This window comes from Ursus arctos, unplaced genomic scaffold, assembly GCF_023065955.2.
Source record: "Ursus arctos isolate Adak ecotype North America unplaced genomic scaffold, UrsArc2.0 scaffold_2, whole genome shotgun sequence".
In the NCBI taxonomy this organism is placed as follows: domain Eukaryota; kingdom Metazoa; phylum Chordata; class Mammalia; order Carnivora; family Ursidae; genus Ursus; species Ursus arctos.
Window position 1 is genome coordinate 54,191,162 of NW_026622874.1, and position 121,896 is coordinate 54,313,057.

Sequence of the window (121,896 nt, forward strand, 5' to 3'; positions counted from 1 at the left end):
TAATGTGTTTTAATGAATTTGAGGTACCGGTAGGATCTCCAGGTGGAAAATGTCCAGCAGGCAGTTAAGAACAGAGCTCTAGAGCTTACAAAAAAAGCTAAATGTGCCGAGAAAAGATTTGGAGTCATTCATGGAGTGAAAACCACCACACAATCAAGTGAAAGCATAGACTAAAAGAAGGAAGGGGGGGATGCCTGGCTGGCTCATTCGGAAGAGGTGACTCTTGATCTTGGGGTCATGAGTTTGAGTCCCACGTTGGGTATAGAAATTACTTTAAAAAAACTTTTTAAAATTAATTAAATTAAAAAATAAAAGCAGGAAGGAAGGCAGAGGATAAGGAAGGAGTAGAAAAGGAAATGAAGGAGACAGAGGACAAGTAATCAGGGAGATTGGAGCCACAAAGCACAGCATCATGGAAACTGAGGAAAGAGTCTAACTCATCAATGACCCACAGGCAGGCCATTGAATTTCTCTGTAGCTTTCTTCCTATCTACAAAAAGGTGAATAGTAACATCCGACCCCATAACATAGGTCATGCTTTGCCTTGTTGCATACATGAGATCTTATGCCAGTATTTTATACTTGATCCAAATTATAACATTCTATTCAGATTTGCTATTATCAACAAATTGTTAGACCCACAAAGTTGACTTAAAAGAATTCTGTAATGACTCAGTTTCTTGCCTACATAATTTTCTAAACAGGAATATTTTCATTATGTTAATGTCTTTTTTTTTAAGAGAAAGGGAAAAATCCATCCTTGATTCATCAATACCACTTGAGAATGTGTAATCATTTGACTTGAGCGGAGCTAGTGACCACCTTTACATTGGCTTGGGAGGGCTCACTTCACACACACTTTAAAAACGATAATACTAGTCAACTTTAGAAAATGAAAGTACCCGACTCAGGGTGGCAGCCCCACCCTCTACTCAACACTCGGCTGAAGCCACCTCCTCCAGGGAGCCTCCACTCATCATGATAGCCTCAAACTATCCCCTCTGCCTCTAAAATGACAATACTCGTGCCCCTCATTTGACAAGACATTCCCACTCTAGAATCTTCAGACTCAATAGGCTTAGATTAGCTGCCAATTAGGTTAGCCAAAAACGAGATAAAAGATTTTCAACAGATGAAGGAAAAAAACACATTCCCATTGTGTTCTAGGGGTGGGGGGATCTGAGGCTATTGGACTAAGGGACTTCCCCGGTGTCTCCCCGGGACCAAGTTTCACACGTGGGATTCCAACCCCACATGGAGGGAGGGCCTCCTGAGTTCTTTCCACCGCTTCCTTTGCCTCCTGATGCCCCAGTCAGATAACAAGTACCTGATCACAGACAACTTTTAACTTCTATGCATGGCACCTTCTAAGGACTAGGGACTCAATAAACTTGTTTGCTGAGGGAACAGTTGAGAAGGTAGAATCCATAGAAAAAGTCCTTAGTTACACAATGAATTTAAAGAAAGGAGGAAAAGGGATCATCTTGTCCCATCTGGTCCACGAATGTTATTTCTCCATGTTCTCCATGTTGACTTCTTTTTTTTTTTTTTTTTTTTTTGCTTCCCCCAAATTATGTAAGTTTGTTTGAACTTTGCATTTTATTCAGGGAAGTTTCAATATGAAACTGAAGCCTGATTACAGGGTTAAACAGTTAAATTAGGAGTTATGACTAATGCAATTTTCTAAAGCTTTCGCAACTAGTGAAATACTAGATGTTAGAACTTCTTATGGTCATGATTTGCCATACTTACTCAATTAGTCTTATCTACCCGTATAAGCAGACCCAGCAAAAACTTGTCTTCGCTCAGGGCCTGACTCAATCAGTTCTTTTGAAAGACCTTTTCTAAGTTCACCGTATAATGATCTGTGTGCTATGAATCTTCACTTCAGTCTGACGATCTGCGACTTAGCTGTGTTCTCAGGCTCGGTTCATAAGGTTGGTTTGTTTATATATTTATCTTTATCACAGATCCTTTGAAGCCCTCACGAAAGCTCTGGATTCTCCCTGCAGAATCGTTACACACGCATGTACATACAAGGCTTGACGTATCATTTCAAAGACCCTCTGATGACACACGTGTAGACCCCTCAAGAAGACCGGGTAAGAGTCCCTGCTCTAGTTTCTCCTCATCATTTCGAGCATCACACACCCACACGCACATGTTAAACTAAAGGTCCATCAGCACACCCGGGTGGCTCCGTCGGTTAAGTATCTGCCTTGGGCTCAAGTCATGATCCCAGGGTCCTGGGATCGAGCCCCGCATCGGGCTCCCTGCTCAGCGGGGAGGCTGCTTCTCCCTCTCCGTCTGCTGTTCCCTCCTGCTCATGCTCTCTCATGTGCTCTCTATCTCTCAAACACATAAATGAAATCTTAGAAACAAAAAACAAAAAAACTTAAAAAAACTAAAGGTCCACCAAAAGCTTCCTTTGCATCTCTTCTAACCTCTAGGTGACCACACAGGGAAGGCACTTGAAATCCTTTCTTTAATGGAAAAACATAATAAAATAGTGTTCATAGTTTTAATTATTGCTTGTTTTCTCCCCATTTTCACTAGCTTTCCCCCATATGAATGAGAGTTCATTTTGTGTTTGCAAAACAAAACAATAATAAGCAAAGAACCGTGCTTTCGGAGCCATCAAGGCTTCAGTTGGCCAGGACAGAGCCTCATGGTCCCCCACCCCTATTCGGGTTTGGAGTTAAGCTTTAGGGAGACCGTGGAAAAGGCACATGGAACTTGGAAGGGGAAAATGACCTGGTGTCTATTAGAAGACAGGGGATAATAGAATACCTTGCACTTTATGGCATTTCACAGTTTCTATAACACTTTCACATATATTGTCTTACACGATAACACCCCCCTTCACCCCGTAAGGCCGGCAGGGCAGGTATCATTACTCTCACTTTATTGATAAGAAACTCAGATCCAGATGGTTTCGTGAATTACCCAGGGTCTTCAAAGAGCAGGGACTTGAATATAGAGTTTTGGACCCAGACTCTGCTTTTCCCTACAGTACAGAAGAAGAAAAGGAGAATGAAGGATTATTTGGGGCGGGGGGGAGAAAAAAGAAAAGAAAGAAAAGAAAAGAAAAGAAAAGAAAAGAAAAGAAAAGAAAAAGCACATATATTCATGAGGGGCCGAGGGTGGGCTTAAAAACCCTTTTCAACCAAAATGCATGAAATTTCATTTTCAATTATGGTATATCAGGGCATCTGACTATTTTCTAAATGCTTAGCAAATCAGTCTTTTCCCTGAAATTGCAATTGCCCTTTTATTAGTCACGGAAGTTTAATCATTTGTGAAGAGTAAAATGGCCCTATCTTTACCAAATGCCATTGTAATCACTTGGGTAAATAGTCTGGAGCCATTTGTATTATTCCTTATGGGATAATGGGTTCAAAGCTGTAAAATCTGGAAATATTTTACCACAGGAATGCTGCTATAGGCATTTCCCATTTTGAACCAAAGCTGCCCCGCCCACAGTTACATCTTGCGGCTCAGCAACGTCACCTGATGAAACCGCGAACAAACCACGTATGGACTCACAGAACTGGCAGGGACCTTGAGAGGTTGCCTTCATCTCCCCCTCCCTTCTCTTCTGATGGAGACACAGTCCCTTTCCTATCAGCTTAGCTCCAATCAAGGAAGGCGCTCTCCTCCTGGCTCTGGTTACCCTGCACTTTGTGCTCTTCCCAGCAGGGAATTTGGCATCAGTGAAATTCACACTGACCCTGTGTCCTGTGTCGTTACAGGGGGGAACAGGAAAGAGGGACTTTCCTGAGGGTACCTGGGATCATAACTGAGAGGCCGGCGCAATAGAAGATGTGTATTTTTTACTGACACCTGCCATGCATTGATAGCTGTTACTTTTTCTAATACTCTCAGATTTCACTGATCCTAATGTTTTGCAAATGAGAGAAAAGGAGGAGTCTGCTTAAGACTTTCTCTCCCTCTCCATCTGCTCCTCCCCCCTGTGTGCTTGATCTCTCTGTCTCTCAAATGAATAAATAAATCTTTTTTTAAAAAAAGTTGAAATGAGGGCAAAGATAAGAAGGAAACCTCTAATAAATATTTATATGCACCAAAATAGACCGATGAAGAAAATACCAAATATAAACAATACTAATATGTATTTATACATAGTAAATAAGTAATAAAGATGCTATATTATGATTTCGTGATATCATCACTTGCTCGCTAGAAAATGTTTGTGATCTCCCTAATTTTGAAAACAAGATGATTCATTCATTTTGAATTTTTTTTCATAAATAGATAATCTTCATGAGCAAAACACTTTTTTTCCTGAGCCGAACGCTGAGTGCCTTTCCCATGTAAAGACCTGGAGTCCCCTACCTGTGGCTCGCAGGCCTTCCACACTCAGCCTTACCCCAGGCTTTCTGGAGGCTCAGGGCTTCAAAGTGACTTTGGGATTTGAATGCAAATGTAGGAGGCTCTGGGTAACCTGTGAGATCTGTGCTCAAGTGAATAAGTTGTTTCCCAGTCTCTCTCTCAACAGCCAGCTTTCTGTGGCCTCAGCCCTTCACCTGGTCATTGATTCCACAGCCCGGGCCCTCTCAGACACGCCAGGCGCGTGCGATTTCAAGGCCCAGTTAATTTTCCGTTTCCTTTCCTTGTTTCCTTGTTTTCTTTCTTAAGACATCCTTGCAAACAGCTCTAATACTGCTCTGGTGACTGTTTCTTTTCTCTCTTTTGAATATCTAACTCCCCCTTTCCCAAGTTACTCCCACAGGAGGTGACATAAACTTTGCATGTTCTAGCAACCAGATTCTCCCAGACATTGAGAAGTCGTGCAGAAGTAAAACTTATGTTAGAATTTAATGAAGTGAGAACTTTAATAAGATGTATATCTAATATACTTAGAAATATTCATAAAGAAGAACACCATAGGAAAAGAAAGAGGGAGAGAGAGAGGGAGGGAGGGATTGAGAAAGAAATAAGGAAAGGAAGGATTGAAGGAAGGAAAGGAAGGAAGAAAGAAAGACCGTAACGATACTCTGAGACAGGACTTGCTTTGCAGGGCCTAGATGGGATCACCATGAGGTGTGGCTATTTTCCTAAGGAAGAGCACATCAAAAACATTAAAAAGTCCAGAGGTTTTGCTTCCCCAGCACCCAGCAGTTCTAATGCAAGCCCTCTTTTGTGACAAGGCAGTTCTGAATCCTAATGTAGAACTCTTAGATACGAGGTTAGTAAAGAGGCACCCCCACACTGCAGTATCAATAACCAGGTCTCCATATTAATCATTTGCTCTGATCTACTGAGCTTTACCCTCTGTCTGACAGCAGACATTTTGGTTTCCAAAAACCACACTACCTTTTCCCCAGCTGCCTCTTCTCCTTCCGTGTTGTGATATCGCAAGCCCAACGCGCCGAAGAGAACTCAGTTGCGAATGCTGTAAAGAAAGGAATCATTAGTGGAGACCCATGTGGTCAGGTCATGTTGTATAGACTTGACCCTTGAGGAGACAGGCTTATGTATGCTGGCTGGGATAGGTCTTTACGGGAAGCATTGTCCTCCGCCATTTTTAAGCCAAAAGTTGTAATTACACACCTATTGTGTGTCCACCCCTGCACCAAATGCTTCAGTGGGCTCTGAAGTAGGAAACAGCTCAAGGGAGTGAAAGGGGCCAGGCACTGGAGTCAAAGTGACCTTGGTTCGAGCCCCGCCCCCACCACAACTGAACTGAGTGAATCATTTAAACTCTCTGAGCTTTATTTTCCTCGCTACTAAAAGAGTGGACTGATTTTGTAGGAGTTTTGTGAGGATTACACGAGATCACATCTACAAGTCAAGTACCCGTCTTAGAAGTGTTGAGTCAATGTTGTCATTATCAAGATGCAATCCATGTTCTCAAGGAACATACTATTTATTTGAAGAGATGAGACACGTAATCGAATCGTAGGTGGTGTATTAGTAAAATAAGTATTACTGAGATTCAGAACTGAGCAAAATATATGTGAAACAAATACTATTTCACATAACTTTTCTCTGATATTATATAAGTACCATATACTCATTATAAAAAATTATGGGGGAGGTTGCAAAAAGCAGAAACATTTGAATGACGTTAATTCTAAATTCTCACACACATGTGATACCCATAAAGTAGTTGAGTAATGCCAATGGAACTTAGGTGAAAGTCCGTATGATTTTCTAAAGGAAGTGAAATTTCTTAGTAGGAGTGTAGATATTTAAGTTGATACAGTCATGATGGAATACTATATAGCTATCAATAAAATAGAGTAGATCCTTATGTCCTGACTTGGAAAGACAGTCTGAATATTACTAATTAAAAAAAAACAAATTGAAAAACAAAATGTATAGCATGAAGACTTATTGTATTAAGCATGCTTTCCTTGGAGGTTTGAAATTATCTCAAATCCTTTAAATGTGTCTGTCCCTTTTTCTTTTATTACCATTTAGTAATTTTTTTTAAATGTTCTAAAGCCAAAAGAATGAGTTCAGTCTTCACAATGGAGAACTCTTGGCCCTCAGGGTTTGTTGGGGGGGGGGGAAGAAGCTGGCTGGGGTCAAAGTTAACACCGGATGCTGCCTGTCATCAGCGTCCCTTTGAAAACCACAGACTTTGGCCCAATAAGACAACAACTGTACAAAATGGCTAAAATAGATTTTAGAATCGTATAGTATGTATCTTGGTTCATCTTCAAAATCAGACGGATCTTTGAAACTAACGGTTTTTAATCAAAGCCGGCTTTCTAGGAGGAATATAATGTATGCACCACGGTTTTAAACCAATTGGTGTGATTGTGTATGTATGTGTTTGTAAGATTAAGCCCATTCATCATAAATCTAAATTCATTAGGATTGATGTGCCCACGCAGAGAAGCTAATATACTATGTAGATGTGATCTCTGTTGTAAATTGAAAAATCTCCCTCCATAAACTCTGTATTACCCCTCGAAAAGAAAGAACAAAACAAGGGAGGTGAGGAAGGGGGAGGAATAAGAGACATCAAGAGCCCCAAAGAAGCAAAGGACACTATCTTATCAAATGAGCAACGGGTCTCAAGACATCTGTTTCAGCTGTGGATGAGGGTGTGGCAGCCCAAGTCCCAGGCGCTGTCCAGGGGAGATAGGAGATCTGCTCCCCCAAACCCTGTTGACTCTTGGAAACAACAGATATCTTGCCCGTGCATTCTTTGCATGGGAGTCTGGAGCACGAACTGTAATCTGTACAATGGAGCCTCATGTGAATGTTGGTGTCAAAGACAGAAAATACCTGCTGGATAACCTGCATGGTGAGAGGTGAACTACATTTCACCGTTTACATTCATTCATTCATTCATTCACTCACTCATTCATTTATTCATTCAACAAACATCTATTGATAGTTGACAGATACTTGGGTATTTGGATAATTGTCTGGCCACTCACAAGTTGCGTGACCACACACACGTTAGCCAGACTCTTTAATCCTTCTTATTGGACACCATCACCATGATGACAGTGGTGGTGACGGCGGTGGCATGAGTGTATTTCCTATGAACGCCTACAAATAACCTTAGGCATCCGCAGGTCTTCTAATCATATTTAAAGGGTTTTTTAATAGTCCCATGAGGCAAGGAAATAAAATGAGGCAAAACGAGAGAGTACCTTTGATTCATGTCCTAAAATGAGCCGGTCATGGAAGCAGACATATACAGAGGGACTCACCGCAACCAGCTAACATTGTAAGGTCACTGACTCTTTGCCAGGAACATGCATGATCTCATTTCATGTTCACAACACCCCCGCAGGAGGTTCCCCACTTTCTGTAGAAGGTGTGAGGGATGCTGATGTTCCAGGAGATGAAGGAACTTGCTCAGGGTCAAACAGCTTCTAAGTAGCCTTTTAATCAGGCTTTAAATGCTCACAGCCTGCTTCATTAAAACACACAAATGTATTAAATATCAAAAATGTAAGAAAGAGACGAAGGCCCCCTGACATCTGGAAACGGACACTTCGAGCTCAGCCCTGGGGTTGCTGGGACTGCCTTGGGTCTCAAGCTCAGCCAGGGTGTCCTGTGGAACACAGTCTCTCAAAACCAGCACCAAACACACCACGCTTACTGTGGGGAGCACTGAGTCACGTGCAGAGTTGCCGAATCACTACACCTGAAATGAGTATAACACAGTAGGGCAACTACACTTCCATAATGAAAAAGAGAAAGAGGGGGAGAAAATGGACAAGAGGCCACTCTGTGCTCTTGTCTAAGCACAGATCAAAACAAAAGAACACTCCACTAAGCACAAAAATACCAGACACCCCCCTTGTCCTGCATACTATGAGTGACTGCTGCTTTTTTAACCAATTAAAGTGTGGGCCTTGCTTTCTTCCTTCCACTTCTTAGCGGGGATTTGTTACGATGCCCAGTCATACAGAGAACAGATCGGCGGTTGCCAGACGCAGAGCTTTGGGGATGGACAAAATAGGGGAAAGGGGTCAAAAGGTACAAATGTCCGGTTATAAAATAAATGAGTCCTGGGGTCTAAGGCACAGCACGGTGAGTGTAGTTAATACTATAACACGTATTTGGAAGTAGCTAAGAGAGTAGATCTTAAAAGTTCTCATCGCAAGAAAAAACATTTGTAACTATGGATGGTGACCGATAACTAAATTTGTGGTGATCATTTTGCAATATATACTGATACTGAATCCTGACGTCGTACACCTGAAGCTAATATAACATTGTATAGCAATTATACTGCAATTTAAAAAAAAAAAAGACACAGTCATGGAATTGTCCCCATTGGGGTCATACTGGCAGCATCCCATGCAGGACGAAGCCCCATTTCCTTCTAATCTTCCTTCGAATTTCCTTCGAATCTTCCCCCAAGTCACCTAGCACAAGTCCAAAGGCTATCCGAAGTCCCCGTGAACAGCCCCTTGCTCCCCAGGGCGTGCGGTCTCCCGGGGCGTGCGGTCTCCCATCTGCACGGAGCATGGAGCCCCACTTGCTCAACGACAGGAGTGTCCCTGGTGGTCTCCGGCTGGAGGGCAGAGACAGAAACTGACGTTCGGCCAGACTCACTAGAAGCCCTCACTGCCTCTGACCGGAACCGGGACCCAGTGACCCTGCAACATGGACATGCTGTTGAAGGTGTCGCCTTGCCTGAGGGTTAAGGTCCTTTGGGATTGAACCCTGGGGTTATAATGAAGCCCTTCAACATTGGGTCTATTTTATGATCCCGGGAATAAGATGTCACGTGATCGGGTCTGTACTGTTCTCTGGCGAAGTGGTGCAATGTGGCCCGTGCCCTCAAGGCATTTTAAATCTAACTGGGTACTGGCTCTCGGGTTGGTCTACGCTATACATTTTTGACATTTCCATTGCAAGTAGTGAGTTAAAATAAGAACGAATCTACCTGGGTGGGGATGCCTGGGTGGCTCAGTGGGTTAAGTGTCTGCCTTCGGCTCAGATCATGATCCCAGGACCCTGAGATCAAGTCCTACATGGGGCTCCTTGCTCAGCAGGGAGCCTGCTTCTCCCTCTGCCTCCTGCTCTCCCCCTGCTTGTGCTCTCTCTCTCTGACAAATAAATAAACAAAAGCTTTTTAAAAAGTAATAAATCCAGCTTGAAATCTTACCTATGGAAGTGGGCTTTAAAGATCTAGCATTCCTCGAGCCTCACACTAGCGGTCTCCTATCACCCTCACAACGAGGTCAAGAGGCAGGAATTCTAATTTTCTCGTTTTACAGATGGCAAAACTGAAGCCTGGAAAACTTTTTTTATTCACAGACAATATTCTTCCTGAGGTCAAGCAGCTTATCGGGAATTAACGGCCGGCCAACTCAGAAGCCAGAATGCCCAAACTTTAAGCTATATTCACAGTATATGTTAATTTGTATAATAGAATTTCTCCGTAAAGCACTTTTCTGTAATGTGGGTTTAGTGGTACAATGGGCCAAATCGTGTCTCCCCATTTAGGAAGTATCGTGCAGTGAAAGTTTAAACAACAGAAAGCAAGAGCGATAAAGCAAACATCGAGACCCACTCCTTCCAAAAGTGTCCTGTTAGTTTTTTCTGAATACCTTTGGACATCAGAGTCCAGCCACAAACTCACAGAGTCAGCATGATTTTTTTCAGGTTGCAGCTTTCTGGGGCAGATAGGAGACCTGGCTATTATCGAGCCCACCACAAGCCTGTATCAACGGGGCCACTCTGAGAATTTGCTCCCCTCTGCTCCCTGCTCCCTCCCCTGAGAAAATGTAGGCAGAATACCAGCAGCCCTTGGTTGTAAATCCCATGCCAATTTCCTCCGGCATCTCCACGCCTAAAAGAACCAGTGTGGCATGTCGAATATCTTTGCTCTATATTGGAGCTCATTGTTAGGACAGAGCCACATTCGTGATCATGTGGTGAAAATAGGAGGTGACAGGGTCCGCCCTCCTTTTGCTTCACAAAAAGATGAGAAAGCTCATGGCTCTGCTCCTGGGCACAGGATATGTCCCTTCCCGAGTGCACTCCTGATTCAGGACACCAGGCACGTGAGGACTGTAGTCTGTCATCCACAGGAAATCACCCCGTGGGGCCACGAGACACGCTAACATAGAAAAGGAAGAAACTGGCACAAAAAGAGAAACCAGAACGGAAGTAACCTAGTGAATGTAATTCAAAACTGGAAAAAGTGAAAATGAGTTTCGAGTGTAAAAGGAACAGGTATGATACTCACTCCCTAACTCAGGCAACACTCTATTTACTAGTCCACACAGCAGTTGTCCTCACACCCTCTGCTCTTCTAACCCTTGGGTATCTGCCTGCTTCTTGTCTGCTGGAGAAGGTAAGGCTGGCGGCCAGGTGAGAGAAGGAGCTTCAGGGACAGGCTGGCTTTGTCCTTCCTCCCAGAGCAGAGAGAAGGAGGAAGGTTGACCGAAGTTTGGAGGTGGCCAGGCGGCTGGTCAAGAGGCTTCTGCCACAGCACAGATGTGAGGCAATCAAGCTGAACCCGAGAGACAGGGACACGACTAGGGAAACAGGGACTGACATCGAGTCCTTGAAGAAAACGTTAATGGAGCACAATGACTAGTTAGACCCAGGCCGAGAGTAAAGGCAGCATTACACGCAGCAGCAAGGTTTGAGCAGAAACGCACCAAGGAAAGCTGATCGTAGGAGTGGGAGAAAGTCCCTGGGAATTTGGAGGAGTGTGTGCGGACTCCACGAGGGCAGGCACAGTGAGCGCTCAGCAAGGGCCGGCGGATGGAGCTCAGGCTTCCAGGCAGGACATGAGATGGCAGAGGCTGCGAACACTGAACAACAGAGCAGCACAGAGTGTGGTGGGGAAGGTGTCTGGATAAAATCGTTTCCTGTGAATAGTCCAGGGCAGGCATTTCCCCAAGCTGCACCCTCCTCCCCACAAAAGCTTTGGGGCCAAGGGCTTAGAGAATGAAGTCTAAGCTTTCAGGCTGCATTGTCCTTCCCCCCTTTCTCCACCCACTGAACTACTCCAAGGCCAATTTCAAATGCCAAGTCTTCCGTGAAGCCTTTGCTCCTCACCTTCACGCGTGTTGATTGCATCACTATTTAATGCCAATTCGCTTTAAATGGTGTTTAATTGACAAAATGGAATTACAGAGATGGGAGGAGGCGGGAAAAGAACAGGGAAAATGCGAATGCCAGGTTGAACGTGTAAGATAACAAAATCACTTGACATTTAACTCTGCTCTCCTGTCTCCTAGGACTCCTCCAACAACCCCACAAGGAAGGGAGCACAGGCCTTCTTCATTGGAAAACAAAAAACAAAAAACAAACAAACAAAAATAACCCTGAAGCTCAATGAAGTTAAAGGATTTGTCCAAATCCTGTAGCTGGTAACACCAAGAGTCGAACCTAGTCATTCATTCATGCATTCATTCATTCATTCATTCAATAAGTATTTATTGGTACCAGGTCCTTTGACACTGTTCCAAGCACGGGGTGGGGGCTGAAGAACCCAGCCGTGGATCGTAGGTAGCCTTATTCTAGTGGGAGACACGGGAAATAATGGAGTCAATGTATAATCTAGAGTTACGAAGTGACAGTTCTATGAAGAAACATCACGTAGGAGGGAGACCCAGACCAGGCAGGGTTCCCCACTAGATGGAGTCGTCAGACATCCTGTACTCTGAGCCCTGAGCCCCGTCCTCTGCTCCATCCTGCAGACTCATTGTGGACGGAAGTCGATGGTCGTGAAATGTGTAGCCCTGTTCTTTGGCGGATGCTGCCCAGGCCTTGGGATGTGTATATCTGAGCACCAAAACCCATTCCGCGTAAGATCCTCCACCCCCCCCCCCCGGGCTATGAGTAGGTAAACTCCCACAAAGTGGGACTGCCTTACTTAGCTTCCAATGTAGACTATAAACTCCCTGGAGGCAAGAACCACTTACATAGTTTCCAGTAAGTGTATGCCGGTTATCAGTCGATGGGTTGATCAGCTTAAAAACAATTGGAGGAACCGAAGACTGTTCCCCTTAAAATCTACAGGACTTCTCCAAAATTAGCCTGGCCTCTCCACCATCCCCTACATTCCAGGAGCTCCCCTCCTGCACAAAGCCTATCAGACAGCCCTGCACCGCACAAGCCCCACTAGAAAACCAGGTCAGTGCAGGCTTCGGTAAGTGGTCAGCTGTGTCAATCTGGGACATTTTTGCCAAGACGGGGCCCTGTGACATTGCAGGTGGTGGAGAGTGGCAGGGGGTATGGAGAAGACAGCAAAACAGAGATGGAAATTTAGTCCCACATTAGTGTGAAACCGATCTGAAGCGTTACTGAGTAATAAACCGACTAGAGCAAGCAGCAAAGACAAAGTGAGTTCAACTACTTCGAGTAATCCATCTGATTTCCACCAACATCTCAGTCATGTGTTGTGTGTGGTTCTTTTTCTTTATTTTACAGCACTGCTGAACATCTGTCACTGTTACAGGTATGCATGTGCATACATTACTGGGGGAATTTCACATGCAATTAGCGATGAGCTATTTTAACTTTGCATCGTAAAGTTTTAATAGTTCCCACAAACGTGACAATTGCACTTTGGCAAAATCGCCTGTGAGGACAGAAGGAAGACTTGAAGCAACAAAACTCCGTAATACTGTAACATAAACTTCCGTCCTGGAAGGGGTCGCTCTCCTTCCAAATCTCATCGTCCTTCCTGGATGATTCCCGCTAGAATTCACAGCAGGTTCATTGTCGCTGGCCTGGCTTTGTACCAAGAGGAGACAGCTGATCCATCCAGCAACATGCAAGAAAGTTCCATGTAAACAAAAAGGTCCAGAATAAAACACCTGAAAAGAGAAGCTCCCGAACATGTCACATCCGCAGTAGCTGATCTCCAAATTCATAAAAACATTTAGATCACGGTGAGGATTAGGGTCTGATACAGCTTCCATTTGAGCAGCTACTTTCCTGATTCAAGGCCTTCATTCCTACCTGCGGCGACTCGAGTGCAAATACACTCAGAAGTACAAATAGGGAACAATTTAGCAGGTGAGCGGCGGAGCTAGAGAACAGGCATACTCATTATTCAGTCTAAATTCAAAACCCAAATCAGGTCATGTTTCCTCATTTTCTTTCTGACACAGTCCTTTTCGTAGTCTTGAATGACAAGAGTGTAAAGATATATTTAAAAACAGGAAATGTATCGTGTCCTCCAGGACAAAAACGCGATATGAGTTGGCAAAGGACTAAGCTAGCCACAACTAGCCACAGACAGTACAGGACTTTTTTTTAGCATCTGAACTTGTCCTTAGCACCGAGATGAGCTGCTTGTCTGGAACCAATAGAAGAAACATCATCAAGTGTAAAACCAGTGAGGAAGTAAACACCTGAGCCTCAAGAATCAATCATCCTGGTATTTTCTGGTCTCATTTTGTAGGGAGTTCATCAAACTGAGGCCATCCACGAGTTGAAGGGGTCATGACAGAGCAGTGAGAACAAATGCTCTTTTCTTCATGAATTCCCTGTTATAATGACTGATTTGCCCAATCAGATTTGTAAGGCCTCCCCCGCCCAAATTACATCTTTTCTTTAAATGTCCGAAGTTCCCGTGTAGAGATAACTGTCATTTTGATGAACAGCTCGATCTCTCCTTGAAAAAATATTTTTTAAAGAGTGAATTCTGCAGAACCGATTCTATTAAAATGATTACAGGGCTCTGGAGGGACTTTTATCAACAATAATTCTCAACTACCCTTAGGTTAACTCAGTAGCTCAGGACTAGAGACCAGTTTGCCCGCAGAGGACTGTAGCAACGTCCGCAGACAGTTTTCGGCTGCCAGGATTCGTGGGGGGGCATCTAAGTGGGCAGGGCCAGAGCTGCTGCCCAACACCCCGCCATGCACAGGGCCCACGTAGCAAGGAACTGAAAATGTCACTGATGCTGAGAAAGCATAACAAACAATCTTGCTACTTACACAGCAGCCGCCTTACTATAATTCCAAATCCACCTCGGTGATTTCTTTGACCTTGAAAGCACTCTTTCCTACAGAACTTTGGCATTCCCGATTTACCCCCCACTAGAGTTTGGCCAGCTGGTGGCAAAAAGAAAAAAAATAACCAATATAGAGAGTATTTTTAATTCTTCCTCAAATAATGTCTCCCTATTTTATTGCTATTTTATCAACAATCAGAGGGATCATACTTTTTTTCTGTCCCCATTGGAGCCCTGTAGCCCTAATGGATATTCATAATAGCCAAGTGCCATGAAAACAATTCATCTCTATTTTCAAAACCAAAGTTAAAATTTGGAGGATAAAAGCAGACACAGGCCTTCCCATAGCCGGTGCTGAAATTATGGGGAAAGGACTCTTTCTATGGAGATGGAAGGACAGAGGGCAGCGGCAGGCACCTTCCTATGTGTCCTCTGGGTTAGCGTGCAGGATGGCTGGTCCTGACCTCACACACAGAGGATGCCCTAGACTTTTAAAAAATTATTTTCATCACCTTAAAAAAAAGAAAGCTTTCTGGAACTGACCTAAGCACACGGGAACTCGAGAGTAAACAACAGCATTATTCTAATCTCAGAGGAAAACAGGGTTGGTCACTGGTCATCAGATCTACTGCCCCACCAGGCGAGGTTGACTCAAAGAGGAAAAGAAAAGTCCCACCTTTCCTCGGGAGAATTAAACTGCAGGACAACTAAAGGGAGAGTAAAACCCAAGTAAAAATACCAGACTGCAGGCACCCAGTGCTAGAGATGACAAAGGAGACCATCTAGCCCCACACAAAAATATTGCATTGAATTAGCTTGTTCAAGCACGTTAAATGCACTCGAAACGTCTTTCGACCGTCTTTTCCTTTCCTAAAAAATACTTTAGAGACGCAAAGAACATTATCTGGATATGAACTAGTGTGCATTTCTTTGGCCAGCTGCACAGAAACTATACAATTATAATCTTTTAATTAAAGCAGAACGATGTGAAATCAAATGAGACCCTCAAATTTGGAAGTGAGGGACAGATTTCTTCTTTGGTTCCAGTCAAGACACCTCATTTGTCTAGAATCTCATCCACTCATCTCCGTGGTGAGCTTCAAAGAGGACCCCGTGGTTTTTGTGAGCACACGCTGTACTTTCAGTATTAAAAGCAAAAATGTCGTCTTATTTTTACCGCTCTTTTGGCTATACTGACTAGTCCAACAATCTCCTAGGGATAAAATTGCATTTACCCAACTCATGGCCAATTTAAACTCAGATCCTAAATTTTCAAGGAATGAAAAAAATTCCTATCCTACTGATCACAGCTGCTTACTTATTTCAGCCTTAGAATGAACGCTAAGACTTTTTTTTTTAGATGGTATTAGTGCTGAAAAATGTGGGCACTTCTTCTGTTACCAGCCCAGCATTTCTGTTGACTACTGTGCAGATTCTAAATAGAACTAACTCAGTGCCTGGAGCCTAAGAGATGACCGTTGCCGGTCCAACTTTGCAACCCATCAGAGAAGACTCCAGTTCTCTATGAGGCACCTCCCACGTTCTCAGACCTATTTTGAGACTGTTCTGATTAAACTACTGCTGCCTAAACAACGTGTTCAATACAGGACAGATGCTTCTCCAATGTTAATGTAAGTCGATTATGGATCCAAATCGGAGTCTAATGAATTTATTTGAAATTGGTAATATGGGTCAGAGCCAAAAAGGGCAATAAAGGAAATCGTAAGCTCCTCAAAACATATTAAAAGGCAGCAATTAAATTAATTCTCATCTTTCCCTACATATACTCTTTCCCATCAAGTTACTAGTTGGCAACTATAATAAATACTTTAAAATATGGCTAGTGGAAGAAAAATCAATCTAGCTTATTTTTTGGCAGGAATGAATACTCAGTGTCATATATTCTTCTATCTCAGGAATCCCCATGTTCTCCTGGTAAATGCTACACGTATCAGTGTGATCATATTTTAAAAAACCCAAAGGAAATTGGACAAATAAGTCATTAAGCAATAAATGAGAACAGTCCCAACAGGACTGATATCTGTATCGTCTCATACCTTAGGAGGTGGAAATATTCCCACACTTCCAAGTGAAAAAAAAGTATTTTATGCATGAAACATCTGAAGCACCCTACCGCTGTAGTTCATTTCACAGCGGAAAGTAAACGTGAGTTTTCTCTCCACCTCACAAAATGAAGAGGTAGTCAGAAAGCATTTTCTTCCTGTCTTCCCCTAATAAACTCCACTTCCTCTAACGTTCTGAGAGTATTTTCTACCTTAAAAGGTGTTCATTTTACATTTATTCGAAAACAAGTCAAAGAAAAAAATTTCCGCAGTGGCAGGACTATCCAACTTTCCTTTTTTGTGATTTTCGAGTGGAATGAAAGAAAAATAGCTATCATGATTCTCAAGCTTTCTCGACGTACTTGGCTATGAGCTCACCTGAGAGTCAGCTACAAGTTCTAATCACTTTAAAACAAGAACTACTTTGAATCCCGTGTCCACAGCCACGGAGTCCCAGCCTTCAACGTCCCTGACACGCAGACTAGCACAGTTTGCTTCTTGAAATAAATGCTCAAACGAAAACAGTGGGTTCGTTGAAAAGCAGCATGAGACCCCAGGACAAGGCAAAGGGGTTCTCAGTCACACAGAAATTAACGGACGCATGCAATTAACATCCCGCACAACCAGCCCCTTGTTGAACACAGAGCGAGCACACCGCGGATTTGATCAGTGTCTACAGCCCACAGAGGTCTTTCCGCAAGCCAGAGCGCCTCGTCTATACAGTCTGTTTATGCGGGGACCAGATCAAAAATGTGTGCTGTTGACATAATGTTGGTCCTCCTGAGTTTTGCTAAGAGCTTGTCCGTGGTCACTCAGACAGCTGTCCAAAGATACTTCAATAGCCACTTCTGCTGTTTCTTGCCTCCGGAAGCTACCACTTCGGTACGTGTCTAGAGGGGGACAGCCGTTGTGCTCGGCACAGCCATTGACGTGGGCCAGAGGCAGGGCCCCGGGCGGGCAGCACAGCTGCTTCTCACAGCCCTTGGAGATGCAGGGTGAGCTGCAGAGGTCCTTCTGCTCCACGGGGGCCTTCAAGTCCACCTGCTCAAACTGGATGGTCACATTGTGGATTCCCACACCGTGGAAAATTTCTCGAATTTTCCTACTGGTGTCCTGATAGCCCCTGTCCTTCTGATACTTGATGTGCAGGGTGGCGATGACCTTTCCGCTTACCAGCTCCCAGACATGCACTTCGTGCACACTGCTAATCCCGGGCATGGCCGACAGTTTACTCACTACGACAAGGAAGAGCAGACAATTAGCGAAGGCTCCTGGAAACAAGGTGCCACTCCAGGAGGAACGTGGTCCCTGAGGGCATTCTCACCAAAACGATGTATTTACCACAACGAGAAGAAAAAGAGCTGTATCTGTATGGGTACATTTTCCCATAATCTTCTTTCTCCTCTCTGAGTCCCTATACCATCCGTCATGAACCCGTAAAAGGCAATTCAAGAAAATAAGTTCAACAACACCCAAAAAAGTTCCCAGGGTTGTTGAGTTTGCAAGGGAAGAGACACCCAGACGGGCTGTGTCAGGAGTATAAAGTAGGACGCCTTTCTGAAAGGGGAGAACTTGGCAATATGGACTGAAAATTTTCACGAGCATCCCTAGTACTAGGAATTTAACCTACAAGGAAACACCCAAACATTCATGCACAAAAATGGTTGGAGCAATGTTCTTTAAATTAATGAAGAGATGGAAATAAGGAAATAGTTAAATTAATTATATAAAAGAATATGGTAACAGCCATTAACAAGTAAGCTGCATATTTAAGGACATGAGGAAAAGTATATAAGATAGCTTTAAGTGAAAAAGCAAATAGTTATACTGTATATACAGCACGATCTTTTTCTTTTTTTTTAAACAAACATCAGTGTATATACACACACACAAATTTAATGCAGATAAAATCTTGTTTTATTGAATGACTCAAAAATATTAAAAGTGGTAATTTCTGGGTGGAAGGATTATGAGAGATTTGTATATTTTTATTTAAGTCTTCTCTATTTTCCATACTTTCTCAAATGAGCATGTATTTAGAGAGATGATATTGAATAGTGATTATGAGCAAAGACCCTGAGGCCAGCCAGAGTCTGAATCCCAGTTGAGACACGGCCTTGGGTAATTTAGCTAGCCCCCCATGCCTCAGTCTCCCTATCTGTAAGTCGGAATAATGACGATAGTACCCCATAGGTTTAATTTCAGGATTCAAATGAGTGAATGTAAGTACAGCACTTAAATCATTACTAGCATATAATAAGTGCCACAGAATTGTTGCTACTGTTATTACCATCTATTTTTTTAAATGTTTTAAAATATATATATATATAATATATATTTGAATGTTTATTCATATAAATAATAATGTTTTAAATATATAAATATAAAATGTTTTTAAATATATATATTTAGATGTTTATATGAATAATAATTATATCTCTATTTAAATGTTTTATATATATATATATATATATATATTACTTTGTTAAAAGGCAATATAAGCCATTATATATCACAAATTGTTCTGATATGTTTATCTTGTTTCTTCAACTGGAAAACAAGTTCCTGGAAGGTAGAGACAATGCTGCGTATCCGCTCCTGGGTATCTCCTTCCCCATCTCGCACCTCTTCTATCTGCAGCACTGGGCAGAGAGGAGATTGCAGGAAGTGAAGGCTGATTATTCTAACTGTACAGTAAAGCAGCCAGAGAGCTGGCCACGCCCAAGGGACTCTGAGACTGTAAACTAAGCAATGCTGCCCAAGACGAGGCTCCAAATGCGAAAAGAGCATCCAGGGGCAAAGACTGCAGGAGAAGCTCCAGCTGTGAGCTGTAGCTCGGCCATCTGGTCCCAGGGCACGCTATTAAACAGAGGGCTGGCAGGGCTGTGACCTCCCCCCGAGCACTGTAAATCACACCTTCACAGGGGAAAGCCCAGCCATGGCCATACAATGTATTAAGACCCATCTCAACCTCACTTCAGGGCTCCGTCCTGAAGTAAGGTCTTCCCACTTCGAGCCTCATAGTGGGCCAGGCTCTAGCTCGTGGTTACTGGCTCTGGTGAAGCAATGAGAGTATAACAGCGAATATGCAAGAAAATTCTTTTTCTATAAAAACATTACCTCCATTTAGAAACCCTAGAAATAAAGCTGCACATTCAGTTTCTCACCAACATCTGGATAGTTCCCGTTTAGAAACTGCCAAGTCTCTGAACTGTGTGCTCCGATGCACGTAACTAAGGTGAGAGTTTGACCTTCTCCGTGAGCGCGACCCAGAAACAGGTTTCATTACTGAATGAGGTCATGAATGATCTGAATTTAAAACACGGTCCTTTTTATGGTGTTATAAGAGACACGGTGACTTGCGTGCCCATAAAAAATCAATTAACTGGAAAGCAGGATCCAGAATACAAATGAATGATTCCTGTTTTCAGAATAAGGAGAATAAAAATTAAGTTCTTGGCCCGGTAACCTTATTGGAATTAAAATACATCTTTGACGTGAAGGTAAGAGCCGAGGAATAGGTCCTGCCCAACACTATATTCTCCAAAATTGGCAGTTGAGTCAGAGAGTGATGGGTTGCAAAGGACCTTTGGTTCCTGGAGCTGTGAGTCATCTTCCTAGGCGACCAAACATATGCTAGATGGCTCTATTGCCAGGTGACTGAAAGTATTTCAGGATACATAAATCAAACACTGCTCTGAAATAACGCTGGCCCTTTGACCCAAGGAGCATTGAGTGGGCATGGCTCTAGGTAAGAATCACGTGACTTACTCAGCTCCTCCATGTTGACTCCTTTGGGGACCATCTGTAGCAGAATGACAGCAGTCTCCTTGATGAGTGGGAAGGCAGAGGACAAAATGATGATGACCATGACGATAGTCAGGCTGGGGTCAATGTAGCACTGCCAGTTACACTGGTCCTCACGTTGCAGGGGACGCACGTAGAATATGATGGCTGTGATCACCACGACCACCGACCCCAGGGCATCACCCATCACATGCAACAGTACACCTGCCAGGAAGAAAGAAAGCCCACTCAAGCACAGATCCAAATTTGGGAGCTGTGGGACACTCTGCAACCCCAGTTCCCAAGTCTAAGAAGACCAGTTGCTATTTGTTTTCTTTTTGGTTAGAACAGCAGGATGGATTCGAATGAGGGAAAAAAAAAAAAGAGGAAAGAAAATGTCGACGACTTGGAGAAAACAAAACCCTAGGCCACGATTCCAGGTCCCAGAGAACCTGCAACAGCCTAGGAAAATTCTGAGCTGCAGACACCATGGGAGGAAGGATTGTGACTGTTCATGGTGTCACACCACTGCCACCTGCCACTCATCAGAAGGCACCAAACTCCAAAATGGAGGCTGTGCACATGGTTTCTTATTCTTTCAGACAGGTATCTGTGATTTAAATGGTTTTAAATATTTTTAAGAGGAGAGAGAACTAAGACATGTCAAGAGAATGGTTCTTGTTATTCCTTGTCCTCCCTCTTCCTTGATCCATTCCCCCCTTCCCTACATGCCCTTGCTGACTCCTCACAACCCCGGATCTGGCTGAAGAGGTCTTTAAGAAGGGACTCCGACAACACTGCCACTGAATAAAGAGACTTCGTCACCAAACAATAAAATTAAAATTAAAGATATAATAACAAACATTGTGGCTGCCTTTAATTAAGGGAACCAACCTTAAAGCTTTTAATTATGATACAGAAAATATGCAGTCCTAACACAGAAGAGCTGGGTGTCCAGTTGTATGCAAAACACAGACTTTACTGGGATTTAGGTGAAAACCTTGTCAGAAGGATTATAAAAATATAAACACAAGGTCATTTTTTTTTTTTTTTGCAGAAAAGAACATAAGACTCTTGAGCGTGATTCGTTGAGTGCGTCCTCTGTGCTATTCCAACCACCCATGCAACGCTCACAACCGCACAGCGATGTGGTGATCTCCATTATATCAATAAGGAGACTGAAGCTCAAAGAGGTTAGGTTACTTGCCCAAGGTCACCTAGCCAGTAAAAGGCAGAGACTGAACTTGAACCAGATCTGCCTGACTGAGTACTTCTCACCCCACTGAAAGTGTGCATTAGATGGGGATGGGGGACAGGAGAGACAGTTGAGGTCTAGGAGAGGAGATGGGGCAGCGAAGGGGTGAAGAAGAGGGCAGAGATGTCTAGAAAGGCGTGCTGACATGGGAACAGCAAGCCCTTGAATGCCAGCCATGTTAGGACCTTATTCTGGAAGCAGTAAAGATTTCTGAGCAGACTCTGATGGGATCACATCTGTGATGTAGAAAGATAAGTCAGGCAACGTTATCGGAGAGACGAAGATCGACACTTGGTAGGCAGCTCAATTATCTGACTAGTCATAATGCTCGCTAAGTAGATTTGTGAGGACAGGCCATCTCAACAGTGGGCCCTCACTTCCTGCCTTGAGATTTTTTTAAAAAACTCAGAAAAACTGGCAATTTGACATAAGTTGAAATTTGATGTGTCCCAGCGCTTGGAAAACCATCAATGTTGTTGAATTTGTCGATAACCAGAAACACAGTGCACCAGCCGTGGGCATTAACAAGTGGTTATGGAAGGATGAGAGATCTTTCTGACCGGAAAAAACCATGAGAAAGAAACAGCTCATCAAAGGAGACTTATTTTCAAATGATGTCAGGACTGTGGTTTATCTATTTATATTTACACTGAAATACAGAAAGTTAATTATCTTCCTGACACTCTGTTGCAACAGTTTTCAATGTATTGCATTTGATCCTATTAAATAAAATCAACCACTGCAATTGATGAGAATTTTTAAAGGATTGTGCTTTCACGGTGCTTTGCAGAGGATGGACTGTGGTTCTCAGAAGGCATTTGTTTTATTCCATTGAAATAAGAGAAACACCACTGAAAACCCAGAAATGATTTTTGTTCACAAGAATCTCCGTCAGTCGTTTGCTCCCTGCAGAACCGGGAGGGACAGTTCTGCTTTCTCAAGCGGCCGCTTAAAGGTCAAAAGTGTAACCAATCAGTGGACTGTCTACCCTGGAGAAGCAAGCCACCCTGCATGGAGCGTACAGGCAGCGTGCAAGACTGGGAAGAGGTGGAAAGGCGAAGTAGGAGCCCAGGGTGCCAGCCCTGCCTCTGCTGCCGGCCTGGGCGACTTGGGAAGTCACCCGACTCTCAGGACCCTGTTTCCTTATCTGCAAAGCGAAGGGGTGGAGTCCATTCCCACTAAGGCCTTTCCAGCTGTAACATTCTGTGCGCTTTCTCCGAATCGTGGCTCCAAGATAAGGACACAGGAGCTAAGGGGAGGCCAGCCTCCCTCTTGGCCTGAAAGATGGAGAGGCTCCTGGGAGCCCCAGCAGGGCCTAGAGCGTTCGCCTAGGCAGCAGTGTTGAGCCCAGCAATTCCACTCACTACCCGAGAGACAACAGCTCCCACCTGGTGAGATTCTTAAAAGGCAAGTGACGCATGCTTGCATGGGGCCTGGCACAAAGCATGAGCTCCATAAACAGGCTTTTCCTCCCGCATCACCCAAGCACTTTACATGCTTTATCTAACAACCACCCCCCGAAGTAGATACTATTTTACAGATGAGGGAACTGGAGGCTTAGAGAAGTCCAAATACTTGCCCAAAGTCAGAGTCTTAAACGGCAGAGCCAAGACCCCAAACCCAGGCATCTCGAACCCCAAAACCAATCTTTCAGCCACTGCATTATTCACCTCTGCCGGAGGCTACAGGTGCACACTGGTCAGCACCTGAGGAGCCCAGGCCCGAGCCAGGTATAGCAAGCCTTTACCCCCGGCATTTTTCCACCTGGGAGCTCCAACAGCTTTAGACTAAAGATCGGCCAGATCATACAAGTTTCACGATCATGCTGCAAGTTTCACATACCATGCTTCCCAAACAAGGTCACAATATCTACTGGTGCCACTCTTAAGTCCTCTTAGCATCTTTTCACCTACCTGTTCTCCTTCTCTGCAGCATGAGAATGAATAATTAAGAGATTGTGCTTTGAAAAGTTAAAGTGCTATAGAAAATCTATGATATATATAATATATACAGTATGTGTTATCTAATATCTATCTATCTATCTATATATATATAGTATATATCACATATATATTTTAAACTGAACCCGAAGGAAGAGAAAGGATAGTGATTTCTCATTACAGATTCTCTCTTTCCAAAAAAGATTCATCACCAAGCACTTGAGAAATTCTCCTGTTGCAGTTCAATTTTTAAATATCGACTCGTAGAGATTTTTAGGAGCTCATGTGTGGTTGTTGTTATTGTTGTTGTTGTTCTGATTTTCCCCACAGATCCATTCCGGGTATCACTTTGTAAAACAGATGGGAGAGTCTCAAAAATGAAAGCGTCCCCCAGATGATTACTTTTTCTTTATATTATTTCCATTTAAGCCCTCCCACAAGCTTCCCCCAAATCATCTGAAAGTAAAGGGTTAAATAATCTTGGTTGAAATCCCGTAAATTGAGATTGGGGACTGAGCCTTCTGGAATCACTCTGAAGCTAAGTCTCTGCCCAAGAAGTTGGAAGAGAGAGATGCTGGATACAATGTTGGTATCTGGTGAGACATGCACCTCCGAACTCCCTGGACTAACCTTTGCCCAGTGCTTGTGACCTTGAGCACACGGCAGGAAGAATGCTAGTAACGTGCTTGTCACGTGCCTCACCAGAACCCTCCCCTTTGGGCCCGGAAATAGAGATTCAAGGAAGCCAAGAGACCCATCCCAGACACAGATTCCTGGCAGAAATAAGTGAGGCGTGAGGGTCAATCAGCAATGCCACGTTGGACAGCAGCCACCCGCTCTCTTCTCACCTTCATCAAAATTACATTCAATTAAAATAGGCCTCATTTTACATGAGTAATATCCATGGGTGGGCAAAGGCACATAAAGTAACGGCATGCTGCTCATCTGTGAGGCTCCGAAGCAGACAGCATTAGCCTGGCCCTAAGTGGAGCAAGGATAAATCATTAGCAACTCGTGTGTCACTTAGAATCAATGCAGTGATTAGGCAAGAGACTCGGGTCATAGTCTATTCGTGCAACCGGCCTACTTTCTAACACACCTTATTTAAAGGCAAACAGAAAGAGTATGGCACAGCCCATATGCATTACAGACGAGGGTTTCAAATGGACCCAGAGTCGATCCTACCTCTGATATTCAGGGCGTCAGACTTTTTCTCCTTTTTCATAGTCTCTTCTGGTTCATTCTGGGTGTTCAGAGAATCACCTGCATTCAAAGAAGAAACCTTGTGTTGTGTATAAGTTCTACAAACAAAAAGAACCAAGGGACTCAAAAAAGGTTTTGTTATTTTAAACTCCTACTAGCTCATCAGACCCCCTACCTCTCCACACACACACAGCCCAGAATAGTACATTTTGGCCTTGACATAAGCCTTGTGATCCACCTTTGCATTTCATTTCCACTTCCATTCAAATTAAATTAAAAAAAAAATAAAAAAGGCAAGTGGGAGCCCACCCCCATCCCCAAACCCATAACTCCCAGGGTGATAGAAGGATGGACGAAAGGGAAAGGAGAAGACAAAGTGCAGACAGCATCTGATGAAGGGCCAAGGGTTGGGGGATGCTATCTGTTGCCCAATAATAACTGATTTTTAAGAAAATCAAGATTCTGAAGCAGGCAGAATAAGGGGAAGGGGAAAGAGGCCAAAAGAAAAAAAAAAGAAAAAGAAAAAAGAAAAAGAAAAGGAGGCCTAAGCATCCAGGAGAAAACAAAAGAAGTAGTGGGGAATACAATAAGATAGCAGCAGAGAATTAAAGCCAGGCTGCAGAGGACATGGATTTTTTATAGACTAGAAGCAGCAGCAACAGCCTGAAAGAAAAAGAGGGCGTGGATGCGGAAGAAGGGACGGGCGGGAGGAGGGAAAGGCAGAGAGGTCCAGAGGATGCAACCGAAAGGCACCTGCTACGTTGGAGAACACCGTCGCCCCCTGCTCCTTCTTCCGTTCCGCCGCGGCCACGCCGCGGGAGGCGGCCGAGGGCCGGCGGGGGCCCCCGATCGCGCTCGGGGGGCGGCCCTGGGCCGGCTGCTGGGGCTGCTCTCGCGGCGGCGGCGGCGGCGGGCGGCGGCGGGGGCCGCAGCAGGCAAGCCAGGCGGCGCAGTCCTGGAAGATGAGCAGCCCCAGCACGTTGACGGCCAGCCCCAGCGCGCCGACGATGAGCACCAGCTCGGGGTCGTCGATGCGCTCGGGCCGCGCCAGGCGCAGCACGGCCTCCACGGTGATGGTGAAGCAGAGCGCCGTGAGGAAGACGGCGTTGCTCAGCGCGCCCAGCACCTCGGCGCGCGCGTAGCCGTAGGTGGCCCCCAGGCCCCCGCGGGGTCGCCGCGCCACGTAGCCGGCGCCCAGCCCCACGCACAGCGAGATCAGGTCGGACAGCATGTTGAAGGAGTCGGACAGCAGCGCGATGGAGTTGCCCAGGTAGCCCGAGACCAGCTCGGCCACGAAGAAGGCGACGGTGAGCACCAGCATGAAGAGCAGCCGGCACGTCTTGCCCGAGTAGCGGCCCATGTCGCCGAGCCGCCGCCGGTGGGCGCGCCCCTGCGCGGCCGAGCCCCGTGCCCGCCTCCGGCCTCGCAGCCGGCCCCGCGCCCGGCTTCTTATAAGGCGGAGACAGAGCGCCCCCGGGCCCCGAACGTCCAGAGTCTAAGGGAGTGGCCGCGGCGGCAGTCTCTGAGGGCCTTCGGGCCGCCTGCGAGGCCTTTTCCCCCGATCCCGGGTCCCGGCCCCACTTGGCAGGTGGCCACGGGCCAATGTCTGGCCTTCTAGGACAGCGCTGGGCAGAGGGGGAGCCGCTGGGGACAGGGGGCGTGTCTGGAGCGCCCTCCACGCAGACACCCTGAGGCATGGGTGGGATTCACCCGCTGACACCGACCCCGCTTCCCCAGTCGCTCCCCTCCCCGAGCCCTGACTGTTGACTCCTGGCGATAAGGACCTTGACTGCTGTGGGGCGTGTTCCCCGCGGTGGACGTGGACACCTTCACGTACGTGCCCAGAGGCTGCTGGCATTATAGATTCCACATTAACCCGGTGAGGCCCCAGCCAACCCTGCCCAACCTTCAAGGTGCTTCCTGCTTTGCCTTTCGTGAAGTTGGGGCTGAGCCCTGGCTCGGCATTCCCACTCCACTGGTGTCCGTGGTGTAGCTATTTTATCCGCCCTCCTTGCGCATAGCCTTCGCGCAAAGAGCGCATTATCGTTTCTGTCACCCCCTCATCTTGCCCCCCATTCTCCCCTCCCAGCATCTTCACTCTCAAGGCGTCCCTCCCCAGAGGAGCTGCAGGCAGCCCTGGAGGGGAGCACAGATCATACTTTTTGGAAGCATGGCACTCCCACCCAGCGCTCAGAAATCAGTTTCCCTGGGATTGACACAAGTCCCTTGACCATCAAAGAAGTCAGGCAGGCCTCCTCTGTGTCCTTGTCTCATTTTTCCATGGCAGAGAATATTCTCTTCACCCCCATGTGTCCCTCACAGCATGACCTGATACTCAAAGTTCAATCGACTGGCCTCCATGAAGGTTTATTCCAAATAAAGCCTTTCCTGTTGACAACAGGCTGTGTTCCAAGTAAAAGTTACCCCGAAGAGAACTGTCCCCAGGACTCTGGGAGAGGCCAAACACTGCAATCCTTGAAGAAGGTTGTTTGCTGTTGGGTGTTCAGGGAAGGGGGTGGGAGAGCCCTTGCGATTTTCTTTCTTGGTTTGTTTTTCCTTTACAATCTTTTCTCATTCCCAAAAAGGATCTGTGAAGTCTGGTGATCTCTATGCCCCCTCTCCTGTCCCTAATCCCTGAACTTTAACCATTCCAGAAACATGTGTGGTTTGGACTTGGAAATAACCGCGTCCATTAGTAGCACACTCTGATTCTCTCCTCATCCATTGTCTGAGCCTTATAAACGATGATCTTGTCTTTTAGTGCTAAGGGACCCTAACAAGCATGCTAAAATGTCCTTTTTTTAAAAAAAGATTTTTTAAATTTATTTGAGAGAGAGAGAGAGCATACACATGAGCAGGGTGAGGGGCCTAGGGAGAAGCAGACTCCCTGCTGAGCAGGGAGCCCAACGTGGGGCTCAACCCTGGGACTCCAGCCCCAGGACTTCCTTCCGTATCATGACCTGGGCCAAAGGCAGACGCTTAACGGACTGAGTCACCCAGGCACCCCCTAAAATGTCCTGATCTGAGGGTCCCACCTTACACAAGATGAGCATCCAAACTCAAGAAGCCCATTAAGCATTCCCTCCCCATCTTCGGGAAAATATCCCTACACTGAAAACTTAAGGAAATTGATCATTTAAGGTATCTCTAAACACGAGTATTAAAATGGTCAACAATTTAAAAGAAATAAAGAGGTGCAGATGGGCTGATGAAAGCTTTGAAACTCTTTGGCCTTGGACAAGTTCCTTAATTGTCTGGTCTGGTTTTCAGTCCTGTAAAAAGGGAATAATATTAGTGTCTCCTCATAGGTTTGTGAGAATTAAGTGGGTGAATAGATGTAAAGTGATTATAACAGTGCCTGGCACATAGTAAGCTGTTTATTTAAAAAAAAAGAAGAAGAAAAAACAGGAAGAAAAAGTAGTTGTGGGGTGAGGAGGAAGAGACTGGGCAGAAGGAGGAGGGAAGGGCAAAGTGGGCCAGAGGGCCACACGTTATCATCAGCACGCTAAAATTAATGTTAGCACGACAGCACCTGTGTACGAGAATTACCATTGAACCACAGATGTCACACTCTGTTGCAGAGAAAGATATCCCACTTTCTGGCTTATCCTGTCTTCAAACCATGAAGCCTCTGCAACATGTGACATAGGACAGCAAGCAAAGCAGTTGAAGCAAGACAGGGGCCTGGTGGAAATCACACTGCTTACCCAGTCCCTGCTGACTGCGTTTCTGTGTCCTTCACAAGTGAAAGAAAAACCCCAGGTCAGCAGAAATCTATCACTTGCGCCTGTTCCCCAGTCGTTCTCCTAACCGAAGGCAGATAACAAGAATTATGTCACTGCCCCAGGAAGGTAGCTGATGGAACTGGAAAGCTGGCAGGCAGCTGGGGAGGCAGGGGAGGGAGCTTTGTGTGAGGGACCCTGCCCAGGGCCTCGTTCTTGACTTCAAGAGAGGCTGAAGGTGTCAACAACATGCACTCAAGAACAATGCTTTGATTAATTATGATTAGATAGAGAGATAGATAGTTGTATAAAGTTTATATATAGAGAGAGAATATATATAATCTAAGTTGATTGACAAAAACTGAGACTGCCTCCTACACTTTCCTATAGATGATGAGGTTTCAGCAGCTTCTGTTTATTGGGCTTTGACTGCCCAACCCTGGGCTGAGCACTTAATAGCATAATCTCATTTCATCCTCACAACTGACTCATAAAACAAGCACTGTTTTATAGGTGAAGAACCTAGAGCCCAGAGACTGTAAGTAAGTTGGCCAAGATCACACAATATGTAAGTGACAGAATGGAGATCTGATCCAGGCATCAGACTCTAGAGCTTACATTCTTCGGCCCCACGTTGTACTAATTTGATCACTTTCAACACTCCTGTTGTTCTAAACAAATGAAAGGATTTTTTAAAGTTCACTTTTTATTGGCGTAGACCTTGCTGGGCTACAATTTATAAAGTAGAGATTATAGCACTAAACGTTCTTCCTACACTGGTATTGACCCAGAAACTAACAAACCTTTTTTTTTTTTTTTTAAGAAATTGAAAAAGCAGCTGTTTTGTTTTCATTTTTTGTTCTAGTTGACCAGAGATGATGTTCCCTTCGAGGAAGAGACTGGACATCTCATCCAAAGCACCAAAAAATGATTCTAAAGAAAGGTAGCTCTTTTTCCCCATAGCTCCTTCCTCCAGATTTTAAATAAATCATCAGAAGCTGGATACTTTTCACCATTAGCCACCCAGCTTAGAACTAATTAGCTCTTGATTAATAAAATGTATTATGAATGAAAATATTAGTAAGATGTATTATGAATAAAAAATTAATAAAATATTTTAAGAATATAAAAATACTGGAAAATATTTTACAAATCTCAAACTCCAAACTCCTCAGCTATCATTACGATACTTCTTTGTCCATCATGACTCTCTCATCTATTATCATGTGGCAGAAGAGCAGAGAGAATCAGGTGACTGGACCGAGAAAGATGACTTTATTACGGTCACAAAATGAGAAGCTGTGTTAAGTATTAAAATGAGATCTGGAGGGCTAAGATTCTTGACCTCTGGAGCTCAATTACTGCACAACTTAGACCAGTCACTAAATTTCTGAGCCTTAGCTTCCTAATCTGTGAGATGCAAATGAGAACTTCATGCTACTCAGTGCACGTTGATGTTCTGAACATCATATGAGACAATGAAGGTGCAAATCATAGACAAATAAAAGGCACTGCTGTTGTTGCCATGAAGAAACCAATCACCATGAGTTCTAGAAAGCAAGCACTGTTATTTGTAACCACCACTCATGTAAATGGTTCAGCCAGGATTTTCGACTGCCTAGAATCCCTCCCTGTTTCCTTCTGGTAAGATGTCCTGTCCCGTTGGACACAGACATGGGCATATAACCAAGGTTGAGCCAGACATACTTCCTCATTCCCTGGCCCCAGTGCTTGATTCAAAGGATGGGCACCTGATCCAACATGGGCCAGAGTTCTTCTCTTGAAGTTTTCAAAATATATCAGAGAAAGGGTCCCTTTCTTGTCTGGTCACTAAAGCAGAGAGGAGGTGACTCAGAGCCCTTTAATAATTATGTCTCCCCTTGCTTTCTTCCCCAAACCCTTTGTTCTGCAATAGGAAAGGAAGCAGAAAGAGATGAGAGGCAGTGAAAGAGAATATCTGATGGAATTTCAGTCTCTGGTTCCAAGTTAATTATGTGAACCTATAAAAGTTCCCTTTCTGCTTAAGCAAGCCTAAGGTGGGTTTTTGTCACTTGGAACCAGACACTTCTGGTCAGTAGTTGACCAAGAACTTACACTTATTATAAAGTGCTAAGAATGGTTTTCTCCTCTTCTCCACATTCAAGACTCATGAGAAGTATAATTTTTTTAAGAAGTACAAAAATTTTAATAATTAAAAAAATAAAATGGCTGACTATGACATTTCTTTACTTGGATTCCTCACCAATGACAGAGAAATTATTCCTGCTCCATTTTTCTGCTCCCTCCAAAGGAAAAACTCCAGGAAACACTGCCACCATCTTTACTTCCTCAAATAGCACTCTCTCTGCCCCCCACCCAATGCCTCCTCCATCTCCACCACACCACGGACAAGACTTTGTGCAAGTTACTCACGCCGGGATCCACCGGGGTTCTATGCTCATCTTGGAAGACTTTCTGAAGACTCCCTATTTGACCGCTGAATAATGTACCCTCCCGGTTTTCCGTATACCTCATGGAGAGTTCCTCCTTCTCTACGTTTCTAAATGTTGGCGTGTCCCAGGATTCAGTGTTAGGCCCATTACTCCTCTCTATCCAAGCTCATCTTTCTGGTTATCTCACCTAGTCTATTTTCCAGGACTTGGCTTATGCTATTCCTTCCTCCTGGAACATTCTCCACCCCAGTCAACTCCTCCTCCCCATGCCTTAGGCCTCAAACGCCACGTCTTCAGGGAGACTTCCTTGACACCCACCCCCTCTGTGGCCCACAGGATGACAGGAAATAGAAGAAAGAACAGACAAAAGAATAAAAGAAAGAGGGAGGGAGGAAGAGAAGGAAGGAGGAAGGGAAGGAACAAACATGGGTCACATGGGAGCTCAGAGCTTTTTGTTTGTGTTAAGGAGACTCTCCATTCCCCAACCTTCGCATTTCCTCAGTGACACTTCCACGGGGAATAACACTCTTCACCTTTTTCTATCGCTTCTGCAGCTTTTCTCAGAAGCGGGGCAACTACTCCAGTGACCAGGTGTGGGAGAAAGCGTGGAGCATGGTCACCTCTCCTGACCTTTCTTTCGCAGATTTGCCTCCCCATGAGACCTGCAATCCTGGTCCGCACGTCCAGGAGGGAAACTACCCGGGACAGGCTGTGCCCCGTGCAGGGGGGTCTGGGGCTGGGTGGGTGAGTGTCATTCTGGGATGAACTATTAATAAGCTCTTTGCTGCTCTACTTCTAAGCCAAGTGCTGGACTACGTCATATCCGCAACGAAGTTGGCCTTATGTTCAATGTCATCTGTATCTAATCTGTCAACTGTTTCCAAATCTAGGAGAGTAAGAAAGGGGTAGGATTTATTAGCCCCTGAAGCCCTAACATCCTGGGGAGTTGGCAGGAGCCTGGAGAAGCATTCAGCTAAGAAACTATGGCCCAAAGTAGCACGTGGGGATTGAGGCTCCTGGCGGGACCAGAGCAGATGCTGTGAGGTTTGAAGGCTACAGCGTGAGCCTGGCAGTATTTGACCTTGACGAGTCACAGCAGCTTAGTGCCTCACAGAAAACATGGCTCTTGTGATCGTCACAGGGCTGCTTTAATAGGCCCTCGTGAGCATGAGTTTTAAGACTGGTTTTACTCTGTGCTTCAGTCTTACTGTGCAGAAAGGGAGAGCGAGGGTAGTTTGCTCTCAGAAACAAGAATATTGCACCCGAGGAAGGAAGTTTTCCTGAAGCGAGACAGACACAAAAAAAGAGAGGGAAATGCACACATCTCTAAATATTCTCAGGAGGGGATTAGATCAGATCAGATGGGGGACTCGGAACCAAAGAAGTCCTTCAGTTCAGAGGCAGAAAGGCAAGATTTCAGATAGCTGACTGGGCTCTAGAATGCTTCCACCATCACCAGAGAGAACCAGGTCCAGGGAACTATTAAAAGTCATCCTTTTAAAGCTGTGACTATGGTCTGAAGTAAAAGCAACTGGGGAACACGGCAGCTATGCGATGTCCACTGTATGTTGGGTACGTGGAGAGCAGGTCCTTTGTATCTCTAGTTCACAGATCTTCATATGGGAGGGGAAGACCCTCGAGGAACGGCACTCAAGGAGCCTCATTAGCCCTAAGATGACAAGAGCCTGGGCCTGAAGCTGGTGGCCCATGGGAGGAGACCAGGAGTCCTGGGGATTTTGTATGTGGAAGTGATATGCACTGTTAGCCTGAGGGCACACTGTGCAGTTTGCTTCTTCCAAAGATGGGCACAACCATATCTTCTATTCTATGTGTTTCTCCACAGGGTGACCTTAATGCTCCTTCCATCAGAAGTGGGTCCGGTCCGTAGGGGGTGCCTGAGTGGCTCAGTCCGTTGGCATCTGACTTGAGGTCAGCTCATGATCTTGGGGTCCTGAAATGGAGCCCTGTATCAGGCTCCCTGCTCAGGGGGAGTCTACTTCTCCCACTGCCCCTCCCCGTTGTCCCTCTCCCACTGCCTCTCCTGCTGCCCCTTCCCCCCACTCATGCGTGCTCTCTCTCTCTCTTTTAAATAAATAAATAAATAAATAAATAAATAAATAAATAAATAAAATATTTTTAAAAAAAGAGAGAAGTGGGTCCATGGGCTTGACACTCTTTCTATGACGTCACTTGCTTGTAATCCATAGAATCTGATTCGAGGTATTGAGGTGTCTACCTTGTTCGATGGAACACTCACGTTTGAGATATCACATACAATGTCCCGAGGCCACTCCAGTGTGAGGAAGCCAAGCTACACTGAGACGTCCTGGCTAGCGGTCCAGCCAGCAGTCCAGACATTGAGACTTTCCAGCCCAGGAGCCAGACAGATGATGATGCCACCACCTGCCATCAAGTCACTGTCCCATCCGCGGAGTCTTCCCGGCTGAGGCCCCTGACATCGTGGGGCAGACAGACTGCTCCTACTGGTTCTTTTCTGAATTCCAGCCCACAGAATCCCAAGTCTCATAAAACGATTGTTGTTTTATGCCACTAAATTTGTGGTGGCTCATTACACAGCAGTCAGAACAAGAAACCAGCGTGTAAAGATTGGCCCGGCTCTACAAAGCTTCCACAAAAATTGGAACTATTTGAGAGGAGAAGCCTAGGAAGATTCGCAAAGAATATTTAAGGCATTGTTAGATGAGCTTCAAATCAAAACAGTTATTGCGGATGTAGGGGTTTGCCTTGTCCTGTGGGAACAGGTCCAGGAACGGACAGTTAGGACTCCAGGACAGGCACAGGGAAGAATGAGACACACCGAAGGGGACTGAGGCAAGATGATAGCTTGAGTCCAGGCCTGGGTTAAATTTTTTGTTTAAGTGGAAAATGCTTTTCACACGAGGTGATCCAACTCAGAGAGGTGAGAGTCGACAAGATTTGTTTGGACAACAGTTGCTTTTGGCAGACCCAGAAAACACTGACTTCACTTTTCTCACTGTGATAAGAAAAAAAAAAATCTATGTGGGAAAAACAAATGTCTGACCCCAAAAATAATGACAAAGTGAAAAGAAAAAAAGTCCAACAAAAATGCCAGCCTCATACGTAGTAGAGAAGGAAAGGGAAGAATTTTAAGAACTTGATTAAAACATTAAATCATTGACAACTCCACTGAGCGTTTCTGAGACAAGGACACAAAGGAAGCAAAACACTAGAAGCACCTTCCAAACTTCAGAACCAAAGATTTAGCAGGATGCTGCGCCACCCAAGGCCTGAAGTATTCCAGAGCTGTGGAAAGACGGGTTATCTGCAGGGGCGTAAAGTAGGAGCGGGAGCAGTGTGATCACCACACACGTTCAGATAGCTTCGGCTCAGACATCTGCTAAGCCTGACACTCAGACTGAGGGGAGAAGCTTCCTCAGAGAGCAGGATTCCCAGGCCTGAGTGGTTCTGAAGCTAAAGGCAGAGGCAGCGGTTCCTGAGGTACAGGATTGAATAAAGCCCACTCAGGAGAGTGAGTGTAAACAGAGCCAGAAACAGGAGCTCCAGATGGAAATGGAATTCTCAAAATGTTCGTTCGTTCCTTCCTTCCCTCCCTCCCTCCCTCTCCCCTTCCTCTCTCCCCTCTCCTTCTCTGTCTCTCTCTTTCACACACACACACACACACACACACACACATGCCCTGGGCTGATTGGGGAAAAAAAATGCCACAAATAAAATATGGAGCCTAGGATGTAGTTGCTACAAATTTCTAAACTCTGTGAGCAGGCAGCAATATTTTAAATGTCACTCTCTGGGAAAGGATGCAGTGTGTTTACCAGATGTGAAACACTTGGAACATAATTAACCTCTTGTTACCACTGGAGCTAAGTATGCAGGTCTGGGCCTGGCCAGGCTGGCTCCATCTTGCTGGCATGGCAGAGAGGCAGAAAACCAGAGGACGCCCTCTGTCTGCTGTCCTGTCCCCTGACAGCCTTGACTCTCTGCTGGTCCTTGCAAGTGGTAATGAGGGCCTGGCTTATTCGAAGTGCTGAGTTTTGGGTTTTTTTCTAAATTTTTTTGGTTTCTTCTTTTGGATTTTATTTTTATCTTAAGGAGAGAGAGAGTGCGAGCACAGGCATAGGGGAGGGACAGAGAGAGAGACAATCTTAAGCAGACTCCCTGCCGAGTGCAGAGTCCAATGCAGGGTTGGAAATCAGGACCCTGAGATCATGACCTGAGCTGAAATCAAGAGGCAGACACTTAACTGACGGGGCCACCCAGGTGCTCCTAGGTGCTGAGTTCTGAGAACCTAAGTCTATCTAGAGTAAGGGCTCTAGTTCTGAGATACCATTATATGGTTCTGTCAAACTTTTTTGAACTCTTCAAAAAGTGTGACAGGAAATTAAGAAAATACTCAGGGGCCCAAAATGAAGTGAAAGCCAAAATCCAACAAGACGAGTTGAAGCCAGAATCTGACTTAGGGTTATCTTTCCGATAAAGACAAATGTTCCAGTCTTGGATTTTAATAGCCATATGGACACGGATGGCATTAGAGTCAAAACTTAGATCCATGCAAAGGGGAGCATTGGATCAGAGATCCCCTCAAAAAGAAATCCCTCGGTGGAAGGTTGAAGCAAAACGAAACCATCAAACAAACAAAAACTTACTGCCGCAAAGGAGACTGAAAAGAAAGTGCATGTTTCAGCCTTGGCTATGGGTAAATTCTAAAAAAATGTTCAAGGAAGACAGGAAAAGGAAAACAGAGAAATGAAAAACGGAAGGAACAAACAGAAAATAAAAATGAAATGGTTAAGCCCTAATCTTTAGTAATTGCATTGAATGTAGAATGTATAAATATAACAATTCAAAGGCATACAATTGGTGGAATGGCTTTAAAAAAAATCCGACTACATCCAAACCATGGACTACTACTCAGCAATACAAAGAAACCAACTACTGATACACACAACAACTTGGATGGTCTTAAGGGCATTATACTGAAAGAAAAAAAAGCCAATTTTAAAGGTCCCATATGTATGATTCTATTTTTACATAACATTTTTGAAATATTATAATATTATAAAGATGGAAACGGATGAGTGGTTTTGAGGGCGTAGGGGTAAGGAATGGGCATAGGGACAGTGGGTATGACTATAAAAACATGGCAAGAGGGATAGCTTTGTGGTGATGTAATCGTTCTGTATCTTGATTTTGGTGGTGATTACACAAATCTACACATGTGGCAAAATGGCACAGAGCTACACACACACACACTGTACCAGTATCAGTTTCTGGAAAAGTGAAGGCAAATCTGAACTACCCAGACTATCTAGAATGCAACACAGAACATAAAGTGGAAAACGTGCAAAACAGTTTACAAGATATGGAGGACAGAATGAGAAGATCTGATAGTATCTAATTGGTGTTGCAGGAGGAAAAAATAGAAGGAACAGGGGAGAGGGAAAACTAGAAGAAATGGAATCGGAAAATCTTCTGGAATTTATGAAAGATATAAATGCTTAGATTCGGGCAGCACAATGATTCCCAGGTGGGATAAATAAAAAGAAATTCACGTAGGGAAATACTACAGCAAAACTGAAGGAAACCAAAGACAAAGAGATCTTTTATTTTTTTTAAGATTAATTTATTTGAGAAAGAGACAGAGTGTGTATGTGTGTGTGTGTGAGTGGGGAGGGAAGGCAGAGAAACAGACTCCTCTCTCAGTGGGGAGCTGGACACCCAACCAACTGAGCCACCCAGGTGCCCTTCCAAAGACAAAGAGATCCTTAAAAGGTGGAGCACATGGAAGTTTTGGTGCCAAACTTATCCAACTTGGACGTCCCGAAGAATGATATCCATCCCAGTGGAAAACAATTCAGGCTAAAACTACTGGAGGAACCCTGGCACTACCAGGCAGAGACGACACCCAAACTGAGGCTGAGCTCCAAGTGAACAAGATTGGGGGTTCTATGGTTTCATTTTGATGTGCCTTTGGTCTGTCCTTTAAGTTAATAATCAGAAGCTTTGATTTCTCTGGGTAGGAATGCATCAGGTCAAACATACCTAATTTGGGTTTTAATTTTTCTCTCCTAATTTGATATGGTGAGGGGATTCACATTTAAATTAGGGGCATTTTTATATTGCTGACATTGAATTATTAAAATATCTTGATGCTGGGGAACCTGAGTGGCTCAGTCGGTGAAGCGACTGCCTTCGGCTCAGGTCATGATCCCAGGGTCCTGGGATCGAGTCCTGCGTCAAGCTCCTTGCTCAGTGGGGAGCCTGCTTCTCCTTCTGCCTGCTACTCCCCCTGCTTGTGCTCTCTCTCTCTCTCCCTCTGACAAATAAATGAATAATCTTTAAAAAAATTAATAGAATATCTTGATGCTATTATTTCATATCACAATGTAATTTCTCGTGAACAATACTGACCACCTGCGGGGCCTCAGGGTTGACTTCACTGATACACTTACTGTTCTAATCCATTTCAGTCTTCAGGGGGCATCAAAATTACCAAGCACTGGTCCCAAGAAGAATACCCAAAGGAAACAGTGGTTGGTATTGGGAGCCCAAGCCTTCGGAACATGGGCAACACTGTCCTGATAACTGTTCCTCTATTCCTTCAAGGAAAGCCATGAGTGAGGAATACACAAAGCAGCAGAGGGGAAAGGGGAGATCTCTGTTCCTCTTGTCTCGTGTTTCCATGAGGGGCCCACCAGGGTGGTCTCTGTCTGACCCCCTTCATTCCTGCTCCAACTTTCAGGTAAGAAGTCACTCCTGAAGTGGAAAGGTCTTCTCTCACTGGTGGATTTAGTTGAAGGAATGGAAGAAGCGTGGCTCAGCCCCTCCTGGGCTTTACCCTTCCAACTGCCTGCCCTCAGAGAATGTATACTGTCTCTGTTTGGGGGCCCACCTCTGCCCCCGCCCCAGTTGTTGAGCTCTGCTTGTAAGAGGAAGGGTAAGTTTACTGTTGAGCCTATTGTGACATTCAAGGTACATTCTCCAATCCAGCTTTTATCAGGAACTAGACTACTCTTTTTATTGCTATCTTTGATCCCTTAGTCCTCACTTAGCTCTAGACTCAAGGGGGAAGTTATTTATCGTCCCCATAATGTCCCAACAATGTCCTCACTTGACTCTAGGCACCAGCTATAACGCTGGTTCTTGGTTCCATTCTCTTTGGTCCTGCAAAATCTCAAGGCAGTTTCTCCAGGTAAAGAATTCTACAGAAAACAGGTGGCGCATCCAGACAGTGTCCCCTTCAAACTGACTTCTCTGTCGCTCTCCTCTAAGGAACGAACCTCGAGTTCTCATTGGCCTGAGTTAAGGATCATGTTTTTCCTATTGCTTATTGGGCTGATACATTTTTAGTGTTGTCACAGCAGATAAAAAATAAGAGCACAGGGATGCCTGGGTGGCTCAGTCGGTTAAGCGTCTGCCTTCAGCTCAGGTCATGATCTCAGGGTCCTGGGATCAAGTCCCACATCAGGCTCCCTGCTCAGTGGGGAGTCTGCTTCTCCCTCTCCTCTGCCGCTCCCCCTGCTTGTGCTCTCTCTCTCTGACAAATAAATAAAATCTTTAAAACAACAACAACAACAACAAGAGCACAGATATACTTGATTGAAAATTACTTCCCTCAAAATTCTCTCAAAACACCTTCTCAGAGGTAGACAATAAATATCAGGAAATGGACTTTGGAAGATATTTCTAAGGAAATGGAGTCACTGGGTTTATTGCCATTTATAAAAAATGATGGCATGTTATAGTTATCAGAGACGATGATACAAGTTTTATAAAAACCACATTGACTATTTATTGTCTCTATCAAAAGAATGAGACAGAGAAAAATGACAAATATATTCTTTGCATCTTGTAAGCATCTGACCAAAAGAAAACCAAAATAATAAGCTTATTTTCAGCCCACCTTCTTGGAAAATGAAGGCTTTCGGTAAGGAAAATTGGAATGTCACTACTCACCAGACAGAACCGTAGGGAAATGTTTAAAAGGCAAATCACCTTATGCAGGATAGAGATATGAAAATGCGAAGTCCTGGTTCTAGCATCAACTTGGGTTAACCTTAAAACCTTTGGTGCCTCACTTTCTTCGTTTGCAACTTGGAAATATGACTTTCATTTGCATTATTTTAATGAATGACATAGTCTGATGTTAATGCCATTACAACAGTTCAAAATATATAATTTTTAACAACTGAAAAATATAAGCAATGCCCTTCTACAAAGTGTTAGCTTGAGCATTGAGAGACAAGGAAGGTAACATTTATAAGAACCCTTTGAAAAATCATGCATTGTGAAGGTATTATTATTTATCAAAAGAAAGGCATATCGATTCTTGAAAATAGGTGCAATGATACACAAGATGAGGCTCAAAGTGGTTAAGTATCTTCTCTATTATCAGACCCAGGCAATGAGGGGAGAAGAGCCAGAACGTGTACTTTCCGGTTATTGGTCCATGCTCCTCCCGGTTCACCCCACTAAGGATGCTACTAACCTGTCATCAGCAAGATACATGTTTTGTGTGGTTTTCCGGGACCAGTGACGGATCTGTATTGATCAAATGTATAAGTAACAGCAAATAATTATGAGTGTTGACCAGGGATAAGTTGGGCTGCCAATCGTGGTTGTGGAGTAGAGCAAGGGACTTGTCTGCACAAGGGTCTTCCTAATACTTCGTTCATTGCCTGTCCCTTCAGCCCTTGGACAATCACTACCAACCACCACCACCAGGTGCTACGCTGAGCAGTTCACACACAACAGTGTAATTTCATCCTCACAACACCCTTATGAGATAGATACTACCCATTTTACAGATGGAGAAACTGAGGCTTAGAAAGTTTGAGTAACTTTCTGGAGGTCACTCAGCTACTGGAATTGGGATTCACTTTACGGTGTATCAACTCGCACTTTTTGACATGCTATTTTGTGATTATTGCCAAGTGATTTTTCACTGTTTTTCTTTTCTTGGTGAAGCAGAATAGGGCCTTTAATTGAGGGCCTAGATTCAGCCTTGTAATTTCTTTGTAACTCTACCGTGGACTACCTATATGACAGTGGATCTGACTCTCAGCCTGTTTTCTTGTCTGCAAATGAAAACAGCAAATACTGTCTCATAATCCATATGATTCCCCAATTCAGTGCAATACATTCTATTTCTTTCATAAAACATACAGTTCTCCAAACATATGCCCACAGTGCTGTGACTATTGTCTGTATGCTTTCCAAGTGCCTGACACCCCACGGATGTCAACAAACACTGGGTTTTCATTAAAATTTAACCCAGATATTGGTCAGGGCAGCCTCTGTATGTTAGGAGAAAATGGCTAAGAACAAGGAGCTGCTTTATCCTCTTTTCTTTCTTCAGCTGAATTTGACTTCACAAATGTGAAATAGCTCCTCTGTTTCACTCTTCAGTTAATCTTCCTTACTCACTCCCTAGAACTGACCCAGAGCCCTGTCACTGGGCAACCGGAGAGGCCAGGGGCTCCCCAAGGTGCCGCAAGCAGACGGAAGGAGATGTAGAGTACATTAAGCATCTACCGTGGGACAGATGCTGTGGGCTGTGACAGGCGTGTGTGTACTTATCACTGAACCCTCATGTGGAAGTTAATTGTTCAAAACCCGAGACAGTGCTTGGAAAACAACGGTGTCAGATACGGACAAATGGCAAAGTACCAGCTTCTGGGAATTAAGCATGATCCTTAAAATTATGTGATAATTATTGCAAACTTCCTATCATTCCAACCCTGCCTCTGAACGATTTGGGGAACCCATACCTAGAAAAGCTTCCCCTTTCTAGTGTGAAAAGCTGTGTTCGATTGTGCAGTTTCTGCCCTCTTGGTGACTGTGTGGTATTTGCTACTGGGAGGGAGGAAGCAGATTCCCTCTTGAACCTCCTGAAACTCTCAGGGCCTTGCTTACTTTGCCTGTCTCTGGACTGAATTTGCTCTACGAAGAAAGGAAACCAGATTTGCTTTCAGGGTCTACAAGGCTGTCCAGGTGAAAGGCTCCCATCAGGCTAGAGTCCTAACTAGTACTGACTAGTTTAGACTAGGAGCTGGGGAGAGCAGCCAGTCAGCAGTGTGTTAAAACCTTCTGCGACCAGGAATTTTGTGGATTACTATGCTGTAATTGCCTCTAGTGATTTGGTTGGAGAAACATATTGGCCACGGAGGTGGCAATAAAGAGAGGGACAGGGACAGGGAGGGTGGAAGGAGGAGGGGGAGGGAGAGAGAAAGAGAGAAAAAGGAAGAAAGAAAATGAACACAATTTGGACTCAAAAACAATTCAAGTAACTTCAAAGGCAAGGCATTTTGTAAAAATGGAATAAAATGAAACAGCAGAGATTTCAGATATAAATTTGTCACCTATACATTGTATAAATTGTAAGCCTGATCTAGCCCCGGCAGAGCTGCACAGAATTGTCTCTGGTTTAAAATAAAGGCCAATGTACATAAAGGTATCTATCTGTTCAAGTACCAGGCAAGGCCGTACAGAGTTCTATTTGTTATATTTTTTAAAAAACACAATCATGAAATAATCAAAAATAAAATACAAACATAAAAGACAATGTGAAAGTCAAGGAAAATCAAGTAAACAAGGAGTAGGAAGAAACATAAACAAAGCACATTTAGTCTAGAGAAGGAAAATCCTTGGTGTCACGTATCTCCTGGGATCTGAATCCACATGCTGTTTTAACCCCCCGCCATTTCTGCAAACACACACGTAGCCACTCACATTTCAGACTTTCCCTCTCGTTTGTTTTTTCTTTCATGCTTGAGATTTCTGCTTTTTTCATTTGGCCTTTTACTTTAGCCAAAACCACCTGCCTCCCCTATCATTTTTCATGCAGGGATGGACTCACGCTGGCGAGGGATGGACCCAGAGCTTCCAAGCTCCTTCATCTCAGCTGAATCTTCTACACGTTCCTTTCGCCCAGAGCTTTTTGTTTTGTTTGTTTGTTTAATTCTGGCTCCATCTGTCTGATCCTCCAACTTCTCTTACTCCATGAATCCCAGGGATGTTTTAAGTCTTAGCCGTATAGACAGTCTATTCTGTTCATATTTAATTTAAAGTTAGTGGTCTCATTTTTTACTTTCTTATGACGTCAAACATCAGATGTAACTGGTATCAATTTCCACATCGGACGGATCAAACAGAATGAGTTAAAGATCCACAGAACCAGGAGAGACCGCAGGCTTGCTCAGTAAACTCTCTCTCTGGCTGCAGATCTCACAGAAGTACTGATGGGTTATCTTGGTTTTGATCACTAAACCAGGAGGTACCACGGAGCTACAAGTTAGGGGTCTAGACACATAGAAAGTCTTTATCCTAATACATTAGGATATAATAATGATCTGTTAGGTCAAATCTTCTGAAGTCAAGAGTCATTTTCTTTCAGATTGTATACCTCCTGGTATAAATTGATATGTACGGATTAATCACATTTCTTCTTGAAACAGAAGACAATTAAAATTAGGTTAATGTCAGTGTACAAGATTCATCCAAAAGTTTACTTTAAACTTATTTAAGTGATGGGAAAGATATCAAAATGTATGTTTTAGTAAAAGTGCTAAATACCTAACTCAAGAGATAATGTAAAGAAGCTAAGTAGCTGTGCTAAAATTACTTGGAGTGTTTCAACATTCTGAAATTTCTAATAGAATAATGCAATACCAAAAGCTACCAAAATAAAGTGAACATAAAATATGTATCTTAAAACATCAGCTGTACGTGTGTATCTAACACTACACTTGGGTAGTTAAAATAGCAACCTGAAGAGCATCCGACCCTTTAAAAGAAGAGAGAGATTCTGGAATTAAGGCAACAGAAACTGATATGGTCAAGGTGAAATATTTGTCTTAAGCCTCTTTTTGTCATCTTAGCATGGACGTAGACATTGGAAAGCACCACTTCCCAAACAAGACCTGAACTAAGACCTATCTGATAACTCAATTTATAAAAATAAAATTACAGTTGTCCATCAATTTTCATACTGGTCGAAAAAGTTAAACCCTTTGCCTAAATTGCCTTTGCTCTATGCAGGTGTAGATCACGTCTGAAACATTATGGCAAGTTCAGTGATGGCAACAGTTCCACTGCCCATACTAATCATTTGCCTGAAATCCTCTTCCTTGCCTTGAAATTATACTTAGCAATAAGAAATAAATATTTGTCTTATATCAAATATGTGATTTTTATAATCTGGGATCTCAAGTAATAATTTCTACACGATGACTGATGGAAACAAGGTTTAAGGTCTCAAATTAAGTCATTATTATCTTTTCAAAAGATGAGGCTTTCATTGATTCATTAAATCGAATAAAGATATAGGTTCTAGTGTCTTCTTTGTTCCCTTTATAGTTAATACGTACTATAAGTGCTCTCATAACATGCATTCTACCAATAGGAAAATTCAGACGGAGATTGGATCAAGGACTGGACGCAGCTGACACAATTTATGGTGGTAGCAAAGACAGAAGGAATACAATGAAAAATGCAAACTTAGAGCTAAGGCTCCCCAGGCTTAGTAGTAGAGCACCCCTACTAGTGAGCATCAAATAAGAAGTATGTTAAAATTTCTTAGAATCCAGATGAGCAATTAGAATTCAATGCTACTGGATTATTACGTAATTCAAAGTCTTGCATTTTGTTTTTTTAAAAAACAAGAGTTACTCTTTACCAAGTGCCTGTTAAGGGCTGAACACGTAGGATCTCACTTGGTTCTTCCTACCTCCGTATTACCTGTGGGCAGACAGTCTAGGTGGGCTAACTCTACTGCTGGCCTGTGGTAGAGCCATGATTTGAACCTGGTCTGTTCATGCGATGGGTCTGGATATTTCTCTCTTCTGCAAGAAGAAACATGTTTCCATCTCTTAATTTATCTTATGAATTTATTACTTTAGATTTATTGTTCTCTTCCAAGATTTAACTCCATCTTTTGACAGATGACCCAGTACACTGGGTACCCACCTAAATGTTCACATGTAAATAGTTTTCCTTTTTCTCAAATAGGATGGATGCATACAATAAATAAGTACAAATATTTCCATCTTATAAAGAACTAAGTTCAGTAGATCATCTCCTTTATTTTTTCTCTGTTTTATGTAAACTCGTCCAATATATATTCCTAAGAGTTTCTCAGCCTAGCCACTTGTTTGACACTTTGCTTGATATCAGCTGGTTAGGTAGTCTAGTATTCTTTTGAACATATTTTATGGAAAAACTAAAATATTATTTTTAAATTCAAACACAGCCATGTCGCATCTGGCCACTAATTAAATGAGACTGTTTTCAATGCCACATCCGCTTCCTTTCAAATGGCTCCCTTCGTGGCCCTGCTCAGTACCTTTACCCCCCCTCTACCTCTCTGAACACCTTCCATTCCTGGTGACTAAAAATTAAAGAAGACCCCTCCGCACAAGATGGAAGCTGCCCCACCGCCCCACTGGCTCACAAGGAACTTTGGACTGGAGGCAATTCCTTTGAGAAAGATCTTCTGGAAAGTCACAGACCAGACAAGAGGCCGACCAAATCTGCTACCACATCTGAGGACTCTTTACCTGTTTCGGGGTCCTCCAGGGGCCCGTGTGCCGTGCAGTAACAGCAGTCCAAGATGACATAGTTAAGGACATTGAAGAACAGCCCGATAATTCCAGCACTGAGAACCAACAGGGGCTCCTCCGTCTTCTGGGGACTAATATACCTCTTGACAGCTTCAACCAGGATGCTGAACATCAGAGCCACGGCGAAAATGGAGTTGCCAAAGGCTCCCACCACGTCCGCCCGGAGAAAGCCGAAAGTGCTCTTCCTATGCTGTGTTATGCTGCTGACCCGCACGCCAAACAAAGCTATGATCATGGACACAAAGTGGGAGAGGACGGCGAAGGCATCGGAGGCCAAGGAGAGGGAGTTGCCGATGTGGGCAACCACGAGTTCCACCACAAAGAGGAGGATGCTCACGACGCACATGAGGATTAACCGGAAGCTCCTGCCTGAGTATCGCCCCATGGTGCCCGGCTCTCGGCTGTCCCTCGGCCTCTCCTGGGAAGGCCGAGCTGGTAGGGGAGCAAGCTACAGATTTAGTTGTTATGACTCCTGGATAAGTCTCCCCTTCAGACTTTCAGCACTTGTCATATTTGGAAATCACCTTTTATGGGCTGCTATAAAGCCATAAAACAGTTTAAAGGGCAATTAAGCAAGAAATGTCACACGGGCTGGGACCTGTGGAAACTGAAGACACTGGCTTCAGATGCAGACTCAAGGGGTTTTTTGGTTTGTTTATTGTGTGTTTCATTACAAAAGCCAAGAGCCTCATGTCTTTGAATCATGCAGAAGCCCATCTGTGGCTTCGGCCTTTCCAGGCTTGGTGTGTGCAGCAGCTACTCTGGTGAGAGAGCCATTCGACATGAACGTCATGTCTTGTCTACCCGCTGGGTAAATACTTTTAATTCTGTTAAGTGCATGGAACAGGGAACACTTCTAGGGGGTCACTAATCCACAGATCAGAGCTACAATAAGTAAAAGGCAAAGATGGAGCTAGGGTGGTTTTTCAAATGCCTTGTCCATTGATCTGGAATAAACAAGCACCCTTCTTCCAAACATTCTCCATAAAGAAGACAAGAAAAACATTCCTCATGTTCAGAAAAGATAAAGCACCTTTAAACTGAAGATTTAACCCCAGTTAGTTTCAGGAAGAAAGCCAAATTATCATAAGTCGAATTAGCTGATGCAAGGAAATTTTTTGTTTGTTTGTTTTTAATCTTATCATCTGTCGCTTATAAACCATAAAGATTTACTAGGTCCAATATCTAAAGCAGCAGCGGCCTCTATTGTTTTGACTAGACTGCCTACAGTCAATTCTTCGCAGAAATATAGACTGAAATTACTATACCCAATCTTTTCTGAAATTAAAGTCTGACTGTGATGGTTAATTTTATGTGTCAAATTGACTGGGACACCAGGTGCTCAAGACATCTGGTCAAACGTCATTCTGAGTGCTGCTGTGAGGGTGTTTTTTGGAGGACATTGGTATTTCGGTAGACTGGGCACAGTAGATTGCTGTCCCTGATGAGGATAAGCCTCATCCGTTCAGTTGAAGGCCTGGACAGAACAAAATGGCTGACCCTCCAGCAAGTAAGAGAGAATTCCTCCTGCTGACTACCTTCAATCTAAGGCACTAGCCTTCTCCTGCCTTCACGCTTACACCAAAACATCAGTTCTTCCTGGGTCCCTAGCCTGTGGTCTTTCAGACAGAAACTACAACATCGACTCCCCTGGTTCTTGAGCTTGCTGACTCACCTTGTAGATCTTGGGACTTCTCAACCTCCATAATTGTATGAGCCGATTCCTTATAATAAATATTTCTGTTTATATACACATCCTATTGGTTTTATTCATCTGGAGAACCCTACTATACTGCCTTTGACTAAAACCTGACAACTGCCATCCAGCCCTTATAATTTCCTCAGCATCTCAGAAATGATCTCCAGTTCAGCTGATGTTGTAACAGTGAGACTTCTGATACAACCAGATGGTGCAAATCCCTGCACTCAGACTATCCCACTCATCGATTCATGCAACGAAGACTAAGTTCCTACATGTCAAACATGGTCCTAGACCCTGGGGAGACAGCAGTGAATAAAACAGAGAAAAGTCTCTGTCCTCAAGAGGCTTACTTACATTCTAGTGGGGGAGAGAGAGAATTAACAAATTAATCATGAAATGTATTGGATATTTGATGGTAATAAGCATTATGGACACAAATGAAGCAGAGAAGAGGAGTACAGTGTTGACATGGGGTGGAGGTATTATTTTAAATAAAGTGGTCAGGGAAGATGTGACTGAGATGTTCTTGAGTACAGAGCTGAAGGACGTAAGAAACCGAGCCATGGAGATGCGTGAAAGAAGTTCTTTCTGTGCAGAGGAAGCAGTGAGCATGGGAAAATCAAGGAGCATCAAAGGAGCTCAGTCTGGTTGGAGAGGAGTGACTGAGGGAGAGAAACAGCCTGTGAGGTCTGAGAGGTGATGGTGGGAGGGGAACAATCAGGTGGGGTCCTAAGCCTGGACAGCAGAAGAACGACAAGATCTAACATACATCTTAAAAGACTCTTTGGATCCTGTGTTGAGATTAGAGGCAAGCAGAGGCACAGGTCTGGAGGCGACTGCAATGATCTGAACAAAAGGCTGGTGACTTAGACCAGGTGGGAAGAGGGAACATCCAGGCAGAACAGGCCACATAATGCAAGGCCTTTGGTATGAAATGAAAAAACAAGACCTTTTGTTGAAAAATTATTAAGAAATTTTAAACGATATAGTCAGTATGAGAAACAGTATGCCAGTTCCTCAAAAAATTAAAAATAGAATTGCTGTTTGATCCATTAATTCTACTTCCTGGTATGTATCCAAAAGAGTTGAATGCAGGGTCTCAAGGAGATATCTACACACTCACGTTCATAGCAGCATATTCCCAATAGGGAAGAACGGGAAGAAACCCAAGTGTCCACTGACAGATGGAAGGAGAAACAACATGTGGTATGTATATGTATACATGTGTATACATGCATACATGTGTACATACAATGGAATATTATCCCACCTTAAAAAGGAAGGGAATTCTGACGCATGCTACTACATAGACGGAAATTGAGGACACTATGCTGGGTGAAATAAGCAGGCACAAGAAGACAAAGATTGTATAATTCCACTTACATCAGCTACTTATCTAAAGTAGTCAAATTCCTAGAAGCAGAAAGTTAGAACAGTAGTTGCAGGGGGCTGAGAGGACGGGGACCTTGTTTAATGAGTACAGCTTCTATTTGGCAAGATGAAGAAGTTTTGCTAATTGGTTACCCAAAAATGCAAATATACTTAATACTGAAGCATACACTTAAAAACGGTTAGCATGATAAATTTTGTCATTCTAGCACAATTAAAGATTTTTTAAATTATTATTAAGAATTTCAGGACGGGGACACCTGGGTGGCTCAGTCGGTTAAGCCTCTGACTCTTGATTTTGTCTCAGGTCTTGATCTCAGGATTGTGAAATGGAGTCCCACATCGGGCTCCACGCTCAGCACGGAGTTGGCTGTATTATGAAGGCCAAGGAAGAATGTGTTTCAAAGGGGAGGAGGAATCAGCTGGTCAAATGCTGAGAGGAGCAAAAGGAAGAGTGGAAACCATGGCTCAATTTACCATCCCAGAGGCCACCGGTGACGTCAGCAAGAGGGCAAATGAAGTGGGTTCAAGAGAATGGACAAGAGAAAGAGCAGCTGGCAAGTAGACAAAAGCTTTACTTTAAGGCTAAAGGGATATGGAATCGAGAAAGGGTTGTTTTTTTTTTTTTAAGATTTTATTTATTTGAGAGAGAGAGTGCGTGGAGGGGCAGAGGGTGAGGGAGAAAGAATCTGAAGCAGACTCCCCACTGAGAACGAAGCCCAACGTGGGCTGGATCTCGAGACCCGGAGATCATGACCTGAGCCAAAACCAGGAGTCAAGCTTAACCGACGGGAACCACCCAGGCGTCCCACAAAAGGGTTACGTTTAAGTCGGGGAAGATGACAGCCTGTTTGGACCCTGATGGAAAGCCCTGGTTGAGGAAGCAGGGCAGGACCGCGGGAAAAGACGGTTCATCTGAAACCCACGAGAGGGGAAGCACAGGACTTGGGCGCTCCGGCAGGCCTACTCTGATGGTCTGTAACTTCTTTGTGAACTCGAAGCCCAGATGACCAACTGAAAGTCAGAAGGGGGAGATCTGGAAAATTTGAGGAGACCAATCGGGGAAATAATTGTCCAGGAGGGTGAGAGGATGAATAAATGAGGGGAATCCAGTACATTACCTAGTTACCGCGTATGAATACGGCCCATGGTAGCGCTGCCACCAGCCTCTGTAGCCCCACACTCCTCACTCATTCAACTCCTGTCTCCTAATCACAAAATTTGGTTTTGGTAACATACCTAAAATATATTTTGAAATACCCCTATTACATGAGACTTAGAACATTTTTTTGTTCCTGTTTTAAACGTTTTTATATCATTTCAGTACTATTCAGTCCCAAACTCTCAAAACCTCCAGTCAAGTTGAACAAAGACATTGGTTTCATGTCACCGACCGAGCCACAGGAATGTGTTTGTATCTGTACTTGTAAGCTGGTGGTGTGGCACAATAGGGTTGACTTAGTTTTCCAGCTATTATCAGCGCGAGTACAGGATCCTCTCACCGCGGCTACGCCTCCTCCCGACAGTGCTCAGCCCTGGATCCTTGCTCCACCGCCCAGCCCACTCGATTGCCTGGCTTTGCAGCTAAAATAGACAACTTCAAGGAGATAAAGCCAAGAGGAGGAAAAATCATGTTTACTCACCACTATACGCTCTGGCACTTTGCACAGAGCAGGCACTCAAATTTATTAAATAAATGGCTTGCATTTTCTAGACACGGTGAAAGTGACAAGCAAAGGGCCAAAGATAGGTTTGAAAAGAACAGGATAGTGGCAGCTGCCTCCCCAGACTGCTGACGCTGACCACCCCTAAAAACCGGAGTTTTGTGGTGGATGACTAGTATTTATAGCCACAGTCAGAAATAAAGTCGGGGGCTATGTGCAGACTCTCCAGCTGCAATGCCTTCTCTTTGCTTGTTCCGTGGAGTGTTCTGCTGCTGCTGTCAAGCCTCACAGCCCCTGCAGCCGCAGGCCGGATGAGTTGCTGTTACTAATTCTTATAAAAGCTCCCTATGATTTACCTGCATAAACAAGAACTATTTTAAACAGTCACGGATGAACCTAGACATGGCTAACATGTAACACACACTAGTAGTCCCAGGGAGCAGAGCCGGCAGGAACTATCCCTTGACCTGTTTTCTTTTTGCTGCAACCAACACCAGGCACACAATCCCTTCTCGGTCGGTCATGTATCTAGTTAATGGTAATAAAATACTGATCGTTTCTTGAAGGAGGTCTTTTGGATTTAGGTTTACGCACTCTCTTGAAAAGCACCACCACTCTTAAGATATTTGAAAACATTTTGGTATTTTAGCTGAACCTTAATTTAAGAAAGGAAGCAATCTATCACGAGCAGATTTGGGGTGAAGGATTCCTTCCTTAACATAATTACTTACCGGAGAGGTCCTCCAAACAGTGGATACCTGTAAAGTGGCAAACTCCAAGCTTTTCTGGATTAGTTCTACTCATCTGAAACTTCAAAAAACAGCCTGGGGATTGGTCTTTGCACCAATGATTGCCACCTCCTCCAAACTGGCCAGGGGCTATGGGACAAAACGTGGTTATTAGTCTCTGATCTACTTTTCAGCCTTTTGTCATGGACCCACCAAAGAAACCCTGTCCTTTACAGCATTCATGCGTGTGGAAAAAAAATATTAGAAGCTAAAGCATTAATTAAACTACAAATTAGGAGCAACTTCCAGCTCACTCGGCATGATCATAACAACATTAGGTATTATTTATTATTTAGTATGCACGAGGAATTGTTCTAAATATAAGGGAGGGTAACTATGATAAATACCGATATCGTATTAGACTTCTCTCCATTTTACAACTGAATAGGAAGTTTACACAGCTACTAAGGATAGAAAGACAAGATAATAAAGCATTCTGAACTGCCACAGTTCAGTAAGAAATTGAGTACAGAAACGTGGCTCATGAAAAAAAAATGTGGCTCATGTATTTCTCTTTAAGCTAGGTATATGAATACATATACTCAAAACATCCGTCTTGAAGACATGCTGTATTTAATCTGCTTTGACCATTTCCTACCAATTTAAGAACAGTTTTGCTGTGTTCTCATACATAGCATATAGTTCCATGGTTTTGCATATACGGTTCCCTCTACCTGGAATGTCCTTCCTTTTCTGTTTATTAAAATTCCACTTATCCTTCAAAGCAAGACTCAAAATTCAAGTCCTTTTTGAAGCTTTTTCCTTTTACTGGTACATATTTATCACTACCGAGTGGGAAAGCATGTTAGGACAGGGCCCCAAATAAAGAGATTTAGCTAGTAGACTAGAAATGAGTAGAAGGCATTCCAGGCAAAGGGACACAGACAGAGATGGGAAATGGCCCTGGGAAATTTCACAAGAAACCCCAAATGGTTAGGTTGCAAAGGACTTTGCTGGATTGAAGAGGAGAGTGGACAGGTGGGCTGAGCCAGACTAGGCTAAAGAATTCTCATTTCATCCTGTTAGTGATGGTGAGCCATGAAAAGATTTTAAGGGGAAGATGAACATCTTAATACATTGTACACTAAGGGAAAAAACCCTTATGGAAATGTGGGGACTGCCTGAGATGAAACTCTGGAGGCCATTACAGTAACCGATGTCAGAGGCAGTCAAGGCATCTGTGAACGCGGAGACGGGGGACACGTCAGCAGTAAGGGCGGGATGCTGTGCTGGCCAGTGAAGACAGCAGACCGTGCACCAGAGGGGCTAACTAGCATGGCTGTCAGGTTCTGGTTTAGGTTACTGGTAGATTTTGCTCATGCTAATCCTTCAGGCAGGAAATACTGTAGGAAGAACAGGTCTGGGAGTGGGCAGTGAAATGGGGGCTTGGAGACAGAGGACCTGAAACTCTGATGGAATGCTCGAGAGACCCGAGTACAGAGCCGGAGTGGAGGTCTAGAGATGAAAATGTTGGTGTCCTCACCCTGTTTTTGTGTTCTCTAAAACCTTGGGATCAGACGAGAAGAGCGCCAAGTATGGAAGCTTGGCTTAGGGATGTCTATGAAGCAGGCCAAGGAAGAACACAAGAGAGAGAGACCCGTAACTAAGAGAAAGAACCAGACAGTGGGAGGGCAAGTCACAGGAGTAATTTTAGTAAAGAGAGAAAGGTTTTCTAGCAGCAGAGATGCAGCAGAGTGACCTGGTAAGACAAGACACTGAGAAGGTAGCTTTGGTCAGAAGACGCAGCAGTATCTCAGGGAAAATGGTGGTGGTGCAGGGGCAGAGGTGGGATGGGCAGAAAAGTACAATAAAAAGAAGTGCAAGTGAGGGGGGGGTTGATCACTCCTTCAGAAAACATGACTCCTTTTTTGAAGACCCCACAGTAACTAGTAGTAATGAGAGGGAGAGAGAAGCTCATGGGAAAGTTGGGGGTTGTTTGGCTTTTTGTCTATTTGTGGTTTGGTTTTGTTTTTTAAACAAAGATTTAGAACAATTTTAGACTCGGCAGAAGGAGTTAAGGAAGGGAAGGAAGTGCTTCAACATACAGGAATCGGGGTAATTGCTCGTTCGAGGTCTGAACCGTGAGGGAGGCCCAGACGCTCAAGAGCAGTTCCTAAGGGTCCAGTTTTCTTCAGTTCCCTGTAAGAATGTCGAGTGGCACATGATTCGGTATTTCAGAAACAAATGAATACATAAGACAGTATTAGAGTTCATGGTATTTATTACTGGGGTTGTTTACAGAAAAGTCTTCTTTCCCACGTTTCATTTAGGCAAAAGAATAAGGTGTTTGTGCCTCATGTGACATCCTATTAGAACTTTTGTTTTAAAAAATCATAAAACTGTCTATATCTGGGAAGATATTAATATCAATTTTTTAAAAAGTGAGGAGGGTTGGAGACAGTGGTTTTGTTTTATCCCTTAGTAACTACGACCAAACAAAGTATAGTACTTGGCGGGGTTCCTGCCACAAATGCATTTGGCTCCAGGCTGCAGCTCACAGAGTGGTTTGAAGGGGATGCAAAGGCTTTTAGCTCCCATGGACGGAGCACCAGGCTCAAGATCCTGATCCCTGCAATTAAAAACAAACAAGAATTCCATTCACTTGTGCTGTATATTCCCATTCTTTGTTACTGTGATCCGCACAAGTTGTTAACCATATTTACCTAGCAGTGGTCTTTTTGATCCAGTCTTCACAGTCAATTTCCCCACAGAATGGAATCTGAACAATCTAACAGGAAAGGAAAAATACTGAGTATTTTAATTCCTGTTCTGTAAAAGGAACACTTGATTGGTCTATTAAACTGACAAGCAAAAAGAACAGGTCTCCCAGCATTTTTCAGGCCCTGGTACCTTTGCAAATCTGCAAGGAACATTGCTCAGAGGTGCAAGAGATGAGAAAATGTTTTTCCCCAATCCAAAACCCACGTACACAAAACATTAAGACAAAACAAGAACATCTCTGTAATATACTTCAATGTCCACATAAACTATAGCTACAACACGGTGCCAGAAGAGAAGAAAGGAAGGGAGAGTGGACCTGAGTCCAGACTCCAGCCGTCCCGCCCTCATTTCAAATCCGACTAGCACCTGCTCTGCCTAAGTAAACAGTTATGAGGAGGACAGAGAGGAGACGACAAACACTAAACTGATTTTTACACTGTTGTTAACAATAACCATTAATAATCAGGTCAACCTCAGCTTATGCCACATTGTTATAGGTAACCGAATCATTTTTAAAGTCCAAAGGTACTTGAAAGTGAAAAATCATTTTGTATTAGAAAAAACTACTTCTCAAATTTTCTTTCACAGACCACATACAATAACGGGCAAAATCAAGAGACCTGGGATTTTACCCTAATTTTGAAATTCACTGCTTGTTTAAAATCTCTAAGTTTTCTTTTGTTAAATGTGTGTTGGACTAGACAAGAATTAAGATTTCTTTCAGTTGTAAATTCTAAACTTTCATATCATGTGTACTTCAAAATGAGGTTTGTATGCAATAACAATTATGTAACAGCCCAAAGAAAATTCCTGGAGATCAAGGTTAGCAGTGGGGAGATCAAAGGTGTGGGCAATACCCCCCCCCATGCATTAGAAATGCTAGTTTAAAAACAGCTAGGAAGCTATCCAACTTCCTCATCAATTTCTCATCAATTATTTCGAGGCACACATTCCATACTCAAAATGAGACTCTCCTGCAAACCCCAAGGCACTCAGAATTTGGTTAAATATACTTCAAAAGGCTTCTCTAACTGGTAAAGTGCAAGTACACTAACATCAGGAAAATACAAAAAAAACAAGTAATTGTTCAGGTGAACATTCTTCCAGCGTGAGGAAGAGTTAGTTATCTGTCTCTTAGATTCATTCAGTAAAATGTGTTAGCCAAATTCTCAAAATTGATAAACTGTTATTTTGATAATCCACATTAAGACAATAAAGAACTGATAAATTGCTAGGAAAATCCTGGGGAGGGGGAGTGAGTGGGTGAAAAGAAGGTGGAAGGGATGGTAGTAATAAATACCTTAAAAATTTTTAATAGAAACTGTTTGTGCAAGGAAGACTGAAGCAAAAATAAACCTAGAATTACGAGAGCCAAAATAGCCCAAAGTTACCCCCTGTATTGAAACTTGGTAAATCATTAGCATTTGTACAAATACAAAGCATGGAAATAATGTACATTCATAAAACTATTGTTTAAAATTCATTAGAAAAGACAAAATGGGGGAAAAACTTTAACCATGCTCACCATGAAATAATAAAAATATTAAGACTTAATTACAAAGAATGTCTTTGGGTAATAAATTTAAATTTGGTTTCTCAGAAAACTTTACTTTTAATCCACACAGCTGTATTTTCATAACTTTAACAAATTTTACAGTAAATGGCCTTATATTCTTTTTCCCTAAGAAAAAAATTACTGAGCCTTGAGAAGATAGTTCTAAAATAATAATTTTTATTTTTTTAATTTAATTTTTTAAAAAATTTTTACTGATTTGAGAGAGACAGAGCATGAGGGGGGCAGGGGCAGAGGGACAAGCAGACTGCCCACTGAGCAGGGAGCCTGAAGTAGGACTTGATCCCAGGACCCTGAGATCATGACCTGACCCAAAGGCAGATGCTTAACTGACTGAGCCACCCAGATGTCCATAAAACAATGTTTAAAACTTAAAATGGTATATAGCGTGAAAAAATTCAACTGAAGTTAGACTCATAAATGACAATTTGGTAAAAACCCATGTTTTCATTCTTTGTAGCTTCAAAGTAAAGTGTAGTGATAAAACCTGAAACTTCTGACTATTTATGCATGTAATTCTTTAACATGGAAGGATAATATAGTTTTAGGTTGTTATTCAACCACAGAAAGGTCTTTAATTTTTATTTTTTATTATCTCTATATCTACACTACAAAAAAGATACAATTTTTTGCAATGTATAATATCTTGAATTCTGTAGCAGAAAATGTTAATGAGAAATACCAATACTCAAAAATCACAGTGGTCAATAGGCTTGTAATATACGTCAACAGTAAAAAAATATATATATATAAGTAACATCTATTTTTCATTTAATTAGATCATCTCCTTGGAAAAATTTACTCGAGTTCTGTGAATCAGATATGGGTTGTTTTTTTTTTTTTTTTCATTTTACCAACAAAGAAGAGTAGAAAATCAAACTTTCACCTCCATTCAAGTTCCAAAGATCCCTTTCTCCTTCTCCCCACCTAGTAAATACAGTTTTATTTACAACAGCCTCAAAGGTTGCCTGACGCTCAGTCAACACATCGAAGCTGACCAACATGGGGTGAGATGGGGGTGGAACTGGCTCCCGAACACAAGACACAAAATCTCCTCTAATCTCTATGTGCTCTTTGGACAGACAGCTAATATACTGCTTTGTGCTTTAGAATAAATGTTGAAATCTCTGACCTAATATCAGAATAAAAGACAGGACTCTAGCAAGACCTGCTGAGATTCATTTCTTTGAAAGCAATGGATTAACTGACAGTTACTCTATTGATTTATTAACTCTTATGTAAACATCTTTACCAGACTGTACTGCAACAGTGACTACTATAATACTTCTATAATAAATGAAATTTTAAAATTTAATAATTAACAGAAAAATAAAATAATCATAAATAAATTACAGTGAAAGAAAAAAAACCACTGCATTGGACAGATGGCTATCCATTTCTCTAGCCTTCTACTAGAAGCACGTAGTTTGAGTCAAGTGACAAATTATGGAACCCAGAAAGATGGAAGATCACAAAGGCAATAAACCAAAAATAGAAAGCTAAATACTGAAGAATTATGGATCTGAACGGGATTTTAAGATTATCTATCTTGTACTTATTTTACAGATTAGTAAACTGAGAGCCAAAGAGATTAACATTGTCCCAGCTCATGCAATAAGAGACATATTAAGAGGTTATGACCCTAACCAATTAAAATTTTGCCTTACACTCTCAGCATGAATTAAAAACAAACAGGGGTACCTGCAGGCTCAGTCGGTGAATCATGCAACTCCTGATCTTGGGGTTGTGAGTTTGAGCCTCACGCTGGGTGTAGAGAGTACTTAAAAATAAAATCTTAAAAAAATAATAATAAAACGAGGGACACGTAGGCAGCTCAGTCGGTTAAGTGTCTGCCTTCAGCTCAGGTCATGATCCCAGGATCCTGGGATCGAGCCCTGCATCAGGCTCCATGCTCAGCGGGGAGCCTGCTTCTCCCTCTGCCTGCTGCTCCCCCTACTTGTGCTCTCGCACTCTCTCTGACAAATAAATAAAATTTTGAAAAAAATAAAATAATTAAACAAACAAAAAGATACAGAGGAAAGTGCGTCAAAATGAGTCAGGAGAGAGATCTCTATTCTAGGACCAAGTCTACCTCTGTAGAGGTCAGGGTAATTCATTTAGACTCTGGCCCATGGTTTCCTCACTTATAACCTGAGAACACAGGACTGGTTGTATAATCAAGCATGAATACCGGAGAACTAAAGTTCGTAAGTCATTCATTCCAGTAATTAATAATTTTGTAAATCAGGACCTTTTCACTATGAAAATTAGAAGTTTTGGCTAGGAACATCTGCATACTCACAACACATAAAACTGACAAAATCTTAAAGAACCACTGAAGTACCTAATTAGAAAGACCTGGGTCTTTTAAAGGAGCCTGAAGTACCCACTCATTCTGAAAAATAGGCTTAGACATGAGCAGTACTTTCCACCTTATTATTCAGAAAAGTTCAATCAATTAAGATCAGGGAAAATACACACACACACACACACACACACACACAGTCAGAGAACTGAAATTTTTGACACGGACTTAAAACCTTATTTTAGGAATTTGCACATTACATTACAATAATGCTTACTTCAGGAACCTAATTCAAGCTGAAAAACAAGATGAAAACTTTCAATAATTAAAACATTAGGGGTTGTACAGAATGAGTGTTGTTTAGCCAGCATTGCAAGCATGAGAAAAAGCTTTTACATAATCAGTTCACAGTGTTATCCAAAAATGATATAATGCTTTAATGCTTTAGGAAAGCCAATGGAAAACAGAGGATAGAATGTGGAGTAAAATATAATCCTGTCACGTGGCTGGCCTTGAAAAGGGATTAATATCATGCATAAATTCAGTGAGTCTTGAAATACCACAGCTGAGTATTTTTATATTCAAAACTTTTCAGAGAAGCCTCTTACCTTCCCAGAATCTAGCAGCTGCTGAAAGTCTTCCATTGTATTAGCCACAACCATATGAGTCTTAAGGTCTTTGGAAGCCCTATCAAAATATAATTGCAAAAGAATACATATGTTTTCTTACTAATACGACAAAGTTTTTTTTTTTTTAAATAAGCATAATTTAACAAAAGAGCAATAGTTTGGAAGTGAGAACATCTCAACTTGAGTCTCAACTTTGCCGCTAGCAGTGACATGCAGTAAATCTCAGTTAACTCATCCCTGTATTACTCTTAACACCAGATCAAAGGGGAATTTGCCAAGCACACAACAGCCAGTAATTACTTCTGTTATTGCCATTAAATCTCTACTGACCAACATTCTATCCCTGGCTATACCGCTTACCATCTATGAGAGTCTACGTTATTTTTAAAACCTCTTTGGTCTTAGTTTTCCTTTCTACAAAACTGGAAAAATACTAAAGTAAATCTACCCATCATATAGGATTGTTGTGAGAATCAAACACAAAGGCATGAAAATGTTTTTAAAAAGGAAAAACTATAAATAACACACTATTCAACCTGCTTTCATATACTATGTAATTCTTTTGTAAGAACTTCAGGTTTTAGAAATAGATATAAGCATTACTCTCTTTCACACTCAAAGTCACACATTACATGAGGATGACTCATGGGTGGTGAAAGAGAAGGCGTATTTTTCTTTTCTGAATCTGAGGACTAAGACCATGTGAATTCTGTGCCAGGAACTGCTAGCTCTCCACCAAATTCCCTCCTTCTGACTTTTTCATAGTAGGATGGGCCCATGTGAATAAATTATAGCCAATGAGATCCAGGAAAAATGTATAAGGCTTAAGCCTTAGGGTGGGGCAAAACGCATCTTTATGAAATCTACATTATTAATAAATTTACTGAATAAAAATGTCAATGATAAAACTGCTTTTTAGCCACGAAAGCAGTGGTTTTCCCATCAGGGGTATGCATCTGAATCACACACAGAACATTTTTACAAAACTATTTTTACTTAAAACCAATGGATCAGAAACTCCAGGTGTAAGGCTCAGGTATGTTTCTGTTCCCCAAGCCTCCCAGGTGACTCTGAAGAGAAACCCCTAGAAAAGAACCACTGTACTAAATGCACTATTTAAATGGCAGCAGTCAGGACAGGCAGCTTTCCAATCTTTCACCTCTGACAATATGACCTGTTCTCAGTTCAGATGGACTTCAAATGCACTATTCATTAGTAGGCTAGGTAAATCCTTGAAGTCAAGTGACTCATTACCATTCTCATTTTAGGGCAAGCAAGCCAAGAGAAGCGAAATCACTTGCCCAAAAAACACATAAGCACAATGCCAAGGCTAAAATTAGTTCAGTCCTTAAATGCACGATTTACTGAGGCCTAATATGAGTTAGGCACAAGGTATTAGAAGACATACGAATAGATAAGATGCAGGCACTACCTTCCCCCAAACTGAACCCCTATCCCAAGTGGCAGTGGGTCTTCCTCCTTGTCTCAGGTGGGTAGGAAAAAATAAGGTGCCACACGTATGCACAAATCTAGTGCTTCTGCCCTGAGATCTCCTGAGTCTGGAAGAACCCTCTCCACAGGCCAGGGCAGCCCTGAAGCTTCCTTTCACCCCAGACCCCCAATCCCAGTCAAAAGGCTCTTTGCCTTGGCTCCACGTCATAATCACGTAGGGAACTTTTAATAGTAAAGCTGCCACACTCACTCTAGACCAACTAAATGAACATCTCTGGGAAGGGTCTAGGCATTGCTGTTTTTTAAAGCTTCCTAGGTGCTGCTAATGTGTATCCAGCAGGTGAGAATTAGTGCCTTAATCCCTCAAATTTGTATGTCATAAAAGCCCGTATTTAAAGTCAACCCAAATTAGTCCACAGGACAGGCAGGCCAGCGCTGCAAACCTCGTAGGAGGCAGAAAGCCCTTGGAAAAATCATGATACGGGTCAAAAACACGAGAGAGAGGCAAATTAGGAACTATGGGAGCTCAGAGGGAAAGAGGACTTCCAGTTGGGGCACTCAAAAAATTCTTCAGTACAGCTGTCAAAAGCTGAATAGGGTTTCAAGATCAGAGACAAAAGCAATCCTAAGGAACTAACCTTGTAAAAAGGTTCACATGGATGTCTTCCAAAAGAGAATGAAGTTTAGTCTCAGCCTCATTATCAGCAACTGTCAGCTTTTCTCCAGTATCTCGTCTGACAGCTACAAACTGGCAGCTCTTCATATCACGTGGCCCAACTTCGAGTCTGATGGGAACTCCCTAGAAAACAAAAAAAAAAATGATACATGCCTGTCTCCATTTGGAGATATAGAATATTTCATGACTTTATCTACTATAATTATGAAAACCCTAAAATCAAAGGCATAAGCAAACAACAAAAACAACAGGCAATATTCCTGAGATACTACAAAACTCTATTTCAATAAGAACGTATAAACCTAAGAAAAAAATGTACTGCGCAAGCGGTTTTGAGCTAAAAGTTGTGTTTAATGGAGAAACATGAGGGTAGTGCTGTCTAGATCAATATTCCTACCTCTTCTCCCATAAGAGCATGCACAGAAAGTTCCATTTGTAGGGCACATAAGGTGGTAAACAGAGAGGGCTTCTTGAATTTAAGCCTCCCCCAAGTCACTGGATCAGTACACCTCGGCACATCTGTGACTCATTCATGGCACAACGGTGTGGTTAAGTCTCAGTTCTGGATATTCTAGTGTGCAGCGTGAAGGGCTTGTTAAAGCAGACTGCTGGGCTCCCCCTGCCAATTCATATTTCTTTTTTTTTTTTCTTTAAGATTTTATTTGACAGAGAGAGAGACAGGAAAAGAGGGAACACAAGCAGGGGGAGTGGGAGAGGGAGAAGCAGGCTTTCTGCTGAGCGGGGAGCCCGATGCAGGGCTCAATCCCAGGACCCTGGGATCATGACCCGAGCTGAAGGCAGACGCTTAATGACTGAGCCACCCAGGGGCCCCTAAAGATTCATATTTCTAACAAGTTCTCAAGTGATACTGGGACCGCACTCTGGGAACCACTCCTCAATTCCCTCTGGATTTTACAAAGGAGCTTATTAAGGACTATATGCAACTTTAAGCCTGTGAATGTTCAACCCTTTTGAATGCTCCAGGAGAGGAATTAAGGCCCAGAGAGACCTTATGTTTAGGATCTAGAACCTTACCTGACAAAAAGGTTTTTTAGACATTTTTTTCTTTTTTGAGCAAATGATCCTCTAAAACTAATTTGGGGTTTCAAATTTAAGTTAGGAGCCTCTACATAAACAGTTTAGCTGATGGCAGTCCCCCAAATCAAAGTCAAAGGAAAATTTTTAAGTGTTATTCTAAAAAAAAAAAAAAAAAAATTATCTTTAGAGATGACTTATTTTATAAAATAATGAATACCACAGAACAAATTATTGTATGCTAAATATGACATTATTTTACTGTTTTCCTTTATTCACCTAATGTATGCATATGTAACAGTGCAATGAGATTTGTAAGAGGAATAAGAAGAAACAGATCTTGTCCTCAAGGAGCTTCATGTTTCGCCAGATAAATAAGGCATGCATACAAATAATCAGTATAGAAAATCAGAAGTGGGAGACTATCCTCAGCTGGAAGAAAGAGAAGGAAAGTTACCAGAAAGGCAAAAATTAGTGAGTAATTTCATCAAAACTGAGGAACAGTCTATAAAATAACTGACCTATATCTACAAAAACGCACATGTCATGAACGACAAAGAAAGGCTAAGGAACTACTCCTGAGTAAAGGAAACTAAAATGACAACCAATGGCAACAGGACTGGATCCTGTACTGGACGAGAAGAGCTACGGCAGCTCAGAGCAGGGCATCAAAGCCTGAGTCGGGCATGAGGGTCTTGGCGTGAGAATAACCTGGCACAGTGACACAAGCCCATGCGGGTAAGGAGAGCACACACAGGGGAGTGAGTGGCAATGGCTGGAAAGATCATCTGAGGCCAGATCACAGAGGAGGCATATATTCTGTTGACTGTTTTTTTCTAAGTAAAAAGTTATGAATTTACTCATAAAGAACTGTTTTTTGTTTGCTTGTTTTTCTTTTCAGTAGCAACACAAAATTATCTTAGTCTTCCAACACAGTAAAAAGAAAAGTTAATTCACTCATACTATTTTCCCCTTTCTAACTTTCTTAATACAGGAAGAGGTACTAAAGAAGCTGTGGGAGTCCCTGGGTTCTGGTCTGGTAACTACACCATATACTCATAGTTAAACTGAGTCTCCCAATACATACACATCCCACCCCACCCCTAACTGCCTCACTGTACAAAGTTAATCACTATCAAATGAATACGAATCTAGATGTTCCAAAATACTTTGTTTTCTCAGGAATTCTTGGACTAAATGGAGATGAAATGGCATGAAGAAGTGCCACCAGTACTTTTCACTAACTAGTGACACCTCTCACTGTTCTTTAATCTTGGGCATCAAGTTTAGAATTTAGGTATTCTGTTTTCTTTCCTGAGAATTGTAGACAATGAAGTTGGAACAAAGCCTACTCATACTCAGTATAGGCTCATCAGGGTACTAGAAAGAAGAGTGACAGGGAAAAGTCAAATCGATCCTTGAGGGAGCAGAGAGATGGAAGAGGAGGAAGACAGAAGGGAGACGTGAATATGGATGCCTTTTTCTCTCCTTTCAATCCAGCCAGCAGCAAAGAGTATGTTTCTCCTTTAACATTTGGAACCTCAGGCAACGACATGTGGGATCAGACAAGCTGCCACTGGGATCACACAACAGCTATTTCTAAGTAAGCAAAAAATACTGCAATTAAAAGGAAATTATGCGAGAAAACATTTATCTTTAAAGTCTTCACTAAAGGCAGGAGAGTGAGTAAAGGAAAAAGTGTGTTATACATAAGGGAAACAAAACCAATATAACTACTAATTTTTAGCACAGAAGATTTACCTTAGGGGCCAATTAAAACAAATAGAGGTATAAATACCAGCAACTTTGGGAACCCTGGATGTGTTCCTACTGAATAATCCCAATACAGCTCAGCTTCCATACTTGGAACCAGCGTGGAGCTGCAAGAGCACCACACCTTCTCATCTAGTTCCTGTAATGTGAGTTTAGAAATCTGCTGCTCTAGTAAGAGTCCCTTGGTAAAGCATATGAAAAAAATTACATTCCAGAAGTTTGAAAAATGGAATTAAAAATATAGATCTACTAATGACAATGTGCAATAAATGAAATTTATATTAAAAACATTAAATCAGAATTTAGCTTTGAATATACAAAATAAAAATCAACAAATGGGTGTGAAACAACGTGGTGTGAAAAACCAAGTATACTACTACTTTCTGATGTTTTACTGATTAGCTGTTAACAATGACAGCAAGGTGGTGACCATGCACCATTATTCTGATAGTCTCACTGTTTAAACAGCTTACTTATTATATACATTCCTGGTATAAACATTTTAGTATAACAATGCTATGAGGTTTATTAATCATATATAAGGTCTTTAAAATCACTTTAATTCTAACATAATAAAAATAACCTTCCACAAAAAAGATTTTAAATTTAGCAAATATATAAACTTTATCACTATTACAAAGACCTGGACTGTGTGAAAATTAAGTGAAATTTAAGTGAAGAGGAAAAAAATTCACAACTATCCAAACAGAGAAAAATAATGAGAAAGTCTTACATTTTATAGAAGCATATGTAAAGAAATTCTAAATCCAAATTCAGAGTATGGAAGTAAAAGATGCAACTGAGGAATTTACCTTGAGCTCCCAGTGATTGAATTTCCAACCTGGAGAATAGTTATCTCGCAAATCAACTCTAACCCGAATACTAACACTGAGTAACCGCTTTCGATAATCATTGCATTTTGCAATCAGAGCCTCTCTGTCTTCTTCAGAAAGCGCATTTGTAATGCCACAAGGAATAACCACCACCTAGAACCAGCACAATAGCACAAATTTATACAAAGAAACAGCATACAAAGTAATGCGGTCATGTTGCTGCATAATACCCAGGAATAAAAACCTACTGGGGACTACACATTCTAACACAGATCCACTTGTGTGATTTCTAATCTCCATGGAATGTCTACCAACCAGCTGCACATTACTTGTCTATGCTAAATGCATTCTCATTTGACTTACTATATCTCAGTAAACTTATTATGAATCATTTCAAAAAATGATTTCTAAAAAAGTTTTTTATAAGCAGCTAAAAATTAAAAGAGCAAAAAAACAATAACAGAAATGATACACATAGTTACCAATACTAAGGTCCAGACTGTATTTTATAGAAAGAATGATAAACAGAAGTATTTTCCTTGGGGCGCCTGGGTGGCACAGCGGTTAAGCGTCTGCCTTCGGCTCAGGGCGTGATCCCGGCGTTATGGGATCGAGCCCCACGTCAGGCTCCTCCGCTAGGAGCCTGCTTCTTCCTCTCCCACTCCCCCTGCTTGTGTTCCCTCTCTCGCTGGCTGTGTCTATCTCTGTCGAATAAATAAATAAAATCTTCAAAAAAAAAAAGTATTTTCCTTACCTGAACAGAAGCTACACGGGGTGGTAATACTAAGCCCATGTTGTCTCCATGAACCATGGTCATAACACCAATAGTTCGAGTTGTCAGGCCCCAGGAGTTTTGATAGGCAAATTGCTTCTCTCCTGGCGTCTTTGGATCTTCAAAAATAATTTCAAACATTTTGGAAAAATTCTGCCCTAAATGATGTGATGTCGCTCCCTAAAATAGAGAAATACAAGTGTTAATTTTAATAACTAATTGTGCCTTTGAAAATGATTTCTCTAAGATCATATACCTTAAAATGACAGTACATGTTTTATGTTCCTTGGTTTTTTTTTAATATTAAGTTTTTAAAGCATAAATGATACAACAAAAAGACTAGGATTAGAAAAAAAAACACCAGGGCAAAAGCATACTGCCATGAGCAGCCCCTTTCATAGGAATAACTTCAACTACAAAGGCTAAAAGAGAATCCATGCTTTGGTAATTCAGGATACGAGCCTTCACTTAACTGACCTTAGAGATTGGTAAGAATGGGATAGATAAGCATGAAATTGTAATGTGGTCTAGAAAGCACATGAAATATACTGATCTTTTTGGGGGGAAAGAGTCTACTTCTCTGGTGACAGAAATCTACTGGATGTGCCCGCAGGCTATGCTTACAGTCACCTATGAACCGTATGCAGCACTTTGCCGGTACCTGGATGGCTCTTCCACTAGCGGATATAAACACTTCTAAGGTAGTTGTATAATCTCCTCCTGCAAATTTCTCCTTTTCAGTCTTTCTGCCTTTTACAACAGGAATTGCCAGGAGTTCTTCGTATACCTGAGCGTATAAGTCAAGTATCTGCAATACCTGTAACAACATTTTAAATACGAAACTGTTCAAATTTATGGTGTATTTATTTCTTACAGACCTATAAAACTATATGATTTAAAACTAACTGTGGTGGGAAAGTACATCAAACAATGAAAACCTTTTCGTATGGAAAGGTTAAAGCAGCCAGTGTGTATTTATTAAGAAAGACATTCAACAAAGTAACGTAAAACAAGTTAACTTTTTAAAATGTTCATAAATTTACAATGTAAGAAAAAAAGTTTGTGCAAAACATAAATGTGTGTGTGAGGGTATAGTAACCAGGGTGAAAATCTTCTGAAGAATAATTAATTTCACCCCTGGGATTATAATTTCCATATATAATTTCCTCTATACATGGAAGTACAAATAAATTTTCACCTGAAAATTTAAAACTGCACATTTTCTAATAAAATCTCATTAAAGCAGTTTCTTAAGTCTGTGTATATCTGTATTAACTTCTTTTTCTTTTAACAGGTGGTACATAAATTTTAAGTAACAAAATAATTATATCAGGAAATTATCTTTTAAAGTTATTTTGAGATCATATTAAATTTCAATTTACAGTCACTTATTAAATGATTATCTTGTAAGTAGATAACACTGCATTACTTATAGTTGGGGGGGGAGTACAGCCTGGAAAAAGAAATGGAACATGATTAATATGGAAGACAACTTTTTATACCTCTTCTGCTGCTTCTTCGAAGGTAGCAAATGCACTGTGCCCTTCTTGCCAAAGGAATTCACGAGTGCGTAGGAAAGGCTGAGGATGTTTGAATTCCCAACGCTAGAAGAGGCAAGAATACAATTCGATCATTATGGAGAGCTTTTCCATTTTTCTTAACAATTTAAATGTGGCAAGTAACCAGAAATCATAATTGTAATCCGTAACTGTGATTAAAAAATGCTTCCATTCTCCCAATCCTTTGAATATAAAAATAAGGAAAAACAAAATGTGCTTTAAAAAAAACTGAGTACGAAGAATAATGAAAGAACGTAAGAAACAGTATGTACCTACCACCACATTACACCACTGATTGAGCCTGATGGGCAGATCTCTGTGCGACTGCACCCATTTTGCATACGCAGGATACATTACTGAAAAGATACAGGAAAAGACAGATGGTTAGTCACTGAAGGTTTTATTTCTCTCTGAAGGCTGGTAAGAGTTACACCAGTAACATAGTCAATAGAAATTAAAATGCTGTGTTTGTGTAAATGCATTTCCAATGTCTGTAATGGTAAGTGAACGGTATTACTACATTATTTCATAAAGCAGATTAGTCAAGGAAATAAATCTACCTAAATCTGACCTTATTTTGTTCTTCACACTGAAACTTACACTTCACATCTGACTCTTCAACTGTTTTATTTTCAAAAACACTAAGTGCAGCTCTTACAGCATATACCATGCTCTCTGAAATTCTTAGCACTTATGATGCTGTTTAGTTCCCACGTTCAATCCACAAAGTTAATATCACACTCTTTGTATCAAAGATGCGAAATCTGAGCATAGGGAAGCTAAATAACTTGCTGAATCCAGCACAGTTATCTATTAGAACTAATAGAATCAGATTAAATCTATCTAATGCATCTACCCACAGTATGAAAGTTCTTTGCCATGAATTGTTTATTTAAGTGAAGGTGTCTGTCTAATCACAGCCTACTCATGACTATCTAGAATTACTAAAAACTCTGCCAGTCAGAAAACAGCTGGTGTTATAATTTCATTAATGCATCCTTATAACATTATACAAGACTATCAGCAGAAGTATGAAGTAAACAGTAAATAATCCTTCATTCTAAAGATGGATAATTACTTTGGAAAACACTGACAAACCCAAAAACCTTTCAGAGACTTTTTTTTACCTGCAAAATGGAGATTACAATCGCTGCCTCCACCTCTCTCACTATTATAAGAATACAATATATAAATGAAATCACTTAGTAATCTATAAAAACCCTATAAAATATAAATGTATTAAAATGACTAACAAAATTTGTAAGAAAACATGGCATAAAATATCAGTATTTGGCAAACTTAATAATCAATTCCAAGATTTAAAACTATTCTAAGAATAAGTCTTGTAAAGTTCTGAAAACTTGTAGTATCAAATAAAAAATGATTAAAAACAAAACACTTATTCTAATGATTAAGCTCTGCAATGTTTACTGCACTGAGAATAAAATTCTATGTAACTTCAGTATATATTCATCTTTATCAACATTCATTAAACTGTGTGCTGTCAAGGAGGATCATAAAAACACAAAATCAACACTGAGGTGACTCTAGAAGCCGTCTCTAGTGCTCTCCGGTGCCCCAAGGCCCATCCTCACCTGTTTCACTAGTGGGACGAACGGCAATTGGTTCTGCCAACTCTGTTTTGCCAGATCTTGTAACCCAAGCAACCTAGTGAGAGAAAATCATTTTCCATACATTTTTTAAACAGCATTTCAGAGAAACAGCACAAATACAGGCAAATTTCTATTTCAATTTTTGCTACAGAAATTAAGGCCAATTAAAATAATTGCTGCTGTTCCTGGTAAGAAAAGGAGATACTTACTGTCCTTCTAAATATTTAGCAAAAAGTAAGAGCCAGTTAATGTAACAAACAGAATCATAACTTGTCCTGAAGGTAGAAATATGTACATATTTTTTAATGGCTTTATATTTCTCTAAATTGGTCTTGCCATTTAAATTACTGCTCAAGTGTGAACTGAAAATACACTTTCAAGTGTATGAGAGAAAACTGCGAAAATACACAAAGCAAGCTAACTTACCTCAGGGGCAAAGTCAGCAATATGAGTCTTCTCTTTCTCTAATGCACCTTGAGACACAAACATGGGGAAATAGCAGTTTTCAACACCAAGTTTCTTGATCTCGGCATCAAAAAAGTCCTTGATGGATTCCCAAATGGAATACGCCCAGGGACGAAGAATATAGCAGCCACTTACATCATAGTATTCAATCAGTTCTGATTTTGTGATGACCTTTTTAAAAGAAAAACATGGTCTTTGAAGCCTAAATTAAACCAAAATGATAATACAAGTGCCAAGTGAATGATAACCAAGCTTCAAATCTGGAGGCTCCCACTGTTGGTGCATCCCCTTAATGCGTGTAAAATGGGCTTTTCTGTAGTGAGAAACACCAAGCTTAATCCCTGAAGGCTTGAATTCCAATCTTGCTTCTGCTGTTTACTATCTTTGTGACTTTGGATTAATCCCTTTACCTCGCCATTAAAAAAAAAAATTGAATAATGACTATCTCATAGGGCTACTTCTTAATTCATTGCTTTATGTGAACATGCTCTGAAAACTGTGACACGTTAAATGGCTATACCATATGTTATTAATGACATCATATATTACTTTGTGTCTGGACTTTCAGAATCTAAATACAAAGCAGTCTTCGAGAAATTTAAAACATGAAAACAAACTGAATGGATACTCACTTGAGAATACCAATCTGCAAGGTTTTCTTCTTTTTTTGCCTCAAGACCCAACCTGTAGATATGAAAAATAAAATATGAGTCCCTTCATCAACTGCTTTTATGCTGAATGGAAACAAACTTCTGAAGTTCAAAACAGAAGAGGTTTTTCTTCAATACGAGTTATTTCCACATTTCGGTCTTGTATATTCATTCCCAAGATAATGCTTTAGCCTCTTAAAAGGTGGTAAGATGCTGCCCACAAAGCACTAGGAATGTCAAGCTAGCAAAAGCTACGATTTTCATGCAGACATCTCTTCTACAAAGTTCTTTAGAAGATAATGTATTTGTAGTAAAGACAGAATTTATTCACATAGAATTCTGTCACTAAAAAGTAAGAAGAATCTTTTGCCAAACTCAGTCCAGAAAACATTGTAATTATCAAGATCGCCGTCCCACTGAAAGTGACATGTAAAGAGCAATGAAAACAACGGCTGTGTATGTGTGCACACATCAGTAGATATAATCCGTACATAGTCTACAAATTTTTCTTTTAATTGCAGTAAGTAAAAGTTGCAGAGACAGATGCAAAGTAAGTTAGATCTGCAATAAAAAACTATTCTAGACGATGATCTTTTTCTTGAAACCAGTAATTATTCAAGAACTGTGGTCTTACGATCCACACACAAAAAAATCACCCATCAGTCCTGTTTACAAACAAGGCTTTATTGGCTTAAAATCTTAATGTACTTATAGCTGACTTCTCCACTGTTTCACTTTGACGTGGCTCAAGAGGCCTACATGAAACCTGGCCCTTCCACAAACAGAGGTAAAAGGTGAGAAGTTCTGTTCTCTCTTGTATTATTCTATGAACTATAATTCTGATTACTCAGTCAATAGAAAGAAAAACAACTGTTATATTCTCTTGTTTAAGGAGACGTTGCATGTATGATGTGAGAGTTAAGAGGCAGAATTTTAAACAAATCTAAAACCAAAAGCGCTCTCTCTCTCTCTCTCTCTCTCTCTCTCACACACACACACACACACAAAATCTCACAATAGCAGTTGCTAATGATAGCGTTTTCTTTTTATTAAGCCCCTGCAGGAAGCTAGCACAAAGTCTACCCTAATTTTGCCATGGGGATTACGGACAGGGACATCAAATTATTCATATGAACTGGAACATATTCAAACATCATCTATTTCACTGTTTTGTCTTTTAAACAGCTTTGTTGTATATTATCCTACCAAACTTGAAATCCTATCAAGAGTGAAGTTGTCATTTAGTCACCATGAAAAATTTTCATCTGAAGAATCTGGTTAAGTTGTAAGGCAATGAATATTGTCAGGCTACCAACTGTGTTAAAAGGGAGGAAAAGGGGAACATTTATAGATACTTGTTTTCATTTGTGGAGCCAAATGATCTCTCAGTGGTTACAGAGGAAACTAGCTGTGGTTACCAATTCATTAAGGTGGTAGGAGAAACTGGGAAGATGGGCTACAAGCATGCGAGTGAGACTTCACTGAACTTTTTATATTCTGAGAGTCCTAAACCAAGCAAACAAATTTGTTACCTAAATAAATAGAAAATTAACAAAAGCTATTTGCTGGCACTATACCTCTATCATTCTCCAACTTCACATGACAGTCAAACTAACCAAAGTCTGTTTTTTAAAAAATAGTTTCAGAGTTGAATTCCTTCACAACTGCTTCACTTGGAATGAAGCTTCCATGTTCTATTACCTGGTCTGTTTCTTAGGCCCCTGCCCTTCTCCCGCTCCACTGGATGACAGTCCACTTCCTTGGCTTTTAAAGGAGTCTTTCTTTTGGCCATCACTTTGTTTCTGAGGCTTATTCTGCTTTTCAGATTTATTTTCTTTTTCTTTCTTTTTCTTATCTTTGTCCTCAGCCCCAGTGGCAGAGACAGGCTTATATTCTACTCCTGTCAGAGACTTGTACTGTGCTTTCAGCTGAAGGAGTTCCTGCACAGCCGTATCTACTTGATCCTTTAGTTTAACAAAAGAGGAAAAGAGAAGATAATATTTCATTCAAATCACTGTCTGAGCACCAATGTCCAAAGCTTCCTAAGCAGATCTGAAAACATAAGTGAAGGCAGAGGGGAATGTGGTAAGCGTGGAGAACGTTAAATATACTAACTACTGAAAACAAAAAAAATACGACAAACAGAATTGTACAAAAGAGGGACTGAAACACAGTACGGTAATTGCACTGTCTGAACAGGAGTCATTAGCCACATGTGGCTATTTAAATTCAAGTAAATAAAATTGAAAACTCAGTTCCTCCGTCACAACAGCCACATTTCAAGTCCTCAGTGGTGACACGTGGCTAGTGACTGCGGGACGGGACAACTGCTACAGAACACTTCCACCATCACAGGAAGTTCTATCAGAAAGCTCTAGTATGTAACATGTATTCCACTGCAATTTAAGTTAGGGCCATTACACTACATACGTTCAACATTTCATAATCATAAAGATGACAGTAATCAAGTTTCCGTATTACTGGTTAAACTTTAAAACCTGTAATGACGTACTGTTTTCCATTCACAAATCTGTATGAAAAAAAATCCTACTCCAATGAAGAGAATATAATTAGCACAGACTACACAGAGCTCAAAATAACACTTGCCATTTGAGACTGACTCAGCGTGAGGAGAAGGAGTAAAACAAGAGCATGCACCAAGGGCCTATAATGAGCACTGCTGGGGTCTAGGTCCCTATTCTCTAGGATCTCACAGACTAGAGAGAAGCAGGCAACAGCTAAAACACAGTGTGTAAGCACAATGTCAGAGAAAGGCAGTCTTATGAGAATGTCGAGTCAAATACAGACAGAGAGAGAAGTGATCAGTGAAAGCTTCTCTAATACCCTAGACAAAGGTTGAGAACTGAAATATATGAGCAGAACTTAGATTTGATGGGCCAGAAAGTGTTCCGGGCAAAGAAAATAGTCTGTCATGTAAAAAACAAAAATACAAACAAAATACCACGCTAACCTTAGAGGCCTTTTCAGCTTTAAGTTTTCGAACAACTTCTCCTTGAGAAGCTACTTTGTCAAAAAGTACTTTGGCTTCTGGTGTTTCTGGACCACTAGGCTCAGAGCTGTTGGTTGAGTCTGAACTTTGAGATAATGGAGGCTGACCAGGAATGTACTCCTTTCCAGTTTTCTCTTTATACTGAGCTTTCAGAGAGAGTAAGCATTCCACAGCTTCATTTACTTTAGCCTGAAATAAAAGACAAAAAACAATTACTTAAAACTTTCTGAAATTTCTGAAAATTTCTGAAAATCAATGGTTATTAAAAGTTAATTACCACCAAAGCATTCTTATAAATAATCATCATGGAGGACCCCAAGCAACAAAGGAGTTCACTTATAAAATAACAGATCAAAGCTAAAAAAAAAAAAAAGTTAAAAATATAAATCGTATTAATCCTATATACAAATCATAAAAATAAACATAAACACATACACATATAGCACTTTAAGTTCCCATTTAACATATGTAAACAGACAAATAAATAACAGAATATCTAAGCAAACTGGCAGTGTCCGAGCCCTAGGTCTATAAATACTGGAGTCAGAAATTACAAAATCAGAATGAAGATCAGCTCAATGGCTTTGCTACACAAACCTTATTTTCATTAGCCTACTAAACAAACACTAAATACAGCACAAAACAAACAAACCACAGCTTGGGCCCAACTAAAGAATACATTATTCTTTTAAAAATTTACAATAAAATGAGATGGTATATAGAGGTTTTTTTTTTTTTTTTTTTTTTTTAAGATTTATTTATTTTAGAGAGCAAGAGAGCACATGCAGCGGAAGGGGCAGAGGGAGAGAGGGAGGTAGAGAAGCAGACTCCCCATTCAGCACAGAGCCCAACACAGGGCTCGATCTCATGACCCTGAGAACCTGACCTGAGCTGAAACCAAGAGTCAGATGCTTAACTAACTGAGCCTCCCAGGAGCCCCAGTATGTTGAGGTTTTAATTAGACATTAAAGTATATACATCATCCTCTGATACTTCAATGTAATCATAATGAAAAAGAACAAAATACTCAGCCCAGCTGAGACGCTTATGATTCTAGCAGAGAAGGACAACAACGCAAAGGACAAAGGCTGAACGCTTTACCTGAATGGTAGTACTACCTAAGCACAGACCAACACACCACTGAAAAGCCATCCCATCAATCGGAGAGAGAAAAAGTGTGTCCAAATTACCCTAGTTTCCAAGTTTCACTGCTACATCATGACAGCGCTCCAAACAGCTAAGAGCAACCCAACAGAAGCCAGGAAGAATACTACAGTGGGGGTAAAGGAGTGCAGGAAGTACTGGTTTACCGTAAAAGAACTTGCATCTGTGAGTCAACAAGTGACATTTCCTTGTCCGTACAGTATTTTGCTGCCTACCGAAGTAGAGTCTGTCACACCAGGTACCACACTGGAGTAAATATAAGAGGAGAAATCTCACAGAGAGAAGTATGTAGCTTGCCTGATTTGTACCCCTGACCAGTCTCTTCTTTACATTGTCTTTAGAATTAAAAGCATTTTCACAACAGGATCTACCAACTCCTAAGGAATAAGACACAATTAATCAGACTTACAAGAATCAAGGAAAAAGAAACTTCCATCAGCTAAAAGAAAGAAAATGGGAAAAAAGTTAAGGCACTTTCCTGCAACTACTTCTACAAAAAGAGGCCTTGAAAGAAGTTCCATTCCGCTACAAGCAAGTGTTGACCAGAGTCTGAAGTCAGGTGGCACACCCTTCACAAAGAAAAAAAAACCTTGTTTGGCAAGATTATAATTCAAAATATTATAAAGGAAAATTAAAATGGACAAATCACTTTACTACTAAATGATATTCTAAAAATAGAGAATTATATACACTTTTATCTCCTCCAATTGAGAAATGGAACACTGTGGATAACTAAGTAATCTATTCAGGTTATTTTTCAAAACAGTGAAATAATACAGCTCTCTATGCAGTCTTCTCTGATGATTTAGAAGGTATCTAAAGATTCCTGAATTAGAATTAGCACTATCAATACAAAAAAACTATCACTATTATTTTATGGCCTATTTACTTACTCTGTGTTGGACACTATGCTAAGTGCTTTACGTGGATCATTTTTTTTCCCCCAAATAACTCTAACTCATTTTATAGAAGAAGTAAAGTTTAGAAATAAGATTAAGGACCTTACCCAGAGTTACACAATAAGTAGTAGGAGAGCCAGGATTTAATCCAGGGCTTATTCTAGAGTCTGTGATCTACTGCTAACATGACATGAAAACTGCATTTTCAAAAGAGATCTCTGATTCTTACTTAACGTCTCGTGGAATGAGGAAAAAATAATCTCTTTTAATACTCTAGTTTTTCTGGAACAAAAGGCATTTACAAAGAAAAACTGGACGGTACTACTTGATATAAGATTAAACAACAGAAGCCTACAAAGCAGGTGCTGATAAATCTTAAGTTCTTAGTGGACACAAGTGTTTGAAACTTATCTAACATATGCCAATACGAACACGAAGAGTTTTCAATAAGTAACTGCTGATGAATGAGAAAGGAAACAGCCTATAAAAAAAAACTTCTGTGAGAGGTTAAGATGGGAATTTGAGCAAGTGCACACGACCTGAGAATCAGACTGAAGACAGGAGAGAACTCACCTGGTTACATTTAGAAAAGTGCCCAACAGCTATTTAGGCAGCAGCCACTAGATGGAAACATTTCTCCGTGAGGAAGGAAAGAACTTTTAAGAAGAAAAACCTAACATTACCATTGTAAATGTAAGAACAGAATGGCTGGAGCACCTCAATTATCAGTGAAAACAGCTTTTTAAAAAAGTACTTTTTTCTGACTTCACCTATTTTTTCCAACTCTATAGATGTTCTCCCACCTTTTGCTCCTTTTTTAACCTATCAGAGAGAAAGACACCTGCACACATCAGTGATAAAGACTCCCCGATGATGATGTAGATTCTCACTCGGTGGGGGTGGGAGATGAGTAATAATCCAAAGAGGGAATTCTCCCAAATTGGGGAGGGGTAGTAATGAAGCTTGTATCATGGAAAAAAGTCTGCTAGGAGATTTAGTGAACTAGAAGTTCACAGGTTTTCAAAGCAAGGTGTTTGGTTTTTTTTTCCTAAGTCAACTGACTAGAGTTCTATATTTCGCTTAAATGCCTAATCCTATAAGGAACAGCCCAATTACTGAACCCCAATCGCAGGAGCCAATCCAGCACAACAGAGGGCCCCGACTCTGGAGTCAATCTGGGTTGAAACACCTGCCCTGCCGTTTCTCAATTCCGCAACGGGTTCATTTACCTAAATCAGAATGTATCTGCTGCTTTTCTTTGATACAAATCAATCATACAAACTCCTCAGATTTTCCTAGAAGATCCCTAAGCTGTAGTCAGTCTTGTGAAACGTCTTGTCTCACAACATGGATGGATTTATACCTGCTTAGAGCAAAAGCAAGCTTGTATTAAAGACCAAATACAGATATAGCAGAAACCCATTACACACAAATTCCAAACAGGAAGCTCAAAATTTGTCAAGGGAAAGAATGGGTTTGTTTCTTCTGATTTTCTCCCCCTGCAATCTTTATTTTTTGGCCTTAGAATTAAGGCTATTTGGGGTGGGGGTGAGAGGCAGTGGTTTTCTAGGACAGCCTGTTCACCAAAGGGGCATAACAATGTGTTTCCTCTCCTGATAAGCTGCAATTTGGATTTTTTTGTTTTAAAGATTTTATTTATTTATTTGACAGAGAGAGAGAGAGACAGCAAGAGAGGGAGCACAAGAGGGGGAGTGAGAGAGGGAGAAGCAGACTTCCCGCTGAGCAGGGAGCCTGATGCAGGGCTCTATCCCAGGACCCTGGAATCATGACCTGAGCCGAAGGCAGACACTTAACAACTGAGCCACCTCGGTGCCCCTGATTTGGATTTTCAAAACCAAAAACACTGGTGTAAAATATAAAAGGGCAAAGACTGGCAGAATATTTAAGTTGAATTACTGGGGGCATAACTACAAGGTGCCATGAATCAAATGCTACAACTGCAGAAGTAAGATGACCAGCACCCAGATGGGATCTGACAAAAAGAGGCTGCTAATGACAAGACGAAACAACTGTGAATTACTGTTTCTATTTACATAATAATCATTTGATTTTGCTGCCATTTATTATTTCAATTAAGAAAGTTATTCCTATAGAGGTCCTCAAATCTCTGTCCTCTAGGGGATGGATCATCTCATTTTTCCAATAAGGGGCCAGGGCCACGTAAAAAATATTGTAGGTTTTGTGGGTCTGTTGAAACTACTGGACTCCGCAGCAACAGCAGGGAAAGAGCCTTAGACAATATGTAAACTACAAAGTGCGCTTGTATCCCAATAAAATTTCACTTACAAAACACAGGGGGGCAGGCCATAGTTTGCCAAACATGCTCCCAGAATTTAAAGTGTTGTAGTCCATAAAGCCCTTAATTTATCATTTTCTGGCTCCCATTTCAAGCAATACTAAAATTCCATGTTTAAACTGCATTCATCTAAATTTCAAATCAGAGCAATGTGTTCAAAATCAAAGTTTTATTTTTTTGAAACCATAACTTTCGAACTTTAAAAGTTAATATTTCCAATCTGAAAAGTGAGTTCAATTTTTAAAGTAACTCAGCATTCAGAATTATTTTATCTTTGGTGTACCCTCAGTTGTGGTGCAACTCACAACTGTATCTGCCTGATCCACTGTTTTGCAACAACCTACAGAGCAAGAGAAAAAGGAAAGAGGAGCAGAAGGTGGACTTGAAAGAGAAACTGAAGCTAGACTTTCAAGTTTTCACTCCTTGCCCACCTTTGCTTATGCTCTGCCTTTATGCTCAGAATACATAGAATTACTATCTAATCCTGAAGCAGGAGGGAGGCGGGGAGAAGGACAGAAGAATGGACAAATGAAGAGGGAAAAATTCCAATAGAAGCCTGTAACTATAAATCCTCAGCTGATCACCTTCTTTATAACTGAACATGACTTAACAGAAGAACTACTTTTGTAGGAAATGGAACAGTTAAGAGGCTTAGATAAATTATTAATGTAAAGTAAGCACAGACTTGCTTAATAAATTAATAAACTAGCAAAACCATAACCCTCTGGCTCATAATGCAATGCCCCACCACCACCACCTCTAATGAGAAATAACTTGGGAATCTGACTGCAAAATTGGAATCTAGGCTTTGTAAACTTCAGGAAATTACTTCCATATTCACAGTTTCTCAATGGTTACTAAAACCAACAAATAAAAAAAAGAAGTATTGGGCTCCTGGGTGGCTCAGTCGGTTAAGTGTCTGCCTTCAGTTGGGTCATGATCTCAAGGTCTTGGGATCAAACCCCACATCGGGCTCCCTGCTCAGGGGGGGAGTCTGCTTCTCCCTCCCCCTCTGTGCTCTCTCCAAAAAAATAAATATAATCATTTAAAAAAAAGTATTATTTGAACATTATTGAACATGGCTGTTGTGTGGATTAAATGCAAAAATAGTAACAGCATTCAGTACACGGTGCCAGAGGTAGTCTAAAAAATACTTCCGTTCCTAGGAACTGGGTTGATTCTCTAGAACAGGAGAGAGCACTATTTACTACTCTTAGCATTCAGAGAAGAAAAAAACAGTAAGCAGTATTCTGAAACACAGATATGGTGCACTGTAAGCATTCAGTAATGTAGGTTAAGCTAAAGTCAGACTCATTTCAGTATCACATTTATCATTATCAAAAAGTACCTAATAAAAGTAGCTGCCTAATTATCAAAGAAATTTAGATTTTTTTTACCCATAGGCTGACTTTTCATAAGCTTGACCACGCTATTACAGGGAAGTATGATATAATCCATTAACCCAATGAGACAAGAGGTGTAGCCAGCTGCTGCTCTAAGTATAACGGTTGCTGCTACTACCCCACACATCACTTCCTGACCAAGAATCAGCACAGAATCTCAATGCACTCTACTCAGAACCAAAAGCCCTTCCCCTCAAATTACATCTAGAAAGGGGTCCCTAGCTTGTGTCTGATCTCGAGTGGAAAATACTCTTAACCTCGCCAAAGGGCAGGAACTATCAAGGATTTACATCCTAAGCTTCAGGCTTCATTCTTAGAAGCAGAGCTATTTGAAGATCATCACAGCTCTGCAGGACTTCCGACAGGCTCACTAAAGAGAAAAAAGATTTCTTCACACTTCACAATGGAGAGAAAAATATTAACTTCTAGAACAAATCTCCAAGATCTCCCCAAAGCATTTTCTCTCTTCAGCAGAGGTCAAATGTCCATGAAAGAAAGAATCTTAGGGGCACAGTTCCCAGGCAGATGCCTAGGGACTTGTTAATGAGATGAGGAAATTGTAACCTCTTACTCCATTCTTCTCCAACCAAAGCCCAGGATGCTGATGGGACAACAGATCCCCTGACAAGAACAAATCTCCTTTAGTCACAGAAGTCAAGTCCAAGGGTTCACCATACCTCTGTGTCACAGCCCAGAGTATGTAATTTTTGGAAGCTTACGAGAGACTGAATTACGTGCAGTTATACCACCATCCATTTGGCCATGTTTTAGAACTACACTGCTGTTTGAATACAACTGTGTATCTTGATTATTAAATATGACCCTTCTCAGGGAGCCTGGGGGGCTCGGTTGGTGAAGCGTCCGACTCTTGGTTCCAGCTCAGGTCATGATCTCAGGGTCGTGAGATCGAGCCCCGTGCGCCAGGCTCCGAGCTCTGCAGGAATCTGCTTGTCCCTCTCCCTCATTCCCTGCCTCTGCCCCACCATGCGTGCTCTTTCTCTAAAATAAGTAAATAAAATCTTTAAAATTAAAAAAAATATATATGATCTTTCTCTATCACAGATGCCATTCCTTTTGTCTCTTACAACGAACAATCCTGTTCCACACTCAGTGCTACCACCCACTTGGCTACATGTTTTTCATAAAGATATAATTAAAACAAGAATAAAATAAGTTCTTTAGTCAAAAGTTTGTTATCACTTGAGGGTTCCCCTATGAAGAACTGGAAATGGTCACTGGCCAAAAAATGGACCCACTGTTCCCTGAACACACCATGAACCTTCATACCTCTCTGCCTCTGCTGGTGCGTGTCTTCCATACCCGGGCCCAGGCCAGCAGCACCAGCTTCTCCTGGACAACTTTTTACAGATGCATATTCTCTCCATACTCCAGACTTACTGAAGCAGAAGTTCAAGAGGTGAGACCCTACAATGTGTGCTTTAGCAAGCTCTCTAATAATTCTGATGTACAACGAAGCCTGAGAACCATGGATCTACACTTAAAGAGCATCTTCTCTGAACTTTGTTCACACATAAAGGGCTTCCTCTACCTCAGGACTATTTTCAATATCCTTTATGAATAGTTTCCTCCTTCCCTGCCACTTACAACCACATACGCTTCTGAGAACAACTTACACATCACACAGGATTACAGTCACATCACGTGGATCACACTGTGTGCATTTCCTCCCCAACACCCTCCCCCACACTAGATGGTGAGCTGCTTCTTCGTCGGTATTTCCAGAGCTTGGCACATGGCAGGTATCAGTAAGTGTGGACTGTTCTGCCAAAATATTCAAGCGGCTATAAACAATATGTCTTAAAAGACGAGACTACCACCACCCTACACCGTCTGAATTCATGAGCTTCCTCATGGCATTGTCCCAAGTCGTTCCAGGATACTGACCTTGGGGGCTTTTTCAGCTTTCAGTTTACGAACCACCTCCCCCTGCGCAGCAACTTCATCATAGAGAGATTTACTTTCCACAGTACTTGCTGATGACTTAGAAGAAACATCCTGTACCACTGCAGGAGGATTTCCAGGTTTATATTCCTGGCCGGTTTTCTCCTTATACTCAGCTTTCAAAGCCAAAAGCTGTTTTACAGCTGCATCTACATCTTCCTTTGCTGCTTTCTTGGCTTTTAATTCACGAACCACATCCCCTTGAGCAGCCACTCTGTTGTACAGGACCAAGGAATCCTCAGATGGAGCACAAGTATTGTCCAAAGAAGGACCTGGTCTTTCCTTAAAAGGAGCAGTCGGCTACAGAGGCAGAAAACCGAAAGTGAAATAATTAATTCATGTTTAAATGTCCTTTCACAAAATTGTATCAGATCGATCGTCATATAGCATTTCATGCTAAAAACTTAAGTTTTAATCCCTTAAAAAGTTTAAGTAAGTGATCTCATTCCTGAAAACTTATCCTAATGAAAAATGACAGAAGTAAACAAAGGTAGAGGCACATGGATATGCACTGAAACATTTTTATCATAGTTAAAAACTGAAAATCACCTAAATCCTTACCATTAGGGGATTAAAGAAATTGACACATCCAAAAGATATGGGAATAAATCGTTGTTCCATCACACACTAGCTTTGTGACCTTGAATTACATAAGCTGTTTCTGGTTTTAACTATTTTAGAAGAAAAGTAACTGTATTGAATCCATCAGTGTGATGGGAAAATAAAAGGTAATAAATCTTCTTAAAGCTTTTAGTTACAAAGGCTGGGAAAAAGTGAGTATCTGTAAGTTTCAGGAATTATTAAAGAGATAACATCTAGATTGATAACAAGCAAGACATCCATGAAATACTGTGATACAATTTTAACTCATTACTATGGAACAATTCCATCTTTGTATAAAATTATATATTTCCAGGCATATGATTATATATAAGTATATACAATAAACCCAGAGATATGGTCACTAAAATGATCTCTGGGTACTGAATAAGTATGCTACTTTTTATTCTCAATGTCACGCTTTCCTTCTGCCTAGAAAGCTTTCGACCCTATCCAAATTTGAAATCCAGCTCACATCATACCTTCCCCATGACTTTCTTCTTTAACCGTCTTCCCCTTAATCCATATTTATGAGTCATGTGTATTAACTCCAAAATGTTTGTTCTCTGGAACTCTGTCCTGATCCCACATCCAGCATTCTGAATAGTCTTTAGCTACATTTTACATGGGGGTTAGGTTCTGAAGTCAACATGTAAGTCAAAAACCACACACATTTGGGGTGCTTGGCTGGCTCGGCTAGTAGAGCAAGCGACTCTTAATCTCAGGGTTGTGAGTTCGAGCCCCATACTCAGTATAGAGATTATTAAAAAATAAGTAAATAAAAAAAACACATATACTCAAAATTACTCCCTTGAAACATACAGCCGTAAAAGTTAATATGCACATATAAATGCATAATATTATACAGTGAAGCAAGAATACAATAAATGGAGCCATTCTGTATCAAAAATGTATACATTCTGTTCTATTTATTTTTGATAACCTGAACTGACTCATTCATGCCTAGTAAACAGGGAAACAGTATTAAAGGTATTAGGGTAACACTGAAAAATCACACCACCTTGTGGTGATTTCTTCCAGTACGTTAATGTTTGATGTCAAAGAAGCATACAGGAAAAAGATTTCTCACAATTAAGAGAGGGTTCCTTCAGGCACCTGGGTGACTCAGTCAGTTAAGCGTCTGCCTTGGCTCAGGTCATGATCCCAGGGTCCTGGGATCAAGCCCCATTATCAGGCTCCCCGCTCAGCGGAAAGTCTGCTTCTCCCTCCCCCCTGCTTGTGCTCTCTCCCTCTCTTCCCCAAATAAATAAATAAAATCTAAAACAAAACAAAAACCAAAGGAGTGGCTTCCTTGAGTGCAGGCAGTGCTTTAAAAACACTGTTTACCATAACATTAACCCATCTAATGAAGGTGCAAGTGCAGATGAAGAAATTTCAAAGAGCTATCCTCCTGGGCTTCAAAAACAAGGAAAAAAAAAAAAAAGGATGAGGCAGGATCCAGGCGGAGTCAGACTTTAATTCTGATGATAAGCTCTCTATTAGAGGCAAACACCCTCAAAGACCTACATATCAGAGGAGAGAGCATTAGCCCTAAGGCTTAAGGCAGCCTTCAGTGTTGGATACCAACGCTAGTCAACTGTACTTGAACTGCTATTAGGATTTGTGCAGGTTCCAAAACATATCCGCAAACTTTCTGACACTTCCTCCATCAAGAAGTGGGGTCTATCCCCTCCCCTTGAATTTGGGAAACCTTAGGAGTACTCAGACCAAGAGCATGGCAGAAATGACACCATGTGGGATTTTCAAGGTTAAAACATAAAAGGCAATGCTGTTTCCACCATGTCCACTGGACACTCACTTCTGGAGCCCTGAGTTGTCCTATACAAAGTCTCACTACCCTGACACTACCACGCTGAAGAGGTGACTTGTAGCTGCTTTGTGTGACACTTCTCCTTTCCTAGCCAACAGTCGGCATCAACTGCCACTCATGTGAGGGAGCCACTGTGGGTGTCCAGGCTAGCTGAGCCTCTGGTGACTGTCAACCAGCCGCCACTTGACGGAAACTATAGCAGACGCATGGGTTCTTAGTGTATTGTCCCAACCCTATTTTTCCTAATAAACTAGCCCTGTTATTTTTAGTATGCCACTTTGTAGAACAAAGTTCCTCAAGAATACACAAACTTCTGAAAACAGTATTACACCATATGTTAACAAGAATTTAAAAACAAATTTGAAAAAAAACCACAGACACTTACAGTGTTACACTAACATCTACAGGATATGTAAAACTGTGAGGTACTGGTGGAAACTGGGACCAATGAGGGCCTGGGTAGCCACATTTCCCATGTCATGCATTAAGATTCTCTCTCTCCCTCTCCCACCTCGAGTACACCAATTCTTTCTCTCTCTCTCTCCCTCTCTCTCTCTAAAAGTAAATAAAATAAAACAAATTAATAATCTTTGAAAAACTTGTCAATTTTAACTTTTAGTATAGCAAATACTCATAACCCACATAAACGAAAGGGATCCTCAATCATTTCTAAGAGTGTATAGGGTCTTGAGACTAAAAAGTTTGAAAACTGCCCTATTTATTTTTAAAGATTTTATTTATTTATTTATTTATTTGACAGATATTAAGAGTATACAAGCAAGGGGAGTAGCAGGCAGAAGGAGAGGAAGAAGCAGGCTCCCCACTGAGTAGGGAGCCTGATGTAGGGCTCAATTCCAAGACCCTAGGACGAAGGCAGACGCTTAACCAACTGATCTGACTGGCTGCGATCACATAGTATTTAATTTGTGGTAAATTAAAAGCTCAAGTCATGACATTCCCACCGTAAATAGTTCCAAACTCATACCTAATAAACTCACGTGTTTCTGTCTTCCCGAGCTCAGATTATTTATCATTCATTTACCTATTCAACCACACAAAATTAGGACTTACTGTCTTACCGATTCTACTTCCTGAATTCATGTCCTACTGTATATCTTCCCTGCTCTCACATCCTCTGGCTTCCTGACCACTTAGAACATCTTCTAATCCTATTTCTAATCAACCTGCCCAAGTATTTTCTACACTGCTGCCAAATTATCAATGCCAATCTGAAATCTACGGATCCCAAACTATGCATCAAGGTGCTCCAGGGGGCCACAGGAAATTCATGGCGTTGCCACAAAGTATTTTAAATAGTTGAGGTAAACAGAGAAATATATCCAACATCTGTCAAACACTGCATGTACTACAAGCTCAAGATGGTTCAATTTTAACATTAGAGTATGTCACATTCCTTTCAATGATGTCCTATTTTTGCAAAACTAAAATTTCCACAGCTGCTGTGTTAAAATCAAATACCACAGGAAAATCACTATGGAACAGGAAATTAGCACGGTAGTATCCAATCTGAGTCCAAGATTCAAGAAAGAAATAAAGTATTATTATTATTATTAAGATTTTATTAATTTGACAGAGAGAGACAGCATAAGCAAGGGGAGTGGCAGGCAGAGGGAGGGGGAGAAGCAGGCTCCCTCCTGCTGAGCAGGGTACCCAACTCAATCCCAGGAGGACCATGACCAGGGGTCCAAGACCTGAGCCGGAGGCAGATGCTTAACCAACTGAGCCACCCAGGTGCCCCTAGTATTATTTTTTCTTTTAATTAGTATATCACTTTAAGAATGAAATAAAACTTAAAATATTTAAATTTAAGAACACAATCTTTTAAGAATAAAATTTTTTTCTTTCAACTTATGTATACTATGTCTTCCAAGGACTACTGGCATATGAACATTTATCTGTCTGAACTTAACTACTTAACAAAGAGAACTGTTAGGAATTTCACAGCCCATGGGTGCCATGAAGAAATTGGCAAGGAACCAAGGGTACTGTGTGAACTGAGGAAGTTTGAGGACCTTCGCCTACACAATAAAGCCCCTCATTCTCTAAATGTGTCACCAGCTGTCCAATCCACATCCTGTCTGCTAGGGAAGCTGAGTCTCCATCCGGAATGTCCCTCCCAACCTGACTGCCCGGCAGATTCTGCACTCATTCTTAAGCATAAAGATTAAGCATTACCCCCAAGATGAAGAAGAAATAGAGAAAGGCAGGAAATGATGGTTTCCCCTCACCCTCCTCCTAGCAGTTCCTATCCATGCTCTCCTTTCTGAACCTCCTCTCTCAGAGGCACTGGAGTTTGACAGGAAAGTTACAGAAAGGGAACCAGAAAGCCTGGTCACTGTCCCGACTCTTGTCAATAAAATTTTTGTTATCTTGGGCAAGGGATTTTTCTTGTTCTCTCCATGTGTAAAGTAAGTAGCTAAGAACAGGTGGTGTTCAATGTACTCTTCAGCTCTACACGATGCTCCTGACTAAAGCAGATACAATATTAAAAAGAAAAGGATCTGGGGCGCCTGGCTGGCTCAGTCATTGGAGTGTGTGATTTTAGGGTTGTGAGTTCGAGCCTGACCTTGGGTGTAGAGATTACTTTAAAAACAAAAAAAGTATGTAAAAAGAAAAGAATCTACTGCAGCAGTACTGGTGGTGGTGGGGAATCGTTCTACAAACATTCTTTTAATGTACTCTTTCTCACTTTTTCATGTAATAAAATCAAATCTAAAAAATCTTGTTCTGCAAGATGTTCTGAAAACTTATAGGAAAGGACAAGACTCCAATAAAACCCCCGAAACTAAGAGACACTGTCTTCTTCAACATCAATAGTAAGACAGATAACCACTTGTAAAGAATGATTCCAAATCCTGGTAAAAAGATGGCTGATTAGAGACATATCCATAAAAGTCAATGTTTACCTCATTTTTTGTTGTCTCTACCTTGGTCTTTTCTCTTGACCCAGATGTTGGCATTTCCTTTGTATGTCCATCAGGAATGTATATCAAAACACATGGGGCTTCTTTGCAGCTATATGGGCTAAAGAGAAAATGTAGGGCCAAAAAAAGTTTACTCGAACAAAATTATGTGACAGTAATTAAAACTGAATTCCTACATTAATTCAATGGTACCACGTTAATGCTTCTCAAAGTATAAACAGTCCATTCTCCTATTATTCAAATCAGCTCTTCAGAGTAGTTTAAAAAGAATGAATACATAAATAAAAATTCAGAGTGCTAATTATAACCTTCCAGTTTAAGAACTTTTATAGCTATAAACACACTAACTCCAGAACAAAAGCACAGCTACTCTGTCTGCCACCAGAAATGGCACTAGAGGACGCTAACAGTCTCATTCTTGATTGAAAGCAAACATATCTCCATACCACACCTAATCTACTTGCAAACAGAAGAATTTCTGTAAAACACTTGTAAGAATTTCTCAATTCTAAAAAGTAATTAGCAAAATCCACTGCCCCGAGACTATTCGTAAGCAAACGATTTCTTCAAATTTTGTAGTAAAAGCTTAAGTGAAAATAAAAAGAGAAAAATTCAGTTTATTTCTTTAATATTTTTGAATAATAGCTTTACTGAGACACAATTTACAACTTTCCTCTAAATGTACCTACATCTAATGAAAATACACTATAAAGAAGAAGGTAATAGTAATAATTTTCACCCAAAGATATACTGAAATTATTTTCTTTATACTTGGACTACATGAAGATGAATTATAAGACGGTTTAATTTTAGAAATGAATAATTTGCTGTTACTATATTGTTTCGAAGTTACTGCTTGTTACTATATTGTTCAAAGTTACTGCTTGTTACTATAGAGTCCGAAATATTAAACATAAAAGGCAAATATCAAACTGAATACAGAATTATCAGGTATGGTATTTCAGTAGAAATGTGATTTTAAAATCTTATTTACTGTAAGAATGTTAAACATTTTCATTTAAATGCTCAATGACATTTACTTACCTCACAGGTTCATATGGCTGATCACATATGAAGAATCCTCTTCTCTGGAGTTGTATAATGTCTCCTTTTTTCAAATCCTTAAGGCAGGGATCTCCCAGCATTAGTTCTTCATGCTGTAAAGAAGAAGACCAAAATACACCTTCTTAGAAATCACAGCACTGAAAACAACTCTAAAATATAAGTCGTCTTTCCAGAAGGTGAAATATTCTTAATTTAAACAAGTATGTTAAAAACTTTACTACTTACGCAGATGCAGGGAAACAGTAAAGATGTAAACAATTACATACATTGTATTATTAAAAGTTAAAATTGATGAACTGATGAACTTCAGGAAACCTTTTAACCAACTTGATTAGTATCCCTGCACATGTAAGTTTCCCACCATAAATATGAGCTGCGGTACGAAAAACACATGGAGACCCAGCTGAAAAGCACAGCAGCACAGCACTTAAGCATAAGCAAGTTCCTTAACATCATTGTGCTTCAGCTCCAATCTTCAGTAAAATGGAAACATCACTCTTTTACATCTTTTCATACAAAATTTTACAGATCTTTTCCATTTTACTTGAAAACCAAATACTTAGAGGTAATTTTTAAAATTCTAAAAAACAGCTTATGTAACAAGGAAAAAAGAAATATGGTTTCTTTTAGAAGGCTACCTTGCTGTTCTTGTTGACATACTGCTTAAAGTCCTCATCTTTGCCCAGCACTGGCTTTGTGATCAAGTGCTCGTAGGTGACACAGATTGCGGGAACAGGAAGAGCATGTGCCGTCTCTGCGAGCCACGTGATCTTCGTAGTTTTCTTGTAGTCTTTGTTCTCCAAATTCAATTTCGCGTCAAGAGATACAATTTTTCCATCTGCATTTCTAAATATAAGATCAAAAGGTGTTTAAAGAAAAGAAAACCATAATTATCATAAATCCATTATTTTGTCCTGTATTTGTAACAAATGGCTAGCAATTTTCTTTGGAAAAATGTCAGAGCAAACATTTATTTGAACTTCTAATGTTCCAGACATATACTGGTTAAGAGATGAATAAAATATAATCTACTGGAGAAGAGATGCACACACATCTGATGAAGAACATGAACATATTTACAAATTTTAAAGTCATCTGCATTAAACATTAAAAAATGTAAAGTACTACATTTTCAAACACTTAACAATTACTTGAAATCATATGTAATGACTGGACAATTCAGATTTCAGAGTTTATATAAATTAATTTTATTAGCATACTATGCTCCATTTATGTAATCTTAAGAACTAACAAGTGTAGCACACTATAATAACTAGCAAGTTCACAGTCATCACAAAACAATTAATTTTAAAGCAGATTTTAGGATAAAGAATGTTATATATACAAATTCTGTTCAAAGGATCCCTTCCCCAGGCAACTGTAAAATGAGAATTAGATGACAAAAAGGGACCCATAAGCATTTATTACATCTAGACACAGTAATTTTCAACATCACAAACAAAACACATCCTGATACCCGATTAATAAACTGGAACACATATGGAAAAGAAATTTGCTGTGTGTCCAGAACTGGCAGTTTCTATGCCGAAGCAGATTTATCAGTCAGGAAAATGAATGAGTCTAAAACTGGTAATTTTTCATAAGTGAATAAACATAAGAAATCCCTTCCATATTTATTTAAAAACAGACGAAAAGTTCTTACTTGTTTATTTTAGTAATATTGATGTTGCCCCAATTTATAAAAGTAACCATCTCCCCCTCCGACAATGTCTCTGCATCAGCACCTTCAATGAAAACTTTAGGACTGTACCATACCGGCTTCAAGCCAACATCAGGATTCTGATTTAAAAAAAAAAAAAAAAAAAGGAGAGTGTTGATTGAAACAACTTATTAAACCCAGCATGCAAATTTATATATTCATTCTATTCTTAAACCAATATACATATTGAATCCCAGCTCTGTGACAGTTGGTCAGCCACCTGACCAGTAATGCTAATGGGTGTCCGATGAAGTGACCTGTCCCTAAACTTACTTCCAGACTAATATTCTTTGTTTTCAGAGCTAAAATGGTATTATTTGTCCTTGGTGTTCCTCCAACCAGAATCTGCTTTGCTATCCTCAGAATGTCACTAATGCTTTTGAAGCAAAGGAGGAAATGAAGTCACTCCTGATGAGTGGCTGTAGAACATTTCAGAACAACAGATGTCACCACAGCAGGAAACTGTGCACCTTTCATATTTTAGAAGACAAATTAAAGAGTATCATATTTGTTTAGATTGATAAGTTTTCTGTCTTTTCAGTATGTATTATATAAAGAAGAAAAAAGATCTGGAGAATAAAAAGAATGGTGTGTTAACTTTCAGTTTTTGCTTGACAGACTTCAAAAGAAGTATAAAATTTTTTGAAATAAGTGTTACACACAGCATGTGTTTGATAATTGTTCATGAATGTACTAATGCATCTGAGAAAAATTAGTACGCTGTATTGACTTACATTCTGCTGGGCTCAGAGAAGAATGGTAACAGGCTAAATCTACAACACTTTGTGAGGAAAATAACAAAGATTCCACAGATTGCACTGAGCAATCCAGTCATCATTTAAAGAGTGTCTCCAAATCAATTAGTCCTTAACTACTAATTATTTTTATTACTTGTGTAACTATTAACTAAGCTATCTGAACACAACTATCATTTTAACAAATACGTGCCTTAGAACATTTTATCTCATCATTCAAATTTCAAAGCATTCAGTATGCTTCACAATTAAGCTAACTGTAGTGGGTGATGTGATACACAGACAGCACCATCACCTGGCTGAACCAATCAGATGCAAGATAAAAATAGCCAATGTCATATAGAAAGGCAATCATATAAGACTATAACTTAGATGCATATGATTTTATATGTGAATTAGTCCATGAACATAACACAGTTATGAGTATATTAGGCTATTGTATGAGTGAGTTAATCTATGAATCTCCATTATACAATGAAGGTATTTATAGACAACCCACAAAGCTGGAATAAAAGGATCTATTTCTGCTTCAGGGTTGTCAACCAAGCAGTCATAATTAAGACACCAACCATGGTTTAATTAAGAGGAATTCCCTACTATCTGTATCTAAGATTTATATTCTGAATTTAGACGGACAGATTTCATCCTCACTTCACTGATATTCTCTAAAACAGACTAAATGGCAGTGTGATAGATTCTGGATGAAAACTGTGATTCAAAGGGCGCCTGGCTGGCTCAATCGGTAGAGCATGTGACTCTAGATCTCAAGGTCATGAGTTCAAGCCCCACATTCGGCATGGAGCCTACTTTAAAAAAAAAAAAATTGTGATTCAATATTACCAGGTCTGATGTTTTGGCTTAAAGACAAAGGTAACAACGAATAACCTAGTTAACAGAATGCACCTCAGTTTCCCTATAAAAATAAGAGCATGGGGGCGCCTGGGTGGCTCAGCTGTTGAGCGTCTGCTTTCAGCTCAGGTCACGATCCCAGAGTCCTGGGATCGAGCCCCACATCGGGCTCCCTGCTTGGCAGGAAGCCTGCTTCTCCCTCTCACACTCCCCTTGCTTGTGTTCCCTGTCTCTTGTCAAATAAATAAATAAAATCTTTAAAAAAAAAAAAAAAAAGAGCATGAATCATCTTTCAAAATGACTCCAAGAAAAGATAAACTTTTATTACTTACATGCTATCTCTACAGACTAAGAAAAATAGGCACAGAGTGTAAAAGTTCTGAGATGTGTTGTGAATTGTTACTAGAATAAGTTTCTTCAGCAAGAAACCCAAAGAAACATCAATTAGTTATCAAATCCTTACTAATAATGTTGAATAGAAAATGATCTCAAAACCATGCTATTGCCACCAAACCACATTTTCCCTTTTACTATCCTGCTCCTTCTGAGAGTAACATTGGTGAAGGTTAGGGTGACCTTTGGGTGTTTGGCTACTTCTTTCATCTCCTCCTGAGCCTCAGGGATATTCACTGGAATCACTTCTTTCTTCAGTAAAGCAACATATCGTGGGGCCACCGGGTCAATAACCTACAACAAATGCATCCTCGTGTTAAAACGTTCAGATATTTTTAAAACTTCATAAATAAAATAAAGACTAGCACAGGAACACTAACTGGCTTTCTTTGTTACTGCATTTACTAATATTTTGGTTTATCTGCTAAGTCTCCTCTAATATTTAACTGTCCAGCAGAAAAAAAGAAAACAATCATAATCGAAAACTACATGAAATTTAGAGTTCCTTCCCAAGAATAACTACTGACAGGTGAAAAGAAACCAATTAGTTAGAGCAAAATATTACTTTTGAAAATAACTTTTAACTCCGTTATCAGGTGAGGAAAAATCATCCTGTGGGGTTATATAGCAATCCTATGGGTAAGTGTGATATGTCATTTTGTATTGTTGGAGAAGTCCATTTTCAAAGAATATAGATAATGTATTTTTCAGTATCATTTTTAATCAGTGTTAGACAACATATCACCATCAAAGCAAAACAGCATTAGGTCACTATAATAAGGCAATTCTACAAACTCAGTATAAACAAGACATTTCTACTGGTCTGCAAGCTACATATACAGGGACCACTGTGTTCCCAGTACTTGGCAAGGGCCTGGCACACACAGGTAATCAACAAACAGGTGCGGATTCACTGAATGAATGGTCCTACTCGCTATGCTCTAACCTAACGCCACCTCCAAAACAGCAGTGACATGCCCTCTCGATCGGATGTATTTTCCTCACTTCACTGTTCAATTTAAAATTATCCATGATGACCACACACAACAGCAGTGTTTAGACACTAAATAAAGCATATGGAAGAAAAATGTAGATAGAGGCGTATGTACAAACAGCTATGGAGGATGTAGGAAATAGTGGTATGGCTAATTAAACTTGGCTATGTTTGTTTTGTATTATATTGTTGTTGTTATCACTGTTTGGTTGTTTGGTTGTTTTTTGTTTGTTTGCTTTGAGAGTATTTTTCAGCTTCTGAAAAGAATGAGTCTGAGAATGAGTCACTCAGAATTTTAACTTTCCCGTGTCTGCTACTCCTCATGGCTTATAGTTCATGTTGGTAGTAAATCAGGACAAGCCTCTCTCTATTATTATTCCGTTCTTTCCTTCCTTGAGTTAGCTTAAAGGTCATTCTTACAAGTTAAAGATTCCTCCTTTCAGCTTCAACTGGGCTAAAATGATCAAAGACTTTTAATCTGTGACTCCTCAGTTCAGTATTTAATCCGGGAAGATACACTTTTTTTAAAGAAGCTGAAACTAGACAAGCCAGCCTGAGAAACTTCCTCCAGTTCACTGCACCTCAGTTTCCTCAACTGACAAGAGAAGAAGGTGGTTTCTTACACCCGACTACTGATAATGATCACTTAGACAGTGGCTAGCACAGATTCTCAGGCCGCTTAACCCTACAGGAAAATGAATGTAATAGTCTGAAGTAAGGTCTAGAAATCTATTTTTAACAAGCATTACACAGGACAGTCAGGAACAGTCAAATCTGGGAAATTCTAGATTAAAAGATTTAAGACTTTTTCAGCTCTAAAATTATACAGTTCTAAAAATTTCTGGATCAAATTACTCTGAAGGGTCCCAGAGATTTCAAGGAAGTTGTCCTGGCAAAAACTACCCAGTGGGGGAAGGACAAGACTGGGACTAAGGAGAAGACTCCAGAACCCTTAACACACGTCCACCAGAAGAACTACCCTTTTATTTACTGGGGTTTACTTGAAGAATTTTCATTTGAAGGAAGATTTTCCTTATTTGGGGCCAAAGAGAGAAGTTTCTACATACTTTAATTTACTAGGTAGGAGCAGAAGCAAGATGGTTGGGATGAGATTTGGGGGAAAACTATTATATTATCATACCACTAAAATACTAACACAGATTTTAAAATTAAAGCAGTAAAGGAAGGTTGATGTAAGCAAGCATTACTCTGAAATGAACACCTTAGAACTATGACTTGACTGAAGAGTTCACATTTAGCAGTTACATAAAACCATGAAGAAAATTAGGTTAATACAGAGTAAGCTAGTGAAATGTCCCCTATCAGTATCAAGGTATATTATTTAATGGGAACTAGACAGCTTCTATTTAGTTATGATTCAGAAAAATGATGTATTAGTTTCCTACCAACATGAGAAGTCAGGCTAAGAAAGCATGGATTACAGTATTTTCAGAGGGATATTGAGATTATTACCCACCCCACATCTCACTGTCCCCTTCATCCATTTCTCCCCTTTTCTTTGCCATATATGCTATACTCTAAATAAAGCTGTTTCTCCAAAGGAGCATGTACTTAAAGAGTTCCAGCTAATCCAGAGTTAACCCTGTTGTCCTTTAGCAGAAGATGCTTTAACAAAAATGCTGGGTTTCTAAGAGTGGGATAGTGTCCAAAGAATGACATTTTATCTCTGCCCTTAATGACTGCTTCAGAGTGCCACGGTGTTAAATTTAGTTCAGTGATGCTTCACTTATATTTTATTTGCAGAGCTTGGAAAGAAAGAGCAAGCTATAAAATAACAAAGCAGTAATCAGACTGAATGTGACATGAACCCTAGATAAGAGATCTGTACCTCAAGGGGCAGAAAGACTGGCAACATGAAGGAAGGATAGGAAGAGGTGAGGAAAGTCAGCAATAGAAACGAAAAGGTACATCATCAGAATAACTTCATCTTTACTATCAATCACAATGTTTTAACTGCTGTTTTTAACATGGTGCTTAATGATTAGAGGTCCCACAGATGTATAGATAAACAAAGCAGCTGAAGAATACTCATCTACTTTCACTCCTTCCCACCTCCCCACTAAAAAGACATAAAGGATTTTTTTGTTGTTGTTTAAAGGCACAAACCCAAAAAATCAGTGTAATCAAAGAGGAGATAATAACAACAAACTATGGAATCTGAAAACTGTATGGAAACATCCCCTCTCTGCTCCATAAACAAGGCAACTGCCCCTCCCCCATCCCCACTACAGAAGGGAAGTTTACTCTGCAAGGAGGGTGCTTAGATCCTGGCAGATACCAGGGGGAGCTGAAGGTGAGGGTACTGCACAGAGACCAGCAGATTAAGTGAATGTATGATACTAGACAGAAAAGCCCTCAGTCTTCCTCTGTTCAGCTCCAACGGTCTGGCAGCCAAGCCTTCACACTTCAGGCAGGTAATTAAAAGAAACTCCTCTGGAAAAACTGCCTAATCCAAGAGATAAGAGATATAGTTACTGACATCGAGGTTCTCCAACTGACTCAGCCAGGTCATCCTACATCGAGGTTCAGCTGACAAGCCCAACTCTTTCTGGGCTTCTAACTGCTCCTTTAGTTCTCCATGTTAAACATGAGCAGATAATCAAGACTATCCAGACCCCTGAGATGTCTTTAATATGTCTATAATATGAAACAAAAAGCCAAAATAATCTGCAAGAAAGAGATACAAGAAAAAAATTCCTACTGATGCTAGTATTCTAAGCATGAAACAGAACAAGAAGTTTTTATATTTTTTATTTTATTTTTAGATTTTATTTATTTATTTGACAGAGAGAGCCAGCAAGAGAGGGAACACAAGCAGGGGGAGTGGGAGAGGAAGAAGCAGGCTTCCAGTGGAGAAGCCTGATGTGGGGCTCGATCCCAGAACGCCGGGATCACACCCTGAGCCAAAGGCAGACGCTTAATGACTGCGACACCTCGGCGCCCCAAGAAGTTTTTTTAAAATTCAGAGGACTGAAAAGAAATCTTGGAAATGATACATAAATGAAAAACTCAACAGGAGGGTAGGAAGATAAAGTTGAGTCAATCCAGTACAAAGCAAAGCCAAAAGATGAGGTGGAAAATAAGAGAGAAAATAAAATTAGAGGACCATCCAGGAGGCCCAACATCTGCTCAGGAAGAGTTCCAGGGAGAAGAAAACAAAGTAGAGAAAAAACAAAGAATGGATTCAAGAAAATCTCCCAGAACTGAAGGAATAAGTTTCCAGACTGGAAGCCACATGTTCTTCCGATGGATAAGGATGAAAACAGAGCCCCCACTACAGCACATCATCACGAAATTTCAGAGTGACAAAGGTCATACACAAGGTCTCAACAATCCTCACCCCTTGCCCCCGTCTCAGGGAGCTACCAAAGGACAGAGCACAGCAAAGCAAGAGAAACATAAAAAAAGAAGAGAAATCCAAGAACCATTGTGTGACCCATCTGTGACCCATCACAGAACAAAAGCAAAGGGGATCCCAGGACGATGATGGCTGACCTCAGGAAACTGCTGAGCTTCAGAAGCTAATGGGCCCCTAATCCAGATCAGCACAGGGCAGCGCAGAAGGCTCAGGCAGAGCTGTCAACATGATAAAACTGAAAGAATACCGAGGCACAAGAACATCTCGGTAGGAAATTCAGACAACTCCTGGAGAGCGAAGATGGAATTAGAAAACTAAACAAATGGGGGAAAACAACAATCAACTACAAGAAAACCAACAGGGTCTGAGAAAAAGTAAGAGACCCATGTCCCCTCTTTCTGTTGTGGGAGTCAAGTGAGGATGCTTGAAATGTAAAAAAAAAAAAAAAAAAAAAAAAAAAAAAAATCAAAAAGTAGCAACACACATCTTATTTAGAGACACAAGCAATAAAAATACCAAAAGAATGATCTAAAAGAGCTGAAAGTGCTTTCTCTAGGGGGAGAAAATGGAAGGAAAGAAAAAAGGCAAATATGCTGCTCACCTTAACAGACCCTACAGACCTCTCTGACCATGGTGAAATATAGTTCATGTATTTGAACTAAGTACACATGTATAACTTTAAAACTTGAAACCTTTAAAATCTGGGTTATTAATGAAAAGTACACCAAATTAACTTTGCCTGTAAATTCTACTTGTATTTATTATTAGTAACTGCAGCAACAGAAAGAACCAATTAGTTCCTTTATGTATCAAAAACACACAAGACTAAATAAAACAAATTCAAGACACATGCGAGACAAGCAAGTATTTCTTGAAGCAAGGCATCAGCACAATCAAGCAGCAATAAGAAAAAAGAAGTACAGAACACAATCACAGAAACTATAGTTTAAAACATGGCATTTTAATGATTTGCCTTATTATAGTGTCTAAGCATCCGCTTCCAATTGGTAATTAACAATGTCGATATGCAGTATTCCTTATTTGACTTTAAGGAACAGTTAAAAAAAAAAAAGCTAGATTCAATAAGACACAGGAATTATAATTAGTGAACCTTCAATACAATTCAGTGAAACATACAACTTTAAAACTCTGTCCTCTCAGCACACAAGGGAACAGTGGAATGAAGTTAGCCAAATCTTCCCTTTGCCACTAAGAAAACCAGAGGACATGTTTTTTAAAACTAGGAATAATGCATTTTCAGTTGATTTGTATAAGCAAGTCTTTTATATAAATGTGATTGTGCTTCAAAGCTGTATAACATCTCAGGTTATAACATGTAATATGCTAAAAGCTATGTGCTAAGTAAGGCAAATAAAAGCGTTAAGTAATACCTTCTTACAGAGAGCTCGCAGCTTGAAAGCAGAAAAATGAAATGCAGTGTTCATAAAAGATTTAAGGAAAAAACTGTTACCGCTCCCCATTAACTCCAAGTTAGTTTTAATCATTGTGACTTGTTTGGTATACCTAACAGGCTTAATGCTCTTTATAAGTTTAAAAAAGGAAAACATTCCATTTTCCTGAAGGTCTGCAAAATGTTAATGTTTTTCACAAAATTTTCTCTACAATGAACACACTAGTGAATTCTACACATATTGTATTATTCAGGAGTTAGGCACAAGAAAGAAGGACCAAGAGTCAAAATGTGTACCTTTTTATTAAATGCCCAAATTTTGTCCCATTCCATGTTCACAATTGAACGTGAAGAGCCCTAGAAAAATCAATAGAGGCAAAAAGTATTCATTAGCATATTTAAGCTAAGCATGTTAGAGAAAAATAAACCCAATAAATACCTGCACGTTTACGTCCACTGGAATATAAAACCCAGTATGCACAAACTACTTTGGTTACTCTGAACAGCCACAGTCAAGAGCCATGTATTTCACTATATAAAAATACCAGAGGCTGCCTTTGTCCCACTTCAGCTTACAAGAGTAAGACATTTTCAATTTTCCACTATTATAAACATGCTCCTTAGAAAAAAAAAAATTCTATCCTTGCATTATAAGGAACAAGGAATAGAATGAACAGAAATAACAGCGACTAAAGGGATATTAATAAGACACTTGAAAACTCAACAAAGTGTAGGTTACCTGAGCAGCAATAAACTGTTTCAGCCCTTCAACGGTCATCCCCCTCCTGAGCACACCGCGAACTGTAGGAAACCTTGGGTCATCCCTGGGAAATAGGGAAATTGGTAAGTACCAATGAGATCTTTTTAAAGTACAAACACAAGCAGTACAAAGTACCTAATGAATAATAAATTATAGTCAGCTTGTAAAATATTTGGACTGAGTTGTTTATATAATAATTGGGTAGATCATAATACCAGTGAGCCCACATTCATGGAAGAGGAAAACTACCTACTAGTCAAACACTGCCTGGTAAAATAAATGCACTAGTAGAAATAGTAAAAGTACATTTCAAAAAAGACACAGAGGTGACGTCTTCAAATATGGAAAAGCCATGCATTAAAACATTCTTATTTGCTTTTTATTTAACAAATATTCAAGGTCCCTATTCTACATACAACCATGAGAATCAGATAAGAGATGGTATCATGTCATCCACGTATGAATATACTTTACGAAGCCCTTTGGGTTATACAAACTTCAGTAAGTTTGCAATAAAAACCTTTGCCTGGAGCCCAAGATAAACTTGCCTTTTATAAAATTCAGCTCTACAATAAACCAGTATAAAATATATAGTTTTCAAAATATACTTAACATGTCAGTATTACGCGATGCTAACAGAAACTAGTAAATACGTTCTTGTTAATTCAGATAAAAAAAATTCTTAGACTTAGCATCCTGGTAACTCATCTGAACAGGTTTCATTTACACAGATATATGGCTACAAGATGACTTTAATTTTTGTATTCCACTTTCTCGCAGAAATCCTGTATAGGTTATTAATATACTAGAGAGATTTGCAAACTTTTCCTGGATGCCTAGTCCTCTGGCAACCAACAGCTCCACAAAGTGGGTCCTCACCACCAAGGCAGAGACCATCTATGTCTTCACCTTAACTCAAGGCATTTTTTGGCCTTCCTGGGACCCAGCTAAAAAGAAAAGCCTCAGAGCCTCAGCTGAGTGTGGAGAATGGTAACCAGATATACAAAGAACCAGAGTCACAACTACTTTTCTACAAAATGCTAAGATCTGCAGAGAATGTGCCCTTGTGTGTTTTGCATTCCTATGCACCAGGGTCCAAATGGGCACTCCATGTTTGTAGCCTTAGAGAGCGGTAGGGGGACTTGATGCGCTGGATGAAATAAAGGTAAGGACCAGAAACCCTAGAGGCCCACCCATTCAAACTCTTCCCATTCATACCCCCACCCCACCCCTGAAAACAGTTTTACAACCACTGATAGACCATGTTCTTACTACTTCCTCTCAATTCTAGGTCACAGTAAACATACCATCCATCTACCAATCCTTCGTTGACAAACCATGTGAGTTTTCTTTTGGAGAGCACTGTGTTGTTGAGATTTAGTCGGCTATATTCCCAAATATATGGTTTTCTTATGCCTAAGGCTTCAATAATCCAATAAAACTGTTCATCTCTGTCATGGTATTCTGTTGTTCTCAGGGCGTGTGTAACGCCTTCAATACTGTCAACTATGGGGCAGGCAAAATCATATGTCGGATAAACACTGGAAAAAAAGGGAATATATTGAAAAGCAAAATGAAGCTTTTACCCTTTCCATCTTAGATTATGCATTATAAGAAGCAACAGCAATTTGAAATATAATTCCTTACAAGTTAGGAATATCTTAAAAATCAACAGGTTTTATAACCTATTATATTCGAAGTATATCAAAATATCTTCAGTCTTTGAGAATAAATTAGTTAACCCACTCAATATTTAAACAAAAAAGCAAATTGGCAATTTAACAGACAACTGGGTATTGAAATAGCAAATTCTATAATCATACTTCTGTAATTGCCAATGTAGAGCATGGTAGAAAAGTAAAAAGCAAAATACAGCTGACCCTTGAACAACACAAATTAGAACTGCATGGGTCCACTTATACACGGATTTTTATAAATACAGTACAGCACTACAAATATATTTTTATGACTTTCTTAATAACATTTTATTTTCTCTGGCTTATTTTAAGAGTACAATATATAATACATATAACATACAAAATATGTGTTAAATGACTTTATGTTATCAGTAGCCTTCTGGTCAATAGGAGGCTACCAGTAGCTAAGTTCTGGGGGAATCACAAGTTATATACAGATTTTTGATGCGCAGGGTGTTGGCGCCCTAATTCCCTGCATTCCTCAAGGGTCAACTGTACATAAAAATTCAAGGGAATTTTTAGCTTTTCAATATCTTAATCCCATACTTGAGTAAATACCTAAGCTTAAATCTCCTGTAACTAAATGAATTTAAGAACAAAGCATTTCCTTCTCTGACGAGAAGACGGTTAATTAAAATTCCATTTAAGATGAAATCTTAAAAACAATTTCTGATTAAAATAATGTACACAATGCACAATTTTAATTTGAATTTTAACAAATATAATATTGCATTATGCCTCTAATTTTTAGGATACTTCATTAAAATGCTACTGCATTATTCTTGGCAACTATTTGATACTGAAAATGTAAATACAAACTCACTTCTGCAAATGTATTCAAAGTATCTGCTTAATAAAATAAGAAAGTACACTGTTAAAAATAAGAGACTTATGTAGATACCTGTAACCACATGTATAACACATATGGACACACACATCTACACCCACACATTTAAAGAAAGTTACATTAGCTAACAGGTTAGCATTTACATTCACTAATCTCTTCAGAAGTGTTGAATGAGTACTTACATGTAGTAGGCTTCTTCAAAGTAAAAAAAAAAATACAATTACTTTATAAAGGTAAATTAATAGGGGAGGGGAACCCATTTAAAGAAAAAAATCGTTAACTGAAAACCCACATAGAAAACGAATCAAAACTAGAAAAAAGACACATGATACTTTTACATTGTTCACGTTTCTGTAAATTTTCAGTTCTATCACTTTCGTGAATCAATTTATGCCCAGCAGAATCCAAGTTTATAAGAGGAAGAGAAGTATCTTCATCTAAAGATACACACCACAATAAACCTAATCAATACCAAAAAAGCAACTATAGGCAGAGTGAAGAACTTTTAGAGATGGAAATGACCTTAGAAATAACCCAGCATAGGGGCGTCTGGGTGGCACAGCGGTTAAAGCATCTGCCTTCGGCTCAGGGCATGATCCCGGCGTTATGGGATCGAGCCCCACATCAGGCTCCTCAGCTATGAGCCTGCTTCTTCCTCCCCCACTCCCCCTGCTTGTGTTCCCTCTCTCGCTGGCTGTCTCTATCTCTGTCAAATAAATAAACAAAATCTTTAAAAAAAAAAAAAATAATAACCTAGCATAACCTTAATCAATAGGTGAGTAAACACCCCAAGAGATTAGGTTACACGCTTTACCAATAGCAGTTACTAACCTGTGGGTGAACAAAGACCCAAGTCTCTTGATCATTCTGCATCTACTCTGTATTTACAGACATCATCAAAGCAAAATCAAAGTAGGCCACCAAGCATAATGAAAGAGATACACTCACTTGTATTTATTTCCAGTTCTTGGATGTGGCTGAATTTTACAGCGATAAAGCGTTGGGTCTCTCATACATCCATTGTTACTACTCATGTCAATTTTTGCTCTCAGACAACAGGACTGACCAAACTGGCTCCCTTGTTTCATTTCTTCCCACATTTGCAGATTCTTCTCAATAGCTATAAAACGATAATTACATTACAGTTTAGCTAATGTATTACTAATCTAGTTGAATTCAAATTATTTAAGTAGTCCCATAATTTGATACCAATTTTCATATTTTAGTCGCATATTGTAAGCACGCTCCACTAGATTAAGAGTACTACAATAGTTCTAGTATCTGGTATGAGGGAGGGGTAAATGCATCATTTTTTTATGAAGAAGTCTCACAGAACACTTACAAAATATACTCTACAAACATATTTTTCAAAGAAGTCAATATATTACACTGATATAGTACTGATTAAAGGTAAGAGAGAAAGAGGCCTGAAGGTTTTTCTCATCCTGCATTTCCCATTTTCCCATCATAGCACAACTGGCCAGCCCCTGACCCCTCAAATTTAACACTGCATTGAAGGAGAAGCATTGTGTCCCTTTGCCACCTCATGCTCAGGGGATGGACCAAATCGGTCCAGGGCATAGACCAGGGCCCACAGGCATCAGCGCTACAGCCCATGCCCAGGTAAAGAACATGGCTCGGGCTGCGAGCCTGAGCCCATGGGCTCCCTGAAAGCCCTGCCAGTCAGGAGGGCTTGTGGAAAGCAGGAGACTCTTGGATTGAAAAATATGAGAGATCACAGAAAACAATGACACAAGTTTAATCCCAGAAAAAAGAATTCTATGTCCCAAGTGGCTATGGTTCTATTTATGTGAGAATATTGAAAACCTGCCCCATGTAAGTAAGAAAGAACTATTATACAATGCTTCTCTGTGGAAGCTCCTGAAGATAATGGACATGTTTTACCTGCCCTCAAAAAATTAAGTGAGGTCTCAAAGTACAGTTGTTAACTATCTTTGAAAATGAGGGGAACTTAAAAAAGAGAGAGACAAAAAAGAGAGACTTCTGTAACAATCTGAATTTACTATACACTTCCCAAGATTTAAATACAGTATTACGAAATTATGGCAACGTAACTACGGAATGAAAATAGCCCTATTCAGTAGTTCAGGCGACAAGCAGTTAGTAAGAAAGATATGCTCTTTCATTAAGTGGTATTTCTGAGATATAAAGTAATACTAAGCTTAAATATTATATTCAATATTATAGTCACATTTACCCACATGCTAAGAAGATTTGGGTCCTAATAACACAATCATCAAACATTTTATAGAAAGGCTAAGTATTTAAATTGGGAGAACTACAAAAAGTTGCAGAAATAACCATTCAAACGGAATGAATACAATGCAAAAGACGGCACTTAGTAAGTGCGACACTAAGGGCACACACACTTTGCATGCAGTTGTAATGCCAACAAAGTAAAAAAAAATGTGAAGATGATAAAGAAAAAGAATTCTGTGATGAATTAATGTATGAATCATATTCCCAAATGTGTCTCAAATCAGTATCTTTCATCGAAATCTTGTTCTACTGAAGAAGTAGAACAGAAGACCATCAATTAAAACACAAACACTAAATGTGCCTTACAGTTTTTCCTATGCTCGGATTCTATCCTCTGCTCACGTTCTGCTTTCATCTGCTCAGCGGGAGTATCATCCACATAAGCCTTCCCTTCCTGAATTAGCTTCTCTGCATATTTCATTATAGTTTCAAAATGATCCGAAGTGTAAGTAAATTGATCTGGTTTGATATGCAACATTGCAACATCTTCCAAAATAACCTGCAAAAAGAATCCAAAATAACCATCAATTTATCTTTTGCATTTTCTTGTGTATTTTCAATCCTTGATACTGCATTTGGGCAAATGTAATTATACACCATCAGTCAAAAAAAAAAAAAAAAAAAAAAAAGCCTGAAAATGGTTGTGCAAGTTGTATATTAGATCAGAAAAGGAAAAAAACCAAAATATTCATTATGCTAGTCTCCAAATTTTCAGCTGAGAAAGCTGATCTCATGATGGAGCTTTCCATTTACTCTGGAAAACTGGTTATTATTGGTCATACTGACAATTGTTTGCCCTCTCTTTGAATATATTGCAGTGCTTCTGAATAAAGAAGATAAAAGAGGCTAGCAAACCTTCCCAATTTTCCAATACCTACTTAAGTGTTTGTTTCATTCATACACTTACAATTAAATGACAAAAAGGAAACCTGCCTCTAGTGACCAATTCATTTAAGAAATTGGTACTTAGAGGAAAATATAGCACACTTTGGTAAATTGTACAACTGAGGAAGAAAAAATTAAATTCAAGTTTTTTGGTCTGGGAGCTCAATACTGCTTGGCTTAGGTCTTAGACACGGAATATACAGATGAGGGAAAAAAGCAGCTATGAGAACAAACTTAATTTTCCTACCATGAAGGTATCAGGTCACCCTCTAATTTTCATTAACTTTTCTGACAAAGGGTCATCACTACACCTTTAATTACCTTCTCAAAATCTTCCTTTTCTTTTTCAGGATTTGTGTCATCAAATCTCATGATCAGTTTCCCTTTAAAGTTAACCTGGTAGTGCTGGTTCAGAAGAGCAGCTTTTGCATGCCCAATGTGTAAGTAACTAAAACAAAAACATTTCACAAAGAAACTCATTAACATGTTTTAACTAAATACTTAAACTTAACCTTTTTGAGGAGATGAGAACTAAACAAAAATCCTTCTAGCTGGTACTCCAGTCATATTTTATTTTCTAACAAAAAAGTACTGTGATACAAAATCTCACCGCACAGGAAGAAAAAGACTACAACATTTATAAAATAATCACAAGAAACAATTTCATATGTAAAATCTCACAAAGGGACAAGTTATTTGTTAACATTACAACCTTAAGGAGAAAAAAACAAAAAAACGACCTTAAAGAAAATCTTCTTTTTTTCTTACAGAGGAAACGAATGGTCATTTAGAGGACAACTTCCAAAATGGCTTCTGGTGCTACCCGACAATGTATCTTCTTCACTAAGACCTGATGCTGCGAGAACCGAGCACCCACCTCATGTACACCAGCGAGAGGCACCTCTGAGGTCACCACTGCCGTGTGAGGACTCCATGAAGGGCACATGGGGATCAGGAGGCTGCGGAAGAGCCACTTTCTCAAGGCGTCAGTTTTCTCAGAAGCCAAAATAAAAGGATTTTCACTAAGGGACCTTCCAGTACCAACGCTCCATGAATCACAACCCATGGAAACACTATTCTGTTCCTATGCGCAGTTGGCAATTATAAGGAATAAAATATGTTACAAGCACTGTTGATAATATTCTCTATCAACATTCTCTTCGATCAGCGAAGTGGGTAAAAAGCAGTCTCCTATACTACTGCTAAAAATACCCTTTCCTGGGCAGCAAATACAGCATGAAGCAAGGAAGTTTAATCAGCTCTCGTGAATTTTTACTAGATTCCACCAATGGTAGCCATGGTCCCATGCCCTAGTTTCCTAGTTTCACGCCAACCTGATCTCAGCTGGTATCAACAGGGGAGGGGAAAATACAAGTCCTTGCAAGTCTTCACATCAGTTTTTAAATCAATCCATGTTTCAGAAATTCACGCAGCATCCTAGATTGATGATTCAACGTTAAGAAGAATTTATATGCACAGGTTAACGCAGACAAGTACAAAGCAATGTATTTAGGGTTATTCAAAACTTTCTGCATAACATAAAAGGCTGTCACTGGTATCCCAGATGAGATTCTAAAACAGAAAAAGGACATTAGGGAAAAACTAATAAAATCCAAAAAAGGTATGGCGTTTCAGTGATAATAATAGCAATATATTGATATTGGTTCACCAGTTGTGACAAAGGTACCAGAGTAATGGTAACATTACAGATAACTGGGTGCAGTGTATGCGGGAACATTTTGTACTATCTCTGCTACGTTTCTGTAAACTAAAACTACTCTAAAACAAAAGGTATACCAAAAATAAAACAAAGGACTGTGAGTTCCAAGAAAAGAAACAGAAACACTACCTATAGTCTTTGTTGAAAGTGTTCTACCTGTATCATGCTATACCCATCATTGGGAAGAAAAAACACAACAAACTAATAATCACTGAGTACCCATACTATATGACAGTTAATGTACTAGGCTTTACATAAAGGATTTAATTTCAGAGAGGTGAGGAAATCAAACCATTATCTTACAGATATTGTTTCTGAATCTGAAATAATGTGGTTCTAACAATCCTAAATTTCGAGAAAGCTAAAAGGACTATAAAATGTTCACAAGGTAACTAAAATAATCAGCTCAAGAGACAACTAGCTAGCTTAAGAAAGTAAAAGTCATGCTGCGTCAGTTAGTACTAATGCCAAATTGGGCTTCTGCCACATGTAACAGACATAGGCTGCAGAATTTTAAGTCAAATGGACTCTAGAGCCAGACAGCACAAGTCTGGCAAACTACCAAAATGCTGTAGGAATCAGTTTCTGAAACCATTTGTAAAATGTAGCCATTAAAGTGCCTTCCTCACACTGCTATTAGAATTAAACACAACACTTGGTAGTACCTGCTCATAATAGGTTCTATATATGTTAGCTAAGAATAAGAAAAAGTGCAAAAGGCAAGCCTTCGGGGCACCGGGGTGGCTCAGTCAGTTAAGTATCTGCCTTCAGCCCAGGTCATGATCCCAGAGTCTTGGGACTGAGGCCCACGTGGCTCCCGACTCAGTGGGGAGTCTGCTTCTCCCCACTTCCTCTGCCTGCCACTCCCCCTGCTTTTGTGCTTTCTGTCAAATAAATAAAATCTTAAACAGACAAAGTCAAGCATTCTGGCCTTTGATGAAAGACAAAGAAAAATAAAATTACTAAAAAGAAAAATTACAGGGAGAGGCTGGCTAGCTCAGTTGGTAGAGCATATAACTCTTGATCTCAAGGTTGTACTTTAAAGCCCCCTGATGGGTCTACGTAGAGATTACTTAAAACTAAAATCTTTAAAAAAAAAAAAAAGAAAAAAGAAAAACCAAAGAATTCTTTAGCAGTATAAAGGAATATGATAGAATTATGAATAGTAAAATAAAAAACAAACAAAAGACAAAAACACCTGAAAACTGATTTATATTCCAAATCCCAAAACTGTATTTGGCCAGGAGCATGGCCTTTGAAATTGATGTAATTTACGGCAGACAAATGTACTTCACAAATCATAAACATGAGGCACTCACTATTCTAAGAAATGACAGCGACAGAAAATATAAAAAGATTCTACGAGGACTAATGTCCAAATGCCAGAGCTATAAAACAGCCACTGCTAAGAAAGTGGCTTTAGCAAACCACTGAAGTCACTACCAATGGGAAACCACGACCTCACACACTGAGTACACAGGACAGAATACTGGGCCACAAGGACCCGGGATGTCTGTGGGAAGTAAAGCACAGATGGTAAGTCTTATGAGATTCCACCCAGTCCAACTACCAATCAAGCACTCAATAACTGAGTCTGTGAATTTTCCAAATTCATTATTTCTCTTTCATCTCCTTCTAGCTATCCTTTATTTCACCCCCTTCATCAGAAAACTTAGAAAAGCAGAGAGAAAATGTGGAATTCTACAACAGATTTTCCTGTCAGTGGTGCTTATGAAAAGTTTGTGGAGAACTATTAAGAACAGCTAAAATAGGGGCGCCTGGGTGGCACAGCGGTTAAGCGTCTGCCTTCGGCTCAGGGCGTGATCCCGGCGTTATGGGATCGAGCCCCACATCAGGCTCCTCCGCTATGAGCCTGCTTCTTCCTCTCCCACTCCCCCTGCTTGTGTTGCCTCTCTCTCGCTGGCTGTCTCTATCTCTGTCCAATAAATAAATAAAATCTTTAAAAAAAAAAAAAAAGAACAGCAAAAATAAAATGGTTTTTTCTTATCTGCTACTTTCTATTGTCTACACATTCTACTTATCACAAATGGGTAAGAATTTAGCTACAGAATACAAAATCTGAAATTAAACAAAATTTGGGAAAAAGTAATCATCTCATTTACCAAATATGGCACAATTCTTTCCTAAAGGCTGAGTTCCTGAGGCTAACTGCTTTAATAAGATGCATTTTATTGTATTACTCTCCCTGGAAGGCCGCTATTACAAACCTTGTCCAGCTCAAAGAGGCTGACGCATGCGCAAGGCAGATTCCCCTCAACCCGGAGCAATGCTGGGCAAGGCCTGGGGCAGCCCCAGGCTGGTGGCTGCCAGCCAGAACAAGGCTTTTTCTCCAAAGAGCTATTCAAATGTTATTTTCTTTTGGTGCCAAAGTGAAAGGGATTGGGAAGCCTGCTAACAATAGAAAGAACTGAAAAGGAAGAGGCTTTTCAGGATGCCCTTTTATTTCAGAAAAAAAGTAACTTAAAAATAATTCTTCCATAACTTCTGCTAACTGAAAGGACTGCTCAGGGTACAAATACAAATCCTTATTAAATGAGAGCTGAAAAATCTCAAAATGTAAATAAAATTTAAGGCTTTCTATTTATGGATATTTTTCTATTTATAATTAAAATTCTGTCTGGATTAAAATAATAATGTCTGATTAGTAAGCTAAAACTACAAATTTAATACATTAACATTAGTTGTCAATAATAAATAGACTAATAAGATGTTTAGAATTTTGATTCCCACAATTAAAATCTTATTTTCTTCACTATTAGTAACCTAGTACTATTATAAGTACTTAACTATCTTTAAGCTTTTCCACTAAATATACTCCATTGTAATTACAAGTTACATTTTCTTACCCACTAGCCTCTGGAGGAAATCTGACAGTAACCTTTCCCATCTCAGCACCTGGAAGCTCAACAAATTTCCCAACATCTTGTTTTTTCTCAGGTATCTGTAAAGCAGAACAAATACAGTTAGATCATTAAATGTTTAAGAATACAGTTGTTCAGCAAATACTTACTCAGTATCCACTACGTACCAGGCATGGTTACGGGACAAATGAGGACTAGAACGTTTTCCTTGCACTTGAGGACCCAAAACCTTGTGAAGGATGTAAATAAAACCAACTACTGGTAACAGAAATATACCTATACATTTATAGAGTGCTGTTAGAGCAGTCACTTGAAGTTAACCAACAGCCTCTAGGATCATCAGGAAAAGCTTAAAAGGAAATAAGAACCAAGCTGGACCTTAAATTAAAAAGTAAGTGGAAATATATCAAATGCGCAATGTATAAGGGCCTCCATTCTAAGAAAAGGAACAAGAGCACAGGTAACACACAAAGACAGTGCAATGTCCATGAAAAGTTAGAAATGCATGTGGGGTGGGTGGGCAAGGAAGCTGAAATTGTCAACGAGATCCAAAATATGAAGCCCCTCATACACGTGCTTTTAGGTTTTAGGCCATGAGGAAATCCCAGGGGCAATGGGACCATTTATTTGTATTTTCTAAAATGATACCCGGGACAATGCAGAGGCTGAACTAGAAGAGACCTTGGATGAAACTATGGTATTAAATCAACCAAGGGGTAATGAGGCTTCAACAAAAATCAGTAATAGTGGAGACAGAAAACATATCAATAGATATGAGAAGAACAGAACTTGGTGACTGATTACATGGGAAAAATGGTGAAGGATGGTGACAATTTTTAGCCAGAACAACTGAGTGGACTGTGGTATCTTTATCGAAGCAGCAGTAGTTTTCAAATTTTACTGCAATGGAAAACCTTTAAGTTGAAACTTAAGTACACACACCTAGTAAGTACAACAGATCAAAGTAGAGAGACTCTGGGTGGGGAAGAGAATCTTTTCTACTGGGCTCTACAACACATCCTCCTAAACAATCAACAAAAAGGCTCTGCAGAAGCCCAGGACTCAATGGTTAAAAATGAACAAACAGGAGAGTTGGGAGGAAGAAAAAAATCGTTTAGCTAGAAATAATGAGATTTTAGTTACTTGGATTTTGGATTTCCTAAGGGACATACACTGGATGATCATAATATTTTAGACATACAATTACAAAGATTAAGGCTTTACGGAGTTATACAGTTAAAGGCAAGCCAAGACTTAATCGACGCCACAGATTTTTTCCGAGAAGATCCTTTTTCACATATGAAAAGAAAAATAAACTACAGGTAGGAATCATTTTCTTTTCAGATCTACAGTCGCAAACAGAATAAGATATCAGCATTAAAAAAAGCTTACCGCTTTAGCTTTGCTCGCTGAAACATTCCACTTGGTACCTACAGACTGGAAGGCCTGCTGGGCTTCGAGAAAGCCAAACCAGCGTTTTACATGCACTGGAGCTTTGTTCTGTTTCAACTGTTCCTGCCATGCAGCATTGCCTATTAGCAAAAATAATTTTAAAACCATTCAATAGATCCACAACTTTAAAAGCAAAGTTCTAGTCGTGGTTAATTTAAGTAAATGAGATGGCTTAAAGTTGTGCTACTACAGGGGCGCCTGGCTGGCTCAGTCCACAGAGCACGTGACTCTTAATACCAGGGTCTTGAGTTCAAGCCCCACGTTGGGAGTGGAGCCTACTTTAAAAAAAAAATGCACTTCTATAATGAAAAATTTACAATCTAGGTATACGTTGAAATGTTTTCTAAGGGTGCATGAGTGACTCAGTTGGTTGAGCGTATGCCTTCAGCTGGGGTCATGATCCCGGGGTCCTGGGATCGAGCCAACGTCCGGCTCCCTGCTCACTGAGGAGTCTGCTTCTCCCTCTCCCTATGTCCCACCCCTGCTTGTGCTCTCTCTCTCTCAAATAAATAAATAAAATCTTAAAAAATGTTTTCTAATATATTAATATACTTTACAGAATTCACAGAAGTTAAAAATATTTTTGCAGTTCGACTCACTGACGTGAACTAAATCCTGCCCTCACCACCACCACACACCCACTATAAGGACAATGTCATATTTCATAATTAAGGAAAGGCTTTAAGCAGATCAACTAGAAAACAAAATAGGAAATCAAGATCAAAAAGTAGCTCATTTCTTCAGATGTAATAACAAAAGTAGGCACTGAAGGAAAATTTAATTTTTGATATCACAAAGTTACATCCTTAAGATATTATCTTCCTTTCATGAATATTAAATCAAAAATCAAAAAAGATGAAAATCTCAAACACGTACATGAAAACATCTAATTAGAAAAGGCCTTCATTTCATGTTGGTTATTATTATAACAGTTTAACTGAATTTGGAAAAAAGTTTTAGCCACAAAAATAGTATACACAACATAAAAAACCCCACATGATGCAAATCTGAAGAATGATAAAAAACTTTCTGGCATATTTGCTTCAGGTTTTTGTTATTTTTTTTTTTTAAGAAAATAAACTAACAAAATTTAAGTCCTCTTCATACCTCTCATCAATCCTATAATCTTACCATGCTGCCAACTAGTCATAGAGACTCCGTGATCTCCAAGAGGAACAACTCCAGATCACCCCCTCAAACACACATACACCCCTACTAAGTAATCAGAAACAACAATGTCTGGAGTAAAGGAATGGCTGAGACAGGAGAGGTGCTGACATAAATGGGATGAGGGCTTCTTTAGCAGGACCAAGGTCAGCTTCCCAAGCAGAAGGGAGCTGGGTTAGTGAGAGAGAGAAGACATCTCGGGACAGCAAAAGATTGGGAATTCCTGTGCCCGGACAGGAATAAAATAGCCAAGGCAGGGGCGCCTGGGTGGCTTAGTCGTTGAGCGTCTGCCTTCGGCTCAGGGCGTGATCCCAGAGTCCTGGAATCGAGCCCTGCATCAGGCTCCTCTGTTGGGAGCCTGCTTCTTCCTCTCCCACTCCCCCTGATCGTGTTCCCTCTCTCGCTGGCTGTCTCTCTGTCAAATAAATAAATAAAATCTTAAAAAAAAAAATAGCCGAGGCAGTCATTCCTTTGCAAGGAAGTCCTAAGTGACTCTCTACACACACGTGCACCATATATAAGTACATAGAAACATGCACACTTCTTATCTAGCAAAATATCAAGTAATAAAAATAGAACATTCTTCAGGAAGAATAAATGATACCTTTTAGGGTGGCCCAAACACATAAATCTGCTAAGCTCAAGGAATTTCCAACTAAGTATGTCCTCAGAGACAGGCAATGATTGAGCTCGTTGATTGCAGAAGTAAACAAATTACAGGAAGACAGTTTTGTAGCACTAAACTCCAACCAGTGATCAATCTGTGGACAAAAAAGATGGAAAAGAAATGCACCTCGGGGTTTAGATTTAAACAAACAAATGACCTCAGAATCATGCCCATCTTACTCAACTTACAGAATTTGCCATTATGTGGATTTAACTATGGTTGCCTGAGATTTAAATTGGCATTTAAATAAACAAATTTCATTGTTACATTTCTGTGCTTTTTTTTCCCCCCAGGAGTGCAAGGGAACACTTCAGAGAAGAAAAAGAAAAACGAAAATTTGAGAACTGGCAGCAGGAAGGAATAACCCACTTGATCAAAACCAATAGGTGATACCTACCCAAACAGATTCATCTACCTGTGAAACTTAAAAGTAAATACCTAGGAAACTCTTCTTTGTATCCTGAATTTCATAAAACTTAGGAGAATTGAAGCTGAATACAAACAAACAAAAACCATCTAAACAGCAGTACTGGAAGTTAATCCACTGTTGCTGTCATTAATTAAAGCATATACCTAGAAAGGAAAAGGGGATCCAAACTATGTGTGTGACCCTGGATAAACCTCCTAGCGTTTCTAGGCCTGCTGCCTCATCTGCAAAGTTAAGGGAATTGAATGAAATGATCTATACAGTCACATCCGGCTATGAAATTCTAGGAATCTAGGAAGAAAACAGCACTCACTGACCCAACAGGACAGCTGGTATGGGATTAAAAGTTCAAACTTAGAAGACATGAGGTGTTTGTTTTTGGTTTTTTTTTTTTTTTTTTTTTTCCTGAAAATAAAAACAGGATGAGAATTCCTTAACTAGGTCTATCACTAAACTCCATGAATATCCCCACAGAATAACAGTATATATATAAGCCAACAATAAAATGAAGTTCTCAAAAGAACAGAGCATAAATCAAAACAAACCCAAGGAAATGTTCATTGCTTACCTCAGTATGTTCCAGCAGGTTAGAGCCATAGAGCCCAGCTGTAGCTGCAACTCGAGCCAAGTAGCGAAGTATGGAATTTATGTCTGTGAATACCACACTTCTAGAATACAAGCATGAGATAAAATATTACCACAGCTCTAGCAGATCAGTAGGAGTCATGAGACTTACAAAGAACTATAAAAATATAAACCTTATATTTGCCATGTATTTTCAACTACAGTTTTTAAAAAATCTGCCTAATTTATTCTTTACTGTTTCTATCAAATTCCAATTTGTTCTGAATGTTCAGCAAAATCCAACAATTCAGAGTGAACTATCTATAATACTTTGTCCTTCTAACTATTGTCTATTCAGTGGTGGGAATATGAAAATTTAACTGGGATATCAAGAATAACAGTGATTTCAAATAAATCAAGACAGAGAAGTCAGGGATATACAGTCATGAAGAGGCTAGTTGTATCAACTTCCAAGTAAAGAGGACAGCTCAAACACCACCAAAACTGTTCTGCAGAAATTATTTTTTTAAAAGACACACACCCATAAGTAAAACAAGACTAAGGAGAAGAAATAGTCACAATACAGTTTAAGAAGCTAGACAGCAGATGGACTCAACAGGTCTGAAGAAACTGAATTTTTAGTAGACAAAGCTGAAAAACAACCCAACCTAAATTTTAGAATCCATAAAAGACTAAAATGAATCAATGGAAGTGAGAGTGAAGTAGGGCTAAAATAAGGAGGGGTGGGGCTCCTGGGTGGCACAGTGGTTAAGTGTCTGCCTTCAGCTCAGGGCGTGATCCCGGCGTTATGGGATCAAGCCCCACATCAGGCTCTTCCGCTATGAGCCTGCTTCTTCCTCTCCCACTCCCCCTGCTTGTGTTCCCTCTCTCGCTGGCTGTCTCTATCCTGTCGAATAAATAAATAAAATCTTTTAAAAATTAATTAATTAATTAATTAATTAAACAAATAAATAAAAAAATAAGGAGGGGTGGTAGAAAGTCTATATACAAATTACTGGAAAACAGCACCAAACACTATTCTGCTCAGCTGAACCACTTCTCTTACCCCATCTTGGCAAAAACCAAAGCCTTATTCTCTAAAGAGTAAAACAAAGCGTCTCTCAACTGGGGGAAATCTGGCACAGCTGTGAACTGACTTATGCAGGTAACCGGGAGAATGAATACATACATACTAGATGTTGAGATCCTTAGCCTCCTTCCCACCCTCAGCTTCCAAAATATTCTGGCATCAACTCTTTACCTTTCAAACAGGAGACTGAAATTCTTCACTAATAACCTGATCAGCCTAAGAAGAAATAGCTAAGGATACTAACATCAGAAGTTCCCCCTAAATGTACTATTCAATCAGACCATGCCAAAGTATGCTCGGAGCTACCAACTCTACCCTTCAGTTCAGAACTTACAAAAAGCTTTAAATGCCAGTTAAAATCTGAGAAGGTCATCAGGAGTTACCAAATATTTGAAGAAAGCTTTTAACTTGAAAGATAGTAACCAGGGGCGCCTGGGTGGCACAGCAGTTGGGCGTCTGCCTTCGGCTCAGGGCGTGATCCCAGCGTTATGGGATCGAGCCCCACATCAGGCTCCTCCGCTATGAGCCTGCTTCTTCCTCTCCCACTCCCCCTGCTTGTGTTCCCTCTCTCGCTGGCTGTCTCTATCTCTGTCGAATAAATAAATAAAATCCTTAAAAAAAAAAAAGTTCTATGTTTAAAAAAAAAAAAAAGAAAGATAGTAACCAAAACAAACACTCGGAAAAATGCAACTTGGACAAATTAGGGAAAAGAAAATTTAAAAAGTAAATAAATTTCTTTTAAGCAATGAAACAATATATTGCAGTCATAAAACAAGAACAGGATACTATAAAAAGAGTACTCAAAAAATAAAAAGACGAGCTGTTAGATACTAAAAATATAATAGCAGAAATGGAAAACTCAATAGAAAAACAGGATAAAGTTGAAGAACCCTCCAGAAAGTAAAGAAAAAAGAAAAAATAGGTGAAAAATGAAGATGATACTTAATCCCAACATCCATATAAAGAACAGAAAATGGAGGAGAAAATCATCGAAGAAAAAATTTTACAATTTTCCAAAATAGAAGGATTTCCAAGTTTCCACATTGAAAGGAGACCAAGCATCCAGGGGAACAGATTAAAAACAAACCCACACAGGGCACCAGGCTGGCTTAGTCAGTAGAACATATGACTCTTGATCTCGGGGTTGTGAGTTTGAGCCCCACATTGGGTGTAGAGATTACTTAAAAATAAAATCTTAAAAAACAAAACAAAACAAAACAGAAAAACAAAACTGATCCACACCAGAGCATATTACTGTGAAATTTCAGAATACTGAATCACAAGAAAATATTCCTACAAACTCCTGAAGTCACGTAGAAAAGATCAGGAATTAGAGAGGCTTCAGAAGAAGAGAACAAAGCAAACATTATTCCATGGAAAAGTAAAAGTTGTACACAAAAAATAATCATAACACGTCGCTCAGCAGTGAATAAAACTTACTGGGTTATTACAGTGTGAACATAGAATGGTGAGCCAACCAAAATGATGATACAACTACACTGGGAGGAAGGAGGAGATGGGGAGAAGAGTGTGTGTGAAGTATGTGTTTTTATGTATCTTGCCCCTTTCCCAGTATAAGTCTCTCAGTTAATTATGGACCTTTTTTTTTTTTTTTTAAGATTTTATTTATTTGACAGACAGCCAGCGAGAGAGGGAACACAGCAAGGGGAGTGGGAGAGGAAGAAGCAGGCTCCCAGTGGAGGAGCCCGATGTGGGACTCGATCCCGGAACGCCGGGATCACGCCCTGAGCCAAAGGCAGATGCTTAACGACTGCGCTACCCAGGCGCCCCCTAATTATGGACCTTTTAAACACATTTCAAATCTGTATCCTGCTTGAGAATACCTTTGAAAATTTCTTTCAATTTGGTCCAGATTTTATTATGTGGTGAAGTATTCTTAAAAGAATCTGAAACCAGGTTATTTCTATCTCTCAGTTTCATTAAACTAAAATTAAGGATAATATCATCTCCCTTTCCAATTCTTTTTTATTCTTCAGTAGGTTCCAGAAAAAAAGACTTTTAATCTTCCGTATATCCTGGGATGCAAATGATTCACTTTAATCAAGAACAATATATGCTCATTGTAGAAAGCTGTGAAAACAGAGAAGTAAACAAACAAACAAAAAACCTTTCTGTACGTTTCTAGTTTCTTTTAGATTATAAATGGGATCAGACAGCTTGCTGACAAATAAGTCTGTGGATATACTTCTTTTAAAAAAGAGGAAGAAAAGCATACTTCTTTCTAGAGGTATCTACCAACTAGCAAATAAAAGAAGCATGGAAAATTGAATTCTGAATATTTAAAAAATGCTGTTCAGTACTGGAAACAGATATAAAAGTACTCACTCAGACACATGAAGAATATTCTCTTTCCCTTCTTCAACAGAAATGCTGACGTTGTCCTTCACATGTTCTACGGCCAGCAAAGCTCCTACGTGGAATGAGATGAAAAGATATTTATTAACAATGTAGTATTTAAAACCTGAATCATAAAGCAGTAAGAATGACTCAACAAACCAATATTAAGTCCTGCAAGGAATATACTTCTTTCCCAGTAGTCTATAAAGAGAAAGGATCATCCTCCTGTCTCGGGAAAATAACGTATCAAAAACTATTCACTGGCATAGTCCAACTGCTTTTGAATATGTTCAGCTTCCAGTTAAGGACATTAAAATAAATCTTTTCCTCCCTCAGGAGACAAGAAATGAGAAGAGTGCCTTGTATAAAAACTATTATTAATAGCATCCAAGTGATTACTATGTGGTAGGCACTGTGCTAAAATGCTTTACAGTCATTATAATTTTTAATATTTGTAGTGATCTTAAGATTTATCTTCATTTCACAAAAGAGGAAATTAAGGCTTGGAAAGATTAAATAATGAACCCAGAGTCCTTGACTAAATATGTGGCACTCAGGAATTGAATGCAGGCCTAAGGTGGTCCAGAAGTTAAACTCTAAAACACGGTGTAATCTGCCTCTCAACGCCTATTATATATCCTAAATTGATTCATTAATCCTTTGTCCTTTAAATTTGGCTACCATGAACCACCAACAACCAGATATTGATTTCTAAATCAAGCTCCACTGGAAACAGGGCTGCAGTAGGGAAGGTAAAAGACAGACCTGGAAAATCTTGTGCTAGAAAGCAAGTCGTCATCAAACAAATAAGCCAAAAGAACACAGAGGCCAGCTTGGAGGGGCTCCTACTGGCAAACAGTAGCAATGTAACTGCTATTGTAAATAATACAAGTTTTTGTGTATTCATACAAACAAATCCTATATGGCAAATAAAAAGCATGAAATGCTGTTATAGGCAACAAGATAGATGAATCCCAAAGCACTATCCTAGGTACAAAAGAATATATACGATATGATTCAAGGTATATGAAATTCTAGAAAAAAACAGAATAGCGACAGAAAGCAGATCAGTGGCTATCAGGAACCAGAGATGGGGAAAGGGAACTGACTGCAAAGGGGCATTAGGGAACTTTCTGAAACGAGATAAATATTCTCTATCATTATTACGGTGGTAACTGTACATATTTGTCAATTTTAAATTGGTGAAGTTTAGTAAATTATAGTAAATTATATTATAATTCACTAAAAATTATAAACTTAGTAAATTATAGTAAATTAAAAATTTTAGTAAAATATAGCTCAATAAAACTAATTTTTAAAAAAATTTTTAAATTAAAAGAATAAAAGTAAATAATACAGATTATAACCTGAGTACATTTTGTTATGAATTTTTTTTAAAGGGAAAGAAAAAGGTCTTCTGGTAGAAAAATGCCAACTAATACATGCAGAAGGACCAAGAGAATTAGAAGGTCATCTTTTGGCGTCTTCCTAATAATAATCAAGTTGGGTAGCAAGCATCAGTGGATGCTGACACCAGTAAAGGAAGGTTTGAGTGGAATGTTTACATGGTTCTAAAGCAACACACCCACAAAATGCCTGTCAAATGCAAAGAGAAAACTTTGCAGTCCGTAAAGCGGGCTGACACCATCTTAAGCAATCAAGGTTAGATCATCGGTAATGGGAAAAATCAAATTCATGCACCAATTGATGGGCTGCAATGAAGAACAACCAATCACTTCTGTGCTACTTTTGTCAAAGATGTGTAGCTGAATACAGCCACAACGAAACAACAAACAATCTAATCGGGACATTCTTCTAGTAACTGGTCTTTAGTCTTCAGAGAGGTCAAAGCTATGAAAGCCAAGGAAAGACTGAAAAAACACTCCAGATTGAAAAAAACTGGAAACATGACAACTAGATGCAAAGCATGGTTCTGGATTTTGATACCTGTACTATCGAGCGTACTGCTGGAACAATTAGTGTTGGAATATGAATAGGGTCTGTGCATTAAACAGAAGGATGGTATCAATGTGTACTTCCTGATTTTGATGGTCCTGTCAGGTCATGTAAAGAGTTTCCTTGCTTGAGAGAGCTGGATGTTGGCGTATTCCTGATGTTGAAGCATCATTATCTGCAATATGCTCCCCAGGGGTATAGGGGGGAAAAAGTACTTGGTTCTAGTCTTGTACCTTTTTAAGTCTGAAATTATTTTAACATTATAAAAAAACTTCACATGCTGAATGCATGTAAAACAGGGAAATTCCAGCAAAGCAATCTGTTTTTCTAAATGTTTCATCCAATTTTATCGATTTAAAGATGTACTTAAACAGTGGGAAAAATTAAAAAACAAGGAGGGGAGAAGCAAACATATATTTATAATTGGTCTACAGTTCAAAATGACAATAAATTTCTTCAAGATACCCTTCCAGAATAGTCAGAATGTGATCACTAAGGAAACACGGGGATTTGCTAAGTAACATTAGTAAAAACTACAGCTTATTCAATAGCTAAAATGGGCCAGGAATTTTACCTAGAGTCTCATTTAATTCTGGCAACCAACCCTATGTAGAAAATCTATTTATTTATTTAATCTATTTATTGGCTATTTATTCCTCCTTTCTTAATCAAAGGAACTGTGGGAGAAGCCAAACGCCGAACGTGCCAAGGTTCCACAACTAGTAAGTGCCACCCAGGATTGGACTCAGGTCCCCAGGAAAAAATGTTTTTGCTCTTAACCATGAGACCACACTGTCTAGTACTTTCCAGCCCAAAGAGCATTTCTTTTAGAGTTTACTGATTTGTGTGAGGCTAGCCCGTAATTACTGGAACCAATATGTTAAAACATTAGCATTTTTTAAATATTTAAAATGGCTATTAAATTGTGGGTTTTATTCCAAAAGACTCCGCACACCACCGAAGTTGACAATGTAATGAGTAATTCTGTCAACCCTGTGACCAATTGCATCTAAAGGGCTGCACCTCTCCCACATTAAAAAAGTACTTGTGTCAGAACCCGGCTGGCTTAGTCTGTAGAGCAGGTGACTCCTGATCTCACAGCTGAGTTCGAACCCCATGTTTGGTGTAGAGATTACTCAAAAATAAAATCTTAAAAAAAAAAAAAAAAAAAGAAAGGAAGAAACCAAAGTACTGATGAGTCTATACTATGCATACACATTAACAAATAGGAGATTAATAAACTACTCAAATTATTTTGTGTAATTTCCCAAAATAATAAAAAAGCAGAAATTCTAAGCTATCTACAATAACCTCGGCCACACAGAAAAAGCAAATCCAAACAGAACTTAACATGTGTTAGGAAGGTGACCGATCCGACGTTTACTCTGGCGTTGACCACATCCATAAGGGTGTGGAGTAAAGCAGCCCTATCAGTCCGCAGTGTACTTGAGTGTTCCAGCAATTACCCTGCCACCATTAATTTAAAATAAATGCAACCTCAGTTGTAATGCAATCTCAGCTACTACAATTGTCTGCCTTGTTCCCCCTGAACCCAACGAAACATAAGGTAGTCAAGTGGATTGAAGATCTTTTCTGAGAAGAGGGAGGGAAGGATATGTAAGTAAAGGGGAGTATGCTAAAAGAGGGGAAAGATGATGGGATTTTAACTTTCAAAACGGTATTTCTACGCGCAGCTCTAGGTCTCCAGGGAAAGCCATTTCAAAAAGGGAGACGGGAGTTGGCTGAGAGTCATCCCTCTTAGAGAAAAGGTCCGAGGCTGAGCGACGTGTCGCCCTACCCGGGCTCATACCACGCCTCCCTCCATGCCCGAGAAAACAGTCTTCAGGAGCACACCTACATGCCAAGGGACGGAAGACGAGGGGCGCAGACCTTACTCCGTGTACAGTTTCGGGGAAAGGGCAGGCCTAATCTCCCAGACCGCGACCGCCACTGCGCAACGCCGGGCGCGGCGACCTTCCCTGCCCCGCACCCTCCCCGGCTGATGCAACCCACGCAGGTCGGCGGCCTCGGCCCCTTACCCAGCGGAGGGTCTCCGGCATTCACGGTCAGACAGAGCGTCGCCATCTCCGCCGGTCTGCGGCTACCTGTCACCGCGCCTGCCTGGCCGTCAGAACCTCTCCAAACCCGCCGAAAGCAAGAAGCTGCAACGTGTGCGCGCGCCTGACGCTGCCGCAGCCTTCGCCCCTCCCCTGCGTCGTGGCTGCCGCCGTCTCCGCGCACACCGCGGTGCGTCATCGCCGTGCGCCGTCTCCGCCCCGCCGCGGGGCCCGAAGCCTTCGACCCCTCCCTTCTGCATCTGGGGACAGGAGGGCTTACGTGGCGATTCACGCCGCCGGGGGAGACGCCGAAGCGAACTAGACTTTACGACACTTCGTAAAGAGAGGAGAGCAAGTTGTGAAATCGTTTCCATCGTAGGAGCGGGGTGCGCGTGAGCCACCAGACAACACGCAAGTGGAGCAGTGTGTTGTTGATGGCACTGTGTGTTTGTAAACACAGAAGAGTCGTGGAAGCATGCACACCACACCGACAGCCATGGTTTCTTTGGGGATGGGGGAAGGTTTTCTAATGTTTCCTCCTGTTTTTCAAAAGAAGAATGTATTTCCAAGAGTTATTTTCGTACGTGAAAATCATGCTTAAAAAGTGAGGATTTATTTATAAAAGGCATTACTAAAAGCGGTGCCGGAAATTGTGTTGGCTTTGTTTGCCTGGACTCTGCAAGCGTGCCTTTCACGGGGTCATCGGATTTCTCCTCCCCACCCTCTGTGTGTAGGGGTGAGTGGGTGGGTGCGCGCGCGCGCACTCCAAAGGCTGGTATTCGAGTCAAGGGGCCAAGAATTACCAAAAAAAAAAAAAAAACCACCTCAACCTCATCCCTCCACCCACACCAGATGCCCCACGTGGCATTAAGTGCGCTCACATGGTGCTATTTAACTGGAGGCTAGGGTGGTCCAAAGTGGAGAAGGGCGTCACTCACCTGTTTGCGGTGGGAAGTCTGGAAGCCTAGGCTCAGCTGGACCCCACTCCCTCTGCATAGTTTGTTGGGTCCGCTCCATGTGAAGCCTCCAGCGGGGTAGTATTCTTACAGGGTGTCTGGGTACCGTGAAAGTGAAGGTTCCGAAAGGCCAAGATGTAAACTGCGACGTTCCTTCTGATCTAGCTTTAGAAATCACACAGCATCACTTTTGGGACACTTGATTGGTGACCACTGAGTCCCACAGGGCCCGCACAGATACAAAAGAGGGGACTGCACAAAGGCATGAATACCAGGAAGTATGGTTCACTGGGGTAAATAGATTAAATTGTGTCTCCCAAGAAAAGATATGTCCAAGTCCTAGCCCTCAGTCCCTGTAAATGTGACTATTGGGAAATAGAGTTTTTGCATTTATGTAATGAAGTTAAGGATCTCGAGATTACATCATCCTAGAAAGAGGGAAATTTGACACACTTTAATGAAGTCACAGAGACACAAAAGGAAGGGCCACAACAGGTCAGGTTGAAAGTCAGGATGTCTGCATCACTAATTTCAAAAGTTTCTTACTAAATTAAAGAAACCCACTGATGCACATGAACTGAACATCACGACCAACAGGCTCTATGGAAAAATGATGCATGTTCCTTCAGGACTTGGATAATGTTAACAAACTTAACCTAGCCAGTGTGGACTCTGTTGATTATGTATACACTGAAGAAAGTTAAGAAAGGTTAATTTCTGGGTGGAAAGCCAAACAAATGAAGAACACCAAGGATTACTTCACAGTGGCTCTCTTAGCAGCTCTGTTGTACTGGTTCTGATGAACACAGTCTATTTCAAAGAGCAGTGGGACCAGAAATTTGATAACATACTGAAGAAGAATTTTGGCTGAACAAGAATATGAGCAAATCTAAGCAGATGATGAAACAAAGCAAGGTCTTTAGTTTTGCCTTCCTGAAGGATGTACAAGCCAAGATCCTGGAATACCATAAAAAGGCAAGCACGACTTTGCTGATCTAGGCATGATTGATCATGCAGATCTCAGCAAGATTTTGCTGCTGCCAAATGAAGTAAGTGGTCCACAGAAGCTTGAAGATAAACTCGCCACTAAAAAAATTGATAACCTGGGCAACTCACAGAATACGAGTGAGAGAGAGACGTGGATTTGTACTTCCCTCCGTTCAAAGTGGAAGAGAGCTCTGATGTCAAGGCCATGCTGGGAGCCATGGGAATAGTGGCTGCCTTCAGTCAGCCGGGCATGACCAGGAGCCAGGGGGCTGAGTTGTCTAAAATCCTACACAAGTCCCTTGTGGAGGTGACTGAGCAGGGCACAGAATCTGCAGCTGACACTGGCATGGAAACTTCCAACATCATTGCCAATTTACGAAAATTTCCATTGTGATCACCCTTCTGTTCTTCAATCACATTCAAACCAACAGCATCTTTTTCTTTGGCAGAGCCTCTCCTCCCTAGATGCTATCAGCCAGTCACTACTTTTGGTAAAAGCTCACAGAGTTGTTCCAGTAAATTCACTGCTAGAAATAAACAGGTTCTATTTGATTTGTTTTCCGTTCTAATACCAGTTACAACCAAGAATTTTTAATAGTTGAAATAGCATGTCTGCCTATTTCTCTCTCCACACACATGTAAACCTATATTTTCCCCACGAAAATTCCCTTTAAATAAAAAAAAAAAAATTCCCTTCAGGGGCACCTGGGCAGCTCAGTCACTTAAGAGTCCAACTCTTTTTTTTAATAATAGTTTTTTATTATATTATGTTAGTCACCATACAGTATATCCCTAGTTTTTGATGTAAAGTTCCATGATTCATTACTTGTGTATAACACCCAGTGCACCATGCAATACGTGCCCTCCTTAATACCCTAAGTGTCCAACTCTTAATTTTGGCTCAGGTCATGACCTCAGGGTTGTGAGATCCAGCTCGGCATTCAGGCTCCACGTCAGGCTCTGCAGTGGGCATGGAACCTGGGTAAGATTCTCTCTCACTCTCCTTCTGCCCCTTCTGTCCCCACTCACGTTCTCTCTCTAAAAAGTAAATAAAATAAAAATAAAAATAAATCCCTTTGGACAAAACATGCAACTTCAAGAACGGACAAAGGGATATTTCAATACTGCGTCTTCTGAAGTTAAAATACCGTTTGTGAACTGTTTTACATTAATTAAACCAAATTACAACTGCTTTTCAAATTTGTTAATCCTGACTGCTCCATTTCTTTGAATTCAGGTAGTATCTGGGACCCTTACATATCTCCTTTATTTTATAAAACATATTATCAGTAAACCAATGACTTACTCAAAGTAGAATACTAGCACATCTTTTATCTACACTTTCTTTTGCCTGAAATTATTTTCCCCCAGATTTTCATTATGACTGACTTATTTAAATCTCAGACCTGAATATAACTTCACATATCCCTTTTGCCGTCTTTAAGCTTTTAATTTTTGCTAATCTTGCATTTCTTATCTATAGCCTTTCAGACATAATATTTACAGATTAATGTCTTTTAAACATACAAACACAAAAGTGAGAAATGGAACTGTTACCTGTTTAGCCTTGTTAAGATGGTCCCATAACCTGTTTAACCTCATATTCTCCATTAATGGTCTGTCTCCACTAGTAAATTAGATAAAATGTTCTACTTGAAATCAGAGTAGTCTTGGATCTTTGGTTACTTTTTCTGTTTTAAATTTATCCTTTTAAAATCACTTAGCAGAGAGCTCCTTATGCTACTGCCCCTTCAGCTTCTATGTTCTGGCCCTTTTATTATATATCTGCTTTATTTATGATTATGGACTCATAATTTATTCAAACATAAAACAACGAAAGAGCCTTTTATTTTTCCTGGTCACAGCATCATTAAATGGCCAAGGGATAATACTTTTTCTAAATGTATGGAAACACTTTAATAAAGTTAAATGAGGTAATGGTTAGAGGGGGTAGGGAAAAGAGAATCATAAAGTGCCATATGATGCCATTAAGATGAGAAAACTTGTATTATCATGCTCAGCATTATTTTTATTTTTTACAAAATATTTTATTTATTTATGACACAGAGAGAGACAGCAAGAGAAGGAACACAAGCAGGAGAAGTGGGAGAGGGAGAAGCAGGCTTCCCACTGAGCAGGAAGCTGATGTGCGGCTCGATCCCAGGACCCCAAGATCATGATCTGAGCTGAAGGCAGACGCTTAACAACTGAGCCACCCAGGCGCCCCCTCAGCATTATTTTATGACTATTAAGAACTCCAAGGTGAAAGTCATATTCCTCCCTGGTTGTGGGCCCTTCCACTTCATCAGCTTATACCTCATGTAATTCTGTCAGATTTGGTCAGCTTCCACGTAGGTAGTAAGCAACGTATTCACGCAGTGCTAATACTATAATAGATTATGC

At 40.5% G+C, this 121,896-nt stretch overlaps 2 protein-coding genes across 5 annotated transcripts; both read right to left on the reverse strand.

Annotated features, from left to right (window-relative positions):
- Positions 1-12,860: 12,860 nt before the first annotated feature.
- SLC30A10 (solute carrier family 30 member 10) lies at positions 12,861-44,902 on the reverse strand. 4 transcript variants are annotated; one of them, XM_044390671.3, is made up of 4 exons: positions 44,383-44,902; positions 24,655-24,732; positions 20,260-20,499; positions 12,861-17,723 (listed from the first exon to the last, which is right to left on the reverse strand). In XM_044390671.3, the coding sequence occupies exons 1-4, from the start codon at positions 44,828-44,830 to the stop codon at positions 17,233-17,235; spliced, it is 1,257 nt and encodes a 418-aa protein (XP_044246606.1). In that variant the 5' UTR covers positions 44,831-44,902; the 3' UTR covers positions 12,861-17,232. The 4 variants fall into 4 exon arrangements, with proteins under 4 accessions (XP_044246606.1, XP_057171406.1, XP_026373098.2 ...); XM_057315423.1 differs by lacking the exon at positions 44,383-44,902 and adding an exon at positions 25,426-26,679 and having other exon boundaries at positions 24,655-24,770; XM_026517313.4 differs by lacking the exon at positions 44,383-44,902 and adding an exon at positions 25,426-26,100.
- A 7,289-nt stretch (positions 44,903-52,191) lies between these two features.
- EPRS1 (glutamyl-prolyl-tRNA synthetase 1) lies at positions 52,192-117,862 on the reverse strand. The gene is made up of 32 exons (XM_026517312.3): positions 117,533-117,862; positions 113,526-113,610; positions 110,094-110,193; positions 109,036-109,192; positions 107,205-107,344; positions 105,798-105,892; positions 101,532-101,658; positions 100,632-100,824; positions 98,994-99,165; positions 96,809-97,042; positions 95,481-95,565; positions 95,039-95,098; positions 89,141-89,251; positions 86,904-87,040; positions 85,879-86,086; positions 85,220-85,332; positions 84,158-84,275; positions 78,743-79,099; positions 71,016-71,243; positions 69,746-70,008; positions 68,027-68,078; positions 67,356-67,565; positions 66,912-66,984; positions 65,593-65,672; positions 65,260-65,361; positions 64,419-64,574; positions 63,740-63,937; positions 62,965-63,138; positions 59,307-59,467; positions 57,196-57,274; positions 52,652-52,716; positions 52,192-52,557 (listed from the first exon to the last, which is right to left on the reverse strand). Exons 1-32 carry the CDS (start codon positions 117,747-117,749, stop codon positions 52,407-52,409), a joined length of 4,701 nt encoding a protein of 1,566 aa, XP_026373097.2. The 5' UTR covers positions 117,750-117,862; the 3' UTR covers positions 52,192-52,406.
- Between the last annotated feature and the right edge of the window lie 4,034 nt (positions 117,863-121,896).

What these genes read in the sequence shown, in the direction of transcription:
- SLC30A10 (XM_057315423.1), bottom strand. Translation starts at nt 26,369, where the DNA reads ATGCCTCAGGGTGTCTGCGTGGAGGGCGCTCCAGACACGCCCCCTGTC. An exon ending in GGTGTTCTCCAACGTAGCAG is followed by an intron (nt 24,771 to 25,425) that starts GTGCCTTTCGGT and finishes TTTTGTTTGTAG; the next exon opens with AACTTATACACAACACAAGG. An exon ending in AGTCAACATGGAGGAGCTGA is followed by an intron (nt 17,724 to 20,259) that starts GTAAGTCACGTG and finishes TCCTTGTCGTAG; the next exon opens with TGAGTAAACTGTCGGCCATG.
- EPRS1 (XM_026517312.3), bottom strand. Translation starts at nt 117,749, where the DNA reads ATGACGCACCGCGGTGTGCGCGGAGACGGCGGCAGCCACGACGCAGGG. An exon ending in GAAGGATTGGTAGATGGATG is followed by an intron (nt 95,566 to 96,808) that starts GTATGTTTACTG and finishes CCTATTTCCCAG; the next exon opens with GGATGACCCAAGGTTTCCTA. An exon ending in AAGTAGCCAAACACCCAAAG is followed by an intron (nt 87,041 to 89,140) that starts GTCACCCTAACC and finishes TTTTTAAATCAG; the next exon opens with AATCCTGATGTTGGCTTGAA.